The 134180-nt window shown below is 40.6% G+C and overlaps 4 protein-coding genes across 10 annotated transcripts; 1 reads left to right on the top strand and 3 right to left on the bottom strand.

The window, feature by feature from the left end:
- Positions 1–217: 217 nt before the first annotated feature.
- Positions 218–28457, bottom strand: SHC4 (SHC adaptor protein 4). 4 transcript variants are annotated; one of them, XM_052672059.1, is made up of 13 exons: positions 28098–28449; positions 27160–27762; positions 21454–21524; positions 15690–15753; positions 14729–14848; positions 13106–13159; positions 10343–10394; positions 9663–9789; positions 7592–7769; positions 6476–6536; positions 4977–5156; positions 3240–3493; positions 218–2531 (listed from the first exon to the last, which is right to left on the bottom strand). In XM_052672059.1, exons 2-13 carry the CDS (start codon positions 27718–27720, stop codon positions 2376–2378), a joined length of 1878 nt encoding a protein of 625 aa, XP_052528019.1. In that variant the 5' UTR covers positions 27721–27762; positions 28098–28449; the 3' UTR covers positions 218–2375. The 4 variants fall into 4 exon arrangements, with proteins under 4 accessions (XP_052528019.1, XP_052528020.1, XP_052528021.1 ...); XM_052672060.1 differs by having other exon boundaries at positions 28308–28449; XM_052672061.1 differs by lacking the exon at positions 4977–5156 and having other exon boundaries at positions 28098–28451.
- A 2834-nt stretch (positions 28458–31291) lies between these two features.
- SECISBP2L (SECIS binding protein 2 like) lies at positions 31292–56668 on the bottom strand. 3 transcript variants are annotated; one of them, XR_008203704.1, is made up of 19 exons: positions 56472–56668; positions 48045–48223; positions 46409–46733; positions 45722–45857; positions 45054–45283; positions 44934–44958; positions 44080–44213; positions 43711–43842; positions 43264–43347; positions 42137–42304; positions 41848–41989; positions 40916–41085; positions 39549–39681; positions 38683–38845; positions 37782–38002; positions 36992–37146; positions 36294–36513; positions 32109–35825; positions 31292–32044 (listed from the first exon to the last, which is right to left on the bottom strand). XR_008203704.1 is itself a non-coding variant. In XM_052671774.1 (18 exons), the coding sequence occupies exons 1-18, from the start codon at positions 56487–56489 to the stop codon at positions 35152–35154; spliced, it is 3309 nt and encodes a 1102-aa protein (XP_052527734.1). In that variant the 5' UTR covers positions 56490–56668; the 3' UTR covers positions 31292–35151. The 3 variants fall into 3 exon arrangements, 2 of the variants coding, with proteins under 2 accessions (XP_052527734.1, XP_052527735.1); XM_052671774.1 differs by having other exon boundaries at positions 31292–35825; XM_052671775.1 differs by having other exon boundaries at positions 31292–35825; positions 44080–44195.
- Positions 56669–64047: 7379 nt separating this feature from the next.
- Positions 64048–85023, bottom strand: COPS2 (COP9 signalosome subunit 2). 2 transcript variants are annotated; one of them, XM_052671782.1, is made up of 13 exons: positions 84893–85023; positions 75768–75881; positions 74705–74782; positions 74002–74127; positions 72563–72673; positions 72370–72447; positions 71312–71486; positions 70128–70306; positions 69910–69962; positions 67508–67605; positions 66001–66083; positions 65179–65237; positions 64048–64800 (listed from the first exon to the last, which is right to left on the bottom strand). In XM_052671782.1, the coding sequence occupies exons 1-13, from the start codon at positions 84944–84946 to the stop codon at positions 64656–64658; spliced, it is 1353 nt and encodes a 450-aa protein (XP_052527742.1). In that variant the 5' UTR covers positions 84947–85023; the 3' UTR covers positions 64048–64655. The 2 variants fall into 2 exon arrangements, with proteins under 2 accessions (XP_052527742.1, XP_052527743.1); XM_052671783.1 differs by having other exon boundaries at positions 72563–72652.
- A 924-nt stretch (positions 85024–85947) lies between these two features.
- On the top strand, positions 85948–133967 carry GALK2 (galactokinase 2). The gene is made up of 10 exons (XM_052672432.1): positions 85948–86085; positions 88199–88287; positions 89424–89547; positions 94236–94326; positions 97156–97302; positions 109543–109641; positions 112250–112402; positions 117328–117538; positions 126119–126320; positions 132844–133967. The coding sequence occupies exons 1-10, from the start codon at positions 86033–86035 to the stop codon at positions 133049–133051; spliced, it is 1377 nt and encodes a 458-aa protein (XP_052528392.1). The 5' UTR covers positions 85948–86032; the 3' UTR covers positions 133052–133967.
- The last annotated feature ends 213 nt before the right edge of the window (positions 133968–134180 follow it).

Here is a 134180-nt window from a genome sequence, read left to right as displayed (position 1 = left end):
CTCCCTGTCCTTATCTCAACCCACAAACCTTTTCCCTATCATATATTTCACTCTCCCATTCTGTTAAGGAGGAGTACTTAGCTGTGATCAATGTTAAATCAATCACTGCACTGTTGCAACACTGCCCTGTTAATTCACACTTCTTTCCCTTTTCCTTCATAGTTTTACTTCATATACAAAAGATTCAGGAGCAACAAAATAAAGATTCTGGTCTTACTTTTGTTTCAGTTTGTGGTATTCATAGAGCAAGACTTTGTTACACAGTGTTCCAAATGTCACATACACACTCTGGATGTTTTTGCACTGGTAAAGTGAAAATTGATGGAGTGAAAAAGTTCTTAAGTCAGTATTTTGAGTGCCAAATTAATACAGCTTTGAACTCAAGCTATCCCAACTCAAAACAGTATTATTCTAGTCACCAGTAGCTGTGATTTTTGTTATAAAACAGAGTTCAGCATATTTGCTTTCTATGACCTGTCAGAAAATTCACCTTTGATGAAAACATCAAAGTTACCTTATGCAGGTCTTCCTGTCCCCTTGGCATACCACAGAAGTAGCTATTTTTGCTTCAGTTTGATCAGTGAACTCACATCAAGCATTTTACACTGTATGAAGTTTGGTAAGACCTAAGAATAGAAAGGAAACTATGCAGGCATTTACTATCCCAAACTTAGAGTTTCTGTCCATCTGACCTTGCGCTGGTACAAAACTTTAGCAAGAACTTCTGTTAGGGACCTTTTTTTTTTTCTCTTTTTTTTTTTTCTTAATGCCAGAGTATTATCCAAGGAGATCAGGCACCAATATTTTAAAGCTTCTCACCTCTTCAGTTATATGTAATATCATGTTGTTCTCAAGGAATGAAGCATATTTTGTGCCTGTTTAGCTGAGAAAGAGTAAAGCTGATTATGGACTGCTCTAAATGTGGCTCTTTACATCATATTCTCTAAGAAAGCTTATGTCCTCAATTTTTTAGTCCAAGTGACTCCTTTGGTTTTCCAGCGGACAGAGCTCTTACTATACTGTCCCATTTAACATGAAGATAACTTTTTCTTAATAGTCAAATATTTTCTTCCGCTAATTGGTCAAAAACTGTCTACCTCACAGAACTATGTTGGTAGGCGAGGAGACAGAGAATGTCCCTGCCAGTGCCAGAAGATATTACTTATCTTAAACGTACAACTTTCTCAGGCTACTACCTGGACTTTCAGTCTAATTTCCCAGATCTATCTTCCCTTTTTTTCAGTTACCTACTAAATCAGTTTCTTCAACAGGAAGCCCAAGAAACTAATGTGAACTGGGAATATACGAGTGTTTGTATTTAGATTATTTATTGTGACCAAACAATAGATAATTTTCCTTTAAAAGACTTTAGGAACAGTTGGACTCTACGTGAATAAAGAGGAAATCATATATTGTTTTGGAAAGAATACTGAATAAGGGCACATGCACAGTTCAAACAGTCTTTTAAATAGTTTTCTCTCAAAATGTATCATTAGTTTTGTTCAGCTTTTCTAGCTTGTAAACAGCTATGTAATCAATGAAAATATATTTAGCCTACTTTTAAAAAGAGATTACTCCAGTATTAATTGGTAATAATAGTAAAATTTTATGCAAGACAAAAATATTAGGATCTAGCATGCTTGCCCCTTAGTAAGTTCTATTCCAAAATTATATTACACGTATCAATTTCAACTTTGTAAATATTGCATAATCTCAGTCTTTGAGTTGTCAGTGATAAAAAATAATCAAGAAACCATACAATCTTTTTGTATTGTGAACACCATTCATTTCAAACATTACTTGCTAGTAAAGTGCTGTTACAAGCAAAATGAGATTGTTAGTGTCTATCGAAAGCAGGTGATATTTTAGCAATATTCAGATTGCATTTGTTTTGGCAAATAGCGAAAAGGTTAGACATGTTTGTTTAACCATCCAAAACTAATTCAGTATAAATAATATTGGTTTCCAATAACTCTAACCTAAAAGGCACGTACTAATGTTCCAGTGGTTCATTCAAGTGAGCTTTTACATGTAGAGGTTTGATTGTGCTTTTAAATAGTTACTGATTCAGTATGACCTTGAAAGTGACATTTGTGCATGTCTAAAATATCCTCTCGCAAATGAATCTCACACTCTGAAGGTGTAATTTTGTTAAGATTATATATATCTATATAACTATGCTTATTGATCTCTATAGATCTACATAGATATACACATATACATATATTCATATATACACACAAAAGGATATCTTCTGGAACAGCAGTAGAAAGTGCAGTCTATTCCTTTTGAATTGTCTTCGTAATATTAAGTTTTATAATAGTCAATGAAGTTTCCAGATACAAATTGTCTTGGGGTTTGTGAGATCCAAGGGATTATTTGTGATAATGCAAGTGTCCCATATTACTCTCTTTCCTTACAGGCTGCTTCAAGCTCACTTCACTTCCAGAAGAGATGATTGGCAAATTATTTTCCATGTGATATTGAATAAGGTGACCCACACTATCAAATACATGGTCTTTGGTTCTCACCTGATGAAAGAAGCAAAAGATTGTATTTAAGGTTATACCGTGCTTGAAAGTGGTTGGATGCGAGCCTATTCCATTGAAGTCAAAATGCATTTAAGCCACTGAACTCAATGGAGAAGCATCATTAGGCTGTAGACAGCAATTCAGACCTATCCTCTGACTTATCAAGAGACTGAATGTATAGAACTGGGCTGATTCTGCTTAAAGGGAACAAAATAAACCTTTTTTTTTTTTTTTCCTCCACAGGAAGGAGACATTTTTCCCTAATTCCTACTAAGAATTTATTTTTTGATTTATGCCTCATTTGAGGATTTTCACTTAATAGTGCTCTTTTAGCTCCAAGCAGAAAAAAGCAGAATTCAGCTGACATCAAGCCAGCTCTATATTTTCTTTATCTAGAAGTACATTACTAACCAACTTCATTATTTAATGTTAGGGTTATTTTTCTAGCAATATGCTGACGACTCAAAGGATACGTTAAGTGTGCACTAATTATCAGCACCTGGACTACAGCAATATTTAAGTACCTCACTTCTATTTCCATGGTGCTTCAGCACTTATAAGTTCTTGAACTTTAAAAGCTACTGAAGTCACCCACTGGCTCAATTTAAATTAACTTGAAGGGAATCAGATTAATTCCATGTCCAGGAAATCATTTTGCAGTGAAATCGCTGAGCAGCTCTCAGGTTTCCATATATGAAATGTTCATACCTTGCCCTCAGGATCCACCAAGAGAAGATGCTTTGCTTGCCCTCCCTGAAGTCCACTGAGGACATACTGACCAGGTGATGATGTGCTCTCTCGCACCAAAAAATCCCCATCGTTGATTAAGAGGCTCTCTGCTGCTTTCCTGTTTAATTTGCCATGGTAACAATCTTCATTCCTTAGCTGTTGTTTTATTTGTGGCAGAACACAGAGACCAGCTGTGTTGCTTGTGGCACTCTGCTGCACAGTTTCTGGTAACTCTGAAATGAAAGGGAACATACTGAACACTTCTCCTAGAACTTTATCCTAAAAGGAAGAGGGAGACTATTTCTATAGCTTTTAAAAAAATCTAATGATTCAGTCTTGAAGCTGTGATCAAACCAACCTTGCAGACTGCAATAGTATACAAACATGAATGCACACAATCCTCAAGAGCATTCGGTAAAATTACCATATGATCTCCTCCCATATTTTAGATGGATAAACATTGGGTTGCTAGGCAACAGGGTTTGGAAAACATGCATTTTTCTGATGCTCCACTGTTTTGGTTTTGTATTTCTTTGGTTCTATTAAAATCAAATCTTCCCTGTTAAAAAAATAATAAAATCAATCTGTTCTTTTTAGCCTTTAAGATCTAGTCTTTCCTTCTTCCTTAACAAGCTCTGAAGAGGTTGTCAAGGCTCATTGGGAGAATCATGTTGAGTGGCTCCAGCTATGTGCAGGAATGTAAGACAACATGGCCAACGTAGCCAGAAGGATTACAGCATGATGCATCTGCTGTGAAAAAACGAACAATTACTGAATGTACTAACAAAACTGGGTGGTTTGGGATATAGCCAGTCAGACTGCAAATGATTCACAAGCAACATTTTTCTAAGGAAAATAAAAAGGATACCACTTCTTCAATGAAATTGTGCAACTCAAGGGTCCTCAGGATATAGTCAGTTCCTTTTAGAGCATAATGCATGCCTGGGTTAGAAATGTCTCAATGGTTACAGATTTCCTTTACAGTGGATATGATCCAGCCCTCAGCCCCCTCGTTTGTGTGTGGAGCCAACAATGACAGAAAACACTCAGTAGGAAACCATAAGATGTGATTAAATAAAGTATTTCCAATAATGAGGATAATCAGCAGCAGCTACATAGCCACCTAATGGATATCCACCTCTTGCAGTCTTTAAATCAAAACTTAATTGGTCATACATTAAATAGATAGTACTGATCAAACAATCTGCTTTAGATGCTGTTGGATGAGATTCAGTGGTCAGATCACTTGTGCAAGAATTGGGAAAAGGCGGCCCTCATGTTCCTGCTTTGACCTTGCATGCTTATTGCCTGTGAAGCAAAAGCATTTGAGGTCATTTCCAGCTTAGAGTGGGCGAGATATGAGTGTACATGAGAGCCCTCTTCCTTGAGCACAGTATAATCCCAAGTATCTTAGAGACTTGTTCATTACCAGCTGAGGAAAATGTGATACTATTCACTGTCACCAATCAAGACTATTACAGAAGATGGAAGATAATTCCAAATACTCATTGTCTGTACTTTTCACCTTCAACCTCCTTTGTCTTGAATTTAAGAAACAAACAAACAAAAAAACAACAAACAAAACCCACTAGGAAGGACTGCACCCCTACTTCCTATATTTCTTATGAGGAAACCAAACTCTTTCTCCATGCACATGGCTGCCAAGTCCCCTCTTTTCAAAGCTTAGAAAGATGCAGTATCACAAGAAGAACCTACTTGTGTGACTCAGCGGGCTGCCAGGGATCTGCGTTGCTGCTGTACCCCGGGCTGTACAGACTGCAGATTGCAGGGCCTGCGTGTTGATGTAACACGGATCATCAAAAAGATCTGTTCTGTAGGCAGACTTCAGTAATGTTGCATCTTTCTTTGTCTTCTGTGATCTTTCACCACAAGAACCTGCAATTAGTGTATAGTCTGCACAGATGCCTTTTTTTTTATTATTATTTCTAAACGCAAGTTAAAATAACTGCAAAAAAACGGAACATGAATGTTGCTGTTCTTGTATATCCCATGAAAGTCCTTTGTAAGGAAAATAAAAATTGGCAGATGAATTGCTTTTTTCCTATGGCACAAGGTACACTATTCAAAGTTAGAATTAAATTTTCAAAGATGTTCCACACTGGCTCAGTTCTGCTTCAGTTAATGTCAGCACTAAATCCCCTGCTGATTGAAAAGAAATTAATACATATGACTCTACAGAGACACAAGCTGTATGCATTGTTTGTTGCAAAGCCCCTTCCTTCCCCTCTGTACCACAAGCTTTGTGGGAAACTGAACAATTCTCTCTTGCTATTCTGGTGGAGCAGAGAGAATGGGGAAGTCAGTGCTTTTGTGGCACTGCATGGAGAGCCAAAGCCACATCTGTCAGGTTAGAATCCCAGCCTAGAAACAAGTTAACAGAATATTCCCTGCAGGATATGAAAATAATGCCACTTCAGCTAGCCAAATAGCACACATATTTTTGCTCTTTAGCAAACATTTTAGTCAGAGATCTATTCATTTATTCTTTTATTTGTTCACCCTCTCGTTGCAAGAATCATTTGGTTCTCCTTTCCTTAAATCAGCAATAACACAAGGAATTGAACCATCCTCCTTCAACAGGGTAACCTGTCTCTTTATTGCAGTGCAGGTGGATATTCAAGAAGAATGTCACCAAGCAGTAGAAGAGATGAGTTGGGGAAACACACTCAGGGCATCGGATGTAGCAAGTAAAGGCCAGAAGGGGATGGAGGGTAGTGATCCCCTGGGGCACCAGAGAGCAGGTTTCTCCAAAGTGGGACTGATACGGGCCACAGAGCTCCCCAAGGAGAGGGATGGGCACAGTTAAACAGACAACCCAGACTGGAATCAAGGCCACAGACTCCACTGGAACAGAAATTCAGTATTTGTAGGGGGAAGGGATATTTTCAGAGACTGCTAAAGCAAAGAAATATCCTCCTTCTTCAAGGCATATGAAAGAGAATTAAACAACAGAGAGCTACTGTACAGTGTCATGGCAAGTAAAATGAGTAATTCTGCCAGCAGACACGACAACGGATTAGTGCCCTTCTGAAAATCTGTAAGGCTTTCTTGTCTGCCCTTCATTGAGGAAACCAGAAGTGACCTACTCAGTGACCACTTTTCAACACTGTATTGAAAGCAAAGGGGCATCCCTTACAGCCAGACTGCTTTGGTTACTTCATGCATATGCATGTGAAAGAAAACAGAGCACATACCCATGGTTTTGTTTTCTTCTGGGCAATTTTCATATACGTTGATGGATGTCGGGCTGCCTGTCTGTAAAGGAATTGTAAAAATGGTCACATACAATAGTTTCTTGGAAACCTCACATAATGTTATAACATCTGTGCACCAGTTAACTGGGATCCGGGTAACTGAATTCTTCATAAAAAGACCAAAAAACTTTCCCATCTCCTAAGATAATATTTTACCCCATGGAAAGAAGGCAAGTGCAATTACATGTTGCAGGATAATTCCCTGTGACTCTGGAGAGCTGTAGAAACAAACTCAGGGTTGTGAACACTACCAGGCCTACAGCAAGGATTTAAGATAACACTGGAAAACAGATGGAGCACAGGACAGAGCCTGGCAATAGTGCCTCCAGAGACAAACCACACCTGGGAACAGCAGCTTCCTGAGCAACACCTACCAGCTGCCAGGAGGCCTGTTTGAACGTGCACCCTGTAAGCAAAGATGATGCCTGCTTCACTGAATGGGGAAATGCTGGTGTTTCCAAGAACAGACAGAGCGGACTTTGAAGTCTGTACAGCAAGTCTGAACTCTGCTGGTTTTACTCCTAATGGTTTTCTATTCCTGACTACCTCGAACAAAAGCCTTTTTTTTTTTTTTCTTACCATTTTTTGTAGCTACTGCAGCTCAATGGAGTCTCATCAAAAATTCCAGACATAACTAGTGCTGCATATACACTGCAATCAGCTAATATCATATGTATAGGTTGTAGAGCATAATAGATGGGAGGAAATATTTACTGAATCATAGAACTGAGAGTCAGGAAGTCCCAGATTTTGTAAATGTTCTCCTAGACAAGCCATTCAGGTCTGTATCTATTTCCTTCTCACAGCTAACAAGTTAACAAGGGGATATTACTCCATCTCCTAAAAGTACTCTAAGGACAAACCAGTTAATCTTCTGAAAGTGCTTTGGGACTCAATTATGTACTAAGCATGATTAAATCTCGCCTAAAAAAAACCCTTTCCCAGCATAGTCAGAACCTGGTTCTGATGTTAACACCAATGCTTTACACCACAGTAACACTTTATTATTCATTCCCATAACAGGCAGTGAATAGTTCTATCAGAAGATATACTTACCAAGCAGTGCTGCTTTTTGCACTGTATAAAACAGCCAGACCTTTGGTCTGTTGGCACTTTCATTCGCATGTCTAATACTCCACCAGTGGGAGGCTCTTTCCCTGGAATTTCATTGTAATATTCATGATCCTCCCTCTCCTGTAAATTCCCAGCTGATCCATCAGCACTCACTGCCTCACTGAAACAAATGTGGAAATAAAAGCAAATGATGTTATCGACTGCTTTCTAGTGTAGGCAAACATCCCAAGTGTTCATGCATCACACAGTGCACAGATCAGCCATACAAAGGTCGTAACAGAGATTGGGCCTCAACTGTCAGAATTGTTTACTTTAATTCTCTCCAAATTGAAAATGGAATCACCATGGTTCAGGCTTCAGGGGGATTGTCTTGGCACTAGACAGCCCAGATCCCTGGGATACCAATGTGCTGTTCACAAAGGTATCCAAAATGTCGACCATAAGAATGATTCTTCTGGCTTCTCGTCTCAACTATATAAATCTAGGGATGGGGGCAGGAGTGGGGGGTGACACGACTTACAAAAGAAAATTAAAACCTCATGTGGCATTTAGGAAGACAAGTCTGCAACTGTTTCAGAAAAACAAACATTGCTACAAAAAAAACGTAGTCATCCTAAATGGAATGCACTCTGATTTTAATAATCAGAAACAATACGACTATTCAGTTTCAGCTTGAAGAAAACAGTGAATGACACGAAGGATAGTACCCACGTTTTTCTTGAGCTAGAACAGAATCACGATAGCTTAAATGTACAGCTGATACACTGCAAAATAACTAGGTGCTTCCTGTACTGTCTCCGGTCCCGAAATAAAAACCTCATCTCAAATCTTACTTCTCTGTTTAACAAGAATATAATTGGATAAAAGACCTCGAGCAGGAAAGAGATAAAGTTCAAGTAGTTGATTACGTGATATGCAGTGCAAGTATTTGATTATGTGATTCATAGTAGTTGGAGGTGGGTGACTCATTCACACAGCAATATCCGAGTTCTGTCTGAGGACCATTCTCCAAGACTGGCTGCGGTTTCAGCTCAAGGAGGGAATTTAATTAGCGTCTTCCATTTCTCCTTTCTGTGATTTACTCCTGGCATAACTTCTCAGAATTTCATAGCAAAGACTCTTCCTGTGGCTATTGTCTCCAGGGTAAACTGAGTATTAGCAGTGGTATGCCAAGAAACACTATATGACAAAATAAATATAACCTGGAGGTGGTACTGCTGCCAAGGAATAAAACCAATTTTACTGCATTGTTTCAGGCACTGTACCAGTGACACTGCCTGCACACTGATTCTGGTTTTCAGGAAGCAGCTAGGTGGTTTTACAGCTTTATCTGTTTCTGAGAGGTAGCAAGGGATCAAATTCTGCATCAATAAAGGAAAAATATGGCTCCTTAGAGAGAGCCATATGTCAGACCAAGAACTGTGTGTCCAGTGCACTAGAAATGGGGAACTGCAATCTGAAAGTTAACCTAAGTCCCACAGTATGAGCAATGGGCTGAAGACGAGACTTCATACTTTAAAATGCTGGTGGTGGCTGGGTTGATTTCAGCATACGAGGCTGACTCAACTCGCAGCAGGTGGAACTGCAGGTCTCTGCCAGGTCACGAGCAGAAGAGCAGAGAGGTGAATTACAACTGCTTGCATCCCCAGCACAGACTTCCCACATCTGCAGTAAGCTTAAACTTGGCACAGCTCAGGACTGAGCTCAGCGTGCACCATATTTATAGAGCAAAACTCGTCCACTTCATTTACCCTGCCCAAGTAAGGACAGGATAATTTGAACATTTGTCCCATTTCCTTTCACTTGAAATACAACAGTTTTAACTAAGCACCTGTACAAATGTCACTGGAAACAGTGCCATTCACTGGAATAAGCTGATGTTACTCTACTACTCTATGTACACAGAGCATGTATTACAGTTAGCATACATTCAGAATGCATCACCTAGACATCTTATTTATGGATCATTCATTCTTTGGAGTACAATTGTTCTCTGAGAAGTACTGAAGAGAAGAAAACTGTCAGTGAAGTCAGTGACTGAGAACATGCTGACCTTTCATTAGAAGTCACCAGGCTGGATGGGTTCTTCAGGTACTGTTTGAACCGGAGCTCAAAAGCCTGCCCTATGGTGTTTATCACCTCCTGTGCCATCCCATTGGGACACTCCAGTATGTGGCATGCTGCAAAGAGACACCTTGCTTTAATTAGGTAAATGTCCTTTATATTAAAAAAGTAAAAAAAAAAAAAAAAAAAAAAATCAATCTCTATTCTTTAGAGCAGAAAAGTTGAGCATGAGACTACCTAGGCAGCCTTAGGGCATTAGTCAGGACTGAGATTTTTTGACATGCAAAGGATGTTGCTCTGAATATATTTAAGGCATGATATCAACTCAATGAAAGAAACTCCATTTATGGTTCCTGCACAGAACACCCCTGTATCTCCTCCTCAGGCAAGGTAGAACCCCTTTTGTCTGTCCTGGGAAAGACTCTGTCCCAGTGCAGAGCCAGCAGCTGGCACAAGTTTAGTCTGACCTACAGATCCCCACTTAATGGCACAAAGAATTTAGAGCCACAGCCTGCATGCAAACTGTCACCCCTATCCACACAGCAAAGTTAGAAATTGCATAGAATCTTGAGCTGCTCAGTAACTCTCATCACAAAACTCAAGCAAGTCCTTGGTACAGATAAAGCAATCATAAAGACATACATAATGATTTGAAAATTTCTTCCATACCTCTCTGATTAACAGGATCTTTTGCTACATATGCAACATAGTCCGTTGTATCCTTCAGCAAAGAAGAAGACAAACGTTTTTAAAGTTATCATTATGAACAACCTTATCACCATAACAAAGCAACTTAGTACACAGAGAGATATTCTTAGCTTTAAAAATAGGTTTCAGAAAGTGTGGAGGTGCTGCACAAGGGGGTAAGGGAAAGATCAGCGATGCAGTGGTGGATATTGACACAGTAATTGTGCAGTAATGCTTGTTCTTGTGATAAATGCAGGAGACCATTTCACGTTCTTTGGGTTTCCAGTAAACTGTGTTTTCATACTCTGCAAGGGACAAGAAACTCAGCTGGTGCCTCATCAGCAGAGAGTGCTGAACACATCAGGGCAACGTGACTTCCAGCCACATCTTTTGGCTGGAACAGCCCTCATTGATGTCCATGGAACACTTAAAAGTGTGAAAAGGCTGCAGAGACCATGTAATAATTTCACCATTTGTGGCATTGAGATTGACTTCCAAAGGCATCTTAGAGAAAAGATGATATTTAAAATATCACAGAAGGCAAGAGGGATTCCATCTCAACCACTGCTGCCTATGTCAGCGTGGTTAATATCAGGTTAAACTACTCCGGATCTGAAGGCCACTGCTGAGATCAGACAAGCTCAGTATAATCAGTTGTCTGTTACAGATTCTCTTCACAGCTAGGGCCGAAATAGTAATCACTTTCTCCTGTGAAACTGAAACGGGATCTGAAATAGACAGATTAACATTTCTAGTCATATTGCAAAAGCAAAGAGTCGCTTGATAATTCAACATTATAGTAACAACGGTGAGGTAATGAATAACATTCTTTTAATTATTAAAGATGCATTTTGTTATTTTGGATCTTTATGGGGATGGGGAAAACACAATTGGCAGCTTAAAGGCACGGCTCTCTTGAGGAAACATGCAGTCAGCTGGCAGGAAACAAAGGCCCCATTTGCAATATGCACAAGAACATCCATTTAATAATTCACAATGAATGACACAGGAGGCACATCTTAGGGTCAGCAGATCTTGTCCTAGATCATTCAGAAAGAAAAAATCTCCCAAGGTAATATTATTAAAGCAAAGAAAGCTAAATATTTCTCTTGCACTTAGAAAACTCAATTTCCTTTCTTTTCCTCCCAGGTTTTTCTTAAGGTTTATAAATATTTTATGATATTTTACTTTTAAAATAAATTAGGTCTTGACTGTAACTGGAAAACTGAAGCAACTGGAGCAGTACCTGCTATTTTTATATCTTTACAACACTTAAGTGTCTGCATGGATGACTTTGCTTTAAAATAAAGCCCCCTCCAGAACAGAATCCTGCCATTCCTTAACAGTGCAGAGCAACACAGAACTGTGCTCAGACCTTGAAAATAGGGACAGTTGGAGAGACATGTCCTATGGAAAATAAAGCTGGAAATAATATATCCCTGCCTGAATTATGCTGAGACGTGACATAAAGACAGACTTAAGACAGCCAGCTTCCAGGGCACAGTACATACTTCAGAGATAGGACAGTTCAAGGATATATATATAAACTATTTAACTATCAAGAAAACTGGACTTTGAAATGAAGCTTTGTGATGCTCAGCACGACAGCACGGCAGCACTTGGAGCTACCAGGAAGGGTCTGCAAAGCCAAAGGACTGTAATGCGCAGTGCAGTGTGTTAGGGTAGCATGAGCACCTCATGGTGAAAGTCAGACCTCTCAAAACGCCTTGGTTGTGAGCGGGATCCCTAAGGATCTCATTCTTCGGCACCAGCTCCATGCGGTGCCTCCCTGCTGGGCGCAGGACTGGCAGCGCAGAGCCTGCACAATGTTCCATCCCCACATCCCTGCTTCGCTCCCCAGCTCCAGGAAGCTCCTGCTCTCAAGCAGCTCGGGCAAAACCTCACCAGCAGCTGGGCTCCTTACATCACCCCATGGCCCTCCACCCACCAGACAGGGCTGACTCTCAGCTATTTTCCCTTGCCTGGTCATAAATCCAAAGAGGCAAATCTGTCATTTTCCAGTCAAAGCTAGATCTGGCTTCTACTCCTTTGTTTCATAACACAAGAACAAGGAGACATTTATCAAAACTGAAAGGCAGAAAATTCCAAACTGATTAAAAAAAATACAGTTTTCATAACACATAGAGTGTGAAATTCAGAACGCTGGGAACTTGCTGACACTGGAGAAGGGAATAGGACATGTTTATGAATGACAAATTCCTCACAATAATTTCAATGAAAGATTTGGAAGAGGAAAGAAAACTTCTTGCATGATAACATCAGTGAGTTCATAACTATTACAGTGGGAGAAAACCCCATATCTGCAAGAAAAATAATGTCATGTCCATCTTATAGGAGCTTTGTTTATCTGAAATTCATCTAAAATTTAGAGAGGCTGATGCTGACCTCTTCTGTAACACGGCATTGGATTACAGGGACCTCAGAACTGATGCAACTCCCACGTTCATATATTCTTATTTTCAGGTTCCCAAGTCTGTGGTCTTGTGAGTGACCCTAGTCTCACTGATGGGCGGTGGGAACAACAACTCTACCTAGCTATCAAATCCCCGCTGAACCTCCATTCAAAAACTCCTGTGCCAGACTCCCTGCCTATTTTAGACTCCTGGTCATGATGCAGAAGCATGGCATACTCTGTTAGTGCTTAATGAAGTAAAGTATTTGCAGGTATTTCTATTCTCATAATAATTTCATATACCTGCAGAAGTCTTACAAATCAATACTTACTGGGTCACCTCCAGAAGCAAATGAGATGGACTGCATGTGATGGTTGGCAATAATCTGAAAAGCATGACAAATTAGTTAAACATGCTCATGTGCATTTAGAAAACAGCAGAGCAAGCAATTCAGTTCATGACAACCCCATCTATTAATAAACCACGGGCGTATCATTTTATGAAGGAAAAAGCTTAAAATAGGAATATTTTTGGAGACTATCCATTCATGTTTGATAATATCTGGATCCTGAAAGGGTTTTCGGAATGAGTTCAGACACCGTTTCTAACCTTGTGAATACACAGCTGCCTACATGAGAGTTTCATAGGAGAATAATGGAAGATACTAAATGCATTCATAAATTCTTGAGAAATTAATTCAGTTCAAAATGACCAGTAGTTAGTCTTATTTAAATGCACAGCATATATAACAGTGGCATTTTTACAAACAGTGCCCACTGATGCTCAGACCATCTTCTCTCCCTGCACTAGCACCACACTGTTATGTGATAGGACTTTTGCTAACCAGATCAAGCACAAACTTTGTTTAAAACACTCCCTCATCTCTGGAGACGGGCTGTTTTTTATTATAAAATCAAGTGCAAAAGATTATGCAAGTGGGAATACAATGAAACATGGTGGCAGTGCAGGAATGGAACAAACGGGATTTTTCAGCTTGGAAAGGCCTAGTAACGAAAGACCTAGAAGAATTTCAAGACAGTCCTCCAAACACCTGTGTGCATGCTAACAGGACACGTCAGTACACTTGGAAAGAGATCTGTCTGTCCAGATTTTAGTCCTGTAGCAGAAAAGGAAGAGCTGAGAGGGCCAGACTTCAGCTGCCAGCTCCCAAAGCTTCCTTCAGTATAGAGAAGCCCTTTGCTGCTTGCTGCAGCTGAAAGGAAGGGAGACCTCAAGCCATAGGTCCTCCCAGCCCAGGAAAGCCACAGGAGCTTCCCAGCACTCAGGACAGCATCAAGTCAGTGCAACAGGTCCTCAGAGCCAGTGAGCTGGAACTACCTCCCTGCTGCTCCCCTGCTGCAGCTTGTAAGGAAACCCACTGCTAGCCTGGCAGAGACCACGCTGGAGCTGAAGGAGGAATTTGGTGGGCAGCACAAAGCTCCTGGACTCATCTGCCAAAGGAACGGGCTCTGGTTCCAGAGCACACCCAGACTCCCAGGACTGTGCCCCAACAGAGCCTGGGGAATCTACACAGTACAACAGATGATGCACATATATTACCTAGCTGTAATGTACCTTTGAACAATAGCAAAGCTAAGCTCTAACTCATTATTTATATATATATATTTTTTTACTCTAGGATTGTCAGAAACCCTAGTGAAGATTAGCACCTTGTTTACTAGGCACTGTACAGAGAATGACAGAGAGAGAAACACTTTGCCACGTGCTCAGAGATCCCTGGATACAAAAGACACCATGACAAACAAAAAGGGCATGCGTCACATCTTGAATTACCCCAAAATATTCTTGTTTTAAAAGTCAGCTTCAACAGGTGTGCATGGGAAGACACTGGGTGCTGCTTTCTGCTCAAGCACCCTGCATATCTTTCGGATGTCACAAAAAGAGGAGAATATGGTAGCAAGGATAGAAAGACCCTGGTTTACACATAGCCTACCTGCTGCGTGTCAGTGTTAATCAGTGTGAGGCTGTTTGTTGAAATGGTCAGCTTTATGTTCACGCCAGAAAACTGAAGGTTACTTTTGCCAAGTACAGAAGACAGAAACTTAACCGGAGGCTTTAAACACAGAAACAAAAGAAAGACATTGTCAGCTGGCTTGGCTAGCAGCAGAAGTATATCAGAATCAAGTAGAATTTTACAGCATCTTATTGAGAATGTAATGGGAACAAGGATAACGGCTTGATTATGACAAATAGACCTTCTGACAAACATCAGCTTTGAATCACACTTGATTAAATGCTTTTTACGTCAATAATGGGGAAAAGAAGTGTTAAAGAAACAAAATCCCAGAAAGTTACATATTACAGCTAGCTAAGGAATTCAGAACAACTAATTTTCCCAGTGAACTCTGCTTCATTTTCTGAGGATGAAGTGTTCCTTAGTAAATCAGGCAATTTTTCATGTATTCATTCTTCAGGAGTGTGTTTGCTCATTCTGAGCTCCACACTTACTGAAGGAAACCAATAACTTCCCCTCACCACTGCCCCACAGCAGCCACTTCCACTGCCCCTCTCTGCATGCCAGCGGTTAAGCAAACCAGGCCCATTCAACACTGCTCTTCTCCTTATTTGCAATACAAATAACCACCAGGTAGCCTTCCGAAGAATGAGCTCCCTTTCGTTATCCAAAAGGCCTCCTACACTTCAGCGATCAGAACCTTAAAACTTAGAAACCGCTGAGCACTGTAGAGGTTGGCAGGAGCAGAGCTTTAACCCCGGAAAGAGGAAGGTCTTGCACAGCCCTGCCCCCAGAACGTAGCAGGCTAAGCTCTGCAGCACGCTCAGGTGAACTGACGCTCACTAACTCCAGCACGGGCTGAACCTCGTTGGGGAATCATGTATCCAGCTTATCAGAAGCAGATACAGGAGAGCAATTGTTCAGCTGAAGCAGTACTTACCTTCCGCTTTTTTATCGCTCCATTTGTACCTGATACGGCTTCACACAGTCGGCTTATTGCTTCCCTACAAACAGAAAAACACAGCACAAGCTGTTGGATCATTTAACATGCATCAGCTGTAACTGGGCCAGCAACCTTGTGATTTATTGCTGTAATTCCACTTAGAAACACTTAAATCTTCTGGAAAGTCTTTCACAGTTGTTTTTCCTTCTTTCTCCCTCCCAGCGTTAAAAAGAAAAACCTATTTAATGAAACACAATAATTCACCAGTCTGCTTTGGATTAATTCCTTTTCTTCATAAAATATACGAGTGTCACCTAATGACAATTCTTTGTTCCTAAATAAATAAATAAATAAAACCAGCTAATCACAATGAAACTCAAAGGACCTCGTGCCTTCAAGTCCTTTCTCTCAGGAAGGCTGGCAGGCAGCATTCCTACCTGCCTTAATCCATCTTCGTTAGAACAGCAGGGCATGCTGAGTGAGCCCAGCTGGGTGCCCTTACGGGCTTTCTGGTGTTCGGGGGGAGGGAGGGTTTCTCTTTAAAAAAAAAAAAAGAAAAGAAAGAAAGAAATCACAGAAGCAATGTTTCACCTGCACTTCAGCAAATTTCCCACAATTTATATCACAAGAACATTCTTGCTGCACAGCCTACACTGTTTGGGAGTTATGATTGAACATTTCCCAGTTCTGCCCTTGCTAGGTGTGACAGTTCTTCCAGCATTTGATATCTAGGCTGTGCAGAGCATGTCTCTTTGCCAAGCTGTGATATCCTTGGCCAAACCGCGGGTTAGACAGCTACACACTCAGCAAAGAAAATGCTTTGAGTGTCGCTGCCAGCAGTGCTGTATCCCTCTGGGCAGGAGATTTTTCTCAGGGAATGCTGCACAGACCTCCTCTCTCTTTTCAAGGTGCACGGTTTGCTCAGCTGAAGCTGGATTGCAAAGCTGCTTCTCTTAGGCAAGGGGTTCTGTCGTAGTGCTTTGTAATGCCACAGCTCACAGGGGAGGTTAGGAGGTTCAGCTTCTCGACATTTTTGCAAATCAGAGGTCCTAGTTCACCTCTAGCAGCTATTTCCCAAATCAGGGTCCTATACCAGCCACTCAGTAACCTCTATAGATGCTTCTCACCTCAGAAAGCAGAAATGTAAGGCAGAATGCATTGATGGGCTGTATCAAAGACAGCTGTATTTCTCACTGAATGTAACTGTTACAAGCTGCATCTCTTTTCCTGGCTTCAACAAAGCAAGTTCTGATGTATGGTCAGCCAGATGATGCTTCCCACAAACAGAGTGGCGTCCTGAGGGCAGTTAGCACAGCAGCTGGGAAAAAATCTTTTATTGGCAGCCATCAACTTTTCCCTGACTTACAGTCATTGTTTGGAAACCAGTGGAAAAATGGTGACCAACGGGGTTGGGGTGTGTTCTGCAGATTTCCTTAACATTCCTGGACATCCTGGAGATGAGGGAAGGTCAGCTCTGCTGCAGCATGCCATGGATTCCAGGATCCGACCTGACAGTCTTATCTCAATAACCCAGCAATCACAGATGTTGCTGGGGCAAGTTTTCCACGTGCTATCCCTGCAGGATGTCCTGGAGACACTGAGCCATGCTGGCAGGCAGTGGGCCAGGTAGGCCCCATGCTGCAGGATGGCTGGAGCAGGTGGGCTGCCAGCACCCGTAGCTAAAGCACTGGACAGCACTGATGTTAAAAGGAGGCTTCCTGTCAGAGAAGGTCCTGAGAAATGAAACCTGGAGCCTGTCAAGTGTACAAACAGACATCTGAGTGAAAGCAGCCAGGAGGAAGAGCAGCATCGCAGTGGACTGCATGAGATAGATCAGATTCAGTTTACAAATGCAACCTTTTAAGCACAGCCTCTTTTTTTATCTTTTTAAAACAAAGCACTTTCCCCTGCACAACTGAAAATATGAAGTGAAATCCTGACATCTCTCCTGTTTAGCTTGGTGATATTATTTTGATGGCAGAAAGGGCAAAACTAACCGAAACAGGAATGGCACCCTGCAGGATGATCTTGCAGATTCCAATGATCTATTTGGAAAATGAAAGCTCATCTTCTCATTCAGTATTAAAGGAGATTAAAATCAGAGACAAGACATTAAGGCTACCTGGGGCCTTCAAGTCTAGCTCTACCTAGAAAGAAAACCAGAAACTGAACAAACTAGAAAAAACAGAGAAGTGTTCTATTGTGGTGACAAAAGAGTTCCCCAACACTTCAAGCATCCTGTATGGAATACTCAGTTGCAGACAAAGCTGTCAGCAGCAGATCCCATTCTGGTACAAGCACATCTTGTGACTGCCCAGTTCACCCCTCTGCTATGCAATTGTTCAACAAACAGGAACAAAAAACAGGCAAATCATTTCTAATTAAGTTTCTATTTCCTCTCTTTCCTAGGGGAAATCATCTTCTTACAGCTGTTCCTTGCTTCATATCATCAGATGGCTTTCCAGATGACTTAATAGACCTTCTCATATATTATTTTAAAGGTGAAAAGCAGGCATTTGATAACACCTTGCTGATAGACCTGAACATCTCTAATTTTCAGTCACTTCCATGGGGCAGGTGGAACCTGCACCATATATTAGGAAGAAAAGAAACTCTGGGAATATCCATGATAAACTGAAATTGGATTTACTGTATCCATGCCTTCTTCCTGGAAACACGCTCTCAATTCATTCTTACAGCCGTTCACTGTCAGTCACTCGCTTGGGCAAGTCTTCTAGATCTGCCAGACAGCAAATACCTTTGTAGGTCTCACAGTTAACCTTTGGATGAAAATGCAGCTCTGTGGCTTCTGGGATTTGCTTCTCCATTTTCCATTTGCCAATCAGAGGCGGCAGCAGCAAATGTGGCCTTATTATTCCAATCATGTTGCTGTTGTTCCTTTCTCTCCTCCTTGTCACACATCCCAAGGCAAAGCACTTTGGATTGTTTGTTTTCCTTTAAATCACACAGGCTGAGATAACTCCGCTGGTGCACTCTGCAGCAGCTCCTCTCATCTTTGGGAGCCTCAGAACTAAATGGGGAAAGCCATGAGGAATTTAAATCGGTTTAGTTCAAGGCAATGAAAATCTTGCCCCTCAACAACTCGGCAACTTCTGCCATTTGAAGTGAGGTCCCTGCCTGCCAGTCCTGCAGTGTCCATGCAATTACACACACTGACCACTGGCAGCTGACACAGTTTTTGTTTCCATAGTGAATGGGAGAGATTTGGGTCAGCTCCTGCACTGCACACCTGTGGGGCTGAGCCATGGAGCCCCGTGCAGCCAGCCGGTGCTGCAGGGAGAGCAGAAGGAAGTTGTGGTGTCTCAGCAGCCAGCAGCAAGGTGGGCAATGAGAGGTGACAAAGACAGCCCCCTTTTGGCACCTGTGAGCCTTTAGGTCATCTCAGCAGTATACTCAAACTCAGATTTCGTCCTCTAGGGCTGCACCTCTGCAACAAGCCCTGCCACAGAGGAGGCACTGGTGCTGACAGAGAGGCACTTTGTTGATTGTTTCCCCAAATGAGAGCAAAAGAAGAGCAAGGGGCTGATGTAAGCGAGCAAGCATGCTGCTGGAGATCTGCTTTTAAGCATCGAGGCCTCTGCCTACACCATCGAACAGAAAGGGATTGTGTGTCTCAACAAAGTTGAAATTAATCTTCCAAACAAAGTCAGCTTTCTTCAAGCACCCATCCCACCAGTCCTTTGCAATGCCCCTCGCCCCAGCTATGTTGCCTGGCCATTCCCAAGTTGGAGAGCTATTGCCTGGACCTGGGATACAGAATCCCTTTTCCCATACATGCCTAGATACAATCACTGAGCTGGATTTAACATAAGTGGGAGGTGGGAAAGAGAAAAAGAACTGAAGGGCAAGGGGAGGGCATGCTGGGCTCTGGGCAGGCATGGGATGGACAGGAAGACACCTCCACAGCACAGGGGCTCTAGTCCCACTGCTTCATCAGAATGCAAATGACCCATGCTGTACTACAGCTGGTGCAGAAGGGACTTTCTTAAACTGACCTTCCTTCCACATCACTTTCAAACAGAGCATGGCTCTTTGTTTAGTGAAATGCCGTCAGAGTAAAAATATGTTTTTATCCCCAGTAAAAATAACACAGATTATTAAAATGGAATCATTTCAAATAACTCCTTCACTGTTGTGTTGTGGAGGGCATCCATAAAGTGACTTGCCTGGGAGAACAATGGGAGAATAATCAAGAGTTATTGTCACCCAGTCAGGACGCAACTGACCGAACTTTAAAGCTAGCATGCACACACAGCCCTTCAACAGGCAGTCTGCAAACAGCTTAAGTTTTGAATTTCTCATACACAAAAGAGTCTCCCAAGGTCAGCAGTGGCATGGGGTTTTTTTTAGGTGGTGGAACTATTTCCATTGTTAACTCCTCACATAGCCTTGGTTAACAAAACCTGACCATTTGGGCCAAATCTGAGTTGGCAGTTTCTCTTTAGGTAATAATTCATATTCAGCATTTTTCAGATAGTCTGACCAAAGCTCTGTCAGTGTAGCAACGTGCACAGACCTGGCCTTGCAAATGGGAGGTAACCTCACTTCTTGGCTGGTGCTGTTGAAGAGCACAGTGCATGTGTCTGAATCTACCAAACTGATTTATCTGTGCAAAGTCTACTGTGTTTCTCCTTTGGGTTGGTAAAAAATTAGGCAGGGGAGTGGAACTATATTTGTATCTCAGGCACTTCTTCACATACGCATTCAGGAACGGTGCTTGTGCTGACTAAATGTAAACAATTGCTGACTTTGAATCTACAACAAATCTGACTGCTTTAGAGTGCAGTATATAAGCATTTAAGGAGTCAAGTTGTGCAGATTCTTCCTTTTAGCTCATAAGTCTGGGAGACAACAGGTAGATGTTTAACACTTATCTCGTCATGCACCTTTCCTGCCTCCACACTCTTTGATATGAGCACTTGAAGAAGCAAAAGAGCATCTGTAAATCATCTGCCAGCAGGAAGGAAGAGCCGGGCAGCCACAGGAACCCTAAACCACACTTCTGGCATCCTCAGCATGAGCCGAGCCAGAAAAAAAGGCTGAGGAGGAGAGAACATGGACACAGCTGAGCAAAAATTCTCTGGAAAGAGCATTTGGGGCTGGAGAGCAGGGAGCTCTGCTGCAGGACCACGGGTGCATTCCAGCAGCCCCTTTGGAAAGGCACTCATGTGCTTCCTCATAGACACAAGGACTCTGCATACAGGGCAAGACTAAAGGTAAAAATAAAGCGGATTGTTCTCTTCTGGACCTGCCAACAATCAATTGTGAGACGACCTCACTACATGGAGGGATCCACAGCACCTTGCATCAAGTGTGAAGCAGTAAGAAGGCAGCAGAAGACATGCCTGGAGCGCCCAGGCTGTGCGTTGGCCACAGCAGCAGCACGGCTGTGGCACAGCCTGCATGTTCACCTCGTGCCCCAGGTGAGCCCAGGCTCCTGGCCCAGCTGCCAATACCAAGCACCAGGTGTGCCTGTACCATGCTGCGACTGCAGGGCGATTCTCTCTGCATCCAAAACAAGGGCTGGGCAATAAATTCAGCCTGTGGCTGAAACGATCAGTTTCACAATGGAAACAGCCTATTGTAATGACTGTTTCCATCGCTTGGGAAAAAGCAAAGCAAACCATGCAAACTTCTATTCAAAAGAGTCTGAGGGTTTGGCACACAGCAGTGGCTTTATACAGAAATAAGTGCTCAGGCTTTTCTTTCTTGTGCTGAATTCCCATTCAGGAGTGCCTACCTGGTGACTTGTGTTCGTGTGCCAAAGTCCAGGGACCTCATTGACTGCAGCACTTCAATACAGCCCATGTACTGTGGAGAACAAAAAGAGACAAAGGATGGCTATGTTAATACCTGCAGAACAGCTGAGAGGAGGTCAGAAAAGAAAGCAAGTGTGATTTCAGCCCACTGAATTTACGCAGAACTACAATCTACGTGGAAAATCAAATCAGCCGTTCCAAAGCAGCTTCGTAAACAGATGAAGGTTTACTGAAAAGAGTGCAGAACAGCAAGGAAGATACCAGCAATTCCAACAACACAGCACAAAAAAGAGATGAAGCCCTCGGGGGACACAAAATCCAATCCTTCCTCTTTCCTAACTCTGCTCATTGTCACTGATTAACTTGTGCCACTGAACCGGGAGGAACGTATTGATGCTGCAGCAAAATTCCCCCATGTGCAGAGAACACCTGCAGGACCGCTGCACTCAGGGGCCTTGGAGCAGTGGGAGGCATTACCAGGCATGAGGAAAACCACCGGCCCCCTGCTGCTGCAGGTCTGATGACAAATATCCAACCTCTGCAGAAGATGGAGGAGGCAGAGTTGCAATTCAAGCTCTTAGCAACAGCTCTTTAAGAGCCTGCACCACAAAGTGACTGCCTTAAATTAGAGTCTGAGTCCCACCTTTCTGTTGTATGGGGCACAGTTGAGGGCTTTTTCTATACTTATTTGGGATTTACGTAGGACAAATTTTCAGAAACATCAAGACTTGGATGATCTGTGACCATACAGAACCCTCTGACATTTTGCACAAACCTACGGAACATTTTCATCGTGATGAAGTGCACCAGGCTAACTCCAGCCACTGAGCTTACTTCTCTCCAAAACATTTTACCCATTCCTTTATCATTTCTGCTGATAGCCATCCCTCCGCTATTCAAATGCAGATCTGTGCTTCCCACCTGGCATCCCCTGTTTGACACTGCAACAGTCACCTGGGAACGGAGCATCCTGCAACAGCCCAGCCCCACCGAGCCTTCCTGCATGGAGTCACAGCCTCTGGGATCCATCACAGAGAGCCCCAGGCAGGGGCTGCATGCCCTGTGCCCTCGTTTTTCACGGACAGAAGCAGCACTGTGCAGAGAAAGGCACTGCCTGTCTGTGAATGGATTCTCCTGCAGTGCTCAGAGGTGAATGCAGGTGCCTGCTCCACTTCAGAGACCTCCAGAAATGACTGTGTTAAAAAGGGAACGTGTGTGCGCAGTCAAGCAGGGATTCCACAACAATGGTATTATATCCCTGTTTTGGTTTCTTTCCAAATAGCAATGCAACCCTTGGGAGAACTCCAGAATTAGGTCAGAGCCCTGGAAGGACATCAATAAGAATCTGAAGGGTTTGCAGAACTGCTTCCCTAATGAACATTTAATGACTTTGTAAAGGACTCTGAGAGCTATCTTACTTGTTAAAGATATTCCTGCTTAACGGGAACAAAGCAAACGTGGAAGATATGCCTCAAGCCTCAGCTCACAGCACGGCAGAGACCTCTGGTCCTACAGGATAAGGTCAAGCATTCTGTGAGCTGGCTGGGTGCCCCTCAATCCTTGAGAACAGCAAGACTTAGAGGAGGAGGTGAGTCATGCACTGATAAGCGAGTCCCTGCTGCATCCTGAGCAGATGCGTGGGAAGCTGCTCTAAGCAAAGATGAAAAATCAATATTAGGTTTTTGCATAAGTGACCCTGAGTGAAGCTCAACTTATCAATGATTCACAAAAGGCCTTCTTTTTTTTTTTTTCTTCCTTTCTTTAAAAGCCTGAGTAAGGAAGTGCATTAACACAGTACCTCACTGCATCCCTCATTTATTTTATCTGAATGAGCACGGTCTGTAGGGCTGAACCCCCACATCCCTGGGTGGGGGGAAGCAGTGGGGCTGGGGAGGAGGACATCGGGGTCACAGAGCTGCGAAGAAGCCCAGAGAGCACTCAGAAGGAACAATGGGATGCTGGAAGCCTGGTAGAGAAAACAAAAGATATCTCCAAGGAAGAAAAAAAGAAGTGAAAATTACACAAGGATGATTAACCCCTCCATTGAAGAAAACGCCAACGCAGAACAGAGCCAGCTGCTAAGGACCTGACCTCACTGATGAGGGTGGATGCTGAACCCACAGATGTCTTGCCCACTTCCTGTAGCAGTGACCCATGGCAAAGCGTGCCCCCATCTCCCTGCAGCGGGATGGGGAGCGGCTGTCCTGCGGGAGCCCCGTCCCATAGCATCCAAAGGGGAGGGAGAGCTGGAGATGGATTCTGCTTTCTTACACTGCCGGGGCTGGGAGAGAAGGCTGCTTACTAAAGATGCACATCTTTTCACATCTCTCTGCAAGAGATGATGGAGAGTGACTGCAGACAGGATGAGGGACTGCGTGGGAGGAGATGTGAATGCACCCGGCAGGGCTCGCGTGAATAAGCTTTTGAGGCACCCTCTAACACAGCCCCACGTCTCATTGCATTCCTTCCCACAACACAGTGAGTGCTTCAATGACAGCCAGTGATTCACCAGGAGCAGCAATACAGCTCGTGGAGCTCCTAATTAAACAATACAGCTGCAGCCTCACGATTTGACTTATTAGTTAACAGGCATTAACTCATGCATAATGCCAAGGGCAGCTCCTACAGACCCCACAGCCATCGAACAAAGGATCCAGGTGGCAGGATTTGCTAGTAGAAGCAATGCTGCTGCTACACAGCCTCTAAGCAAAGGCATGTTAGATGCTGCTCGGATTCCCTAAAAACATTACAGTTACCTGGGCAAAAAAAAACATTAAAAAAAAAAACATTAAAAAAAATCATGAGCAGCAGTATTGTGTGCAAATGAGGGTGTCAGGAATCCTTCTCCCATCCAAGCACTTAATTTTCCCAGCACCTGCTTTAACAAGGCACTTTTGAAGTAAGGGGAAGAGATTTCTGAGCCTCCCACCCCTCTTTCCTCCGGGGCTGCCAGGTGGGGAGCGGGGAGCTCTGCTTTGATTGCTGTGAATAACACCTTGATGGATGGGGCCAGGAGGGGAAAGCAGCGCACGCATGCAGCAGCCATGAGCACGTGGCACCCACACACCGCAGCAGGGCCTGAGAGCACAGGCAGAACTGGGAAACAGTCTGGGTTTTGCTAAATAGAAAATTTCCAGGGTGGGTTTGACCCTTTCATTTGTGAGTTTTCAATTTTTAATGCCCCATCCCTGGAGGCGTTCAAGGCCAGGCTGGATGTGGCTCTGGGCAGCCTGGTCTGGTGGTTGGCGACCTTGTGCACAGCCAGGGGGTTGAAACTAGATGGTCATTGTGGTCCTTTTCAACCCAGGCCATTCTGAGATTAAACAAGTATTGAGGGAAAAAAAAAAAAAACTAACAGGGAAAAGCTCCTGATTTTATGTATGTATATACATACAGACATATGTACACAAACACATTTTCAATGAGTGTATACACACAAACATATACACATGCACACTTTCCCTTTCTTTTCAGTTTTGATCTGAAAAGCCTATCCCACACCACTGCAGCACGACAAGGGCTGTGGCAGATTTGGTTCAAAGAGAACCCAAAGCAGCACCTGCAGCTGTTGCACACGTGAGCAGCCCACAGAGAACCATTACCCTAAGGCAGAGGTGGTGACAGCTGTGGGATGAGGGCTGCCCAGCACCCCGAGCCCTGCTCACCCCTCACAGCTGTGCCTCTGCAGCCACGAACCACCAGAGCTGATCTCCTTCCTGCCAGAGAAGTGCAAGAACAGCCGGGCCTTCACTCTACTCTTAAAGATAGCGGTACAGAGATAAGCTCTGTCCTGGCTTCTGCTTCAGTATTGCTACTTGGGCTCTTTGATATTCACACAGGCAGGCTGGAGGAGCAGGCAGGTAGGGGGCTCAGCATCTTGCACAGTCCAGGTGATGTGAGACACACGTGGCATCTCCAGCTGCTGTGCACAGCTGCAGTCACACCACAGGGCACACAGGGAACCCCACTGCTAGCACCTCTTGAAGCAACACCTGACAGATAATTTCTGCCTCCTTCCAATTTATGGGTGACCACTTTTGATGTAAAGCTTCTTATCACTTCAGCAATTACTGTCTTTCTGAAATACCTGGTCAAAAAGCCACTGGGTTTGGACACAGCACATCAGGATGTGTTTCAGCAGTGGTCCTGTAGCCCTGGGTCTCCTACAGCAGCAGAGCTGCAGAAGGACATCTCCCTGTTGTGCTGGGAGGCCCCTAATAGTCAGCCCTTCAAAGATGTTTTCTTGGGAAACAGCCTGACCTCCACAGCAGGAAAACGCACTGGAACAGCAACCTGGGGAGCAGCAGAAGGGGACAGCCCCTTCACCACTTCTCTGGACCTTCCTGTCACCAAGGTTTTGCTTCTCCTTTTCCTTTCTGGTCGGCGTGGTTCCCAGCAGGTAACACTTCACTGCCTCTGCCCACGAGCCCATACAGGACCTGGGAAATCCCCCTATCAAGGGGCATCCTGCAGCCCTGCAGGGACCTCAGAGCCTTGGCTGTGACTGACACCATACAACAGGCAGGTGCCACAGGCCATGCACCGTGACACCACAACACCAGCACACTGCCCACCAGCACTGGGAGCCCCAGCAGGCACTGTGCTGTCATGCCATGTACCACCTGTGTGTCCATTAACCCAGTGAGCCACCGCTGATGCCAAAGTACCAAGTGCCCACATCAGCACTGGGCCTTACAGGAAGCCAAGCACAAGAGAACAGGCACAAGGGTAGCTCAGAGAACCCCAGCCAGTACAAGCTCCCTCCTACTGCTGCCTTTAACAAGTCAAATGAAGATGACTGCACTCTGATTTCCATTTCCACAGCTGATGACCTGACTGATGCCCACCCCACAGCTCCCACAGCCAAAGACCTCACCCACAGTAGCTTGCCTGCTTGGGAAGGGTGGGCACAGCCACGGCCCCATTTTGTTCTTCTCCCTTCTGATGTGCAATGTCAGAGGTTCAGAGTGTGGAGAAGGAAGCAATGGCTATTGGCTTTGCACCTGGCAAGGTTTGGGCACAGAAGTTAAACATCCAGAGAGGAAAAATGGAAAACAAGAAAGTTCCCGAGTGTGACATGGGTGGAAGAAGCAAAGCCTTGAGCCCAGGGACTCATCCAGCAGCACGGTCCCCACAGCCAGCAACTGCTGACAGCAGCCAGCACCAACAGTGACAGCACACTGTGAGAAATACCCAGAGCAGCTGTGGTTGGGTGTCCTCTGGAGGAACAGGCAGTGCTCTCTGTGCCCAGAGCAGAGGGTGCAGCCCAGCAGCACAAGTGGAGGGCAGCCTCAGCATCCTGCACCATGCAGAAGGGGCTGCAGGGCCAATGCTGGGCCCAGCACTGACAGATGTCACAGTAAGAGGCAGCACCTGCCTGGCACCGGAGCTGCTGGAAGGGTCGGGACCTTGCCACAGTCCTTCCCCCTCAACACACTTTTCAGAGTGACCTCATTTACAGCACAGCTCAGCTGTGCTCCCCCAAGACCCTAAGGACAGCCTGTATGGCAACTGATGTTGTCTACCTCTGGGGATAGCTGTGCTCCTTTTAACTCCCTCGGGCCCTCAGCACAGCCCTACATCCATCATTAAACAGCAGACACAGAGGGTTTGTCTCTGACCAGAGGCTAACCAGTACAGCCTGCAGACCCCTGTGCCAGCGCCCGGTCCCCGCGCTCAGTACTCACCCTCACACCGTAGCTTGTGCCCGGCTCCTCCGCACTCTCCCCGCTGGGCACGAGGCTGCCTCCCAGCCTGCCCACCGCCTCCGCCGCTCCCCGCCCGGCGCAGCCGCCCGCGGGCCTCGCGGTCAGGTGTGGCCCCTCCGTGCCGGGCTGAGGGTACGAGGCCGAGAGGCAGCCGAGCTCAGGCGAGGAGGGGCCGCCAGGGACGGTGACGCACTCAGTCAGTTTGGTCCTCGGCACCTCCTTGCTCCCCAGGCAGAAGTTCTTCAGGCCGGGCAGAGCGGAGGGGTTGGCGAGTTTAATGTTGGCCATGCGCGGGATCAGCGCGCACAGCGTGGTGCAGGTGTCCTGCGGACCCAGCGGGACGTCCTCTGCCAGCAGGCTGGGTGCTGAAGGGTGGGAGGAGGAGGAGGAACCTTTGATGTTTTGCGGCCCTTCGTCCAGAGACGTTACGGAGTCGTTCCTGAAGCGGCTGTACTTGGCCCTGTGCAGCATCCCCGGGTGTCGCAGCAGCCCCACGTACAGGACGTGTGCACAGAGGCTCTGCGGGCCGCGCTCTCTCATAGCCCTGGCAGATCGGTAACCGGAGCCTTGGGCACAAATCGCCTTTGTGAATAAATCAGACGGAAAGCAGGCAAGTCAAACAACGTTAAAAATGGAAACCTGACAGAGATTTCTGCCGACTCCCTCCCAAGCAGCGTATTTTCCTCGATGCGGGAGGCTTCCAGCCGCACGGCCGGCCGGCATTCTCCGTGCAGTCCCACGGGCAGCGGCAGCCCACGCCCAGGAATGCCACCCGAGCCCCTGTCCCCCCCTGGCGCCACACACCGGGCGCTCACGGCCGGGATGTCACCGCCAGGTACTGGCCGCAGCGACGGCCCGAGCGCGATCCGAGAAGGGCAGAGCGGAGCACAGCAGGCGAGCCCCGCGCTCAGCCGCACCTCCAGAGCATCCCGAGCCCCGCCAGGTGCGCGGCTCTCGGTGCCGTCATCCTCAGCTGCCCCCGCGCCGCACCGCTCCTGCCCGCACACGCGTAAAGCAGAGCCCTCCCAGCCCGCAGCAGCTCTCAGCCTCGGGCTCGCCAATTCTTGCTCCAAAATCCTTCAGCGCCGGACCGCCGCGGGCTCGGTTCAGCCCCGCGCACGCCGTACCCTCGGCACACAGCAGCGCCCGAGCCGCTCCCGCCACGCCGAGCCCTGGGCGCCGCCGCCGCCGCCGCCTTTTATGAATGAAGTTTTTTTTTTGTGAATGAGCCTCAGCGCGTGCAGGCGGGCAGCGCCGTGAATGGCGCTCGGCGGGCGGCCGCGGCCCGGCGGCCCCCGGGGTGCTCCCGGCAGCCAATCGCCGCCCGCCGCCGGCTCACGCGCCCTCAGCGCGCGAGTGCGGGGGGGCGCGGGCGGGAGCGCGGCGGGGTCGCGCGCGCCGGGACTCCGCATCTCCTGCGGCGCGCGGAACGCTCCCGTTGCTCCCGTTGCTCCCGTTGCTCCCGTTGCTCCACTCCGTGCGCGGGACTTGGAGCGGCGGCGCCTTTGGGAGCGGCGCTGCACCTGCAGCCCTGACCTGAGGGCCTCCAGACGGTGCTGCCCCGAAGTCGGTGAGAGGGGCGAAAGGACGCCCCTTAGGGGGTAGGGCGGGAGGGGACGTTTGGAAAGAAAAGAATAACACGACGGCCCGTCCATCACCAACAGCCCCAGAGCTGTAGCCCAGGCACTGCACGGCCGCAGCACCAGCAGCCCCGCTGAGCAATCGGGACCCCAGCTGCAGGCCCCGGCGTGGCGCGGGAAGGGTTTTTTTGCTTACGGCAGTAGGATGCACATACAAGCATGAGAACAGAACCAGCAAAGAGCGGCATTGTCCGAGGAACATTAGCCAGGGAGGGGGTGGAGGGCAAAAGAAGAATGCCTTTGTTTAAAAAGCTAATTTTCTCAGAGCTACAAACAAGATTTCTGCTGAAGATGCTGGGAATCCAAGCTCCAGCCACCCCAAGAACAAAGCGCCTTTAAGCACTGACACAAGCAAGTCTCCAGAAACCAGGCCTCTGCCTTGTGTGAGGCCCACACAAAGCCCGTGGGCGCTGCTCATGCTTGGTCTGCCTGCCTGCATTGCTTAGGATCTCCAGGTGCCTGCAGCCTTCTGACCCCCTCCCACCGTTCTGCACTGCGGGGGAGCTGCCCCACACCCACTCTCATGGGGCTTGGAGGCAGCAGCTCTGTGTTGCTTCTGAGCTGGGCCTGCACAGCAGAGCTCTGCACCTCCCTCAGAACATATGGAGCAAATGGAGGATTCCCCCCACCACATATAAATAGCAGCGGCAGCGTTAATTCATGCAGACGTGCACTGAGCACACTGCACACATCCCCCTTGACACGCATGGCTGCAGGCAGAAAGGAGCCCAGCACTGCTTACAGCCAGGTGGGAGAAGCTGCAGGCAGCCCTGCAATGTGCTTCTGTGTGTCCCATGGTGCCCTGCAGCCAGCAGCCACGACCTGGCTCCAGATCTGCAGCAGGAGGGAAGCAAAGGCAAAGCTCAGCTGAGCCCAAAAAAGCCTCAAGCTCAATCCCTGCAGAATTCCCCTCCTATGAACAGGTTTCAGCAGCACAGAACTACAGTCAGCTTGAAAGGAAGTTGGAAATGATCACGCTGTTACGACATCAGGGGGCTCAGCACCTGTATGCCAGCATGCAGGGAACATTACCTACTTCACATAGCTTAAAAGTGTTTTTCCAGAGGGCAATGCACTGGCACACATTTGGAAAGAACAAACACAGCAGCACCACTGGGCCACCCTGCGCTGCCTTTCTCAGAGCCCCCAGGCTGGGCACTGTGCTGCCATAGTGAATCCAAAAGGAAGCTGTGGCACAGGGTCAGTTTTATTGCCTTTTACTGTGAATGTGATCCATCCCTCCACCAGCAGCAGCACTCCTCCATGGGCTCAGCCTAGTTCTCGTTACTAGCAGCTTCACCTCACCACCTCTAAGAGCCCTCGCGGTGAAGGGGCAGTGACCCCTCAGCTTCAGCTGAAAGAACCACACTGGAGTTGACATTGCAAACCACAGGCATTGCAGCCCCCTCCTTGTCCTGATCCGTCCCCACACCATGAAGGGCAATGGTGGCTGCGTGCAGTGTGCTTTGGGTCAGGCCTTTTCAGCCATCGCTGATGAAAACCCCTCAGCACAAACCCACCCTTTGAGAGCTCCCACTGCTGCAAGCACATTTGCACCTAAGGCCTTCAGCACATCATTGACAATTTTTTTTTTTTTTTGCAGTGGTTGTTCTGCTTTATGCACAGCAGTGCAAAGTGTAATCCCCACTATAGTGTCATTAAAAATAACCATCAGTAGAAGCTGCCAAACATTTCTTAAATGGGGACAGAGAGGGAAAAGTCAGTAAGGCTTTATGGCGATTAACTTTGTTATTTCCATAGTACAAGTTACACAGGTTTCCAAAGTCTGTCTCGGGTTGAGAAGATGCATGCAGAACTCAGGTTTGACGAGCGATTCTGAGAGCAGCAATGCTTGCTGTCTAACGTTTGTCACAGCAGCACTTTCAAGAGAGGACAACTGCAGAAGCAGAACTGAAAGAGGAGGCGAAGGCACAGAAATAGAAAACTCAAAATTACAGGATGAAGCCGTGTCCTTTCTGAATTGCTACAAATATTCTCACCCGTAGGAGTTGCAAAACCAGCTAATGACACCGTTAGCAGCGGAAGCATGAGCAGCGCCAGTGAGTCACTGCAGAGCAGGGCAAGGTGCTCCAGAGCCCTGCTGCTTCCCAAGGTAATGCAGCACACGGAGAGGGCAGCAAAAGGAGGCGACTCCAATTCTCAGAATGCATGAAACCCTAATTTTGAGGGGGGATGACAGCGGTTCATTCCTCTTAAGTAGAATGTTACTTTTACGACAATATCCAGGACCTACGTCAGCCTGATGATCTCTGCAGGACGGCAGGTTCTTCTGTATTACGTTTCTCTGGTTATTGCACAGGATGCTGTGTGACAGAACAGAACTGAGCACTGTGCTGGGGGAAATCCCCCGCTCACAGACCACACAGAGCTGGGAACCAGGGCTGCTGCTCTGCCACCCCAACCTGACCTCAGGAGAACCCAGTTGCAAAAAGACACATCGCCCAAAGCCGTCAATTTCTACAATCATTTTTATTAGTTATGGAAGAATCCCCACTAGTATTTACATAGTGCAAAAAAGCTGTTATTACTCCAAAAAGTACGGTAGACAGAACAATTATCCTTCATACAGCAAAAAAAAGAAATGGAACAAACCCCTTCATATTGTATTTCATAATTTTTTCTACTGCTTTAACCTAAGTATTACCATAAATCTTTTAAGACATCAAAGATTAAACAGCTTTCCTAATTAGACTATTTAAAAGTAAAATATATGAACTATTGAACATTGAGAAGGTGGGCTGTGCCAACTGGGTTTCTATTTTCACTGTTACCATTCATTGGAGTGGAAGCTTGGGGTTGAACATTCTTACATTTCCTTACATAGGCAGGGTGGGGCAGAGCCCTCTGTTACGTATTTTTATGGCTTGCATCTGCTGGTTTTTGTTCCATCAACATATCGCCACGTCTCGACATGGCAAACACTGAAACCAATTCAGTGGTTCCATTAGTTGGCACAACTTCACAGAAAATACTTAGTGACAGTTTCAGCAAACAGCAGCTTCTCAAACAATAATACTTTTTACAAATGTGTTTAAGGTAACGCCATTAAATGTAAGCGCGTGTTAAAGAACCAGACAGAACCACACTGTGTAAGCTCCCTCCCACCCAAATGAGCATAAGGACACCTCTTACCTTTACCATAAGAATACCAACAAGTGCATCTTTGAACATTTTCTGTAACTTTTAACACACAGGTCAATACCCTCAGTCACTGCTCAGCTCCACTGGTACAAACATCCACACGCAGCCTGAGCAGAAATGTCAGACTTCAGGCAGTGGCAGCAGTGCTCTTCAGTGCGTGCTGACAGGATCAGGTCCTGAACCTCTGCCATTTTCACTTGGCCCAACTAAGGACAAAAGCTCTTCAGTATTTTCCCTTTCACATATTTGCAATCCACATTTCACGTCAAGAGATACTTGAAGTATTTATATAAATAGGCTGCATACATAGCCGTCTCTATCAGCTTTAAAGATCCCTACCCCTACCACAGATAAGTCATTTTTGATTTTACCAGATAAATTAAGTGGTGAAGTCATCTCCGTAAAGAATGTCTTAAGTAGATTCATTTTCTGGATAATCATATCCACAACAAAAATATCTACATGCCTATACCTACAGAAACACCTTCTCTTGGGAACCATAACAGCCTGTATAATAAACTGTGTACTTGTATACCAAATAGAAATTCAGCTACTTTAAAAAAAAAAAAGTCATGGTACAGTAAAACATTTTTATGCTTTTTTTTTTTTTTTCCCATTCTGGTGGTAATAAAAATCAAAGTTACCACAGTGAGATACTATTCTCAAGTGCTTCGAAGTAGTAAGGAACTTCCCTAAACTCAGATGCAAAAGGCTCACTCCAAAGGAACTGCAGTTTCACTCCCCATTATTGCTCATTCCCAGCTTATCAAAAAGGAAGCACTAGGGCCAGTTTCCTTTGCACCTTCTGTTTGCTCCTCCAAGGGTGATCTGCCACACTGAAAGAGACTAGTTCCTTATTTGCTGGCAAGTTAAGAGATATTAGAAGTGCTATGTCACCTTCAAGAACTATTAAATCTGTAGCAAAATTGCAGTTAAGTAGTGGGCTGAATATTACAAGTTTTTTTTTTAAATATATATATATAAATGTCAAAAAATCTTAAAATGACAGTCCAAGTTCAAAAAGACATACAAAAAGATGCATTTGATGCTAATACTTCAAGATCAAAAGTCATTTGAATCACTGGCACTGAAAAAGCAAATGGAAAAGTTACAAACATCTTTTTTTCTCTTCTGATGTTCTGTTCTGCCCTCAGTGAATACACCGATCCCAGCTGATGCTGAGACGTGCTTACACATCCAAGGGCAAGTTTTGCTTGTCAGCAGTTCAAACACCTATCATTTCCTAAAGCAAGAACTCTTTGCAAACATACAGACAGAAGTCTGCCATACAGAGAGTGAGAAGTTTAACATTCAGGAGGCGTCAATCCTCAGTCTTTGTTTTCCTACAAAATGCCTGTTCTAGTATCTAGGAAGATTACATTAAGGAACTAAGAACGACAGAACAGCCAGTTGTCCAAGCAGCTCTCTACACTGCTTATGTACATAGCATTTGCTATGCCAATATCTATCAAAGCTTTATTTACATAACACACAGATTCCATTCTTCTCATTAGCATTCAAAAACCCAGGGGCAGACCATTTCTAAACCCAGAGCCTTTTTTTCCCAGTGCAACTCAAGATGCCAGCACTACTACTACTACTACAAGCGCTGGTCCCACGTTGATGAGTGTAGAACACCCAACTAGGCCAACTACTTTTGTGTTTTTCTTTCAGCTACTCCAGAGGGTTGTTTTTGTTTTTGTTTTTTTTTTTTTTAAACGCATTCTGATACAAGTGATGAAGAAAAATGAAGTGGAATTAAAGCGTATTCACATGAGTTACTCTTTGGCTACTCTTGTAGTGAAGCTCCTGCTGCTGGCAGTTTCAGTACATCTCTTGCCAATTTAAGACAAAGATGAAAAACTCTCCTTGCATGCAAGGTTTGAACATACTCCAAGTTGAAATAGAGTCATCATCAGTTAACAAATTTCACAGAAAATCTCTACAAACGTATGGTTCGAGGTGGGGGGTGCTTCCTTCTTGTACCTCAGAGCCACTGAAACACCTCCCCAGACTGCAGAGCACTTCCCCTTTTCCTGGGATAGCTACTTCCTTTTCTACTCCAGAGGTCAACTCCTAAGGCTGCCACAAATGAGAACAGGCAGAAAGAAGTCCCATTTGGAGTACGAACTGTGAAGATCCATCCTGAATTCAACAAGAAGGTGGCCAGGATCAAAGCATGCAGATGAGCTTATCAGTAAACTGAGCCACTGCATTATTTGCACTCACTGTTAAATAATTATTCTTCCTTTTTGTGATGTTACATAGGTTACAATATGCAGAAACTGCTTTCCTGAGGTAAGTCAGAGGAGAAAAAGGAAGTCATCAGTTTACTGAAATCTCTGGATAGGGATTACAGTTAGTGATCCACTCTACGGTTTGGCAGACAGCAATTGCGGAGAGCATGGGCAATTTTCCTTTCCTGTTCTTATGCAATATTGCCAATTTGTAAATAAAATAATAATAAATACAGTAGTTACATCCCTCTAGCTCAAAGTTGTTCTGAAATCCAAAGTTGGCATAGCTTATCGTAATCATTTCATCTAATCAGCAGCTTTGTAACGATGCTTTCGCCAAGGCTGACAAAGAACTTGCATTTATGTCAGCGCAAGAACCACATACAGATTTTCTCTTTATTTTCCATAAAGACTACAAATGGGTTTTTTCCAGCTTTTTTTTTTTTTTTTTTTTTTTTTGAAAACCAACACCTAAATCCTGCTTCTATTTCTAGACAGTTTCTAGACAGAACTAGAAAAAAAAAGTCACAGCCAAATACACTGACATGCCTGGCATAACACCAGTGAGAAGCACTGGTAACTTGTCAGTCTTAAAATGCATGTTATCTCTTTGAGAATGAGCTAAATGGTCACATAAAAGAACTCTGCTTAAAATTGGTCAGTTGTAAGAAGTTTCCTTTTACAAGACGTCAAGTGATTACTTACCAAAAGATTTTCCACACTGTTTCTATTCTGGGGAATAGATAGTGATTAAAACCTAAGCTCATTTTTAAATCAAACAAGTAACAGACAGCTACGAAAATATTGTGAATTAAATAAGCACTAAATGTTTAACAGTGCAAAACGTTGAGATGAAGCATACGGATAATGGCTGCAACTTTTACAACAGTTTTAATACAATTTCTAAAAAGTTCCTGAGTTCCTGCTGATTTTCACGGCATGTAGATGGAATCTGAATGCTCCTTGTTCACAGAGCCGCAGATGGTGGGCTTATGCTGAACATTACTTGCATGCTTATCATTTGTCCACTCCTCACTATCACCAGCTGGATCGACCTGCTCAGAAGTCTCTATTTCTTCCTCCTCGCTTTGTTCTGCATTGTCTTCTTCAGCACCACTGAGGGTCTTCCCAAGCTGAAGGGTCTCCATAGTTCTCTGGGTCTCCGAAACCCAAGATTCAATTCTGCTATTAAGCTGAACCTCTACAGAAATTGGTTCGTGGGCATAATCCTCATCATCTTCCTCATCTTCCTCATCCTCCTCTTCCAGCATTCCTGGTACAAGAGTACTGGTGGTACTGATCATGGAGGAATTCAGAATATCTCTGCAGCTGCCATCCAGTGATCCTGTCTCCGTACTCTGCTGTGAGGCCCATTCCAGATTGTCATCTGGTTTCACCTCTTCTTTCTCACCTGGTGTGGCTTTTCCAAGATTTGTTGCTGAGGTAGTGCTGGTTGTAGCCAGGGGTGGCTGTTTATTAGGGGTAGATTTTGCAATTTGACCATTGCCAGCTTTTTCTGGTACTGCAGTCTTGGATGAGGATTCTCTCTCATTTTCAGAGGTTTCTAACCCATCTGATGTCTCTACCATATTTCTCCAGTTAGTTTCTACAAGTTTCAAAAGAAATTTGTGTAGGAAACAGATTAATATGTACATATATATTTAATACAATTATTTCTTCCAAACATTCTGGCTTAAATAGCAATTGGAAGCAATCATTTTAAATATTATTCTGCATTTTCTATAAAAATTTTAACCAGAAAATCAGTTTTGTTTAGTACAGTCTTACTACCAGGCTTTTCCATGCAAGTTGAGCAAAACTTGAAAATCTACCTCCACCAATGCAAGTTAGTTAATTGTAACACTTAGGAAGAGGGAGCTTACAGTTATTATTTCCCGTATTGCTCAGGAGAAGTGACTTACAAAATGAATCAATTTTAGTATTATCCCTGACAGCTGTAGACTAGATGAAGAAATGCTGTATTTTTAGCTGCATTTTCCTTTAAGTAGCATTTGGAAATCTCCAGCTTCTGGTTACAGAAGTAATTTTTTTTTATTTTTTTTTAAACACTTACCATATTCTTTTTCGTTCACTTCAGATATGGGTTCAGAAATAACGCTACAGAATGAGATAGCACTTGCTGCAGAGGGATTACGGGAATGACCCATGTGATGGGGAGCCTTCTTGACATTCTTCAGGGCTTCTTCTGCCTGTTCCTGTTCCATTGCAGCAACCATATCTCTGTATGCTTTCCTGGCCTCTTCAGTCAGTGATACCAGCTTATTAAATAAATCCTGAGTATGAAGACAGGATGGGTTTTTTGTTTACTTTTTTCCCCTTTTTCAAATAAATCAAATTTCTGCTTTTAATCAACAGTATGCCACATAACGAAGCTTAAGCCTTCTAACACCAAACACCTTTACTTCAACCAAGAACTAGCTCTGCATTAAATATAAACACCATTGCCCATTTACAAGGCTTTCGGATGTCCTTATTTGAAAATACTGCTTTCTTTACAACCTTCCAGAGAATTTCATGTGGTCTTTTAAGTCTACAGGAAAGTTACAGAGGAGTCATGGAAAAGCATTTCAATACATTGGCCTTTCAGATATGAGGAAAAAAGAGCTGAATTTCTAAAGAACAGGACTTAAAAGAGATCAGGCCAAGGCCATTATCAAACATGTTAGATGTGTTGCTCTCTATGCTAAAATAATTCTCAACTATAAGGAATGTAACTGCTCACTCCAGCCATATACCAAGTGAATTACTCACCTCAGCACCTGAGTAGTTGAAGATACCCACTACACTAACAGGAACCAGCTTGTTCACACAACGACCAAGAGCTTTACGTCCAAGAGCAAAGACAAATGGAATTTCCTGTTCCCGTGCCATGGCTATTACATTATACAGAGCTTCATCCAATCCACCTTGAAGAAAGAAATTTAACAAGTATCTAGTCAAAAGTCACAGCATGGTGACACGTTCTGTAACCCAACTTTAACTGAAATTAGCCAGTAAAACTTCGAGAAACTCTATCATAAACTACTGTGTACTACAGGATAAGCTGTAATCTGAGTGCAGCCAGTGAGCACACATCAGGGTGCTTCTGTTGTCACAGCTCTCTTACTGAACAGAGCTTTGCTCTTCTGGTACCTCAGAAAGCTTCTATTTGTGTTTCTGGTAGGGGCAAAAGTGTCTTGATGGCTAAAGTATTTCCTTTAGAGCAATACACATTCCTCTTAAGTAATCCTCCTTAAAAGGACCCAGAGCTCAAGATTTCAAGTATACCATAGACACACTGGAATCAAGTTGAAGTCTACTGTACACATTATCCGCTCACCTTCAGCGGTTTTACTCTTCATGGAGAAGTTTATTTCCAGAACAGAAGATTAAGAGAATAAAATAAATATAGACTGGCAATTACACAATTGGTTCTAAAGTGTTACATCATGGTACAGCAACTGAAAAGCGGCACTAACCTTGCTAATCAGTGCTACGCAGTGACACAAGAAAACCATAAATAAAATGAGTTAGAGACATCACTTGTTTTTATCATTTATACCTTTTGATTGGATTTTTTCACAGTTGGGAGATATAATTACACACTTGATCTTATTCAGCTTCATATGCTTAGTAACCTCACGCAGTCCCATCACCAGCCTTCTCCTTGCTTTAGCTCTCATGGGATCTTTTTGATAAATTCGTTCCTGGAAGCTGACAAGCTCTTGCAATAGCAGAGTCACACATTCATCAATTTCTTTACTCAGAACTTGGTTACAGTATCTGTCAATTCAAGAGACATCAAATATTAGCACTGCACATTCTCAGTTTCCACTGAGTCTTTCTTACTAAAGAACTGTATTACTTCAAGATATTTGAAGGAAAAATAAAAGAAGCTATTTGAAGTTGTTAAAAGGGACTAGAAAAAAAAAAAAAGAGAGACTGCATATGCAAAGTTTAAGTAGTACCTTGAAAAACAGTTATTTTTTCTAGTAACATCAGCAAGAGGATTATCTAAAAGTGCATAGAAAAACTCCAGAAAGTGCCACAAACAATTACTCTTTTCCTTAATGATCTTAAAAATAAAGTTAGTAAACAACATAGGAAGAGCAAACATTACAGTATTTTCAACATCTGTAAATATTGCTCCTCTTTTCCATCCACAAAGCATACCCAGCCCTCCTTTAAAAAATTTCTCAGGATTGCTTTCATCTAGTTTTTGTTCCAGCAAAGTAAATCCATGTGTGTATGCATACACAATACACATCCACACATGCATGCATATATTTACACACACCCAAATACACACATAGCTATCCATCTACAGGAAGACAAAGTGGCAAGAAAATACTTGCACAGGCTGAATAAAGGCTAGTTTATGTTCATTCACTGAATCTATCCACACTTAAAAATGAAGGGGACCTAAAGTGCACAACTTGAATTAAAAAATGCAGTGCTCTTACTCTCTGAATCTCTTGCTGTGAATTTTGGTTATTGCAGAAGATGCCATTGGACTGCCTATCCCAGAACTAGCAGGTGAGCCTTGGGACACCGGGGTCATGCAGTATGGAGAATTCTGACTTGCTGGTGAGAGTGAAGTATCACTGGGCATACTTAGCCCTGTTTCTGAAAGACAGGTTTGAAATACAAAGACATTTTCACGTAAAAGAAACAGCTTTACAATTCTTAGGTGCCTCTCTCACTGTCTCCAAATTATAATCTGAAAACACTGAACAACATTTTTCCCTGGAAGAGTAATTGAAATGAGGCAACGTGACATAAGCACACAGACACTCAGCACCAGCTCTGAAGCAGTACACTGGAGTCTTTGTAGACACCTTCTCTCCCATCGCCAAAAATCTCCTCACATCAAGAACAAGAAAATTCCTCGCAGCATTCCAGCTGCTTACAACTATTGCTGCAAACTGACAGTCCAGATACTGCAGTTTATTGACAAATGTTTTCTGTACATAAGAAAACCATATATTCTTAACTAGTTTGCAAATAAAACCTAAAACAAATGTAATAAACATAGCATCATTTATTAACGACGCTAATTAATCCCACAGGTTTCAAATATCCACTCTAGCTCAATGAGTGAGGATTGTATGGAGCTTGTGTACCTAGAACATACACTGCACTGAGTTTTCCACAACTGAGGAAGAGATAAGACATCTCAGGGAAAAAAAGATCTAGTTTCTAGTATTTTATAATGCTAGAAAAAAATTACAACAAAACACCAATAGGCTGCATTGCACAAAAAGAGAACATGAAGTAGGTTAGTCATGGTATGGGGGGGAAAGCAGGAGCAGAAGGAAGAGACACTGACCTTCTTGAGAGGCCAGCTCCTGAGACTGATCAGTAGGCAGGCTTATATGAACTTCTTTCTGCTCATCAGATCCCAAAATGCTATGATCTACTGATAATCGGCCTTTCTTCTCTTCTCTCTCTTTCAAAATGATCTAGGAACAAAACCAACAGCATCTAGAAATGATGACCTTTAACGAAAAACAGCCATTTGACTGACCAGAGCACAAAATAATCAATGTGTTTCAAACTTTCCTATTCATACCAGGATAAACAAACATAAATGATTTAAGTTCTCTCATGGATCACAAGCAGTATTTTATTCTAGCATTTTACAGACTGTATACTCCATACTTCCACATAAGCAGTGCTTTCAACAATTTTTATCATTAAATACTTGTACAGCTTCTTTCTGGGTATGTGATACTAAGAACTCCAAATTCCCATTTCTTGCAGAGACATCTTATGCAAGAGTAAGAAGTGTCTTTAAGAAGCACCACTGTAACAGACAGAATCCTCTCTTTTAAATAAAAAAACGTGCAAAGATAACAAGGGCAGTATATCTGTGGTGCTTACAACAAACAAGACACAGGCTTTAATAACAGATGCTTAAAAACATTCCCGGACAGGTATCTGTCATTTACTTGAGTTTGAAGTTCACAGCTAACTCAGGAGAGAAAAGGAAGAAAAAGATTAGAGAAGAAAAAAAAAAAAAAACACAACCAGAAACCCATATGCAACTTAGCCACAGCCAACCGTGTACAACACAGCTTTATCAGATGCTAACTACTCATGTTATAGGGTGGTCTTGAAAAAGTTGCTTGCTCTGCTACAGGTCTTCATCATTTCCAACTATTTTTTTTTCTTACTGTCTTTTATTTCAGGGCTAGTTTTTGTATTTTGCCTTTTAATTTCAGCATATACTTCATTCTCCCTGTATGCACCTATTTTGCATGCACATGTACATAAAAAAACAATTAGTTCCACATTCACTCAAAAAAACATGTTTTGCTTCAAGTTAGACACCCACTGCTAAAAAAAACCAAAAAACAACAGGGTAGGGAAATTTAGCTCTGCATAGTACACTACAACATAGGATTCAGCAACACGGAAACTATGCAAGTGTTTCCATCTGTTATAATGCTTATAGTTAAAAAAATCCTTGAAAACCCTATTGAGATAAGTTTGCATGCCCTCAACTAGCTCCAGGGCTAGAAAAGTTATGTACTAATGCACTACATGCCTCAGACAAGGTATCAGTGTAACAAGAAACAGAGAGAAAAGGTCATGATTCCTTACTCTACTGTTATGATCACTAGTTCTTGGGTAAGAAAATAGCAGTTCTTACTTTGAGTGCAGAATCAGAACACACTATGGCTGATCATTTACCTTTTTAAGTGCTGTAGGGCGTTTCAGTTTCGAAATCTCTCTCTCTTTTCCTCTTTTCACTTTTGGAGCAGTTGAATCTAAAGGATTAAGGCAGCCCATAGATGGCTGCCCCTTTGTTAAAGACTTTCTGTTGGCAGACTCTTTGGTATGAAAGGGAGCAGCACTGCCAACTAAAAATGAGAAAGATGTTAGTTTCACTAGAAGACATGTCAGATTTCGTTCAACAGTGCTTTCAGAATTTCCACCAATGAATTCTTAAAAGTACATTTTCCTTCCTTGGAAAAAAACAGTTTATAATGACAGGAAAATGACATCATTTGATATTGTCACTTCCAGATGGTTTTAAGCTTTCCTCAGTTTAGCCTCATGTTTTCGGAAGTTACGGATCCCAGGAAAATAACTACTTGATAACACTGATAATGGATCTCTCAAACGACTACATGTAACATCACAGTAGTAAGATAAATTGCAACTATTTATCCAAACAGTGCATTTTCCTTCTGCTAACTAAGCTTTCAGAGACTTAGTTAGCTGAAGGATAAACAGATGAGTGCAGCATGAAATTATCTTCTGTTTCTCACAGAACACAATAAATATAGTCTCCAATGAAAATGTCAACCATTCTTTGTTGAGCTGCTCAATATAACTTCACTGACTTTAATTAACGTTTGAAGGCAGATGAAACTCAAAGCAGGTAAATGAAGCAATGCACATGGTAACTGCACACTACAATGGACTCCAGGATATCTGCTACTGCTCAGGAGTGAGATTCAGGGGTTACAATAGACGACCATGAAAAATGTCAGTTCTGCACTCAGCAGCAAGCTGAGAAAAAGCTATTTTTGTTTTAAGCGTTGACAGGAAAAGCATTCTTAAGAACAATCACATTTTAAATTTACAGTGTCACAAAATGCATTTAGTGATAGAAATACCTGTGTATGAAAGAGGTCTGGTGTTGGTGATCTGACGAGCTTTCATTGCTTGCTGCTGCTTTTCAAGAGCTGCTAACATGTCCCCTAGATCTAACTGAACAGGAGTCTTGCTCTTCTTTCCAGCAGCTTTTGATAAAGCCTCCTGTAGGATGAACATCACATGCTGATAAATAAACAGCACCTGCAAAATTGTCTTCGAAAAGAGATTCTTGCTTTTACGAAAGGAGGCAGCTGCTAAAAGATACTCCTATCAACTGCATGCAGGGGAGAAGGGCAGAAAACCACATACCTGGAGTTTTTTCTGTTCCATGCTTATCTCTGAATACTCCTGAGCTGTTGCGAGTGCTGCTGCCAAGGCCTTCTTCTTCTGACTTTTGGCACGCTTTGGTACAGAAGTTGTAATGGGAATTGGAGTCTGGACTATATTGATGGGAGAATTCTCTGGTAAGTCATCTAACTGGAATGTTAAAACAGTGCATACAACACAATTAAAGACCTTTCTCTTCAAGACCACAGAAAGCATTAACACGCTAGAAGCCAAACGAGTAATAATTTTTATCATCAGTAAGATTCAATAATTAAATACATCTAAATGACCCAAGTAAGGTAAGAAAATAAATCTTAGGTAATTATTTTTGATAGGAAAAATACTATAATTTCTCCAATTATCTTCTGGGTACTTTGCAGTCTGATTGCTACATGAGGGCGATTTTTTTCTCCACTCAAAACATTTCATGAGGACTTGCTTTTCATGGACAGCAGCCAAATAGGTTAAGTAGTTTACACAGAGGTGTGAAACAAAATGTTTACATAGATCACATGAAAAACACATCCGCAACACTTATTTCTACAGTCTCAATGTAGATGTTTAGCTTATTTTCCTTTCAGAATAACCAATTCAAACTAATTCCTTCAGGAAACTGAAACACTATGTATTTGCAGATTTAACAATTCCACATCAATGCAAGTCCCTCAAGCCAAAGAATAGCTAGGATGTAATCCAGGCATTAATATAAATAAACCCATATAACCCTCAAAACCTATCTCAGGAATCCTTTGGCATGTACTATTCACTCAAGATTTAGCACACAATTTCACAAAAGCAAAAAAACTCATGAGAAACAATCAATGAAATGGAGAAATGTTCAAACATATCATACAGTCTCTCTCATTAACAATCTCATCAACAGGTCAGAAGCCAGCAGTCTTTTTACGATGGGTTCTACACTCCATTTAATTCACATTTTTTACACACCTAAAGCCAGCAATGCAAATATGCTCAGAAGATCACAATTTAGACATTGCATAAGTTTGTATCTTTTTAAAATAGATCTCTATTACTATTACAGTATTTCGTTTCAAAACAACTTCTGCTAATTTAAAAATAATTTGCTTTGTTTTAGAAGAATCACTTACTACTTTGGGTGAAATCTTCTGCTGGATGTTACTACTTTTGCTGTTGCCATTGTCACTATTTAGTTCTGGAAACTCATCTTCATCCTAAATAGTAAAAAATAATAATAAGAGCACAGAAGAAGTCATCACATTAAAGTACCAATTGAAATACCTGAAAGGACAACAGCAAGTTTAATGCTGAAGATCCACGTAAACTAGATGTGCTTGAGACTAACATAGAAAATGACAGAAAAAGTTAAAACAGTTCTGTATCTGTATAACCATTTTTTAAGAAATTATTTATCACCTCTTCAAATAAGTTCTGCTATATCTAGAAAGGAAAAAAGTCACAGGACAGTAGTTTTTATTTGCAGGCCGAAACAAAGTTTTGCAGCTTCTCCTATTTGATAACATCACTTGTTCTACATTTATCTCACTAATGCATTGACAGTTTTCATACAACACTACCTCAAAATACAGAGGCTCAGGACTCTGCTCTGCTCTACTCGACTGACTCGTAGTTAGAGGCTTTTCATGTCGTTTCTGCAAATTCTGTCTCCTTTCTGAAGATGTGCTGTGGCCTCTGCATCTGAAACCAGACTACAAAATAATGAACGGGATTGGTATTATGCAGTTTCAGCTTTTCAATATGTGTGCATGCATGTAGGACATTCACATTTGTTAATTAGCAATGAAGAAGGCATAGTTTATATGGAATTATATTTAACAAGCTGACTATTTTAAACATTAAAAAAGCATTCTACAGATAGCATTAATCTATTCTAAAATTCATTGTTTTCATATTATAAGAAAGAAAATACTTAAATTCACCTTTACCTGTGAACTATTTCTTTGCTCAGCTTGTCTTCCACCTCTAATAAACGTCTGTGTTTTTTCAATCCAAGGCTTCTTTTGAATTGCCTGGGAATTTACGTTAGTCCAACTTACACCAGCTGAAAGGAAAGTGCCAGCTATAAAAAAAATGAATCGCTATCACAGAGTACATCGTAGTGACATGCATGGAACCAGAGCCAGGAACTCCAATTTGATACAAATACAGTTCTTCGTGTAGTTCTAAATTCCTTACAACATTCATTTCTGTAGCTATTTACAGAAGTTACCTGAGTCACTTTTATGGAAGAGTCACACAACAATATTCAACTGAAGATATTCAAACTGTCATTATCAGCAAGCAGTCAGATAAAGGAAATACTGAATGCACATCCACAACAATTTCGGTCCAGCCATAAACAACTGCCACTAGCATTACCCACAACTACCAATCACATCTGTTCATGTCCTTAAAGTATGAGTGCTTCTCAAATAGAGAGAGTTCTTTACTTCTCAATGAAGAGCAATGCCATTACCATCCATACACAAACTGAAGTCCAGACTAAGGAAGTATGAAAATAAAGTACAATAAGAAGCACAGTCTGGTGTGAATGCTTCCATTGCAAGCCCTGGATTTTTTTCTTCCCTTGAAGAGAGAGATTTTGATAAACTATTAGTAATAGCTACTTACACACTTCCATTCAACAAATCAACAAGGGAGTATTGATGAGAATGATGGATATCACAAAGACAAATCTTCTAAAGTGTCTGATGAGTTACAGCAGAGTCCTGGAAGCAGACCATTCCCAACAAGACAAAGTAAAAATAAAACATACACAGCTCACTACAAAAATGCTTACTTGTATTTATTGATGGCTCTACAACCTGAAATGGAAAAAAAAAAATAATTTTTTTTAGTAGCCTTCTTTTTGGTCTGCAGGATACAAATATAGTTAAATTACCCAGTTCTGTTTACATACGTTCATTGCACAAGAATCTGCATTTCTTGAAGTCACAGCTGCAGCCTGGTTATTGCCATGCTTAGGACTACAGTAGCCACTATCACTGTCAATGTCTGCTTCGCTTGCGCCCTGCTCACTAGAGGACTCCGCAGCAGGGTGAGAAGCTCTTCTGCGTCTGCCTTTTGACTTCCAGAGCATCGTAGAGGCACTCTCAGAAAGTGACTTGTTAGCTATATCTAAAGGAAAGTCTGTGACACAGGTTTAACAAAGTAATTAGTTAATAAGACACAAAAAGTCCACGTGATAAGAACAAAACGAAAAAAAAAGTTCTCGCACTTGACAAAAAATTCCTTTTAATATTAATGACATCACTTTTTTATTCTAAAATATATATATTTTAATAAATATTTAATAAAATATATATATGCATCTAGATCCAACTCCCTCAATAAGATAAAGGTGTTGCTATTGCCAACATCTCTGCAGGAATACCACATCATTGCAACACTGTACTCTGACAGACTGAAAAGGTTTCTGCAAATACCAGCGGCCTTGATCTGCAAAGATCTCTCTCAGAAGCTACCTCTTAAAAGAAGATGGACCAGTTTCAGAAAGATCATAGCCGAAATGTAGTTCTAGTTATTTTGCACTCTCTTCCCCCTCAAAACAAACAAAAAAGGAATTACCTGTTTGCTGTGATGCATCAACCAACAAAACAATCTTTGATCTGTTCTCAGGACCTGATGAATTTGTCTCCTTCTGAGTGGCTACATTTTTCACTGGAGGACGTTTACTTTTTATGTGCATCTGTAACTGCTGCTGCTGTTTTAAAAGATTAGCCAAGCACACATATAAGCCTATATAAGCCATATACTATTTGACTTCATAGTTGTAATCAAGTTAAACAAAGTTCCAGTGCTCCTTCCAGAAGCCACATATTTGAAGACAAGAGGTTAAAGGAGATATTCATAAATTACTTGTAACAATCTCATACACTGCATTTATTAACCTTTTCAAAGCATTTTCCTGCATGAACTTTTTTTTTTGCTACTTCCACATCCTAACAAAAGGAAAAAGTATGAATATATTCCGTTCTCTCGGGACGTAATTCAGTCCAAACTAGCAGAGACAGTGGGAACTCCCCATATTACACGTACAGATTTTAAGCTCACCGTGTATTTTAGCCCCAAAATATCTCTATGTGCAGCTACACAACACTCCAGTTAACATCTTTTCCACCCACCTTCCCTTCCATTGATATACTTCCATACCCGCTCTTGCTCAAATGAGAAGCATGTTTCTGTGCAGGTGCTTTTATTTATAGTTTTATTTTTGCCATTAAAAAAAAAAAAAAAAGACTGTGCCATGCTTACTTTTGGTATGATTGGTCCCCTGTTACTGCTTCTGCTTCGCTGGGTGGATATTGGGAAGACCTGGCCTGACGGGTTGGGACGCTCAGTGCATTCTGTAGTAACTGTATTCACAGCATTTGCTGTTTGAAATGGTGCTGAATAGGGGGGAGGAAAAGGATGATAGAAACCCATGACCTGAGCACAGGGTGCTGGCATCAGCTGATAGTATGTGTATTCTGTAGAAACAGGTGGTTGGGCAGGTATTATAGGATAAGCAAGGTACGGTCCTGCAGGATTTGGGTTGGGTTGCTGCCATCTGATGTCATTGTTATATAATGGAAACTGTCTGTAAAAATTCAAAAGGAAAGAAAAAAGATTGTTCAGTAAGTTTTTCCCTGACAAGAAAATTCTGCACATCAGAAAACCACCACTCTTAGGAAAAAAGCCAAAACCATTACATAGACCATTAGTTTTTAGTAACCGAACTTAAATCTTAAAGATTCCAATTAAATGATGTTCAAATCTCTGATTACACTAAAGAGTAAAAAGGTAGAAATAGTTTTGTTTCTCTTGTCACGTGCAAATTTATTCCTAATGTTAAATTGAGAAATTAGGGGTGGGCATTTCTCTTGAGAAATTCTTGGAACCAACTACAAACTAAATTTTTTCAGCATCTCAGAGAATAAGCAACTTCAGAAGCAAGCTTCCACAGGTAAGCTAGCAGAAAGATGACAGTGACATGCCTGTCAGCAGGGCCTGAATATTTGACCCTGAATAAAAGGAAGCAGTCAATTCATCCTTGCTCAAAATGCCTATGAAAATGCAGGCCTTAAGAAACACCTGTAAAAGCCAGCTTCTATTTGAGAAGCTTACTAATAAAATAAAGTGTGGGTATTTCTTCCAGCGTTTAATTGAGATACAGCATGCCACAAGAGCACTCCCAGGGAAGCTCTCAGCCCAGTTACTGTCCCTCTCTTCACACCTGAAGAAACCAGGAGACTATCAACAGAGAATGCCCAAATACTACAGAAAGCAAATGACAGGTAAAGAGTCAGGGTAGTTTTACAGATTTGTTGTGGGCAGTTGTTAAAGGATTCTTTTTGTTCTTACCTAGGCAAATGCAGCAGTACTACAGAGAGCTATCCTAAGCAAACATTGACTACATTTATCAACATCAACTAACAAATACATGTGCATTCACATAATGAGCACAAAATAAAGAACATTAAAATTGTGTATTTAATCAAAAACCTTTGGGCTAGAGTGATGAGATCCTAAACTCAATGTATTATAACCAGTTATTCAGGAAACTGGATACAGCTACACTGAGTGCAACAGTGTCAGGTGTTCCCTCATAGCAGGATACGCATTGCACACCTAGAGCCTTGCATCAGAAGCAGAGATTCAAACACAAATCTCCTGACTGCCTGGGAAGGCAGCAGACAGAAGATTTGTATCAAAACCCTGCAGCAAGTGAAAAGAGCAAAGAATATAACTGAGGAAAGCAAAAGAAAGCAAACAAGCAAAAAACATTTCATCCTTACTAATGAGCAGAGGGGAGATCAAGTGCAGCACACAATGAGTATACAAGCAGTTGTTAAAATTTCAAACTCATTCAGAATTTTTCTTCCATTAAAACCACAACCGCATGTATTACCTATTGGATTGATTTTCCTGTACAAATGGATAGCAAGTGATCAGGTAGCTGGGGATAGGAGTTGCTTCCACGCCATTAACTCCTCCGCTGTCACTAGGAAGCGCCATCGGGATCATTAGTGTTTCTGGACCCTTCTTTTGAGGAATAAATGGTTCTACTTCAGCTGACAGCTTGACATTCTGAAGAAAGAGAAAGCATTGTAATTAAATACAGAATTAAATCGTTTAGGAAAACTTAAGAGATTCATAAAGTTGCATGGCAATCATCACAAACAGCAGGCAAAAGGGCGACAAGGCTACAAGCCTTCTGCAGTCAACTGAAAGAGGTGGAGAACAGTTGGTAAGTGGTTGTTGGATCCTTCCAGTCATAGGCTGTAACACAAATCAACATCTAGCATTTATATTAACCTTTACAAAGTGCTGTACAAACACCAATTAATTTAAAAGGAACTGAAGTTCTGATCTTGCAGAGGAAATGCTAGTCTGAACACAGAAAGAAAGAGACTTGCACTGTAGGTGGAGCACAGTTGTGTAGGCTAGCATAATTGAATTCAACATATGGAAGATGTAGTAATGCCTGGTGTGCACTACCAAACTGACCATGTTCCCAGGCAATTATAGAACAGATTTTTTAGCCACCATAGGTTTACTGCTAAAATAGATGGAACGTGTGTGGGGTTTTCTTCTGTGATACACCATCTGCACAATTTTAACATATTTTAAAGTGTTAGAAATATGATCACATTTTGTCATGATAAGAGAATTAAAGACTGCTTAGAAATAAGTTTTAAACTCTGCTCTCAAAGGAAAAGACCAGCCCCAAAGGCATCCTTAGCAGCTTGTATAGCTTTTTTACCACGGCTTTGGTCTGGTAATAGCTTAGCTGGGTCCTACCTTTCAACAATGACAAACGCTCCATTCAGTCAGCTAAAGAAGCCCTACTGTGAGATGCAGATCCACTATAACCTGAAATTCCACCTTCTACATTTAGCCAGAACTGATCTAACTTTCCAAACTTTTCAGCTTCAATTCCCTTGTCTCACACTAGTTACCAAATCATTTCGTTCCAAAGCAGGTAAAGACTCCACAGCTGTTTCTTTCTTTTGTCCAGGAAACTATTCCAAAAGCCACACACAGTCTGCAGGAGGACATGCTCTTGTTTTAAAAGAGGTGAACCCTGAAGGTTCGATGTGCAGTGGACAATCTTATATCCTTGTCACTAATTGTTCAACGCCCTCAAAATCAGGTAGACAACACTTCTGAAAACACCATGACAAGTAGTCACGACTACCTTGCGATCCTGAGTTCACACCTTCGCTTTCTCAATCCCACAATCCACCTGAAGACATTTCTGTTACTGCCCAGAATCTCCACGTAATAGCTTCTTTTACAATTTACTTTTGAAATAAAACACACGTGCAAATCACGTGCTTCCTTTATCAGCATGGGGTGAGGAAGTAGGGAGAAGCTGGAAGGGGAAAGTCCAAAAGCATTTTGATACTGCAGCTGTCCATTGTCAGTGAGGAAGCTATTCTTTTTCTTGATGAACAGGCTCTTTTAACACACCAGACTGAACAGGAAAGACTCCCAGCTTAAACATTTGTTTGGGCAACAGTGAAGTCAAGGCACTTAAATAGAAGAAAGTTTAATTAATCAGTAAAAGATAGAAAATCATAACTAACAAAATGACTAAGAACCTGTGTTGCACTGTAATTTACCAAACAAATGAGCAGAAAACCAGCAGTCGCTTAATTACTTGGTTGTCACAAAGAGAAGTGGGAAGAAGTTTGCACAGTAAATGCTCTAGGGCTTCACTTAAGTATTAAAACTTACTCTTAAGTCATCATAACTGCCAGTACTTGGTGCACCATTTTTATTATATTGAAATATTTTCTATATGTGTACATGTAAAACTTAATTGCAACATGCGATGTCTGAATTCCCTGCTCATTTCAGAAGAATTCTGCTCATTGAATTCTGTTAACTCCATTTGACACCCAACGCTACGTGACCGCAGTCTGTAAGAGCCACTTAATGACTTGCTTTTTAATATGCATTTGATGCCTGTCGAAAAAGTTTGGTTCTATTTCTGCATCTGCCTATTTATTTTATCCTTCCATTGGTCAAATTGCTCATTTATAGTTCTTCCATGAGATTTTGTGTAGTTTTAGTTCAAATTTCACCATTAGCTAGTTCCTGTATACATCAATTCACTTATCTGCAGAGCCACGAGGCAACTCCCAGGCACAGAAGTGCCCTGCTCTACCCAGGGTTCCCTCTCAGGCCTTGGGCTTATCACTGAGCTCACCAGTGACTCACTTACCCACCTGTGAAATTCCAAGTCATCTGCTTCAACACAGCATCACAGGACTATTTTTTATATATATATAAATATATATATGTATACATACATAGAAAAATCAACTGTTTTCAAGCAGTGATCATGTGGTAAGTGACTGAAATACCAACACTCTGAAAATGAGGAGATCTTTTCCATGACATGTAAAGATTGCCCTGCAGAACTGTTTGCAATAGAATTCGGTTGTGGGCTGACCTACAAAACCAGGCTGCAGAAGCATTAAAGCAACACGCTAAGGCTGTCTCACCCATACAAGATTCAAGAACATAAGCAGGATGAGCTCTGCAGAAATACAGCACTCTTACAAGGCACTGAAAGCTCTCAGACAACTACACCTAACCCACTGGTCAGTGCCTCCCAGCTACATGCTGACTGAACTTTGGCCAGAACACCAACTATAAACCACTACAGAACTGACTAGGAGAACAGTCAAAACATCTGATATTTGTGATGCAGGTGGTACAAGATTCTCTATTTTAAGGAGCTTCCCAGTCTGCTCTTTCCCTGCATTGTTTTGGCAGACTGATGTGGAAATATGAGAAAAATGGCTGGTACTTAATAACGATTCACTCGTAGAGCTCTCTTAGTAAAGTGATCTTTGTGATAACAAATCTTACCATCGTTACTCTCACAAGGGAGTAGTCTTTCACATTTCACTTTTAACAGTACTTGACAAGTGATCAGCACAGGAGCTGAATGACTCCACCAGCAATGCTGCCACAGCAAAAGCATTTCTTGCCAATTGGCAAAGATCAACCCCACCTGTTAAGGTACTGAGTTTTGATCAGAGGCTTTAAATTATGCTGAGATTGCAGAATTCTTGATTATTCTAGCTGTAGTATTTTCAAGACAATACATTATCCAAACTGCTCCTGCAAAATTCAAAAAGTTACCTTAGTTTTCCAACTACTTCTGGTAAGATGTATGTATTTTCTTTATATCTTTCCAGTAAATAGAGAATTCTCTCTTTTCAAATTTCCTCAAGAGCGACAGGTGGGAAGGATTTGGGTATTTCATAAGTAAACAAATCTAGCAAAACAAAGTTATTTTGCTCCTTCCATGAAACACTGAGATAGAAGGACTAGAAGAATAACTTCAGGTAATGATTAACTATTGCTATGATAGACTAATTCGTTACTGTATTTTCTGTACAGCTTATAAAGTATTGATTATAGTACCAAGATAAAGAATATCCTGTAGCCACAAACAAGTGAGGGTGCATTTGAAAGTTAATACCCTTTTTTGTCTACAGAACTTCCACTGTGTGTTAAAGTAATCCAAACAGTCCAGAAGTCTCTTACATGCATTATACTATTAGCCCTTTTCTGGCACAATCTGTACGTGCAGACTTGTTAATTACATCCATATTTTTAAGATGCTTCCTTCATCTTGCTGAAGTAACTGTTTTTTTAATTTTGCATTTATTCTGCAGACTATGTATATTAGCAAAATAGCAATCTCAGCCTTAATAAGGTGCTTCAAAAATCCTGCAAGCATAGAATAAAAGACCAGACCCCTTTCTGAAGTGGCATGTTGTTTCAGAGGTAAACCCTAAGCAGACAAGCCAAAGAGCACGGAGATGTGTAGTGCAGCAGCTCCTCAAAGATGGCAGTCATACTGCACAGAGCAGCAAGTGCACATGAACAGAACCCTGCAGGACTGATCACAGAGCTGACCTGCAGTCAAGTGCAACAAAAGGTACTGACAAGAAAGACAACACTAACAAGCTCACGGTAATCTTTACAACAGAACACTTGTGATGCTATTTAATGCTATGATTGCTTCCTGGCCATTTACCTTGCAGCCAATAGAAATCAGCACTTCGCCACTGACAACAGCAAACACAGAGCTGGGCCCTACATAGTTAATATCAAAAAAAGTATGTTTTGATCAGGCAATCCAAAGGCAAACATTGCAAGACCTAATTTTACACTGGCATGCAACTTTCTCATGTTTATTCAACCTTCTACATCATGAAATTGAACAAAGCTTTATCGAAACTGACCTTTGATAACTAAACTTGTTTCAGCATGACTTAAATTCATATTTAGAATCCTCAGATTTTCAGCCACTTGCCTATGAACAGCAACATATTCCTTCAAAAGAAACCAGGACTCACACAGAAGTCTCTTTTGTAGATATCCCTAGCTTTAATTTGCAAGATGCTCCGCACTGTCTCATTACATATTTCGGTCCAACAATTACAACTCTTTCAAGACAGCATATATACTGAAGAGATCCTTTGTTTCCTATATAAAAGCTACTGTAGTCATCAACAGCTGCAAAGACAGAGGATGACACAAGCAGGAACAGACTGGTAAACTTTGTTCTATAGTTATAGCACTGTATGTTTAATCTTAGAAAAGTTTTTGTTCATTGTATTTAATGCCATTCAGCACTCCACATTAAATGGGAGCGCTGTCAGCTTGCTCTCTTACTGCAGAACACTTGGGTATCTATGTTACCATTTACAGGGTGAGAAAATAGACACAGATGCTGCATTTCAGTTGGCTAGAATGAAATCAGCTGCTTCACTGCCACAAAGTCTGGAAACTAGAAGTCTCATCACAAACAAGATAAAAAGCAGTGCTCAAATAACTGCTTCTAAAAACCCCATTTCTTAATTTCAGACCTCAAAATCCAACAGTACTACACCAGGTGACATTTCATCCATTTTAGATAAACTTTACCAATATGGAAGTCATTGTTTCTATAATTAGCTGCTTCTAAGTGGCAGATGATTCAGGAATGGTAAATATGCAGTCTGACTGGAAACACCAGCAGCGCCGTTTAACAGCACGCACCATTCCATCCAGCCTTATTTAAACACAGTAATTTTGATCCAACACTTCAAGCAAATAAACCATCGAGTTGGTCTTTCCCTTTTCTCTTAGCTCCCATACACAATTCTCTTTCCTTTCACAAAAGAAATACCCTATATTCAGAAACAACAAACTATTAAGAACTAATATTTTAATGGCACAACAGCACAAGTTAGCTTTTGTATCATTCAATAACAGAATATTCTAGGGGGAAAAAAAGTGGAAAAAACTCAAATGCAGTATTTGTAGTCACAAAGCTTGTCCAAAAGATAAAAAGCTATAAACAGGATTCTCTTATCATACTTACAGCACTTGACAGTGCACATCAGCTTCTGAATTCACACTATCAACGTGAAGTGGGAGTATGAGTGCCTTGCAGTCTGCACACTGGAGGTGTCAGAGCAAACCACTCACCTGCCTGCTTCCTCACCACCACAAAACAGTCAGCGAGAAACATTTGTGATCAGAATACTCAGAAGACCTTCATGTATCATAGCATTAATATTTTAAATGCGCTGCAAAACACATTCTGTAATAAAACAAAAGCCTTAGTAAAATCCAAATTCTTCTGTACTTTCAAGGTTCAAGAGAAAGAAACGTGCAAAACCTAGGATCTGGGAAAACAGACCTTTTTTTAGTCTGCTGACACTTGAAAAGTCTGCCATGAATAAGAATCAGAAGGAAATAAAATAGGATAAAGAACACACAGATCTAGATCAACTACCACAGCAAGCACTTTATCAGGCCAACTGTTGAACGGTCAAGAATAGCAGAGGCAAGCACACTGGGCAGTGTTTAAGCAACAGCAATACAAAACACAGGTACTTGATTTTGCAACTTCATCTAATTTCTCAACCGCATTAAAGAACCAAACGCCTTAATCACAGGGCTAAACAAGTGCCTAGCTCTTACAAACGAGGCACAGCAGTACCCTGCAGAGGAGAAGTGGATTCTCTACCATGACCAGCTCAATAGAAAGACTGCTGAAGGTCACATACTGCATTTTCTCTCACACAGAGAAAGCCTACACTTAATCACTTCTCATCCACTTCTAAACAGAACAAGCTTCAGATCACAATAAATACTACTATAAATTTTTTTAGGGTTGATTTTTTTTTTTTTTTTAATGTTTTCTTCTCTATTAGCTGCCGAAAGATCACTAGGCACATCACAACAAGCAAAGCCACACCAGAGTGAAGGTTACAAATGTCAAGAGCAGTGCTCAGTGATGCTATTTACTCGTACAGGTGCCCACATGTTTTTGGTGCATGATGTCTCATCCGGATTTACTCATCCAGCACCCAAAACTGTTCAAATACTTTTCCCACCAAAGGCGCCTGCAATCCTCCCTTACTCTTGAAGTACTAATTTCTACCATAGCATGGTATTCCTACCTACCCATGTTCTAATTCCACAGTAATTATTCCTATCATCAGGAACAGTTACTTTACTGTGGTTGAATGAGTAATCTGGGGGAAAGAGAAGAAGAGAATTAGAAAAACTGTTATTATGCTGTGATATTCATTTATCAGATGTCACACAATACCGATGCTGAAAGTACACCAAATGGAAGAAATCACAGAACAGCCCCCCAAACTGATGCAACCTCACCCGCCAGTTATACTGATTAGGGAGATTACAATCTATCTCACTGCACTAAAGATAAAAACTCAAAAGCATTTAGAAATCTCTTAACTTGCTACTGCATTATTAGGAGAAAAAAAGCAACAAGGCAGTTGAGCCATTTTAGAAACTTAACAGCTATTAATTTGCCTGTCTAGAAGCCTTAGTAGTGGACAAGGAACAGAGCTAGATGTGCTGCAAGCAGAATGAACAAGATGATGGTTCCTGCTTCAGAGAGCTCAAGTTGAGGTAATGCAGTTAAGATAACTACACCATCAGATCCAACACCTTACACTGTAATAGCTCATGAAAAATGAGAATAACTATTTCCATCAAATAAAAAGAACGGTTTGATTGTGACACGAGTATAAACCTTACAGTAATGGGGCAAGAAAGAGTTCGAGCAACAGGGAATAAATATTTCACAACTCTGCCACAGTCCTAGTTACGGTGGAACCAGAAAGGAAAAAAGTACAACAGATGAATTAAGTAATGTATTGTTTTCTACATTTTAGATCATTAAGACAACACACTGAGAGCCATACCATACTTTAGAAGCAAAAACAAAATGAAAAGCATTGTATCTGTAGAGTGCTCTATTCTAAGCTCATGCTATTTACTTAACTCACTCTACTACTAGAAATCCCTGGATTTCTAGCAAGGCACAAAGTGACAAAAAAGGAACGTGTGAACTCAAAATAAGAATTTCCGAAACATTCTGCTGAACCTGGAGCTGAGAATTACAACGAGGCCACAAAGGAGGGCAGCGCTCACTTCAGAGGGATCATTCAGATCTGCCTCCTGACCATGGAAGCTCTCACTGTGTGCACATAAACAACCACACAGACACCTGTGTTCCAGCACAGCCTTTTATATAGTTAAGAGTAACACAGAGCAATTACTTGGAGAAGAGCAAGTTCACTATTACAGAAAAAAGGGTGATTTCCAGAATTAGTGCCCTATATGCCCAAATCTCTCGCTGTCAGCAACCCCTAGCACTAAAAACTTCAGTCATTTCCATCACTCCAACAAGTGCCAGGTCGCACACACCGCAAAGTTCCGCAAGTCCCTTCTGGTGAGCACACAGCCTCGAACCACCCCTCACAACCGCAATTATTCCACAAGCTTGAAACTGAGTATATCTATAGAAACCTGAGGGAGAGGCCCAAAACAGAGGGCACGGCCCCTCACGAACACCAAGGGGCGAATCCCACAGCGCTAGACTTAACGCGGGCAGAGCCAGCCCGAGACCCAGAGACCGAGGAGGGCACAGCCCCACGCCTCCCGCAGGCCGGCGCCCAGCCCAGGGCCGGCAGGGCAAAGGGCCGCGCCACAGCCGCTCCCAGCCACAGGCCGGACGGGGGGCTCCGCCAGGGGGGACCGCCGTCCCCTCTCGACCCGCACCCCCGTCAGCAGCTGCCAGTCTCCGCAGGCCGCGGGCCGGGCCGCGCCCCGTCCCCGCGCACGGCAGCCCGGGACAGCACCGGCCAGGCCCGACAGCAGGCAGTCGCCGCTCCCTCCCGCCCGTCGCTGCCCCACTCAGCGCGGCGCCGGGGCGTCGCAGCCACCACCTCTTCCACCGCGGTTGTTTACGGCCCCCCAGCGCCGAGCCCGCCCCCCGCACCTTGTCGGCTTTGTCCATGGCTCCAGCTGGGCTGGGCGGCGGCTCTAATAAGGGCGGCGGAGGCTCCCAGCTGCCTCCTCCATTGCGCTCGCTCCCCGCACCGGGATCGCCGCGTTCCCGCACACGCCCAGGGCGGCGCTGGCACCGCGCGTAGCTATCACGGAAACCGAGCCCGGCTACGCCACGGCCGGGGGCGGGGAGGGGAGGGGGGACGGGGGACGGCGGCAGGGCGAGGGAGGCGGGGTGGGATCATCTGGGACGGAAGCCGGGCGGGCCCAAGCCGCGTCGAACGCCTGCTCTTCAGAGCTGTCCTTGAAATTATCTAGAGCGATGAAGGGAAAAAAAAAAAAATACAAAACCCTACCATCAATTTAGAGGGGAAAACGTTAAAAATGTGGCACGGGGATGGGCTGTGAAACAGGCACACCGGAGTTGGGCTCACCTCAGCCCGGCCTGACATCAGCCGACCCGAGGCTCTCAAATGTCGGCAGGGCTCCTAGTCGGAGCCAGGCGCTCCAGGCGAGAATGGCACCCGGTCCCGGTCTAGCCTGGCACAGGCAGCTGCTGGAGTGGGCTGTGCAGCTGCCACACCACTACCTTTGCACAGGGAAATTCGAGGATGCCCATCTTTGGGCTTGTGTGACATTTATTTTGCTGCCTTGATTTCTACCTGAGTAGTCCTGGGCCATGGGACTGCGTTCACCTGCCTACTGACCCACGGAGGATGGGAAGCAAGTTCAGCCTCACAGAGCACCTGAGGGATTGCACAGTGCAATCACACTCGTGGGCTCGGCCTCACCACTGTGCTGCTGCCTGGGGTTTAGTGAAGGCCAAGCATTGTTTGTTCCTTTACTGCTTTGTTTCTGGTGTTTTTATTGAATCCAGAAGGGAATTGAGTAATAGACTCAGTGCCTATGTAAAAGAGAAAACACAAAGGGTAGTCTGAGTGCTTCCACTTAAAGTACATTTACAAAGTGTACTACTGCAAGAACCAGGCCTCTGACTGAGCTGGGTTCTGGTGAGAAATAAACAGTATAGCCAAGGGGATAAGCAAGAAAGCCTGTGTCTTAGTTTGACAGAATTAAAACTGAAACCACCGCTGTCTCTACAGAACGATCGTGGTAGAGCTTCTACAGCCTTTCCCAATTTCTGCGCAGTGTAACAATTTGTTAGACTTCATAGAAGTTTATTTGTTGGATTAGTCCATGTAATCTCTTTATATATAGTGGTGCTCCATTAGAACTTTCTGACATGGAATTTTGAAGATGGCTGTTACATTGCAAGGTAACATCTCGTCTTGCAAACTGATTACTGAATATAGAACTTGCACAGAGACTGGCAGTGCCTTATGTGCTATTTCATAACAGCAGGATTGCTGTGTGTTACTTTCGCCTGGATGCCTGTAACATCACTTCGGTTCTGTGAATTAAGTCTTCATGGGGTTGCAGCCAACAAAATAATAATTCCTGTGGATCACTGGGGAAATGCAAAATTGTAGTCCCAATGAAATGTAACCACAGAATTTCTGTCCACTTCAATGAACCCAGTGTTTTACCACAGATGAAGAGAACAAGATGGCTGCTCCTGACCTAAAACTGCTATAGAAGCTGCAGCACTCGTACAGTGGGTTTGCAATTCCATGTCTCAGCACTTTCCTTGATGAGATTAATAGAAGTCTTCATCCACAGACACCAGCTGTACACAGCTGACCAACAGGAACTGGTAGCATGCAATGGGCTTCAGCAGAATGAACACTTGTTCCTAACCTTAGGAAGCCATTTGAGTCACAATGTTATGCTCCCAGGGGCTTTTGCACAATGGCATTTATTTCAACACAAGAAGTCTGGAAAGTAAAACTAGGGATTAAGCTGGTTTTATCAAGAACTTTCAGCTGATGCAATTGAACATCATTTCATCAGTCACTCATGAACTTACATATGAGATGTAAATCTACAGGATAAATAAATAATTATGAAACATCAAATAAGCCACCTAATCCTTAATCTCCATAAATCAAACAATGACTGAAGTGTATTTTATTCCCAATAAAAGAATGTGTTTCGCTTATTTTTGCAAAATTGTACTGACTTACTTAAAACCTAGTCACTTTTCATCTCCTGAGTAATGTGGGAGAACTGTGAGCCGGTCTGGAAAGAAAATAGTGAAAAAATCCCACTGGAACTAGTATAACAATTGTCTTCTTGTATTGGTACACCAGCATTTTGGCGTGGAATGCAGCTTGATTTGTCCAAATTGGTGCTGACCATGGAATATATATTATGACATTTGTTTAAGATACTTGCTGTATTTTTTAAAAATAATGACTCTTTATGGCAAGGCTGTTCTTTATAAAATCCTTCTTTTGTTCCCAAGACACATACCAACAGAAAGGTCACACTTGAAAAGGCTGTTATGCATACTTGAACAACAGTAACAAGAAGTTCTAAGATCTAAATTGGGCAGTGATTAAATAGACATCAAATCTACAAAATCTATACAACATACATAGGACAGAAGGTTATGCTGGCTGACCTAAGTGGCCACTTGAACTCAAGTCTCCCATAAAAATTAACTCTGTATTATCACCCAAAAGAAAAACATGTGAAAGCGCTTAGAACCAGTTATGTTTGATCCTCTGTCCACAGCTATTACAACTACACCAGGCTGCTATCTGGTTACACCATCATCATCTTGATCAAGCATTGTGTAAGTGTACTCGTCTGTAAAGAAGCAAATAACAACAAAACAAAACAAAAAGACAACAAAAAAACCCTCAACCAACCTAGCAGCCAAATAAAATAACAGCTTACCACACCAGTAACTGCAGTAGCTGCTTTTGAATATTCAGTTCTATGGGTCTAGTTCTCAAATGTGTCAATTTCTAAGCAATTATTGCTATTTTTATTGCAACGTGGAAGAAATAGTTGGGAAGCAAAAATGCTTTAATTGAGTGGGTGCTCACTGCATTTTGGTAATAAATTATTAGGTTTATTGCTACATCTGCAGGATGAAGTTATCCTTCCTGAATATGGTGGAGAACACCAACCAAAATGAAGACAATCTCAGTAGACAGAAAAATAATTCAACAAGGAAGTCTAAACCAGAATACCTTAGCAGTATGGAAAGGCACATGATAATGACTGTCTGAATCAAGATCACAGAACTGTAAGCAAGTCTAACAGCATGCATTTGGTCACTCATGCTCCCCACTTACACAGGGTTTATTTACATCCAGTGGATAGAAAGTCCTACAGAATGTTTTAGGATGCAATTAAGCAAATCTCAGTGAAATCAAGGCAACTTCTTATACTGAAAGCTGAATCTATGTGCAAACTTAATTGCACGGTAAAGTACGAAATAAAGGTTGCTCAATAACACCCTTCCACCTCCGTGGTCTCAGCAGGCTCAGCCTGAGCTCTGCAGCAGCATGACAGCAACACCAAGTGCAACCAACATTGGGTTTGGAGGATGCCACTGGAAGAAGAAGGGGAGAGGCAGTAGGAATGAAGCTGACTCCAAAATGATACAGCTCTACTAGCTCTACTGGACTGGAACTACAGTGTTCAGAAAAATTACTGAGAAAGACTAACACAAAAAACAAACAAACAAAAACAAACAAACAACTTGGCAAACAAAACATTTGCATCTCACATGGGGAGATAAAACATGTCACATCCTGCACAGGCAGCCAAAGGCAAACAGAGCAGGGAATGCTTTGAAACCAAAGTGGGAAGGTGAGCTGGGAGCTCATCTGCAGTCTGAGAATGACAACTCTGATAGCAACATGCAATTGCTTCCTGGCAGCAGTCAGAGTGAGCGCAGCACTCCTACCAAGCTGCAAGGTGGCATCGGAGCCAACCAGGATAGATCCTGCCTTGCAATTCTTTGTAGCACAGCCAGAAAGGGAATTAGTCTTCACTCTTGCCATAAGGCTTATAGTTATTACATCTAAACTTTAGTGCTAAATATGCAATTATTATACTGCAGTTGTAGTTTGCAATCTACCTTCGCACTGATTTAGAAGTATTTAAGGAGGCAATAATTCTTTTTGTAAAGATCTTTATTAACACAGCTATTTAGCCGTAACGTAGTATTTTTTAAAATCCAGTTCTCTAATTTAGGTACATTCTGGCCCTGAAATGGTATGTTTAGCAATTTGAAAATGGAGTAACAGCTGAACTTTCCTAAGTCAGTACTGACACATATCTAAGGAAATTTAGCTCAGGTAATTGCTGTATGTCTACAAAAGCCTGTGGTACTGTCCAGAATGGTATCATTTTACTGTTAATGCAAACACCATTCCTGCTCAAACAAATTAGTTCAGCTTCTCCTCCAAGCCAAAAAAAAAGTGAAAATACAATTTTCAAATAAAATTTACAGCTGACTGTTTCTGGGTAATTACAAGAATGACAGTACTAACAGACTTCAATCCAAATACCTCTGTTATATTATTCTGCCAGGTGCATTTCAGCTGCCTTGTCTTTTTTTTCTTTCTTTTTTTTTTTTTTTTTTTTTGTTGTTGTTCAACAAGCTTCTAAGCCTACTCAATGTGAGAAGAAATTAAAATCCTCACCACATCACAGTTTCAGATCCAACTCAGAAGAGAACCTTAAGATAAGAATTGAATGAATTCCTCCAAAGTACGTTTGCTAAATATTAATAAAAACAATCTAACATGCATGCAGATACAGCACCCAGATCCTCTAGGATTTCATTTGCATGACGCTCAGTTTTAATGCATAAGTTGCCAGCAACTCAAATGAGGGGTTTATACGCACAACTTAAGCACTATTGTAACCTTTTATAAAAGAACATCAGCATTTTCTTTTGCAAATAGATAGTTATTGGCACTAGCTAAGGCACCAGTTTATCTTGTACCAACAGCAAGATGTATATAAAACCATCCAAAATTGTGACAATTAATGATATTTGCAGAAATTTAATAACTGGAACTGAGACTAGAGATTGCAGTGAGGCCACTAGGTGAACATGCAGTGCAACCTTTCTCAAAAAAAAACAAAAACAAAAAACAAACAAACAAACAAACAGTTTTTCACCTTCTTGCTTTCAATTGTTTGTTCAGTTTTCCCAAGGAGATGGAAATTACATCAGAGATACCACATGGGCTATGGCAGCTGCTAGCACTTACTGTTGTAGCTTCACGACAAGACAACCCCTCCCCAATACTCTCAAAGATAAGTTTCATCTGTGAGGCTAACAATGACGTGAACATAAAAAGACAGACTATATAAGCCTTCATTGTGTCTGGAGCACATATGCAAAGTAAGAGCTGAACTATGAGCGCCTGTAACAATTTATTAGAGGTAGACTGATATTCTTCACTTTAAAAACACATTTAGCTCTCACTGTTCAAGCTAGCAGTCCTTCACTAGATAGCCTAGTCCTACTATAATTAATATTTCATAAGCAAAACCTTACCAAAGGCAACTAACTGCCTCCACAGTACATACCTGGGATGATAAAAGTTACATCACTTAAAACAGACAAAGGTGGGAATACTTGCTTAAAAAAAAAAAACAACAACACAAACAAAAACCCTAAAAACAACTAAATTAAGCACTGTTCTTTTTTTCTTCTCTGCCTCAGAGGAGAGGAGAGTGGTTTTTCCTACAGTAAGGGTGGCAGGAAATGGCAGAGAAAGGAGACATGCTGAAATAGCTGTTGAGGTTCCCTGTCCCAATGGGAAGAAGCTTACCAAGCTGCCTATCCATATGAAAGCCTCTGGATCTGATTAGGGCCCAGGACTTTCAGAGGATGATGTTGACCTCCTGTATCACTTACTATGAAGCATTATACACCAATTTGATTTTGCAAAGTTCAAGTTGACACTGCTAGATCTTAGTGGAATTTTCAAAAAAAACCTGTTATACATCACAGTACTGTAAGGAAGCACAGTACAAACAACATCCTTCAGTAAATGTTACCTATGGATTTTATGAAGGTAAAAATCTTTGTTCCTGCTTAAAAACCTAAACTCAATTTACATTCATGTTGTAAGTGGGTAAATTAGAAACATGGATTTGTAAAAAAATGCATCAGTGAAGGAGAAATCCAAGATCTAGCACCATGCTATTCATGCAACACGTTAAGTTTTAATGTGTAAACACAAGAAAAAAAAGAAACCACTCACTTTGACAACTACAAAGCAAAACAATTTTCTAAGGGAAGTAACTATCCTTCAAATGAAAGTTACTTTTATCCCATTTAATTGTATGCTGTTACAATTTAAGTCCTGCTCTAGAACATTTAGTTTAATCATGCTGTCTTGCACATACGTGATGGACATGTCATTATAGGAGCTTTTTTTTTTGGTGCTAATTGCTTTATTTACATATTTTTCCTTCCACTGTATTGATGACTGTATGTGGTACTGCTTTGTGAAAGACTATATCTTACCCTTAGCTTTAAACAGGAGGACTCGATGTTATCTCAGACAACACTAAACAAGCTGCCACAGGAAGAGAGGTTGATGTGGCAAACACTACAGCTCAGTATTTTAATGGATGAACCTCAAATTTTAGGACGCGAGGCATGTGTCTACATGTTGTAGGACTTCAATAGACTACAGTAAAATCAAATAGTTGGGAAATAATGTATTCTCTTATTACCAAGTTTACTGTACTGGGTTCCCTCAGAGTGTCTTTTTGTATACACTGAATTTGGTCAGAGATCACTGATTGGGAAACAAGATAACAATGTCTTAGAAGGCGACAATCTCTTTGAAATTGTTACCCTTCGATAAGGGCAACAAAGCTTGTGAAGGGTCTGCACAAAAGTCTTATGAGGAGCAGCTGAGGGAACTGGGATTGCTGAGTCTGGAGAACAGGTGGCTGAAGGGAGTCATTACTGCTCTCTACCACTCCCAGAAAGAAGGCTGTGGTGAGGTGGGGGTCAGCCTCTTTTCCCAGGTAACTAGCATCAGGACGAGAGGGAATGGCCTCAAGTTGTGTCAAGTGAGGTTCTAATTAGATATTAGGAAGAATTTCTTCTCAGAAAGAGTGGTTTGGCATTGGAACAGGCTGCCCAAGGAAGCAGTGGAGTCACCATTCCTGGAGGTGTTTAAAGGAAATGACAGATGTACTCAGGGACATGGTTTAATGGGCAATACTGGTGGCAGGGGGACAGCTGGACTAGATCTTGGAGATCTTTTCTAACCTTAGTGATTCTACAATTCTATAATCAGAGTCTGCATTTCTATTCCCAGGGTACTGCCTGGAAAACTTGTATTCTTAAATACACCAAAATTAAAAAAGACCAGATTTTTGGTCAATGCCAAATTAATGCTCACCAACATCAACCAGACAGAAATAATATTTGGAATATTGCAAGATAAAAGTCAGTTAACTTAGACTGCTAAATGCCAGTTTTTGAACTTCTTAGTATTTATGTTTAGCTACTTCAAGGAAAAAAATAAACAGCACAGATACCAAAGTTTAGACAAATTCTCCATACTGTCCTTTGTCAGGTGAAAAGATGAAAATGAAGCAATCCATCTTCCTTTAAAAATAACAAAAGTAAAATCAAGTATAATGAAAACACATCAAGAAACAAACTGTACAATCTCTGAACTGCACTGTTTATTTTGCTGCTTGAAACCTAAGTGACAGTATGCCACTGATTATGGGGTTTCTTCTAAACCTTTACTACACTGCAGGTACAGAAATATACGGACACATTTTTGGAGAATTGACATTTTTCAAAATGCAGCAAACATTTCAATTTATACATGAGAAAAGGAAGTGTTCAAAAGGGTATGCATTTCAAGTTATTGCAGGTTATTTCTGTGAGAATTTCTGCAAGTAAAACATGTTTTAAATTTAACCAACAGTAATGTGTCAGTGTATTTAAAATCATGACAAAAATCTTCTCTCTGGTCATTAACTGCCCTTTGACAAATTACTAGGATGTTGTATGTTTAGGGCAAGATGTCAATACAGCATAAATCCCGTGGCATTTTGGTTTTCTTCTGGAGATTAAAGCTGTTTTTTTCTTGGGATAAATGCAGCAGCAAAACACAAACCAGCTGATCAAAAAAGCACTTCTGCCATAACTCCAATAATTTCAGGGCACACCAACCGACAGTAGTTTTGCCATTCCCAGTTCTTTTAAGGTTTACATCACTGCACTGTTGCCTTAAGTACGTTTGTAAAAGCTTGTTTTCTGTTAGGCCAGTTTGCTGACTACAGCCTGGTTGAGAGAATTTAGTTGGTTGGTCCATTTATCTAACGCAGTATACCGTGCACCACCTCTCTTCTGATGATCCAGTTCTAGGAGCTGGTTGACTTGATCGATTCGGCCATGTATAGTGCTACAAGGGAACAAATGAACAGCCACAGTCACTAATGCACACAGCAATAGGAGCTGACAATAATCAAGAGGTAAAGCAAGAGGTCTTCTTATGTAAGAGGGAGACACTGCCTATTTAGTTGTCATTATGGCTAGAAAGCAAATTAAGTCACTGAGCAATTAATTCATTGGACAACCTGCCTAGCCATATAAAGTTCTTTTGGCTCACAAATTACAAATACACTTCACTTGTAAATCAAGCAAACCTGTAAAGTCAGCATCATTACCTTTTGGCTTAAGAGTCAAACAGTCTTGTTATAAAGCACAGAAATGCTGTCTTATTGCTTCTTATATACTTTGATTATTTCAAAGATCAGTAAACAAGAAAAAGAATACATACTTATCCAATATGCACTGCACAAGCAAGCTTTCCACATCAGCTACATCTATGTTTAATTCCTAAAAAAAAAAAAAAAAAAAAAAAAGAAAGAAGAAAAAAAAATGCCATTCTGTTTTGCAACATTAAATCCTTCCAGTGTTTATTTACATGTATATAATTTGGTTAGATTTCTGTTTCTTACTGTTTGAAAAAAATAATTCACCAGTGATCTGTCAAGCAAAAGATCTCCAGCCAAAATGAACATGGCCAACAATCTAGAGATCAGTAACCTCTCATAAAAGGCTGAAGAGGATAAAGAAAAAAATTTGGAAGCTTCAGAACAGTTCCTTTGTTGTATTTAAAATAAACACTTTTTTTGTTTTGTTTTAGATTTTGTTCTTTAGTGGTTAGAAAATGAAATCAATAGTTCCAGTCTTATAATGTGTTTACTCTGTTACCACAGTTCTCTAACTTTCACTAAAGATATCTGAAAATTATCTCCTGAACTAGAGAGATTAAAACTTGGATTTTTATGTCCATAAAATTTCGTAATTATGCAAATCTAACATTTTATATTTCTCTTCAGAAATGTTCTTTTCTACACCAAGTAGAACACAGTTATTGTGTACCATAGAAATATATCATAGTGCACATTATAAAAAGCATTGGGAAGATGCCTAAAATTTACACTTTCACACTACACAGCTGCCAGCAATACATCAGTATGACAATACAGTTTACATTATAGTTTAGATGTTCTATTCCTGGATACACTGTATTTAAGTGTTTTTATTCATAATTAATCATTTACTCAAGCAAATACAAGGCTCCACTGACACATACCTTAGAAATAAAAGGAATATGTATTCTTGTGTAAGGCTTAATTAATTTTATAAGCACTTGTGTTCTGATGTTTCGCAAAAGCTCTGTAAGAAAAAACAAAAGTATAATAACATCAGTACCTATTAAATGAAGATACAATGAAGAAAGAAGGCCTAAATACTGCAATGTAGGTGGTAGGTTGCAGGAAAGCACAGCAAACTAAAGATCCTTTTTTCTCAGGGGGCAGCATGGCAATACATAACTCTAGCATGTATAGATAGAGCTGAAAATTCTTTAAACAGGGAGCTATATATTCCTTGGTTAAAACCAGATTATTCAAACTAACTGTATGTCTGCCCCTCTAATTTGTGGCTGTATTATTTACATTGTACTAAAGTAAGAAGAGGCAAGCTTAAGGCTCTGAAATGGAAGCCTGCATACATTGAACTTCACGAGTAACATTCATATTTTAAGTCCAAGGTCAGAGCCAAATGGTATCATTACAATGAGGAGCAGAAGAATGATAAAACATAGCCTGTATGAAGTGACTGACTGTGGATAGGTACAATACCACAGTCAATGTTAAAGAAAGCTTGTATAAAATGAAAGCAGGAATTATCACTGTAAATTAAAGAAGCTAGATGGATCCTTAGCTAACAGGTAACACGAGGACTTTTTATATGATATTACTGAACACAAGATTATGTTTCCCAATAAAACAGAAAATACTAAAATAACAACAAAAGGTTCATAAACTCTGTAACTCTGAACATGCAGTCCATATCACTACAGACTAAAGAAAATGAATATCTTTTTCCCTGTGTATCACTAGTAGACTATATGTAAAGGGTGAATCCAGTCCTTGAATTCTATTGTCCTCCTTTTTTTGTCTGCCAGTTCTGTTAGACTCCTTTCTTAAGCATTCATTTCTCCTATCTCACCGTGTTTTCCTACAAGACTTTGAAGTTCACCAGTAGCCTGTACATAACAGCAGTAGACGTGTTATATTTAGTTTCCTCTGCTGTTTGCCATGTTCTCTTTTACAAACAAGAAGTGCAAGAAAACCAGGTCTTCGGATTTAACTCTTTCTCTCGAGTAGCTATCCAGCTAATTGATCTGGCAATACCAGAATTAGTTCTACTCTTGATGAAAAGAGCAGTGAGTTGAGACTGGACACTGTGTTCCAGGGGAGAGGCTTTTAAAAATCTCAGATATGTGGCAAATGCAGAGGATAACTTTTTTTTTTAACATGTGAATAGAACTAACAGCCATGCACTAGTGCACTTTGGTTTTCTTTAAATAGAGATAACTATGCATTCAACCATTGTTTTCAATATACACCTGGATGCACGTTGATCCTGATCAATATCAAGCTTGGAAACAGTAAAGGAATTGTCTATTGTCTATTGAGTAGCAATAACAAAAAATTCTCTTTCTGTCGAAGAGAAAGTAAACCATAACCAAGAAATAACAATAATAAAAACAGTAATAATAAAAAAAAAAGGACTGAAATAGCCTGCAAAAATACCTTCAATATGTTCCCTTATGAAGGGATCATCCATGATGTTGCTGTGATTTGTTTTCAGAATCTTCTCAAATTCAGTTATGTCGTTATTCTGATAGGCACTTCAGAAAAAGTGAGAGATTAACTTAATACTTTTAAAATTAAAACCAGACTCATTAAGGCTTCATTCTTCTTAAATTAATAGTAATAATAATAATAAGTATTAAGCATTGGTGAAAAACAACTACATTCAGAATCTTTATAAGGAAAAAAATATTTCAAGATGAAATGCTCCAGAAATGACCTTTCTCTATTTTCAGTTGTTAGCACTTACAAAACTTCACTGAGAACATTTAGTTCTTCTGTAAGTGTACTCTGTTTTCCAAATTGTTATACTTGAAAACAAAATAAACAGAAAACCCTAAAGTCTAAAACCAGCCAATTTTGGACAGCATAATTACTTGAAATTTGGCTTAATGAATCCTTATATTATGTAAAAACAACAACAACAAAATAAGTAAAGAGATTCCAGTTTGATTTTTTTTTATTTTTTATTTTTTAATTCTTCCTAGAATGTCTTCATTAAATTGAATTCTAAAAATACTGAAAGATAGAAGAAATGTCTGACTTATCAGGACTAATCATCACTAATTTTTGGCATATTACTGTTTAGATTCTTACGTATAGTGAATTTTTAGTTTAATTGCTCAATCTTGTTATTCAAGAAAAGGTTACAAAAACAATGTGGATTCAGACACCAATTATTGTTCAGTAGAGGCATCTCAGCATCATTTAAAGGTAGGAGTTATAACCACTGAAACAACATTTTTCTTGGCACATAATCATCTTACAATCCAAATCTATCATCTTTTCTTAAAGGAACATCTTTTCTTAACTGCAACTGGGACTGCCCACTGAAACAATGAAATTAATTAAGCTACAGGCTAGCAGCATTTAGCCTGAAAGACAAACTGATGGGTGCAGGTTTTCAATTTCTGCTTTGGATCTCCACCAAACATTTTATGAACAAATTCTATTCATGTTCTCTGTACATTTTCATCAAATGGTAAGAATTGACCCAAAAAGCCACCCCTTATTATCACGAAAAGGGACAACATAAAAACCGGTGACGTTCAAGGTGGAACTTCAGGAGTTTATGAAGAGTCATGAGTAGACTGGACTGTATCACATGAAACCAGTAACTGCACTTCAAAATTAAATGGTATCTCAGTTAAGCATATTCTATTGCTTCTTTCAAAAGTCTCTTTTTACTGTATGTAACACATTCAAGTTACCAATGTAGAGTACAAGAAGAATTAAAAACATAATTGTAGTGCTTGGAAATGATGTTTATCTTCTGCACATTTCTTATCTTAATTGCATTATTAAGTTTATAAAAGCAATTATACTCAAATGTCAAGATAAAAGATAAAAATTAGGAATATGAATAAAATCAGTTTGGGTAAGGCCATCTGGAGTTCCTTCTGTCTCAAACTCACACAAAACTATGAAAGCAAAGTAGAAAAGACATGTCTGAAGTGGAATTAATGGAAACATTCCCTTAACGAATTGCCAAACCATTTACTTATCATTATGTCAATAATGGATGAATATCCTCACTTTCAGAAATGATTTGTATGCATACACTGGTGCAGCACCACAGCAATATCACAGCAAGGTGATATGAGACTATTTCAAAATGTGAGCAAGCATTACTTCTTACAAATAAAGGTGGGAAGCTTTCCTATGTGGTGCTTTCTTTTTTTTATTATTTGATAAGGCAAAGAGCAGATGGAACAAGTTAGCTTCATACAGCACAGTATACAAAGGCTGCCTCAGTTCAATTTATTTTCCGTGATGATGTCAATACCCTCAGAGTTCTCAGTTGGCAGCTGTCTCTAAGAGGTAAAGAGGCACGCTTTTGATCTTCTTGTGCATTTAAAGGATGCTGGAGAACACCTGAAAAATTCATTTCATATTCCTAAATTATGAATGTCCTTTAGTAATCACAAAACGTCCAGGCATCCACTTATTCTACTGGCTTTAGTGTGAGATGTCAATCACCTCAGTTTATCACAAAGTCAGCCATGCCTGGAATTCAAATCACAGCATTAGGCAACAAAACTTTAAAGGAATTTGCCACTGCAGAAGAAAACTCAACTTAGCAGAAGATAAGAGCATGTTTCCATATTCCTACCTGGTACAGTACAGGTATCTAGGTATGTCATGGCAAACAAAAGTTGCTTTTAAAAAAAAAAATAATAATAATAATCACAACCACAAACAACCAACCTACAAGTACTTGTCCAATAACTGTTATAAGTGTTAGCTGTACAAAGAAAAGCCACCATTTAAAAAATTATTCCATTGCTGTCTGGATACTACAGGTGTTTTTTTTCTTTTCTCTGGAAAAATTAAAATCTTACCTTACTAAATTCGTCATTGCTAGAATCTCTGGATCATTTTTGTATGGTTTAGCCTACACAGAACAGAAAGCAAAACATGGATGTTCAGATTTTAAATATTTTTTTCCACTGTCGTCTTTTGGATAATATTCCTACAAAGTCAGAAAAGAAAAAAAAAAAGACAAAAAGAAAAAAAGAGGCAATAAACCTGAATGATTCAATCATATCTCTTGAAGTACCTCCTGAGAATCAAACGGATTTATTCCAGACTTCATCAGCATGTTTGCCAAGACCAAGTATTTTAAGCAAGTGGTTCTTCTGGGGCTCCCTGATTCATCATAATTCTTGAATGCTTCAAAAAAATCAGTATGTGCCTTTTCAAACTCTCCTTCTCTTAAGTGCATTTTGCCTCCACATTCTGAAAAGAAAACAGAGATGAAAAGAAAAAGGAACACTCTGTGCTTGTTGCTGACTGCAATAATTGTACTCAAGAGTTCCCCACTATTTCTAAATAGATTACTGAAATATTTTCAGGAGTCTTTTCATTCTCCAAAAAATCACTAGGAAAAAAACCCAAACACCAGAGCCTTCACATAAAGCTTTGCCATTTGAACAAACATCTTCTAAAGCAGAAAAATACAAAACCAACCCACACCATCAATCTAAAAGAACCCTAATCCTCACAGCCAGTAATTATTTTAACTTTATGTTAAAATATTATAAAAATTGAATTTATTTTGACTTTAAAGGTAATGTACTTCCTGTATTTCTGGAATTTTCTCAATATGTTGAGCAAAACTGTACAGGACAATTGAGAAACACTTCATTTCCCTTCATCTCTGAAGTACCCACTACTGCCAGATTGCCTGCTCAACAGTAAGGGAGAAGGCACACCAGCACTGTGGAGAAAGTTGTTTTTCTTTTTTTCAAAGACACACAGAAGAATTTCACTGTAATTCACCTTTACTGATAGTACCAATTTCAAACACATCTTCAAGTTCTTCAGCTTCTGACAAATCTCAGTGGAGCAAGACACTGCACAAATTTATTAAAGGTGACTACAGCATTAGCAACCCTCCAAGCCCTCTGCCTTTGTCCTTTGTTGTCTGCCATCAGTTCAAACAGATCAGGTCTTCCCATGTTCTTCTATTGCTTCATTCCTACCCTCAGTGTAGCTAACTGTCCTGCCTGGCTGAACAGTGCATCTGGTGCTTGGGCACAAGAGCAGCAAAGCTGGAAGTCCTACAGAAGGCAGTATTAAACGAGACCGGAGTCACAGCACTTGTAGTTCTTTATTCCCATTGGGTTTGCCTAACTACCAACCTACAGGATCCCTCTTCTTACTAGTTCAAGCTGTGAAAATACTAATTATCAGATTCTCATTACACTAATCTGCAACAAGTTAAATGAAAGATTCACTTGCCTCTGATAACTCCCATGATCAGTGGATGAGGAATAGCTGACTTGATGTGCAATGACTGTTCGTATAGTGCTTTAAGTTTCTTGTTATTTTTCTGTGCTGTATACATTTGAATTTCCAAAGCATAAATTTCCAATAGTTGAGTACCTTTTTTTAGATCATCTTCCCCATCATCAGTCTAGGATAGATTAAGCAATAAATAATGTGAAGTTTTCAGGGAACAGCAATTTCAATTTTATACTAATAGAAAACTCGTTAGTAAATACTGTCAGTAATTCTCTGATACAAAGATTTGCCTAGAAATTTGAAATACTGATATGAACACATACATAAAAAAACTAATACTGAAGGAAGTTATAGCTGGCTGAATTCCGATGCTTTTGCTTTATTAAAAGGCAGTATTTTTGTTTAACTGTTTTTCTTATCACAAATTAGTTCCCGAGTTCTGCTCTTCAATCTTTTCCTCTTTTCTTAAACAACAAAAAACAACGAACAGACAAACACACCACAACACTCACTTCAGTATACAAATGCAATGATTGATACAAATAAATAAATTCTTCTACTGCCTGTAACAGAACCATTTAACAGATCTTTATAACCTATTTTCCAGGCTACAGGAAGAAAGGGGGACAAACAGGCAGAGCAGGCTGATGGCTGTCTTTATTTTTCCCCCCTTCCAAATCAGAAAGTAAATGCTGTAGTTTCATACTGCATTGAAGCTCATTTGGAATCTTCACTATATTTGAAACTAAACGTCTATGGTTTTAGATTATTCCTATGTGTTTCTTCTTGCACCTGACTAAAATGAAATTTAATCAATAGTAGTTGTGAATTGCTTTTTAAAAATCATCCTTAAGTAAAGAATGAAACATCTTTCTCACTTTTAGTTCATATTATTAAACAGATAGCAAATGAGAACAAGCACAGTGTTTCTTTTCTCTGTACTAAAAAAGCTCAGCAACACATCTCAAATGCCAACAAAAGATATACTAAAAAATAAAAAAAATAAGAAAACCAACGCTGTTTACCAAGCTACAGTGATTAGAGTATAAAGGTACCTGGCATGACTGATGCAGCTGGCGTAAAATCTTTTGTAACTTCCCATATTCTTCTCGTTCTAAATATAATTTGCCAAGCTGTAATAAAAAAAAGTTAAAGTACTAAGATCTATTAAGATTTCATAATTATTGTATAAGTTTAGCTGAGGGTATCACAAAGAAAAGCAAAAAAAAAAAGAGTTACTTATTTTACCTTTGTATTTGTCTTAAACCACAATCTATCGTTCTTAGCATCTTTCAGAGCTTCAAGTGTTGTTTCATAGAATTCCTGAAGCAAATCCATCTGACATAAAAAATCAGAATTCTATAATTGTAAACAGCAAATTTGTACCTGTTAATAAAGTTAATCTGATCAAACTAAAACTGCATGCTTGAACTTCAAAATCAGAAAGATCTGCATCTTACTGAATTGTAAAGAGCTTCTTAAATAACAAAACTAAGTCAACTTGCTTTCATTATATCAAATAAATAACATTAGGAAGTATTCACATTTCAATATTTGCAGTCACCTTTCATGCTAGATGAATGTGAAAGCTACCTTACAGAAACCCATCTTATCTAACTAAGCAATATAAATTCTTACATTCTGTAGCAGAAGACAAACAATAACAGCTATTGCTGCTACTTAAAAAAAACTATTTACCAAAAAGGAAATAAATTTCTAGAGAGAAATGTTTGTGCCTTCTTTCTATACTACCAACACTGAGTGACAAAAAGCTCTATAGCACTATTTATTTGCTTAAGAAACAAACAAACAAAAACCTGACAACATCCAAAGTGGAAATTTAAGTACTGAGTGTGACCTTTAACAAAGGTTCTACAGAGAATGCATTAGTATTCTTTTTGGGATAACAAATTTGCAGCTATCAGTGAATTTGAATTGGAGTTCACAGCTCCAGACTGTCCTTCCAGATTTGGGTCCATGTGCACTTAGACCAAACTTGCTGACCTCTGCCAACAAGGTACAGTTCCAAGCCAATTCTTTAGACTTCAAGAGTAAACCAAATCATTCAAATATTAAACCTCCCTTTCCTATGAGCGGCAGGACAGGAAGGTTTGTGATGACAGAGGAATCATCCCCAATGACCAACGATCCTCCATATGCAGGTACTACTTCAAGGTAGAGCTCTCTCTTAATCTGTGCCACATTATAAAACAAAAGGAGCTCAGCTGTGTATCTGTAAACATGTACCTAACTTGCAGAGAATTCACAAAGATAAATTATATTTAATACCAGCACTTCACTGCAAAATTCCTCAAAGTGCTTCCCCCAATGGTAAAACACTACAAATTTTAATTGAAAAGGCAAAGTGTGTATTCACAAAGCTAAAAAATGTATTTACTTGTCAGCATAGAAGTTCTGGGTGAATAACATACATACATACATACATACACACACACACACACACACACACAAAATCAATCTACTTTAATTAGAAAGATGAATCTATGAAAAGTTGTGTGTTGATATAAAAGGGAAGTATATTCCAATATATAATGATAAACTCATACTGTAAATCCTCTCTAATACAATTAAAAAACCTCCAAACATCAGAGCACCATATACAAAGAAGTCCACAGTTGAGAATGCAAGAAGGAAAACTACCAAAATGGAAGAACTGATGATCTAACCTGTTTCGAAGTCGAGATATAATCAAGAATGGAATTGATGGATTTTTCAGAGTAATTCCTTGTGACTGCGCTTCGTATGTAAGTCAGTAGCTGTTTATATCTGTTCATCATTTCAGGAAAGTTAGTCTATGAAGAAAAACACAATTACATCATTTTTGCCTTAATGGTTAAAACCTGGATTACATCTTGCACATACAAGAAACAATGCCTAGCAGACAGATTATGTGATGGTGTTTGCTGTGAGGAACTTTTACTTCACTGCTTTATTCCTAAGTGGCAAAATCAAGAATAACTTGAGTAAAGCCACATAAAATAGACATCTAAAATATTTGTCTCAAGTGGGAAAATAGAGTTGGCTGTACAACTGTTTGAACTGTTGCACACGCACCGTAAAAACATTTTTCACTTATTTCGACATGTAGTGAAGTACCTACATAGAATACAATTATTGAGATACAACGTTAGCAGTCTGAAAGGGCTTGATACCCCAGGACAGCAACGGCTGAGCCTCAGACTCTCAAAAGAGTCTTAGCCAACAACTGTACTTGTTTTGCATTCTTTTTGCCATTGACTTGCAACCACCACGTATACTGAAGACTGCAAAAAGAAGTTATGCACAGTCATAATTTTGAATAAGACTATAAGGCCTCCAGATCAAATTTGTATTTATGCTGTTTATTCAAGCAATAGCTGTAATTCCTACCAATTTAAAGTTTATTTTAATCATCTGTTTCAGAGCTTTGAATCCCCATTCTCCTTTTTCACCTTCGAGCTCCAAAACCTGAAATAGAAAAAATTTTAAAACAGTATTTATTAAAACTTTATTGAAACGTGAATTGACTTGCATCCCCTTTTAAAATGCACATATCCCATAAAAGCATTTCCCCCCACAATGTCATTCTGCACAAAGTAGTGATTTACTTTGTTCTTCAATTCTACTTTTTCAATATTACTAAGGAAATTAAGAGAGGATATGTCTCATAAATTTTCACATCTTACCTGAGGTGTGGATGGCAAATTGTTATTTACAGTTGTGTTGCTGCTAATATCAAATACTAACCTTTACTGCTATTCCATGAGAACATACAGAAAAAGTTGTAAGAGACACCGAAACTGACTCAAACTATCCTGTAACAAAATTACTTTAAAAGTGTTCACTTGGGATTGCCATACGTTCTTCACATATCATGAAGTTTCTAGGCAGGAATCTTTAACATAGCATAGTTAACTGAAGAATTTGCAAATAAACATTTTATAAATAAATAAATACAATTTTTTCAAAGTCATCTAATGTATTGCTTTCTGGTGACAGATTGAAAACTTAAAACTAACACCAAGGAAAGAAACTCTGTGTCATTCAGAATTTATACATGCAAACCTTGGATTCAGACAGCAAACCAAAAACAACACATTATGTAAGACCCAGGGGAAAATGCCACGTCATTTAAAAAAAAAAAAAAAGGATTTGTTTTTTAAACTTGGCACACAAAACAACACTTAGGTTAATTAACTGACTAAATTCTGAAGATTGGTGCTGTAATTAAATAGCACTCTCCTGTCCTATGGATGCTCCCTAAGCATGATCCTGAAAGGGAGTCAGCCAGGAATCCAAGTAGGCCAATGATAAGCTTAGCACATTAGAAAGTTAAAATACAAACATGACCCTTATAATTCCAGAAAGTAACTCAAATTGTAAGCAAGTATTTTAAAATACCATACTTGCAGGCTAAATAATCACAGTAAAAGAGAATATATTTAAAAAAAACCTTCTGAAAACTGCTTAGTGCTGCTTTTGGATCATCTTCCTTCAAGGCTTTGGAATTGTAGTATTGATTCTCCAGATCCACATTGGGTTCAGAATTACTGTCCTCTGAATATTCCTACATTCGGTTAAAAAAAGAAAAAAAAAAGAAAAAAAGAAAAATTAACATTTGGAACATTCACTGAAAACGGATAAATAACAGTGAGACGGATTGTTCAAACTGACATGGAACGACTACATACTAAAATCTTTAGTTCCAAAGCCTAAGAATGAACTCTGATGACAACGTTCTCTTACCCCACTACCAGGCCAGCTTCCCATCCACCAACACTTGCCTCTCAACAGATTTGTTTCCGCAGTAATGAACTCACAGCTCCACCACCTTTGCCTTCATGACAAGAACAGATGTACTATTAAAATTCAACTAATTCTGGTGTTTAAAGACAGACACCTAATAGCATGTGTCATTTCTGCATGGGGGAAGCAAACATGCTGGCCCCTAGGCTGCCAAGAGGTGCCCCGTTACATGACCTTTGCTATGTGCATGGAAGACGCTGGCTGAGCTGCTGCTCAAGTAATGATTCAGCAACAGAGAGTATAAAAAGCTTCTGTGAATCTCCAATCTGCCTTTTCACATCCTGAAGATTCATCCTCATTTCAGGAAATGGTAACAGTAACACCAGCTGCTGCTTCGCTGAGAAGCAGAAACTGATTGGGAAAAATGCTAAAAGACTGCCAGTGCAGGAGGGGATGAAGCAAAGGCACAACAATTCAATCAAACAATTACCCACCACTCACACCAGCAGCAAGTAAATTGAAAAACTTACTTCTAGTGTTACATTTTTTACACTAACAAAGTCAAATCTCAAATCATAATTTTGAGGTTTATATGACTCAATGATATCTGACAACTTTCAAGCCAACTTCCTTCTAAAGAGTGCTCAGCTATCAGCAGATGAACTGTTTAAGAGAACCTGTTTAAACCACAGAAGTTACTGCCATCAGAGTAACTTTCCCTTTTGACAGTATAAAACATGAATTTGGTTGCCCTTCTTTAAGCTGGCATTTCTTCTTTTATTGTACTTGCTCATCTGCACTACATATATTCTTTCACCCATTCATATATTGCTAATTGTTCCTTGAAAACTATAGAAGTGTTATAGAAGTTTTAAGTTCGCTCTCTAGTTTTCTTAAACTCCAATGGAAAAAATATGCAAACTCCCCGCTGACCCAAATGTTAACAAACACAGGCCTTGAGGAGTTCCTCCTCCAGCCTTCAGAACACATCTAATGTTTCCATTTGTCACATGCTGACAGGTTGCTCACCTGTGCACTTATTTACACTTACCCCAAGCATAGCACTCAGTAACAATCAACAGACTGAAAAGGCTAACGAATTCTCCCAGCCTGTTTCGTGCATTCCCCTTTTAAATACTGTCTATTCCAAAGAAAGCATGTAGTTTACGTCATTGGTGAGACTTTCCTTCTGGTTTGCTTATTTCTACCAATCGATCCAATGCTGAAGGAGCCATGCAGGAACACACTTACAAGGCCACCAGCTGTGGCACCTTCTGAAGGCTCCTACTGCCAAAGCTTAAACAAGCTGGCATTTAAGATGCATGCAATCAGTTGATGCCTTGTTTATACTACACCTGAACAAATACGAATATTTTTGGCAGAAGTATCTATTTATAAAGATAAAAGGAAGGCAAGCTGAATTAATTCCTTTTAGGAAGCTACGTGCCCTATAAGCCTACAGCCAGAAACATCTATGTTTTCATCTGGGCCCTGGCAGTGATTCTAGGTGTGGGCTCAAGCATGGAGCCCCTTCTCACATCATTTCTCTTAATGCTACTTAAGTATTCCATAAAACTATTTTCATTCTTTATTATGTATTAATATTCTAATAAGTGGTAATTTTAGAGATTAACTTCTCCTAATGGAATCACTTTGAAATGCATCAAAGGAAATGTTCTATGCTCTCATCATTGCATTTTTCCTTTACTTGGATGACTCTTCGCCTCATATTAAATTTAAGATCTTGATATTGCCTCAAAGCTCTAAGGGAGACAGAGCTTTCTGATCTCCTGAAAAGCTCTTCTTAATGGCAGACACTCCTAAAAACAGCTGGAGGAGGCCCTGCATTGGAATCCTTTGCAATCTGAAAGTGAGAATTCACACTGGAGTTCACGCTGGAAGCAGTGCTTGCTCCTGAGTGTGGTTGAGCTTGTTCTGAAGTAGTTTGTTAGCAGGGACGCATCTATCTGTGAAAGCTGCCCTAGGGAGGACGTGGCACAATGGGTTACGTACACCTTGACAAGTATTCCAGACAATTTAGCTTCTACAGGTACACCTACAGGTTTGCCTGCTATTTCATGTGAATTAACCTTACTGAACACTTTTAGAGTAACAGCTCTTACATTTGTCAGCAGTAGGCATCAAGTACCATGCTTTAAGAAAGACAGGAAAAATGCCATCTCCACATAATGAGTAAGGGCACTTCTTACATCTTACATCCTTTACATCCTGTAAAGCCAAGGAATAACACAATAAAACTCATTTATTGGATGCTGAACTTAACAATAAGATGATCAAGTTTCATTAATACTTGTATTATTGTTAACAGCCTTAGAGTAAAACAAAAACAAACAAACAAAAAACCCAGCAACTAAGGCACTTACTTTAAAAGGTCTATTTAGAATTAATGGTTGTGAAGAAAACCTTTAAATCATGCTGAACTAAGTATGAAACGATAGAGTGAACCTATAGACAATCAAAACCAAGAAGATCAGCCATTAAGATGCTACATCTTAATTTAAACATCAATGTTAGTTATGCTGATCAGTTCAGAAGGAGCAACACTGTCTTCTACTGATGCAGAGACGGTTTAACGGTATGGAATGAATGCAAGAACATTCAGCTTTTGCCAAAAGCAGAAGTGTGAAGCTGCCTCTTCAAAGTTCAGACTAAGAAAAAAAGATACATTTTCTTCTCAATGCCAAAACCAGAAACTCTGAATTCTTTGAACAATAAATTCTGATACTGAAAACCCAACCTTTCCTCACCCTCTGACTGCCCTGCATTCTAGCTGAACTTCCGCAGTTCAACACCTTGCATAGTAAAGGACATCCATCTTTGTAACTTCAATATACAAAAGCACTCCTATTACTCGTGCTACATTTTAGCTCCAGTCAGTGTTAAAAGTAAGCCTCAGAGTTTTTTAATGAAGATCTTGGTAACATTTTTAAATGAGCATCAATATCATCACAACAAATAAAAGCAAATGAAACCTAACTATGCAGGTTTCTGAGAACTGATCTTAGAAATCCCCTCCTGTGAGGAACAAAACAAAGAAGTGCTTTATTAATTTATTACTATTAATGAGATTATAAAGCCCTGATACAGCTTAAAAAGACCTGCAGCTAAAAAATAGCTATGGAATTACTAAGTATCATTCCACTACAAATATCAGTTATAGACAATCCGACCCTATCAGCCCACTTTTTAGGGAAGAAAAATTACTACATCAGTTCATTTGTAATGTAGATAAGACCTCTGCCAGGGATGCAGTTCTTTAGTTTTAATAGAAGTTATACTGGTACCAAGGAACTAATTTAATTTACAGGTCTTCATTGCACTGAGCTTTTGCCAAATTCATCTCATCACACTGTTAAAATACTAAGCCTTGGCTTGTAGGATGAACACGCGCAGAAGACAATTCACCTGACAGCTTTAAATATTTTGTTTACAGCACAGATTCACTCTCAATTTCCCCAGCAGCAAAGGCAGGTTGGCATTAGGTTAGTGCCTCACTACCCTCTTTTCATTCCTGCTCCCAGCGCTCCCCTTCCCCTTCAACATTTTATGCTGTGCAAGTCCTGGATGATGCCTCACTGTGCCTGGGCTCAGAGAACAGGTCCACTGACGTTCAATGGCCAGGGAGGGTGAGAAAATGAGCTGTGGTTGCAGCGGGAGCCTCAGTGAATGCAGGCTTGAGATTCCAGCAAGCTCTCAAAGCACGGTCCTGCTCCTCACCGACAGCATGCACACGAGCCTGGGGACGTTCACTCCACGCTGGTGACTGTAACAGCTCTTTGTGGCATGCAGGCAGTGACACACCAACCTGATAGCAAAGTGTGCACAAAAGCAAAGAAATTGGCATTTTGTGAAAACAGCCTTTAATTAGCTACTGATTTTCCTCTCTTGCCCAAGGCACTTCTCCATACGTTTACACGTGGAGCAGCAATCTGAGCTGTTCCTTCCCATACATTGCTCAGCTAGCTGCATGGGGACCACACTCCTCTGCAGATCTGTTTTTGGAAAAGGGAAAGTCACTGTGTGGAGAATTACTTTCCACACACACACAATACAGAGAGTTCTAGTTCTGTAGAAATGTGCCTTTTTAAGCATTGTTAACAACAATGTCCTTCTTACTGTCATTTTCAATTGCTGGTGACTTTACCAAATTTCAACCATTGGACTGATCCAAAGTATTCTTTTTTGTGAAGTTCAATTGTTTCTGAGAACAAGTCTGGTAAAAATTTGATTTTACTTCAACTAACTCTGTTTCATAACCATGGCATTTAGGAGGTCTACAAACTCATTTGGAGCAGGATCTGATATTTCACAACAGCGCGAGTGATGTGGGTTCGGTTTGTTGCTGCTGTTGCCCTTTGATTTTGTTTTGTTTTGTTTTTTTCTTAAACACAAAAATGCCCAAATGAGGCCAACTGAAGAAAGCCTTGAAAATAACTGCTCAATACATTATTCTCTTAGCTTGCCAGCACGATTTCCTGAACATTTAATCTAAAATGAACACAGAGCTCAATGCATCCATCCCAAGACTGATCAACCAAACACAGTGGTCCTTGGCATCAGGGTGACAAGCGAAGAACAGTTTCTATGTGCATTGGCCAGAGTGGACACTTGGATATAAAGAAATAAATGAGAACGGGGCGAAAAAAAAGAAAAGAAAAAAAAAAGAAAGAAGAGGGAAAAAACAGAACAAACCATGAAGGTAAAAACAACAGCGATCTGTGCCATAAGTCTGCAACTGCTCAACCACGCATTGGCAGCCCTGCTTTTCTTTTCTACATTCCAGGTCTCTGAAATCCTCTGCTCCTCCTCGCTACCTCTGCGAGTCATCCAGTGCCTGCTGGCTCACACCATGCGGGTAACAGCCGGTTACTGACACCAGGAACGATTAGGCTGTGCAGCCAGTCATTTGCAATAGGGTCAGTACAGCTCTACTGAGCGACTGCTTCTGCCTTTGTGTTATCTTTTCAAGCAGAGCTTGAGAGATGCACAGAAATGAGACAGGAGACTTCAGAAAGAAAAAATGGCATTATGACACGTAAGCAGTATCTGAAATAAGTGCCTTTTTTCCTACAGCTACCGCACAGCTCTCCTCTAATTCTGGGCATCCTTTTCTAGGAGCCTGGCAGCTAACTTACTTATGTTTAACACAGAACTGCCCCTCAGGTCCTGGGGAGCTCACTTCTCAGCAAAGTGCTAAATACTTTCTCTAAAATAGTCACCATAATAATAATCAGAACTTACATCAAGGTTACCACGATTCACAAAGAAAAAATTTACTCACTAGTTATTCTCATCCTCTTTGCCTCAATACTTTCGTATAAGACATCATAGGGATGAGAAAAAAAAAAGCCCTAAATATATTGATTCTGTGCTTATGAGTGAATCTAAAGAGAATGCATAAAATGGAACATCAGCACACACACTGAATCCATGTGAAATATGAAATGGTAATGAATTCAAAGAACAGTGAATCCCATGTCGTTTGTGAAATGCACAGAATGCTTTTTTAAAATCACATATTAATGTAATTAAATATAACAAAGAAACAGAAGAGTATAAACAGGACCTGCCCAATTTGGTATTTCCCTAGCTATGCAAGTTAGGTTTTGCTGCCTCTTGTTTGCATTATAACTAACACACGTAGTTTTTTCAGTGACGGAAATACTGAAACACAAGCACTGGGAAGAGGTGACAATCCACTCAAAATTTCAACTCTATCTATTAAAAATACATCAAAGTAAGGCAGGATATTTTCCATCTGCTGATGAGAGTGCTTATAAAGTTTGATAGCATATAGAAATTTCTTCTGAAATGGGTTTATGCTTCCTAGAGCTAAAAAGAAAGAGTGAGCCAATTCAAGCTTACTACCTGTCTGACAGCCTGAAATAAAACGTACAACTGCAAATTTCTTAATATTGCCACAGTCTGAAAAGGGAATCTGCAAGTCATGAATCTGTAACAACTTCCCTGGAACGAGAACAGACAGCTCTTCATGCAAACTGTACAGAGCTCTTCTGCTGAAGTCACTGAAATAATACAACAACAAACATAAACACACAAAGTTGCCCAGCAAACAGATTTGGCTACCTTCCCCTGATTAATTTTTAAATTGAATTTCAGCACACAATACGATGTCTTATTAACAGCATGACAGGCAAATCCTTCTTTGCATTTAAAGCAAAACAAAATTAAAGAGGGATTACAGTAACTGTCAATGTGCTGTCATTGTGCCTGGAATTATCAGTTTCTAGAGGAAGGCTGAGTTCAGCATCAAAGTCAATTCTAAGCACAGCTTGCTGTCAGGGGCTGAGAACAGGAACGGTGGTTACAATGGTCCTTCCTTCTCTCTCCACCCTTCAGCTGAAACAAGTAGAATGAACTTGGGCTGAAATCATGTAAAGCCCCAAACAAACAATTAAAATTCAGTGGTTTTCCTAACAACCAGAAAACATTATCCTGTTTATTGAAGCATAAAGTGCAATAATCCGTGTTATAATCAAAGCTGTCAGCGTACACTATTAGCAAATTCTGAATCTAGCTTCATCCACCCATAAATAATTTTTTTTTTTTTTTTTGCTGATCTGCAGATTGCCAGCAGATAAAGTTAACTTCTATGACTGTGTAAGGTCACTTATAGGAAAAAAGTTCACTTTTAACTCAGCAGAAAACTAAGCAGAAATAATAGTAACGTACTGTTATTGTCATGTAATAGGACAGCCTTCAGTTGTTCGGCAGTGCAGCAACTGCTCTGATTAGGCAAAACCTACGATGAAGTTGGGAACGAGCTCAGCCTTCAGAATATCAGTTCACATTTTTTTCAGTTCGAGTACAAAACATTTGCATCCTTCAGGAAACATAACTGACTGTTTCTACACAGTCAGGTCAGAGCACATTTAAAGAGGAACAGTCATAACCACCTCTGACAAAATCAAAACTTTTTAGGGCTTTTTTTCCCTCCTTGGACATCTGATGTACTGCATTGTGACAACGTAGCTGTGTGTTCCTCTTACCAATAATTCTCCTCAATTCCTGCCTCTCTCTCCCTACTGGTAACAAAATACTAACACTCAGCTGTGCTCCTTTGTTTTCAATTCTGTGCTATTCTGTACATTGCCCTGTACTGTGCTCTTCTGTTTCCAAACTTCCTGCAGCATCACATACTCTGAAATGAGAGCTATGTACCCTCACACAGCCCTCTGTTCATTATTCATATCACCATGAAAGAAGAAACGAATCCCTGTCTTCATAAGAGGTTTACTCAACCATTTTCCAAAACAGTTTTGTTGGATGCTGCAATTACAGTCTCAAGCATGTCCGAAAACAACATCCAGTCACAGTTTGTTAATGTGAGAACAGAAACTAGTTCAGCTGAAGTATCTTTATTCTTAAATTATTCTGGGTTTTCTTTCCTTCATCTGTTACAAATCCAAACAAAATGGAAAAAAAAAAAAAAAAAAAAAAAGTTTTATTTAAAGATGCAGCTTAAGTATTCTTTGACATTTTACCTGAGAGTTATGCACTGAAAAGAAGTAGATATATTCTGAACTACCTGTAAATTCCAGAGTAGAGCCAATTAATGACAGCAGAAATGTTGTGCGAAAATTAGCTGCAGGAAAGGGCTGACATTTGCCACAAGCAAGAAGTTTTTCCAATAATGAAAAAAACACTTAACATGAGAAAAAGCATCAAACCAGCAACTATCCTCGGGAAAAACTTGACGTAACACGTTGTGAGCACAGAGCTGCACTACTTACTCAAAAACAGCGGATGGCTGCATTTAGAAACTGCAAAGTGTACCTCCAATGGTTTCTCTACACATCCAGTTCTCATGTTACGTATAGTCGACCCAAACTCTGTTTTTTGTTCATTTGACAGCATTGCATGAGAAAATAAACACAATTTTAAATCAGTCTGCAAATTTAACCACAAACTCTCCCATAAGCAGAGGCCTGGTGTTTTCAATGAAACTGCACTGCTGTAAATACAGGTTTAACTGAAGTAAATGACATATTGATTTGCAGTCCTCTGCTGCAGAGCTTTTGGAGAATGTCTCAATTCTAAAAAGCCATGCAAAGTTCAGAAAAGCAAAACAAACAAACACAACGACCCAAATGAAAACCAGAAGAGAAACAGCTGAACCTCAAGCCCCAATATGCAATGATGGCAACAACTGTAAATGACCAGAGAGCCCAGAACATATTTTGTTTTGAGTGACATTTAGTTTATTAACCTTCTCACAATGTCTGAGGGTCTTTTTTGTTTTGTTTTTGTTTCCCCATAGCAAAAAAGTGCTTTAAGTAAGGGAGAACCTTTAGTATAAATCCCATCACATTCCCATTTTATTTTTTTTTTCTGGATAAATCGGTCTGTCTGTCGCTAACCGCGAGCGGCCTTCTACTGTTATTTCCTTTTCAACCGTAAAAGCTTAGCATGAGACCTGATGTCAAAACGCCACACAACCAATCGGGCTCTCTGCAATTAGAGGAGCGAGCGGCTCGGCGTCAAAGCAGACACAACAAGTTCAGGACGGGCGCACCCCGGCGCTCTGGGGCCGCCGTGCGCCGCGCTCAAGCCGCGCAATTCCGCAGGCAGACACCGAAGCGAGCACCGGGGCCAGGCCCCGCGCGGTCAGCCCCGCCGCCCGCCGAGCAGCGGCCCGTACTCGCCGAGCCGGAGCGGAGCGCGGGGCCCGGCGGCCCGCGGCCTCCCCGGAGAGCGCAGCCCCTCCTGCCGGCGCGGGGCAGCGCCCGAGGCCGCTGAGCCCGCGAGGTCCCTGCGCCGCGCCCTCCGCTCCCCGCGTCCCGCCCTCACCAGGTCGTAGTCCTCCTCATCGTCGCACATGAAATCATCCTCCATGTCAGACATCTTGGCCGGAGGACGGGCGGGGGGAGGGAAGCGGCCGGCCCCTTCTCCCACAACCCCGCGCGGCGCCGCCCAATGCGGCTCCGCTCCGCCCGGCACCCGCCGTCGCGCGGGGGCGGCCGGAACGCGGCGGGTGCCGCCCGGCTTCCCGTGCGTGTGAGCGAGCGGCCGTGGCAACCGCGGGCGGCGGGCGGGGCCGGTGTTGCCCTGCCGGGTGTGAGGGCGGATGCCGCGGCACCGGGTTTGAAAAGCCCAAACCGAAGGGAAAAAGGAAAAAGAGCCTCAGGGTTGCGGAGCCGCCGGGCTCGCGGGAACATTACAGTGTAACTGCTAGTGTGAGGGAAACCGAGGGGCGAACGCGGTGCTGCCGAGTCTGTGCGGTGCCGCAGAGCCCGGCCGTTTGCGCTGCGGATTGCCGCTGGGGACGTTGGCCGTTCTGTGTTGTTTTCGCGTGTTTTTGTTTGGGCCGCTTGTCCTTTAAAATCTGCCTTCTAACTCTCTGATCCTTGCTGACCTGAGGTAAAAAACCGCCTCAGCAAGGCGCGCTAACCTGCGACTTCAGAGCGTGACGCGGGTGGCGGTGCGTCTTTCCTCAGCCCGAGCATTTAAACCTTCCTGAGGTGCCGTCGCGGCGGTTGCCGCTGTTTGTGCGAGTGCCGTGACGGCAGCGGGCCGCGCCCGCAGGCACATCGGACAGCGCTGCCCCTGGGGTAACCGCTGCCGAGGGGAAGCGGCCCGGCCGAGGCGAGCGGCACAACCGCGCCTCGCAACCGAGACAGAAAAAACGACGTCGCGGAGAAGCGCTGCGCTCTCGGGCGGTGTTCCGTTACGCGCGCCGGAATCCCGGCGGCGGACCCGTTCGCTTGGCTCGTGGCGCGCTGGGCCCGGCTCGTAACGCTTCTCGCTGCCAGCCGAGCTCTGACGGAACGAGGCCACGCGCGCCCCTCCCGCGCAGCGGGGGCCGCGCGCCGGGAGCGGAGGAGGCCGGGCCGGCGGCTCTGCCACCCGGAAGGACGGCGTCCGCCCGTCTCGTGACCGCCGCGGCGACCGCCCGCCCGCCTCCGCGCGGGGCTCCGGGGAGGGGTCGCCATGGCGGCAGACGCCCCCGGTACCGTCCCGGTGCAGCTGGTGGAGCAGCCCAGGTGGGTGCCGGCCGGGCGGCCGCCCCTCTCCCGCCCTCAGCGCGAGGCCGCGTCCGTGACGGGCTGGCGGGCGGCCGCGCGAGGGGAGAGCGGGGCGCGGCCGGTTGTGTCATCAGCCTCGGCGCGGCGGAGCCTAGGGGCAGCCGGGCCGCGCGGCCATCGGCGGGCGGTGGCGGGCCGCGCGGAGCCCCGGGGCTGCGGCCACGTGAGGCCTTTTAGCGCTGGCTGCCCGTTATGTCCGGCCATGCTGCTGCTGCAGGCAGGAAATCGCCGTTCTGACACTTGTCGGGATTTGAATCACGTGGAAGGCAGTTCGGCATTTCCTGAGTCGAACGTGTGAAGCTGTGAGGGATGCGTTTGCTTCTTCTGATGTAGGTGCTTACGTTGCAGCACGTGTGTTGCAACGAGGCCGAAACCCGGGAATGGCCCTTCGTGAGGGGTTGTAAACCCACATTAAAAAACCAAGATCAGTCAGCACTCGGATCAGCGTGCCCCTGTGGCTGTTCTGCTTGGTGCTAACACCACTGTGCACGTATCTGTGAAACAAGCGTGCTGACAGAAAAACATTAACATCTCGGATTCTGCCAACTGATCTATTTTACCATGGACTACAGCGTTATCATTCGTGTGATTGGGGGTTGGACTCGATGATCTCTGGAGGTCCCTTCCAACCCCTACAATTCTGTGATTCTATGTTTTAGAAAAAGGGATTGTACAGTGAAACGGCAGAAGTTGCATCTGTTACTTGGAAGTGATAAACTAGTCAATGTTAGGGAAGATCGTAAGCAAATCAAAGAGGGAACACAGTTTTGTTGCTGAGCTCCAAGGCAGAAAAGTGCAGAAAGATCTATTTGAAAGTTCACAGCAAATACTGTTCTGTAGCTTTCCACCCAGAGAAATCTTACAAAACATTGGAACATACATACTGGGACAATAACACAGCTTTGACAAACAAGTACAAACTAAATAACTGACTGTGAAATTTTGTAACATCTGTGTTTCATTGCTGTCTTCTTACTTAGCTTTGCATTGATCAGGCATCCAATTCTAGTTTTAATCTGAATGTGGAACGTTCCTGTTAATGGAATGGTTTTGTTAGTACACAAAAAAACTAAATAAATGCTATGTGCTTTAAAGTTGGTAGGGCAAGACCTGTTCTAATGATTAGTTTTCTTCTTACTGCTTTATCATTTTAGTGTCTAGCTCACATTAATGAAAGTTAATGAGTCAGTGTGTAAACTAAATTGCATTAAGGTAGTTTTGAAGTGCATCACAACATCAAATCACTTATGCCTCAGTGAGATAATGGCTTAATTTCATCTTTGTCTCTTTTTACTCACTATTTCTGCATGACACATGGAAGCATCCCAAGTTTGCAAGCACTCAGTGGCAGTTAAATATCTTTACAGTCTCTTGAAAAACAACAATATTTCAAGTCTTTCTGTGTTCTGGAATTTTTATGCATCCAGAACTTCTAAGTGGACAATCTTAAGAACCTTCTGTTGCTGCCATACTGTCTGAATGAGGCACAGGGATAATCACAGGCTTGGAATTTGAGTTCTGCATAGATGTATTGGTACTGAAATGGTGCAGAGTCTTTATGAAGTTTGAAAAAGTCAAAATGTAGAAGAAAATCTTGCTGAGACCTGGTGTGATCAGATCCATCTCTTCAGGGAGTGCCTCTGTGTTTGTTCTTGTGACAAGCCCTGATGCCACGTATGAGCCATCAATCCACATTGCCAGACTGCTGTAAAATAGTTTTAGAGAGCTGTGGCATAGGAAAATTAGGTGAAGGCCATATTTGGCTGCCACAAGCAACAACCTACACTGTCTTTGGCTAGAGACAAGCTAGACAGGACTAAATGAAAGTAAAGCTCCTCCCATCATTTTCGAACAAATTTCTTACTAATTCGGATGTTGTTTTCTAAGTCATCTCTGTCACAATGTCAGGTGAAGAGCAGGAATACACAACTTAATGTTGCTACTGATATAACAGAAAAAACTCCATGTACTTCAAAAAGTTGAATCAAATTTACTTGAGAACACAATTTAGGCTGTAGACTTCCTTTTATCCAACTATTGTCCCTCTGAAGGTTTCCAACTTGCCTTTCAGATTGCTGAAGCTGAAGGAGAGTTTTATAGCAAAATTTGGATCAGCTCCCAAGTTTTATGTTCGTGCACCAGGGAGAGTCAACTTAATAGGTAAAAGAGCAATATTAATCTTTTGTTACTTTATCTGCTATCACAAAAACATTGCAACTTAAAACATGTAATTTAAAATAATGTTTTTGTTGTTTTTTTTCCTACATAAGTTGCTTAAGTGACTTCAGTTACCACATATAACCAGCCAAACAGCAATGCATCTGATAAGGCATGAAATGATTCTGCCATGATCTCTTTTTCACTCAGCCATAGAGACGTATCCACTAAACAGCAGATTGTGATTCACTGGCTGCCTGGGGAGACACTATTATTATTAATCTAAAACTTACCTTTGTTTCTATGGCAGCATTATTTTCTTTAAATTTTTCTATCTGTGTTAGGTTTTTGCTTTTCCTAGAGCTCAGTTTCTTGTATATTTATAGAGTAACCATATGCATTTGAAGACTTTGTAAGTTAAAGAACTCCAGAAAACAGAGCTTTAAAATTATAATTAGACTTTTGTGCAACTAATGATAGTTTTTACCTTGGTGTTCTGCGTACATCTAAACAGCATGTGTTAGCTGTCTTATTCATAAAGACGTGTGTTCACTACTTGCATTTCATGTCTGAATGCTACCTGGTGTGTTATATATATGTGTGTTAGTTATTATTTAAACGTAACTATAATTTTCTTGGTTCAGAAAAGTTCAGAAATTTTATGGAAGGAAAGGCCTCCACTAGCTTTATCCAGCAGCCAGTGAATCTGCCACACGTGCAGAGCAAAGCTCATACTGGGAAGTCACATACTGCCTTTATCTCTTCCAGTCATCAGTTAAATGTCACCAATTAGAATTATTTTTTCATACTGACACAAAAGTATACAAATAATATAGTTGTTCTCATTCTGAAAAATAGTACTTGTAGAGGTCTTTAATTTTCATAACCCAATGTTAAAAGTGAAGATTTGTAAATAGATGCAATAGATAAAGTCACTAAAGAGCAAAGACTTTGTGTGGAAATACAAAATGGAGGAAACATACCCCAAACTATCAGATGTACTTTAAATAGTAAGAATTGGGACTATACTCAGAAGTTGTCTAATATAGTAAACAACACTGAAGTCTACACAAGCCCTGTTTCTCTTACTCTAGGATGACTTATGCAAAAATCTCTTTAATTCTCTGTCTCTTTGGTAGGAGAACATATAGACTACTGTGGTTATGCCGTGCTCCCTATGGCTATAGAACAAGATATTTTGATTGCAGTAGAACCTGTAAAGACTGAAGTTGTGCAATTGGCCAATATAAATTCTTCGTACTTGTAAGTAATTGCTTTGTTTATTCACTATTTCTTATGAACCTCTTTATGCAAGTGTATCATAGGTTAACTTTTCAGAGTTTTGACAAACTTAGATTGCAGTATGGAGTTTAATTGTGTACATGGAATGATACAATCAAATGGAATCCAATTTGATCAACGCTGTATATATTAGTTTAGAGCAATAAGTTCAATGCCTCTGTCTCCCACTCATTTTCAATCACTCTGGAAGTGCAACCCTCTCCTCTATTAGCTCATCATTCTTTATGTAACCTTCTCTACTGGCAGCAGTTCAGTTTCTCCTGGGGAAGGGAGTGAAATGTTTTGTAATCAATTACTGCATATATAAGCTAACACTCCCTTGCTCTGGAGAACCGGGGGCAGTATTTTCACAACACGAGGGCTTTAGCAATGATCCTGGATAAAGACACTCTATTCCTTCTTCTATTTCCTCCACAGCTGCTTGTACACAGAATCATTGAATAATTTAGGTTCTTATGGGCCCTTTGGAGATCATCTGGTCCAGTCTGTGGTTGACTAAAAAGTTACAGCAGGTTGTTCAGGGCGCTGTTAATGATAAGTTCTGAAAATCTCCTTAGGTAGAAACTTCATAACCTCTTTGAGCAACCAGTTTTCCAGTTTGGATGTCCTTGTTGTGAAGAGTATTTTTTTCATGTCTAATTGTATTTTTTTCTTGCTGCAGTTTGTTATGCATCATGTCTCCATATATGTCTGAGAAGGGTTTGGTTATATCTTCAGTGGAGCCATGCGATGAGTGGGCAAAGACACATTAGATTATCCCGTATAATTTTCTTTTGCAGAATAAAACCAGCTGTCCTCACCTCTTTTTATAAGTGATGTGCTACAGTACCTTTGTAACCATCATGGCGACCTTATGCTGGACTCTCTACAGTTTGTCAATGTTTTTCTGTTATTGGGAAGCCCCCAAACTGGAGAGAGTGTTCTAGATATGTGCTCACAAGTACTGAACGTATGGAAATATTCCTGCCATTCCATTCAGATCTAGCTGCTTTTTTCCCACCTCCTTCTTTGTAAATGAACTGATATTTGTGTGGTTGCTCGATAGTTCAGATCAGGTCATTCATCTACATGAAATTTCACAGGCACTTTGCAAAAATCAAATCAGCACCAGCTTCATTGGTTTAAGCCAATAGCAAATGACTCCTTGAAAGCACAGTGTATGGCAGCACAGGGACAGGAACACAGTGCCAAGAGTGGCAAGTAGTTATGTATATATTCCTGCTTAAAGCTCAGATCTTACAGAAATATGTTCTGAGCTGCCGCTTGCAAGTCACGCAGTTAAAAGGAATTTTCACTTCCATACAACGTATAAATATTCAAATACTTTACCCTCACTTTGTGGAGTATATTTTCACAGTATGACTGGGCTAAATTAAAGGTTTGCTGCTCCCAAGTGGGTATGCCCTGGTTTTGTTTATTTTATCCCTAGTTTCCTTGTCTGCACTTCCAACATCGATACACCCTCTGACTTTTACCAGGTGAAATACTTGTCTGTTCTTAGGATAAAGTGCACGACTCACCCATTTTTTTTGCCTGGCTGATTTTCTGTCATTTTAGTGAGTTGAATGGCAATGCACCCAGCACAAAAAGCTAACTCAGGGCTAACAGTGGGAACATGCAGCGGTGAGCAAGGGGGAAGGAAACTGAGTGGGACCTTTACCTCTGAGTAGAAGAAACCTGCTGTATTACAAAACCATTCTGCAAGACAAAGTTCTAGAACCTCAATAGCTTTGATTAGGGAAAGCTGTTATAAAGGATACTAAACAAAGCAGTAAACAAAAGGCATATGTTTTTACATGGTCTTTGACATTTGGCACATTACACAACAATTGAAATGGCGCTCTGTAGCACATGCAATGCTACCAATGCTTTCAGCGACACCTAAAGTTCCTAACAGATCTAGAATTACAGCCTTTGTATGCAAATCGTCTGCATAATCACTATTTTTATGTATCTGCTTTGGTTTCAGTTTGAAATCATACATTTTAAACCATAAGTCAAGAAGAGGTTTCAGAATATGGCATTAAGCATTCTCTATTTTGTTGGGATGCTGTTGCTTAAAAACAAAGTGAAAACATGCTCATAATTTCATAACAAATGCTTTTCAACACTTGTAATGTTACATCATATAACAAAATTGTTGACAGTGTATCTTTTCCCCAGACTGTTGCACTGGCATAAACCTGTAGTGAATACCCTCCACTTAAAAGGACCAACCATAAGGCTCTGTAAAATCTCTATTTCATTCTTGTTTTTGAACTGGTAACAGTTCTGTAGCCCTCATCCACTCCCATAGCTTCATTAACTTTAGGAAAAACAAAACACTGTTGTGTTTGCATTTCGTTATAAAGCATCCCAACGGATCGAATGATTGTTAAATATTACTTAGATGAAGATGCTGTTCAAAAGTTAAAGACTTTTGAAATTCTGGATACCTTCCTTTCACACAGCATCTTTTTTCATCGAGAAAACACGTACAAAATGCCTTCAGAAATATTGACGGATAGCATCAAAGGATAGCGTGAAAGCTTGACCTGAGAATCTTCTTTAATAGGTCAGATAAACTAAAAAATCTACAGAACATTGAGGGTCTGTGAGAAAATGCCAAATTGGTCTTCAGTAGTAAGGATTAATTACTAATCAAGGAAGGAAGAACACATCACCCACGTATTTTTTTCACATTATTTGAAAAACTGATCTCTTCTCATTATGCAGACCAATTAAATGTTTCTATCTAGCCTTGGAGGAGGGGATCCTCATGTAAAATAGAAGGTGTGGAATAAACAATATCAGGTTTTTTTACATTAATGGTAAATCTTGCTTTTTTTTTTTCTCGAAGTACTCATATCAAGCTGCCTACCTGCCAGTATGAGGACAAAAGGCAGGACTGAAGATTTACTGATTTAAGATAAAGCTTGGACATTTAGGAATGAGTTTTTATAACAAATTGAATGTGATAACAAAAAAAAATAGACTTCAGTATTCTGGGGACCTTGCCAGTTCCACATCCTGTGTTTGTATGAATTATGTGCATGTGAATCTTGCCAAATTCAAAGCCAACTTTTCTTTCTTTTTCTGTGTGAGAAGATTTCAGAAATATGCAAAATGCATTTTAAGAAGTCATTATTTTAATTTATCTAGAGAGCCAGCAACTATATCCCATAGTATATGTCTTTTTGTTCATTTAAGCTTAACTTTGTCTGATTGTATAAAAATAATTATGTATATAAAATACTTTAGAACTCTTTTTCAAGGAAAGGAGGACTTCAAATTCATTTTCTTTTAATCACTCCTACACATTGTTGTCCATCATCTTTGCTTTTTAAAAATACCATCATTGTGTAAAACAAGCTTAAAGAAGCATAGGATTATTTTATTGTTCATGAATTTTGACGATCATGTTTTACTGTACTTTGTTCTTTTCCTTTTGTTTAAAAGCCATAAGAAAAACAATTTTGTTTTATTATCAGGAAGACTGCTCCAAACACACACAAATCAAATTGGAAGAATTTACTGCTACTCTTGAACTTTACTTGTATTGTAATCATAGCACTCCTGTTCAGATCTTTCTTACTGCTCTGCAGTCACCAACAGTTTGCACTTTTCTTTGTACAACTCCTCAGTGCTGCACTGTTGATGGAGTCCTGTAAGTGGCACTATTCCGAACCGTTCCGACTGAAAAAGAGCAACTCATTAAACTGTACAGCAATCTCTGACAGCTTTGTATCATGTACTGAATATTGAAATGGAGTGTGTAAGCAGCAAAGTGGTCACTCTAAGTTGATACTGGGTGTGAGATCCGTAGGTTGCACGCTGCCAATACACAGCTAGCATCAGACTGTAGGTTAGCATGAACACAAATTGCAGCCTGCCAGGTTTGAGTAATTTTTTAAATCTTTTTCTGACATTCTCAGTGCCTTTACTTTTTCTCTGTTAGACATTTGCTGTACTGCCTTCAGGCAGATACAGTTATTGGGTGTTTGGCAATATAGGCTTGTAAACAATCTGCCTTTTGTGATGATTAAGGCGCGTATCTCCAAGGCACATCACTCCATGGGCATTTCCAGAGAACCTATCTGTAGCATTGGTTCCTTCAGCAACATTCAACTTTACCATTTTAACACATTCAAAATTATTTCAAAATTCATTATCAGCATTATCCTGGAGATAGATGAAAAAAATGCTGAAAATGGATAAACTGTTATTTTAATTAAACCCTGTAACGTACATAATAGAATTTTGCAGCAATATGCCTATTTAGTGATCTGCCATTCAGAGCAAATGAAGATGAATTCCTGAGCAGGGATCCCAGGGAAGCCTGAAGAATATTTAGCTCTATTCTAGGTTTGACAGGAGCGATTACTTAGATTTATGCTTTTCAAAGAGATTCGGGAGAGCTTATACAAATGTGATGGAAGGCATGCTGCCTTGACTACGGGCGCTAAAGGCAGTTTATTTTCCAAATTAAAATACACTAAAATACACTTTAGAACTGACTAACGAAGATCTGTATGAGAAACCAAATGTACTGAAACGAATGATTAACATAGAAATGCTTTTGTGCATCAGCAGGTGGCAGTAATAAGCCATGTTTTTTCACACTAAAGGTACTGACAAGTTAAAGCCACAAGGTTTTTCTGTTTTTGCAGGGATTTCACTACTAGCGTCAATAACATTCAGATTAACAAAACCAAACCTCAGTGGCATAACTACTTCTTGTGTGGACTGAAGGGTATTCAGGTAAGCCAAATTCATTTAACTTATGAAATTAACACAGAAGTAAAATATGAAAAGCGTATCTGTTCACCTTCAACCTACCTCCCTGCATTCTCTTTTATTTTAAATATACAATTATTTGAAGAGATGAGTGGTTTTGTTTTAAAATATTGCAGACTGCTATATTCATACTTATTACATACATTATTATAACAAATAGTTTCTTATTCAGTATAGTTACAATCAAAGTCATGAATCACAATGGCATTTCTATATTTTAGAGTAAAGAAGAATGTTTCCCAATGGAATCATGTAATTAAAGTTTGCTTTTGAGAGGTTCAGAGGCTTGTCTGCCAGGACACAAAGGTCATATTTTAGTCCTTTTCCTCCCTTGGAAACATTTTAAAAAATGCAATTAATTTCCATTAATGTTGGAAACCTACAACTCATGCTCAGCAACAGAGTGAAGCTCATGCAGTAGGCAAAAGAAATCATAAAAGTAAATAAATAAGTTGCATACAGAAGGAATAATCCAGTAAGAATCACTACTTTTTCAAGACTTACAGTGTGGAATCTGAATGGGAATTTCAAAATTTCCTAAGTGAGTTAAGAGTACAGCTATGCAGGAAACGGCACACGTACAGTAAAGGCTGGAACGCTGAACAGACAGACGTTTTCCTGTCTGCTCATTTGAGTTTTATCTTCTCCTCTGTGAGCTAGCCTGTCTCCGGACTGGTTTGAAGACTGAACTGCTTGTGAAACCAACTGCTGATCGTCAGTATTGTCCTGGGAGGCAGCCTGAACTTAGAACTGGGACTTCTTGTAAATCTCACCTGCCCTTTGCAAGTGATTCATGGCCCTCTGAGTTAAAAAACACAGTAACTTCTCAACTTAGTGTCAGTCCAGTGACTTTTCTGGAGGGGCAGGTGGGATAAACAGTGGGATAAACAAGGTCAGGTATCCACAACCAGCTCAAATTATGGAAAAATGTGCTTTTGAAACTTTCCTCTGGGTAGGCCATCTAAGTTACCCCACAGAATGGTCCATAGATAAGCATTGCAAACAGCCAAGAAAGCCTGCATCAGACCTGGCACTTATATCTTCCAAAGAAGATATTTGGACCAAATCACTTTATTATTATCCACAGCTCCTAAGTAGACCCCTCCCCCCCCCCATGTTTAGCATGCCCCTACGCCCCATAAAAAAAAAAGACCTATGTTTGCAGTAACATGAGTATTCTCAATTTTGTATAGCTCAGTAATATGCATTTAAATTGCATTGACTCTAGAAGTAAAGATACAGATTAAGTTTCTTTGCAGTGTATCTTTTCATGTATTAAGGCTAGCTTGACGAATTGACTTGTTTTGCAGCCTGCTACTGAGATTTGTTTCCTAAGGACAAACTTTTACACTTGAAGGTTAATTTGCAAAGCAGGTTTTCAGTCTCTAGTACTGGCAGAAAATAAGCACAAATGTTACGGACTTAAGAAACACTGAAATACAAGTATTTAGAGGGTCCAGCGGGATAATCTGTTTATATTAAGTTGAACATGCTATCCTTTTGGGACAGAACTATTGCAGAACTTGGCAAAGTCCATTTTCATTTTTGAGACTGAAGTACATTTTCTATTTAAACATCGCGTGATAAGTTTGCAAGCTTGATTCACATTCAAGACAGTCCAGAAACTGTGGATCAGTTTCTGGTTACTCAAGCATTGTCTGTTTTTGAACAAGCCTGTCTAGTGTTCTTCATGAAGGGCAGAAGTAGTATTTCAGGTATGAATTCCCTTCTATTTGTAGAAAGGGATATTTTAATCTGAAGCGATAACAGAAAACATTAAAGGAGGTGCTTTGTGTTTTCTGATCTCTACCTTTGGTATTTATGGTTAGGAAAAGTAGAAATCTTTTGAAGGTGGGCATTTCTGTATAGAAACAGCCATTTCTCTGATCATTGACAGTATTTTTCTGGTTATTATAAAATAGTTTATCAACATATCAATCTATATCAGAATGTAGCTATTCATATATCCTCTATATATATTTGAAGATTTTTTGTATGTATTTTGCGTGTTTTCTTCAAAGTAACGAGTAAAATTTTAGAGTTATGGCAAATTTGAAAAAAAAGTAACTAAAGAGTAATTAAAAAATATGTGCACAGGACTCATGACTTCTCTGTTAAGTGTATCATCTCTGATAACTTCTCATATATGTAAAAATGTTACACTATTTATTCTAGAAATAGCATGACAGATACTATCACTGCTGGTTCCTCCCAAAGCATAACGTCTTTCCAGTACCACTGTGGTTTTCTCAGTGCCAGTGCCATGGGTAGCCCAGGAGATAGGAGTATTTGGCTTTGACCTCAGATAAATGGCTACTACTTCCTGATCAGCATGACGTGGCTCTAATACCACGTGTCTGCATTAGAAGTAAGGCATGATGTGGACTTTACGCACTTCGGGATGCATAAAGTGAGGAGCTAAGGACAAAAGTAGAGGTAACCTCTGGTACTGTCACCACGACAGCTTAGAGCTGAGCCAGTGCTGTAAAACCCACCCACGAAGCTCGGTAAATTCTTGGACATTTAGCCCACCCTGAATTCTGCTCGGGGTACAGTTCTGTCAGCCCATATATGTTTGTGTACAGGAATTGCAGACATACCTTTGGCTGAAGCCCTACCATTGGCTTTGTTCTTGAAGAATAGAATGAAAATTTTGCTTTATTTTGAAGATACCAGAAGCAGGTCCTTGGTTCCAGCAACTTAACAGAAAGATTCTCTTTCTAAGTATCAGATAATTGCAAGCCTGAGCCTGTCTGTACTTGAAACTGAGATTGTTTATTTTTTCATTGTTAGGAACATTTTGGTCTTAATAACCCAACTGGAATGAATTGTCTGCTAGATGGAACCATCCCTCCAAGTTCTGGTCTTTCTAGCTCCAGTGCTTTGGTGTGCTGTGCAGGACTCGTGACCCTAAAAGCTAATGGAAAAACCCTCTCCAAGGTAATTTACTGTAAAACACAAGAGTGTCAGCAGTAAAATTCTACTTAAAATTAAATATTGTTAATGCCTGTAAACATTAAAAACACGATGCAATTGTTTTTGCAAAGAGTTGTTGGATATAAACTTAAGATATTGCACAATTGAGCAAATATCTTTGGCCAAATTTTGGCAGGATTTGAGTTTGGCAAGAAAACAGGCTTACATTAAAGCTGAAAAAGGAGCATTATTGTAAGCCTGTGTTTTGGACAACCATCAGGTCCATGCCTGGACCAGATGTGCTATCTGCAGGCCAGGACTGAGGATATATGTGCTAAAGGATGTGGACCACACCCCCGAGGCCTTTACCCTCTCCCTGAATGACTTTTCATGGCTCTAACAGCAGAGCATCTGTTGGAGGCCTGTGAAACAGTTTTTTGGTGGTTTTTTTTTTGATAAATTATATAATCAGCACAAAGTAGAGGTAAAATTCTTCCATCTGATTCTCCTTATTCTTTTCACAGTTTTTTTGGAATGAACATGCTTATAATGCAAAATGTATTCCTCACTTTTTTAAACAAACATTAGTCTAAAAACAAACCCCAAGTATGTGACCTGTTACCAATACAAGTGCTAGCAGAATTTGGCTCATGTCATAAGAATTTCTGCAGGAGTCATGGTTCTTGAAAGTGCTGTATGGGAATGAAGTTCTCTCCAGTAAATTGTCTGGTTAAGTGAAACTAGGATCTTAAATTAGAACATCATCAGGAAAAGAACAGATCTAAATATGACTGTTATGCATATTTTTGCCTATTGTCTAAGTAAGTCAGAAATTCCCAAACTATGTTACGAAGACAACTCAAGAAGACACCGTGGTACACGGTGATGGCAGCTGTTAACTATGCTTGTATACAAGCACTTCTAGAAGCCATAAGGTAAACAGTTCCACACAGAAAGTTTTTTTCTGATCAGTTCTGGCTGCCTTCTCAGTGTGGTTGTAGTTTCAATAATCTGCTCAGCATTAAGTTCTCCAACTCACATTGCACAGCTCAACGTGGGTGCTTCAGGAAGGTATCAAGTAGGGCTAAGGCAGCATGAAGCAGAGTTCATAAGAGGGGGTGGCTTTCCAAGAAGCAGGATGCAGCCACAGTCACTGTCACCTTGCTTTGTGTTGGTGCTATGTATAGTCAAAAGGTAAGTAAGGGATTACATGTTTAGCAGAGGCTGTAGTTTGTAAGGTGAGACACAGTGCAATGGTATTTGAAGGTATGCAACTGGGGATCCCAATTTGATGGGTGAGAGTTTACAGGAATAGGTTGGAGGTGACAGATGTGCTTCTTTTATACATGTGTACCTGGCCTGCCAAGAAGCTTCTGCTTTTGCATAGGTGCTCATATCACAGGTCAGCAGCATCTCTGGTGCTGGTAACCAAATGAGCTAAGCTTGGGAACTCCTGATCAAAGTCACTGGAGAGCATCTGTTCAGAGAGAAACTGGGTATCTGCAAAGTCCATAAAACTGACAGAGGTTAGAAAGCCCAACTTTTACTATGTAATAGAGATCTGTAAGTGGAAAACCAGAAGCCAGGTTTCATTATTCCAAGAAATACTGCAGAGCTTTCTTCAGAGAATAAATGATACAGTGTGTATCTTGAGCTGAATTTACCCAAGGCCTGTGAGTAATCAGTGGAATTATGTCAGACTTGTTCTAAAAAAAGGTGCAAAACTCTCTTCAGCATTTTTGCAGTGGATCAAAGGGAAGACGGGGACTACACTTAATGTCTTTCCTTGTCCTCATGTGTCCCAACATTTCTCTTGCTTGCTGGTTGAAAATGGTGCTAAAAGTTAATGTGTCTCAAACATAATTGTGCATACACAAGAGACACAATCCCACATTTTTGCCAGGAACTCCTGCTGTCTGCAGCCAAATATTTAGCACCTGTGATGAAAAAGAGAGCAACTCATCTACAGATGAGGATTCCCAGTAGTCAACACAGGAGCAGTCAAGAATGTATCCAAGGTTTTGTGTGCTTAGATAGACACAGAAGGAGACTCCACCACTTCTCTGTGCAGCCTGTTCCAGTGCTCCATCACCCTTACTGTCAAGAAGTCCTTCCGCATGTTTATATGGAACGTCCTATGTTCATGGCTGCACTGTACAAGGCAGTGCTTGTGGGAGCACAAATTGGTGCAGCCGCGGCCTGTCGGCCTTCAGAAGCATAGAAAGTGCTCTGGTGATTTCTGCGGGTCCTCATGCGTCCTGTGCCGGTGTCAAATGCAACCCGTGCAGGATCCAGGAATGCTGTCTGTGTATTGGCTGGGAGCTCCCTCATGGCAGCGGACTTCTTAGCTAATCAGAACTGAGAGCAGTCCAGAAACCAAACCAGGACCTTGCATTTTTAGGGCTCTGGGTATTTGTTAGCTTATTTTTATGGAAGAAATAATCACTTTACCTCTGCCCCTCAATTTATTTTCAGATACTTACATTTTCAAAAGTTGTAAATAATAGTATTTATAAGTAACAACATCTGGCCATTGGGGTGTACTGTCTCAGTAATTTTATGAGAAAAGATTGGCTTTTTGCCCCTCATTAGTCTGATGAACTTTGCAAAATCTTAACACTACGGTCCGCAGCAGCAGGACGTAGAACGTTTGGCTTTGGAATCAAATTTGGCTGAATGGTAGTGCTTCTGTAGCCAAAAGTATGACAAATTGACCTTTTACTGAATGGAACATTTATCTGTTTTGCTTCTATGAAACTATTTTTATTAGAACATTTGAGTTATGTGCTCTCTTTCCTGATAAATGTAAGTTTTAAATAGCAGCTGCAGAGTAAAAGTTGTTGAAATTTAGAGATTTTATGAGATAACACTTCCAGTGTGAAGTCTGGGCCTAGAAGATTAAGAGGCCTGAAAAAACCAAGCCCCAACACGAAAAATATTGTAAAAACATACTTAGAATTTCATGGTGGCTTAATTTAAAAATAGCACATTTTGACATTGGAAACAAAATCAGGAAAAAATATGCTCTCTAATTATTGTGTGTAGCAGTCTGCAATAGGGCATTGTTTCAGTCAGCATACAGTATTTTTTAAAAAACCCATCACACACATACACAATGGTTTAGGGAAAATACGAGTGTGAGACAATTCAGCCAGATGTGCAGTGCTAACCAGTTGCAGCAGTGCAAGAGCATTCAAACAGCAAGATGGAAAATCTAGAATGCCATCTTTAAAAAGAACCCATTTTCCTTCTTCAGACAGGACACCAGTCTGAGGCTGCTGGCATCACTTAAGCAATGGCAGTGCTCAGTATTAGCATTTGATTTTAAAGTGATTTTTATTTTACTGTTACAAAATCAATCTTTTGTATATCTTTTCATCGGGAAAAGATACTTTCTGTAAAGGAAACAGAATAATGCTCTAAGTTGTCCCAGCTTTGTGTTTCACGGTAGGAACTAATGAGTACAGAAAATCATTTAGTACTTTTGAATAATTAGATTTACTTGAAAGATGTGATGATAGCGTTGCTGTCCAAATGTTAAATCTTGTGGTTCTAAGTTCTCTTCAGGCACCCTAATATTTCTTTTCTGTTGCTCAAGCCTGGGCAGCTGTGCACACACTTATTGTGAAAAGTACATCAAAACTAAATAAGGTTCATTTAATTTAATGTAAAATGTTGAGCATAGGAAGTTAACTAGTTGGAATATGGGATTTTCAAAATACTCAACATTGACCTCTATTTAACAGTTAACTTACCTGGTAATGTCATTGATTTCAGTGGGAGAAGAGAGGAGCCATCATCTCTCTGTCTTGTTTCTGAAACCTGTGTACAATAAGGAAGGATACGATAATTTTTCTGACGCACAACAGGGTTTTAATATCTATGTATTTAACAAGAAAACCTGAATATTCATATTGAGAGCGTGACTTTGAAGTTAATAATGTGTGCTGATAATTCTGATTAGGATCATTTTATACTGTTGCCGCACCAAAAATGTTTGACAAATCCATACCGAGGTTATTTCTATAAGAAACTCAAGTTGCTTACACAGAAAATGGCACGTAGCTGCTGTACTTCAGAGCACTGGCAAATCTGAGAAATGCTAAAGATCCATTCTCCCTATGGAGTTAAAAATCAGGCTTCTTTGTTAAATTTGACTCTGTGTGTTTGTAATCAAGGGGAAACAGGGTACTTCATAGCAGTGGTAATCAAAGGCTGCAATCTTTCATCAGCCAAATTGATGATCTTTTATTTGAGCATGTTAGAGGGCAGACAAAGTCAAGCTAAGACGGCTGTGGTTATGAGGACATTCAGATGCTATCTGACAAATACTTTCTTATTTCTGAAAAAAGTATGCACAATTGCCTTGCAAAACATATATGAACTTTAGCTAATTGGGATTTTGTATGCAAACTGGAAGCAGATGGTAACTTCTGTCAGGCTATTCCCAGGCAAGAACAGGTATTAAAAATAAGGACATTCCTGGTAGTAGAAATAACCTCAGAATTGGAACATCATTCTGTAATAAATGAAGGTATTTCATGCTTATATATACAAATAAAACACGCAAAGATTGAAAAAAAAATCATATCTCACGACTTTAAATATGCCTTAAGTGACGGAGAATGTTTTCTTACACTTAAATGGTGTCTTCTCACCTTTCAGCTCAATCCCTGCAGGATTTCATAGAAAATCTACTGGGCTCTAAATTTGCCATGAAATGACCTCCGACTCAGAGTTGTAAGGGGAAGTAGCAGAACGAGTCTGACTTTCCAGATGAAACCAGACAAAATATTAATGAGAGCCATTACTGTATTGCCACAGAGAAACCAAATGTACATACAGGAATTCTGGCTCAATAGAGATTGAAATATCAAATCAGTTAAATTTCCTCGCTGAATTGATTTTTTTGATCAGTGAAAATGTCAGTCTAACAATAGCTCTTGAATGCATTCTCTTCACAGAGCTTCCCTTCATGAATTGTAAACTTCAAAACAGGAAGAAAATTGGTCTTTCATTTTAAAGATTAGCAATCACGATTCCTGTCTTGTTACATACAGAAAATGTAGCATGTTTAACTGTGGCTGGAGTGAACTTACAAAAAGTCACTGAGGTAGATGTAATTCAATACTATCGTTTTATAGAGACGGCTGCTTCACTTTGGTTGCTGTCATTCTGGGTTTGTATATATCGAGTTTCTGCGTAATGTAGGATAAGCTGTTCCAAAAAAGTACTAAGCAACACTAATTCTGTTTTACTAACAAATATTTGTCTGTCTCCTACTCACTAATTGTCTTACTCTTTTAAGGGGTTTAATCTTACACAAGTTTACTTCTTTAAAGGTCTGTGTGAGATTGAAAGGGATTGATCACTGGTGTGGAACATATTGACAGTGACAGTTATATAGGGACAAATTCTGTCACAGTTTACATACTGTCCAGACCCATTGCACTGAGTGAAAATCAGAGCATTTGGCCCTTGGCCTCTTTGGGAGCAAGGGGACTATTAAAGTTGAAAGTCCCTTATCTGTTCTCACTCAGATAATTCTTTAGGAGGATTCTATTTTTAGGAAAATGTTTGTAAGTGAATTTTGTTAATTTTTATTACACATTTTATACCTGAACACCTTTTAGGCATCCGTGGTCATTATTAATAGCATCAAATTGAAATAAACGAAACTAAATTACGGAGCAACAGAGAATCAAGTGAGCTGTATTGGGTGGTTTGTAAGTTATCACACAGCTGAATGGCCAAACATAACACAATGTTGGATCGTGCCTGGAAATAGTCAGAAAAATACTTTTATCAGTTCTTCAGCATTTCTGAAATACTCAGTTGAAAATTAAAACCTGAATGTTAGGTGTTTCATATCGAAAAGTAAACATGCAGAGAAAAATACACACTAGTGAAAAGTATCACTTCACTGACAATCCACTTTTGCCATTAAAAAAACAAGAAACTAACACAATGCAGAGCTATTAGTGAGTTCTTATTACAAGTAATCTCTCTATCTAGAATAACTACACATAAGGCTACTAATAATAAAAAATCACAACCCTTCTTTGTTGTACTAAATTATATCCCCACTAATATGATTTCCTAGATAGACTTTCTGCATGCTGGATAGGAAATCTTGTGGCTCAAAGATAAAACAGGCTTAAGTGGTAGTAATTTCTTTCCTTGTAACCCAAGACTGACTTGCTTCTTATCAGAGAGAACCTTAAATTGTTTCCAACAAAAAGCAGAGGTAGGTAGTAGAGATCTTAGATCAAAGGCATGGCTAGGCCTGCACATGGGAGCCAGTTGCCTGATAGGCAAACTTGTTAAGTGCTGCCTCCTGCAATAGGATACATTCTGAGCATAATTTAGAATTAAGCTTCTGAAGAGAATGAAGAAGAAGGGGACAGCCTGAAAAAGATACGTTTTATGCATTGTTAGTTTTCACTTTTTCCAAGTGCTCCAATTAAAGTTGTTTAAAACCTAATGGTTCGGTTTTGAAACTCTCAAGAGACAGCAGCTTCCTTAAATAGATTACTGCTTTAAATATATCTTAATGCTTAGTGGTTTATCGGGCAAGTGAGTGAAAAGTGCACTGTGACTCTACTCTGACTGTTGTCGCTTTTTGTTGTTTTAGTTAAGCATATTCTCATTTAATGTGCTGCATCTTTTACGTTGGATAAACAGCAAAAATGTTAAGCTTAGTATCTCATGTAACTCACTGATACTAAACATTCCCCGCTCATGCACAGCCAATCTGGCATATGTACTTGCCAACAGATATAAAAGTACTGCTTGTGTTTGTGTGCATCATATTGGGTCTGGCTTCAAAAGTTGCAATATTTCGTGTTTCCTGACAGATCAGCAGGGAGATTGCAAAAATTTAACTACCAGCTACTACTACTGCCATGTTATGCTCATCCCTTCTCACGTGTTCAGAGCCTAAACAGACCAGCTGTACAAAACAGCTTGATATTTAAGTGCACACAGCAGGTATAGGCAAAGGGACTTTGCACAGCAGCGGCTGGCATGGTCACAAGATCAGTGAAAGAGGTGCAATAATAGTACTGAACTGGCTGAGGCTGCATGATCCTATGTCTGCATAAACGCATATTGACACATTTTTTGTCGCTCAGTTGCCACATAAAAATCACAAATTTTGTCTTCGAAAATCTTAGGAAAGCTGGAAGTCTGCCTCTGTTCTTTCTTAGAAACCAAGATAATAAACCTGAAAAAAAGTTCAGGGAAAAGCCACGTGGATGATTACAGGAGATAAAAGAATGACCTGAATAAAAGTGCTAGAAATCTTTGAAAGATTGTGCTTTAAAAAGAGGTGAGAGAAGTCCATAAAATATTAATGCAACTGATGTAGTGGATAGGAATCAATTGTTCATTGTCTCTCACACTGTAAGAGCCAGAGTTCAAATGAAGCTAGCCAGGAGCATGTTCAGCATCGACAAAAGGAGATGCTTCTTTACCTGAGAAGTTGTGGAAGTCTTTGTTACTGGATGTTCCACATGGGAAAACTTTGGATGGGTTAGAGCAGAGTCTGGACAAGTTCATAAATAAGAAATCCATCACTGGTTACTAAGAGCACAGACCTCACGTTCAGCTCAGGAAGCTGTTTGTCGAAAAATCGGGCACTGGGGAAATGTCTTCTACACTTGGCTTTTGCTCAGTACTAAGAGCCCACTTTCAGATACAAAATACTGAATAGATGTGGATTTAGTCTGATCCACTGTGGTTTTTTTATGTTAGCATATGCTGTATTTGTCTGTGTTTTTATTCTGAAACAAGGTTTTAAATTGGTTTTAGCTAACTGAAAACCTGCTACTAACTCAGGAGCATTATGTTATACTTCTTGGCTAGTGTAGGGCTTGGGAGGGAAAGAGGAAGGGTGCATTAAATATATTGCTTTGCTTGTTAAATAGTGCAGGTGACAACTTAGGATTTATTGTCTACATGATATATATTATTCACAAATGAAGTTCTGGTCTAGCCTGTCTTGTTAGAACAACTTTCCTGGGAGAGTAATAAATCCAGAGGCCAGTAGCATACAGATCACAGAACAGTTGGGACAAGGAATTTCTGATTCATCTGATGAATTAAGTCATTTGTTTTTAGTTGAAATGCTGCTATTCAGACCCAACTGTACTTTGATTTCAGTATCTTTTTGTTCCACTTTTCATTACCATCACCCTAAAAAGATTTTAAGCCCAACCAGCAGACGTTTCCCTGATAGCATTTTCTTTAGAGAAATAAGCTGCAATACTGGAAGTAGGGAAGTTTTTGAATTCTTATTTCACATTCACATGACTTTGAATATATCATGTAAATATCTGTGCTGTGTCTAAATTGAAGATAACAGGAATTATAGGAATGCTTTTAAGGTAAAGTATGTAAAATTCTATGAAGACTTAAATTAGGATTTATTAGTGTTTTTGAAATAGTAGGGATGGGAAGATCATGCACGTGTCTTAGGTGCACAGAACTATTTATGTTTTATGGTTAGCAGAAATTGACCTCAATATGGATCAGAATACATGGGATGGAAATATAGTCTGTGCAGATGGGGTTTAGTCTTTCAGCAGTATTCCTTGTAGTACCTCATGAAAAAGGAATGTCTGCTTCCACCCAGCCCTAGAAGAACACCTATCAGGACCTATTCCTGCTACTCAGAATTCCATAGGAACGGAACTGTTTGTTTCATATGCGTTGTAGTTGTTCTTTTAGCCTAGTGGGGAGTGGCTGCTGCCTCTGAGCCACTGCCCTGGCAGGTGGTGCTGTGGTGTGGCCTGGGTGAGTTCCCCCAGATCTGGCTGTGAGAGCTCCGATTGACTCTGCAGCATCTGTGGTACAGCCAGGGGAAAGAATCATGCCTGCCTAGCTGCTGTTCAGCCATACGCTTGGGCTCCTGAAAACTGTGCAGTGAAATCTGGGATCTGAGAAACTGTATTTCTACAGGTGAGACCTACCTATAGTGAGAGATGAATAACAAAGGATTGAAACAGCCCCTGCCCAAGGTCTGGGTGTTGTGAGTTGAATAGAAACGAGGCACTGCTCTGAGACGGGCACATGTTAGTTCCTCTCACTGCGGGGTTCTGGCACTTTTCTTCCTTAGAGCAGTTTTATGTGGTTGCCTTAAGAGAACTCAAGTACCAATATATGCTCTTTTTTTTTTTTTTTCCCAATTTCTAGGAATGATCAAAGGTATTCATAGGAATCCCAAGTAGAAATTGCTGATTACCAAGAAAGGGAAGATACTCCTCATTTTATTGAGGAAGTAGAGCCACGATGAATTGAAAGGACTTTTCCTGAATCGCAGGAGACTTAATGTGGAGCTAGAAATTGAGCCCAGACTTCCTGGTTCAGTTCACGGTTTTAGTCCATCCTTTTCCAAGTATCAAGTATGTACACAAGACTCTCCAATTTAATCTTCATATTAGCTTCCAGTGCTACAATTCAGTTCCTCTGAACTTTGCCCTCTCATTCATTTTAGCAAAAAGGCAAACATTTGGCCATTTGTTTCAATAGTGAGTAGAAGCTGTTTTATATACAGATGACGCTCTCCCCTCCATTCACATGCTTCTCATCCTAGTATTAGAAGGCCTGCCTGTGTCAGCAAGGGCCTGTTTAAATTAGAAACCAAATCATGTTTCAGGGAAGCCTTGGGCTGTCTTGTGGAAAGGGTTCTTCTCAACCCCTGCCAGTTACTACTTGGTGGTCCTGCCAATCCTTGCTGAGTTTCAAAACAAAAGTTGCTCAAGCTCAAAGAGCACTGCTTGCCCAGCGTAGGCAGCTGGATGGCTGGTGAGCTGGGACGGAGCAAGGCCCAGTGCTTAACCAGGCACAGCTCACCAGGCCATGTAAAGGGACAGGAGAGTGGCACTGTCCTCATTGTTAACATTCCTCTTCTGTGAGACTTTTCCTGATATTTATTTAATAAACCCAGGCTCAGAAAGTCTAAATGATTTGAGCAATCAAGTGGTTGCAATTTGGATTTGTATATGAAGAGGACACGCAGCCAGGCTAAGTGAAGGCTGAAATGCGCCACTTCTGACTTCTGCAAAACCAGCTGTGTCCAAGAGTGGAATATGCAGTGACAGTGCTTAGGAGATGTGCTTCAGGCCAGGTTTGCAAAGCCACACCTCCTATTTAATTGTACATTGGTGCAATTTTTTGCAATACAATTGCTGGTGTGATCTTTTTCAGCCACTGTGGAGAAGTTTCTGTTGCTGCCAGTGAATAATATTCGTCAACTCCAGTTTGATGTCTCCTGCCAGTTGCTGCAAAAGTCAAGGACGTGGTAATGCTCTGTTTTCAGAGACAGGTTCTACAGAACTGTCTGAAATATGCCTGCATTTCCATGTCCCAGCAACAGATGCTTGTAAACAGGCACTCCTTCACATGTAGGAAGGAATTCATCCAGAGACTGCTTTGTGTAAAGGTTTATTCTTCCTTTCTGTAGAACCTTGCCGAGAATTTCTGCATGAAGTGGAGGAAAAAAGCAGCATCACATGCATTACCATTGCAGAATTATTTCCAACTTGTAGTGAAGCAGGGACAAATGCTGAGTGGATGAAGAGGTCCAAGGTTCAAACTGGAAATGGAACTTCTTGCTATGGATGTGGGACAAGAGAGGAAAAACAAATGCTGATTAACCTGATCTTCAGTAAAAGGCACAGAGAAATTATTTTCACTAAAAAGAAAAGATTAAAATGAGTAATGTTTTTGTATGTTAGGAAAAAAAGTATTATCTGTACTTCAGTTCATTGAAAAAATACACAAAGGAAAGGCAGCACAGAAGAGCATTTTTGCTGCTTGTACTTTCCATGTTCTGTCATTGGTGCTCTTGCTCTTGTGAGTGGTCCTTTACAACATCCATATGAGGAGAACGTATTGGTCTTTTCACCTGTATGAGGGGATCTGCTTAAACAGAAACACCAGCGTGAGTCCCTGATGACGACTCAGAACCCCCTTGATGTTTGATTCAGAGAGATGTAGTCTGCACAGTTTTGGAGTAATTTGTAAATGTTCTTTTGATAACTTTTGCTTATCAGCTTTGAGGTTTATTGACCGTAACTGCATTGTGATCTGAGTAAAATGGTTGTTACTGCATTTGCAAGCAGCTCAGCCTGATTACACTGATCTAAGCACCACATTTACAACTTTGTCTGTGGTGCCATTACAGAAATTAAGTGAGCCAGCAGGAAGACACACTGCACGTATCTCACTCTTAGCATGCTGATTTACTGCCTCTGTCTGCTGTCTTTTACAGTTCTGTACTGGCTAATGTCCCTGCCTTGCTGGTTAGCTTGTTTAAGTCGTGTGATGCTTCATCTGGAGTGAGGAATCTGAATCTGACTTTGCCACCAGACTGAGAAACAGACAGCAACTTTATTTCAAAGTTCTTTTTTCATCTTTCCTGTGGTTACCTTGCACTTAGAAAACAAACTGGTACGGGTCATGGTATGGGGATGTGTGCTTTCCTTTGACTTCCTTCATTCTGAAAAAGTCTGTGTTCTTCAGCTATTCTCCACGTCTTCTCTGGTGTTCTGTTTTGACTTGGCCTGATGGCTGAAAGCTTTCCTGTAAATTATTACTTTTGACAGTTACAATAGTGATATTCCACACTCCCATAGTATCCTCTGACCTGCAGGTATCACAATGCACAAAGATATGTCTAAAATGTCACAAAAGAATGTGAATCACATACACTTACAAATTATGTCAGATAAACAATGTAAGCGGAGTACAGTATCTCAAAGAGAAATGACAAGCATCACTGATTAGAGTATTTACAGTGAGAAAGGGTTTCTGAGTTAGCTTCAACCCATAACTTCTGATTATTGAGTCGGTGCATTAAAACAGTGTAATTTGCCATAATTCTGTATGCTAACAAGATAAGTGCACATATGGATTCAACTAATAAATCAACAGAATATTAGTTATTGGGGTGGAGGAGTGTGAGGTGAATGAGGAAGGTGGGTGAGGACAGCTACTAGTGTTAAGAATCTAAATAAAGTTACTCTGAAAAGCTGGCTGTGGTGTGCCCAGTGGAGGCTGCATAGTTGATTCTCTTCTTCTTTAGAATAAAAGGAAAAAGAGGCCATGTGGCAACCTGGTTCATACCAGCTTCTACTGCTCAGTGTGAAAATGGTCTCAGAGCTGCCATTATCTCCTTCACTTTCTGGTTCGTATGCAAGCAGTGCAAAAGTATCATCATTAATGTTGGCTGAAGCTTCACACTTAATGGTTTTTTTTCAGGTGGAACTTGCAGAAATTTGCACCAAGAGTGAACGTTACATTGGCACAGAAGGTGGAGGAATGGACCAGTCAATCTCTTTTCTGGCAGAAGAAGGAACTGTATGTGAATCTTTGTAATCTAAGACAACAGTTTAACATTAATTAATGTAAACAGCAATGTCTTCATGTGTACCTGGCAGAATGACAAGAAACTGGAATACCTTGGCAAGCAGGATAAGCATCACTGCAGATGAAATAGGAATGATATGTATAGTCTTTTGTACAGTTGAGTATGACAGTTTGAAGGACTAAGATGGTAAAAAATAGAAATGGAGAAAAGGAGAAAAGATGTGGGGAAAGATGCATGAGGTCCAGGTTCCACACTATTCAGCTAATTGATCACTGAACTTAGAAGACTTCCCATATAATGAAATCTGAATAGTCGGTATGCCTTGTATTCAGTGCAAATGGGATAATTATTACAAAAATGCTTTCTTGAAACTTTTTGTAACCGAACATTTCTAGGAAGTTTTGCCAGGTCGAGTTAGAAAGACAATGGAGATTTTTTCCCCAGTTCTGCTAATTCCAGAATTGGCTGAATTGTGTCGTAGAAGGTATTCAGCTGTCTTAAACGCGGTGACAGAAGGTGACTAGGCACCACATGCAGGACCTGCCAAGTTATGCACGAGTGCTTGCAGTTGAATTTACAGTGGTGTTCATCCATGGTTGCAAGAAGACACACAGGATTGTGAGTGTTGAAAACTAAAATGTGTCAAAATACATTTACTGAAATTAATGTAGCTTTTCATAGGAGACCTTTACTTGCTTATAAATTAAAGTAATTTTATTATCTGAACAGATTTTGTGCCCTAATGCTGTATCATGAATGAGTTTACACAGAAAACAAGCTATTTTTCATGTAATTCATCATGACATATTTCCTTTCAATTTCACATGACCCTTGCCTATGCTACACCTTTCCTTCACACCTCATACTGCTCCTCGTAAAGTGAAGGAAGTTGCATATTTTGCTGGCATACACACAGAGGATCATGTAAGGGGGATTTTCCTGATGTATGTTGGTGGTGGTCAACAAAACAAAGGAAAGATATTGTGAACCAAGCAGAAAACATCCTTGCTTCAGTACAATTGCAGATGAATGCAGTTCTGGCCACCCATTTCAAAGAAGTTACACTAGAGCTGGACAAGGAACTTTGGCTGAAAAATTTAAAACGTCACCTTGGAAAAACAGTGTCTTGGAGGGCGATATTTTGAAGCCAATGTAAAATAGTGAATGGACAAGAGAAGGTAAATTGAGAATGCATTGTTTTTCGTAACCAAAGAACTAATAGAAACACAATAACATTAACAAGCAGCTTGTTCAAAAACAAACAAGGAAGTTGTTTTTTCAAAGCATTCATTGTTAAATTGAGAAATACCATACATTCTGGAAGACAAAAGTTTAAAAAGGGTTCAAAAAGGACCTTCTTGGGTCCTAATAAAACATTGGCCTACGTGTTTCTATTAAACAAAATGTGATGAATCTTCCAGTAGAACTGCCATAACCTTTCCTTATGGGAAGCTGGAAAAATACATCGGAAAAAAGAAGAAAAAGAAAAAAAAGGTTGCTTTATGTACGTCTTATTTTCATATTCCTTCTGAATTTCAATTCAAGGCTGCTGTCAAAAACAGGAGACTGGACCAGCTCAGAGGTACATTCTGAACGTTGTAGCTCTTAGAGGGTATACTGAAATGTAAGCAAGCTTGTCTGTCTTGATAGTAATTTTGTGACGTGGTCCAGAATCTCAATGGCAGGGAGTAACACACATGCTGTACATAATGTACAAGCAGATTTGTCATTGTTTATTCAGCACTCTAGCTGCTCAAGGAACTCTCTGGGGGTGAAAAATGCCAAAACCAGTAAAGGCATCCTTGCTTGCAGAGTTACAGTCTATACTAAGTAGCGAAAGCAGGGCACATGATTTACAACTTGTCCTAATGAGAAACCAGATGTGAATTTAATCTCTTGATTACATTACATCCTGAATTATTTAATTAATGGATGCCTAGCTTATTCCATGAAAAGGTCACAAAATGTTGGGAACATCTTGCACGGCCTATGTAAAGCATCTGTGAGGCAAGACAGTCTCTTATATCAGAAGAAAGAAGATAGTAACTACTTTTTATATAGTTTTATTTCATTTCTCTGATTGTTGGTATGTAACACGATCACCATCTGCAGTCAACCCTACGATTTTGGTAATATGCTGTACCTCAGTGAATTAAATCTTCTTGACATAGTGGAAAAACAGAAAAATAAGGGGAAGACAGATATCAGTGGAGGGAAGGGAATGTGAAGCTGCTTGATTCTAGTAGCACACACATTAGCTTCAGCCAGGTCTGGTACTTTTCTGTAGATCAAAGGAAAACTGTTGTCTTAAACAGGCAAGAAAAATAGGTTGGGTGGGGTTCTGTGAAATGCTGAAGAAACCCAAAGACTTAAGGGAAACATTCTAAAATCCAACTACAAGGGAAGGGGTTGAAATGTATGTGCAACTCAGCCAATGAGGTTAGATCTCTTTTCTTGCTGTTTCATGTCAGTTTCCTTCATTAAGTGTCCCTGGATTTCCAAGAGAAAAAACATGCAAATTTGTATTTGATTTATAGAACTAAGTGCACTGCTAGCTAGTAGTAAATTAAAACTAACCAGTCATTTTTCTTTCGATAGGCCAAGTTGATAGAGTTCAGTCCTCTGAGGGCAACTGATGTTAGACTTCCAAGCGGAGCAGCGTTTGTTATTGCTAACAGTTGTGTTGAAATGAATAAAGCAGCAACTTCTCATTACAATATTAGGGTAATGGAGTGTCGTCTGGCTACAAAGGTAACGTATGGCTTATGTCAAACTCTAATGAAACCTTCATCTAAATATGTGCCTTTCTCCACTTCTGACCAATCGTATCTTTACTTAACACCTGGCTAGATGCTATGTTAAGGAGCATTTTTCTTTCCAGCACCAGACACTTCCATCTCTGCAGAAACAATTCCTGCCGAGTTTAATGGAAGTGCAAGGACTATGCCCTTATATAGAAGATTATGTGATTTTAATTCTATTTAATTTATTTTGTGTTATATTTGAATGGAGGAAATATGCCTATTTTTCAGCAAAAAATGCTCTGAGTTAATGAGATAGACTGTTTCTAATTAAAGCTGAATAATGACAAATAATGGAAAGCAACCAGTGTGGTCACATGTTTACATGTATATATGGCAATAGATGTGTATTTTCGAGGATTTAGAAGACATCAAAGCTACTAGTTGGAGGCCTGGAAGTAATACTGGAAATGCTGAATAGCAGCATGCATGTTAGTGTAAAACCCAGAATTTAAGTTAAACTGCCTGTTTACAGTTGGCAATTATCTCTAAAATATATGGAATCTGAGCATGACAAATCTAAGTTCTGCTTTAATTGTGGATTCTGTAGATCATACATTTGGGAATATGAGGATGTAGGGTTTAATTCGAGTCTGTTATAAAAATACAGTGGATTTTTTATTAAATTAAATGAGGACTAAGCATAAAGATTCACTGCAGTAATAGCCCACATGGAGTGCTGTGTTAAAGAAACAAATTTGGGTCACATAGCGTAGATGAAAGTTTTAAAAAGTACAGTGTGGAACTCCTTGTCACAAACCGGTTGGCCAAAATACAGGTTAGACTCTTGCACTCAATCTAAACAAACAGGTACTTTAAGCACCTGTTGGCAGAATGGTTCTGTGAAAGAAAATGCCATAGTTAATGTTAAATAATGAAAAAAAACCTGCTGAATAGCTTAAAAGATACTGACCAAATGTAATGTAAAATATGACAGTTGGGATATTTTTACAGGAGGGAAGTAAAACAGGTGGCTTTTAAAATGGGATTTCAGCTCAAGTATGAAAAACAGCTACACTTTAGGTGTATATTAGATATGGTAAAAATAATAGCACCAATGAGCACATTTTAAGTTGTCCATGAAGTTGATAAAAAGACTCCTATGCCTTTAGAAAAATGAAGGTAAAGACCTCACCATGTGCTAGATCTTGCATAACTGATAAACATCAAATTCAGGATAATTGATTGACTACATCTTTTAGGAAGAGTTTATTTTGGAAATTATTATGCATAAGGCACAAGGAGCCTTTGGAGATGGTACGTTTTGAAAGGCAAACTGTAACTGTAAATGCCTTGGAAGACCTTTTAAGGTATTGTTCTATATGCCTTTTTTTGCAAATGGAATCACAGTTTTCTAAATTGCTTTAAATTATTGAGCCTCTTTATTAAAATGATGGCAATGAACAATTTTATATTTTTAACACTACTGTTAGCTATGATGCAGTCTTTAAATGTGTACCTTTAGCAGATCCATGACTTTAAGTAGACTAACAACATACACCTGTCTATTTTAAAACATATGCTACCCAGATGGAAAGTTGCACACACTACAAAAATATTTTGAGTCAGGAAAAGACTGTCTTTAGGAAGAGGTCACAGTGGGGTGAAGGAGGGCAGGCATGTAAGTGAAAGCAGGGAAGTCATTTATGCACCATTAAGCTAATGGAAATATGAAATAACATTCTGGACTTCACAAGTCTTTTGCTTTACAAGAAATTCTCATTGGGTTTTTCTAGGATGGGCTTTTTTTTTTTTTCTTCTTCCACTTTAGGTCATTCTAATATTGCTTACTTGTTTGCAGAAAGCTCTCTGTAAGTAAAGATGCCAACACCATGCATTTCAACTGGCATTGGTGCAGAATATTTTGATATCAATCTGTCTTACAGTAAGCTCCTGAGCATCCTAACCTGTCCCTCTCAGGTTCTGCACCCTTCCCTTCTAGGCAGTCATTCATTTGCTTGCTTCATTTGTTCTGGGGAGCTTCTTTTTCTGTCTTTGCTTTTGTCTCTCATCGCTTTCCTGTGCACCATTAAACAGAATGTTTAAAGTCAATTATGTTGCTCAGAACACTCAATTCTACAGGAAATTAATTGTGCTTTATGTATCAGAGCACTTGTGCAGTGTACACTGCAGGATGACTGAGCATTAATGCATGCTCTGCAATCTCCATACTTTACAGTGTGTGGTTCACTTCAGTTTCAGCTAGAGTGGAGCCAAGAATTTCTGCACCTGGGATGCCATGTACTTACTGAGCTGATGTTTGCTAAATGTGGAAAAACACTCAGGTGGTATTACAGAAATGTAAAGTATAAGAAAGGGATGTTGCTATAGAAGGGCGAAGCATTCCTATACTTACTCTAGTCGGGCTTTCTTTTATGCATATTTGTCCCATCATTCTCTTAGTACAGTGCTCCAGTGTGCCTGTGTTGAACAGTAAAAGACAATGATGACTACAGATGCTATATCCTGACAGTTAAGAGCCAGCTGGATGCTGTCCACATCTTTAATTCATCTAGTCAGAGATCAGCAAGAAAATATCCAATTCTGGGATCAGTACTGGGTTTACTTTTGTACATAAAATAGATGGGATTGTTCCCATCTCTGTTCTGCATCCATTACAATCTGAGCTGCTGCAGATAGATATTTGTTAAAAACAAAACAAAAACATTTATTTGCTCATAACGTTTTTCCCAATGCTGTTACAGTTGAAACTTTGTTATAAGCAACATGAAACCTTTCCCAGCAAGGCCTGCTCACAGAGCTGAAGGGGCCAATTTCCATCTGGAACATTTTACCTGTAAAAGTCAGTGCAGTTAGCTTTTCCGAACTGCAGCATCTCCACTGAAGAATAGAAATGACAGTAGATGCTACAAAACCTGTGACAAATACTCTAACTGGATTATGTATTTTACAAGTAGAAACGTTTTTGTTGCCTTGTAGAACATTATATTATTTTTTTCTAAATTCTTATTTCTGTATAACTTCTGATAATAAAGTCCAGGGGCTGCTGAACATTAGGATTACAATTATTAGGGAAGAAGTTTTTAAATTCATATCATAAACACACACCAACACAGGAGGTAACGAATATTTAGATAAAAAAACTGAAGCAATAATTGTTATTGTAACTGAGCCATAAGTAAGGTAACATGCCGTTAAGTTGAGACTATAGAGTTCTAGAAGCTCTATAAAAAAAATAGGCCAGAAATAACTAAATCAGTCTCTCACAAGAAAATTGTCTCACCTTGATTTCTGCATTAGTCACTACACACTGCTGCTGCTTCTTTCACTACCACTGAACACAAAACTGCTTTAAATGGCGTCAAAGTCAGATGATTAGGATTTTGATTGGATTTTGTCCTGCCCTATTAAGTTTCACATAAATCTTAGCAAGTCACTAGATGGCACCAAAAGTAGTTAACTTTTACGTACCATAATAAAGCAAAACTGGAAAAGTTCCTGCAGCGGTACTGCTGGAGGAGAGCAGAGGGTGAGAATCTACAGCAGAAAGCTCGGCAATAGATTTGCTTAAACAACAATCTCGTGTTCCAACTTCAGACAAAGCACTGTAGATACTTTTCAGGCATGTGTGTGAATACAGGAAGTTACACATGTGCTAAATTGCTTTGCTGGACTGAGACCTAAATGATTTCAAACCAATCTTACTCAAACCCACTGTTTATTGAAATGAATAACAAGACATACTGGGTGAAGTTTGGGCTCTGTTGATGAGAAGTTTCAACATGGATTTGAGTGGGAAAAGGATTCCATTCTCTGATTTTGCTGCAATGCTTTAAACTCTTTGCAAACATTCAGCCTGATCTGGTACACATAGAAGCCTAAATCTCAATTAAAATGATGAAGGATTAGAGGCAGTGAATGCAGTCAAATGATATTGGCACTTTTCTGCTAATCTATCTCAGTACCGATCTGTTAAAACGAGGCTGTTGGGCTCCCACAGCGACCACTGAACGTGTTTCTATCATTAATAATGTTAAGAACGTTCCACCTCATGAAAATACGAGACGAGTTGTTTTGCTCAAGTTTTTTCATTAGACACAGGGGAACATCATCGCATGCCGCAACTTTCTAGAGAAAAACCTCTTTGACGTATTTCCTTTTAGGATTCTGGTGCATTACAGTAACTGCCTTCAACTGCCAAGCAGTCAGAAAGATACATTACGCATGACCTACTTGTCTGGAGTGGAAAAAACACGTGTACCTATGGCTAGGTACACTTACTAGTGTAGTTAGCACATATAGCACCAGGTATACTAGTTAGCGCAATGGAAATCGCATAGGAATGGAACAGATTCTAACTAATACATCATAACCTTCTTATAGGGCTCAAAACTTTCACTTTTATGTTTAAAAAATGGACTTATTTAAGTTTACGTTGAACGCTGCAGTATGGGAAAGGCTATTGTTAACTCTACTGCAAATATATCTTTTATATTTTTAGGGCTATTATGAGAACAATTTGTAGTGTCTTCCTCGAGTTCAACTATAGGAGCATCTTAGTCTTCAATGCTAGAACAAATTATAACAGTGTAGAAACAGACTCCTTGGGGACCTGCAGTGTTACAATACTGTAGCATTTGTACAAGCAATAGTCTGAATATGGCTTTGAAATTCTAAAAATTGTTTGAAGTAATGACATCCATAGAAAAGGAGGAATCACTGATTTGATATCATACAGTGTCTCACTCACAGACCTTTCATAAATAAATATCTACTGTGCAAGGATAGAAAGTGGCTATGGATAATTCCCAGTTAATAACTTGAAAGAGCACTGGGGTCTTAAAGCTGCTGATGGACAATTTAGTGTTAGTTTTAACCTGGGAAGCACAACATGTTTTATTTTTTAAATTTCAGCTTCTCTCAAAGTCAAAAAGTTTGGACTGGAAAAAAATGCTGAGACTCCAAGATGTGCAGGCCAGCCTAGGAGTTAGCCTGGAGGAAATGCTGACCATTGTCGAGGAGGTATTGCATCCGGAGCCGTACAGCACAGAGGAAATTTGTAAATGCCTGGGAATTAGCCTGGAGGAGCTCCGCTCTCAGATCCTGAGTCAAAACACGCAGAATGGTAAGCATATATGAAATACTGTTCTTTGCTTTACAGTGTTTGTGTTATCTAAAATTGCTCTTTATTAATAAGTGGTGTGCAAGTCTCGCCAGAATACTCCAGAATCGTGAGAATCTAAATAGTAGAATGGGTACACAATGGAAGAAGTAGCAGATTAGGTTTTAGATTAGTCTGTATTAGTTTAGAGTCACCTCTAGAGAGATTAAAGAGAAAAGTCTTAAGTTAGGCTTCCTTTTTAAGCCAAATCTCTAACAAAACCAGGCATTTTGGCTGGTTACAGCATCAATCAAATAAGTCCTGTTTGCTCTCTCTGAACTGGTGTTCAGGGCTAGCATAGGTAGAGACTTGTTTCTATTTTTGAATGGACAAATACATTATCAATTCATAAACCCTACATGAGGATGCAAGTCTTCTAGGTCACTCTTTCCTGAGAAAGAAGCTCCTGTTTCTGTATATACATATCTACCTATCCAGATCTAGATATAAAAATGTTGGTGCAGGCAAACAATTTACTATGTAAAGTATTTCCCAAATATTCTTGCATATGATTATATATTATTATATATAGTTTTGATTATTGGCACTAATGACTTCTAAAAGAAAGAACTGTCTTAGATGTATATAGTAGGGTTGCTAATAGTACCTAATAATAGAGCATTTATGAAATCGTTAATTTGCATTCATAGTCATTTCCAATTTAGATTAGGTTCTTGCTTTATGAATTTTAAATAACCCAGACTTTTTTGTTTTCACTCTGTGGCTTTAATGCCTCTACTGTTTTCCACAGCCAAATTATATCCTTGCCAAGACTGGTTTCAGGGAGATATATATTTGTTTGCATGTATATCAGTAACATATATATACATACTGATGCATATATTTAAAAAATATGCACATCTGGAACAACCGTAAATGTTATACATTGACCAGGAACCAGGTCCTGAACCTATAACCTTTTTTGCAAGCCAGTGATATCAGAGAGCATAAAATTATCTTAGTGTCTAATTACACTGCCAGAGGGGTACGGCATGGAATATGGTGTCTTAACCCAGCTCATTACCTTCATAGGAAGAGCTCTGTTAACTCTGTGCTGTACATACAAGAACAGACTGATCTGTGTGTGCACTCGGCAACGTTTTCATGGGAAACTACGGAGTTCTGAGCTTGTTGTGCTGTGCCCTAACTCTGCCCTTCATGAAGGTGTACAAAACTCACAAAGAGGTTTATAATCCCTACACCTGGTTTACAAAACACAGTTCTACAGTTCTGTTGAACTGAATTGTTTTTTACAGATTGTGTTTTTCCACACCCCTTCAGAAAAAAAGGTCTGGATAAAAAGTTGAAACACAAAAGCTCCAGAAGAAACTGAAGGAAATGTTATACTGGGGCTCTGAATAGTGTTTGCAGATGTTTGCTGAATGGAATCTCTGAAACTTGTATGACCATGATTTCATTTGATAAGGCCAATTACAATGGGTTATGCTGCAAGTCTCTTTGCATGTACAATATAAAATTAAATAAGAGATTTCTGTAAAACTATACACAAAAAAGAAACGAGACAGACAAAGAAATAATCTAAATCCACTGTTGTGTGTTCTGTTAACACACTGGACAAATTGCATTTTATGTTGGCTTTGGAAAACCAGAGGGTGTTTGACAAAAATATTTTTCTTATCTCCTCCTTACTTTCCGACTGTTCTTTAATAACAAAGCCTCGCTTCTTCATGTGAGAAAACCTACCAGTACAGTATGTCATTTCTGCAGGGTATTTCTAATATCATTGAACTTTTGCTCAACGTGAACAAAGAGCCCTAGCAGTTAAAGGTACATTTCTTCCTTTGCTTCCTTAGCTTTCCTGTTACAGGATTTCAATGTTAAATGTAAAATACCTGCATAAGAAACACCAGGTAAATCATTTACTGGACTCTGAGTTTTCTCTGTGACTGAATTAATTCATTTGTATTATTCAAAGTCCAGAGTTAATGTTTTGTACAGACCCTGTATCTCATGTTTAAGGATATGAAAGTGCTACATCTGTTACTTTCGCCTGAAGTCAGCTTTCCTTCATCTGCTCCTCCAGTGATGACACTGTGTGCTTGCCCAAATTTCCGTACATATGTTAGGCTGACCAAAGAAGAACTCCAGATCCCAAAGAAAAACTATATGGGCAGGCTTTGGGCAAGTCTCAAGCTGTGTCTGGATACACAACAACTTCTAATCTCTTTTATAGGAAGGTTCTCAAGGACTCCTGCAGGGTCTCACTGTGCAGCTCGCCTGTTCCCCAGGTTTGGAGAGGTACAGGTGCTGCATAGTCTCTATAAAGCCTCATGCAACTGTTCCTTGGCCAACTCACAATCCTGAGTTTAAATCCCCCTTCCAAATGTTTACACATGGATTGCACTTGCGGCTTCTGAACATCTCTAGAACAAATAATATTTCTTACATTTGAAGATACGCTATACCATAATTTTGTCTTGGAGTTGAAGGCTTCACAGAACATTTAGTGTGTGGTTATTGTGGGATGTGAAGTATTTATAAGCCTCACCGCAAAAGGATACTTGCTTGTAAAATAATGTATTCCTTTAACTATAAGATGTTTTTTCCTTCTTAGATCAGTTATTTTTAAAACATTTTTTTCCTTTTCACATATAAAATTATAATCTAATTTTGATTTTTAGATCTGGGAATGAAATCATCATCAGAATAACAGGTATCTGTTTACCATCAAGATTTGGCTGTGTAACTGCCCTCTTGTTTGTCCCCTGGGAAGACAATGAATCTTAAACCTTAGCGTAGTTGCAACGAGTGGTGTTTGAATAGCATTTCATTCCCACTGCCAAGTCATCTGTATTAATGGTGATCTCAGTGCAAGAACAATTTTTACTCTCTTTGTGCAGAAAATAACACACGACTTCATGTGAAGGTGGACACAGATGTGCTGCTCAGCAATATGTAAAGCTCTGCCGTGTGCATCAGTGGAGTGCCCTTGTCTTACAAGAGCAGAATTTATCTCTGCCTTGGTGACCTCAGAGTGCTTCCCAGCTTGGGGGTTGGGGTGACAGCTTCATCCTGATCCACGTCATGGAGGAAATTGAGCACATACCATTCTCCTTCCAGAAAGACACGCATTGCTTGGGATGAGCCCCCAAGCAATGGGCCGCTCCTGGCAGATCCCATACAGGTAGAAGCAGACATTTTGGGTGGGCCATAGGTTAGGCATAGGCATGAATGGTCTAGGTTAATTGCAACAGTTTTGCTAAGGCTCACATTTCCCTGGAGAATTACTTTCAGCTGGTAGTTACTGTTCTCTTAGAGCAGGTGTCTGCTAAATGGGTCACTGAATCCAGCAATGACTGGTCCTTTGGTTTATTTTCAGAGAGCCAGATTACAAACAGTTATTTGAGCAGTCCCAGCAGAATAACTGTTCCCCACTTTGAGGAGGGGGTTCACAATCTGGCTCAAATTAAAGCCATCTGGCAGCATTTTCTTATGAACATTTCTTATGTACATTATGAGCCAGAAACGTTCACCCTCTTCATGTTCAATCAGCAGGATGCCTAACAGAGAAAGGTACTATTCCATGTGAGTAACGCTGGTAGAAACTGTCCCCTACATGATTTTGTATTGGTGAATTTTTCCCGTTGTAAATTTCTAACAGTTCCATCAGCCATGTGTAGCTCATTAATCTACAGTGAAGCAGATCCTAAGAAGCTGCCAAAGCAGCTAGAAAAAAATACACAGCCTGAAGAGGCTGGTCTTTTGCTAAAGGTCAGACAGAATTGTACAGGAAGCCCCTAAAGAAAGGAATCTGCTGAAGTTGAAGTTACAGCAAATAATGTGAGTTGCTGGGAAGCCACAGTGTTTAATTATAAAGAAAAAAAAAATCCATTTAAGTGGAGAGTACAGGTTTACACAGTTTTCATTAAGCTAAAACAAAAAATATGACCGTACAGTTGCAAATGCACAGTAAAGTTTTCTCTTACATTTAACTAACATTTGCTTGGGACAAATAGCCCAGGATTTTTGTTTAAGAGACTTACTGTATATGGATTTTGGACAAACTTCCATTAACATTAGTCAGTTGTCTCTTAACAAATGTCAAGGTTCTCCCTGCAGTGTGAAACATTATTGCACTGGAAAATGTCACTGCTTCCTTCAAGGGCATTTAGTGGCTGTAAGGGAACTGCATCTAGCTGCTCATAGGTCCTCTGTAGAGGAGCAAGCGGAGGTGCACGGAGTACACAGAGGGTCAGCAAGAGCTCTGACATTCTGAAAAACAGAAGTGGAGTGGTAACACGAAGCAGTTAACAGTGGATGAGATTCCTTGAGGATCATGTCTGCTTTTTTTTGTAGAAATGCAATTAGTGGAGCAATGACCTGAAGGTGGGTTAGTGACAGTGACTGCAGGTGAAATGTGCTACAAACTTTACAATTGGGCTTATTTTGACTTCTTGTGTTTATGTTCTCTGAGCTACATGTGTTCCAATCCATAAACAACATAGCTCACCTTCACTTCAGTCCACAAGAAATGTTTTTTAGGTGTGCAGCTGATATCATACAAAATAAATCAATCTCTATATTGTCTCTTCTGAAAGAGACAAAAAGGACCCCAAGATTCTGATCATGCCAGCATGCCTAGGTCTACAATCAAACAGCTCTCTGTTGCATGGCAGTGAGCGACACAGAAAGCAGCAGAGAGAAAATACATGGTGATTTTCAACAAACAGCTTTTGACAGCATGTTTCTAGTCAGAGGCTGGATCCCTCGCTGATACAAATCTCCATCAGTGCAAATGGTGCTACATCATTTTAAACAAATAAAACATCAGAACTGGATACTGCAGAGATCCTTTTATGGGAGAAGCATTACTCTAGACATGTGCTGGACAATTGCTCTCATGCCAGCATGGCATAATGTCACTGCAGCAGGGATTTTACATTCCTCTCCATTCACCGGAGAAATGGGTATCAGAGGGCAAGTCAGGCTTCAGGTGGGACAAACATTTCTGCAGGCTGCCCTTCCACTGTTAGGAGAGCGAGCTGAGGATGTCTGCACCCCTCATTTGGAAATTAAGTGGAGAAACCAGGACATTATACTTTTCTGTATTAGGAAAATGTATGTATATTTTTAGTTAGGTTAAGTACCTGATTTCCATAAACAATAATAGATTTAAGGACCCAAATGCTTTTAAGAATCTGGCACTGGTTCCCTAAACCCTGCTTTTTTGCTGTCCTTTGAGCCCAAGAGGACAAGATCTTATAAGCCAGTCCTGCGTAACACTGCATGCTTTACTTCAAGGGCTTCAGTTTCTCTTCTGCATAGGCCCTGCAGGCCTAGCTCAGATATAAACTAATCATTTTTGCATACTTAAGTTTTCTTTTAACTGTGACAAAATGTGACTTAGGAGATTTATTTTAATTGTAAAAGATGTGGTACTTTTCCCATGAAGCACACAGATTCTGATCAGCTCCCGCACCCTTCTAAAATCATGGGTTCCACAGCTCCTTGGCGTGGCCTATCAATTCGCTTAGGTGGTCTGACGTACAGGCAGTGATGCAAGCAAGAAGATTCAAATATAGATGTAATTTCTGGAAATAATGTGTGTTGTGCTATCTTTTATTATATGGAGATGGTTTGTTGGACTGCCCATCCAAACAGAAGAGATCCAGAGTTTCTCTATTACCAGAAGCATTTGGTGTTGATAGCTGAAAGTATGCGAATTGTTTCACTGCTTTAGAATAGGACTTGCAGAGAACAGAGGTGTTTGCTGTCCTGAAGAAAATTCTACCTGAACAGCAAGTATTCTGCCAGAGAGAAAAGCAAACTGTACTAAACCTGTTCCAAACACAAACATTGTTTTCTGAAATAAAACGCTGTCTGTAAACAACCATCAGCTAACATAACGATAGCAGACTTTACCCAATACTAATTCTGTAAATCTCCACAAAGGACAAGTCTGAAAATAGCACACAGCCACTCTTTCTCATTTGAGAACCGCTTGCCAGGATTGCGCTCGCACTGAGAGAAAGCCAGTGTCGAGGCAGCAACTTCTCCCCTACACCCACTGAGTCTCCCCCTCGCCCAGGACACAGCTCAGACCTCCGGCACACCGCCAGCACACGGTGCCCACTGCAGCTCCAATTCGTAACATGACCAGCACAACACAGCCGCAGAGATTTTAAAGGTAATCTGGCCAGTAGAACATTGCTCTACCAAAGGGTGGTCTCTGAATCAATCACAGCTTTTGGCAAGTCTCTTGCCTTACAATTGAAAACAGACACGTTTTCAGTTCATTCTTTGGGTTACTACTGTTCAATGGTGATTTACAAGAGAGTGTGAGCTATGGCAATCTCTCACGCAACTTTAGATATTCCCTAAATGAATGCACATTTAGAAATCTCCTTGCTCTAAAACAATGGCTTATAAGAAAAGCATATTTAAAGAGACACCATCCTTAAAAAATGCCAAGCAGCCTTTCTCTAACAGAGCAAACACCAAGGCACGCCCCACAGAACACAGCGCGAGTAACTCCAGCAGTAACAAAGCACAGTGGGGCGAAACACACCTCTGAGCAGGAAAAGAGAACACAGCTTTCCCCCGTGATACTCACAAGAAGACGTTTCCTGGGGCACCCAATTTTGTCGTTTCTGTTCCATTCTGTTCATTCTGAGAAATGCAGTTGGAGGCCTGCTCAAAAGGCAGCATCAGAGCGTTTCTCAGTAGCAGGCTGTATTGAGTTACAAAATACATAGCACTAGAAGCATTATGACCAGTAGCAGAAAACTCCTGTGTCCAATATTTCTCCATCATTTTAGACTATTTATGTCCCTCTCAGCACTGTATTTTCAGCATTTACAGTTGTGAATTACACTTACTCTGGAAAGATAAAAAGATGTTATACAGACACTGTTAAGTTTTAAGAAGGGATGCAATCTGGAGAGCACACAAGAAAGTCTTCACACTGGACAGAATATTATTTTCAGTCTACCAAGGAAGACTTGAGTGTACAATTGCAAATGTTGATTGCCGCAATCACTGAAGTGGTTCTGGAATTTGACTGTCTCCACAGAACAGCCCAACAGGAACTGCGTGTGCCCAGGTCAGAAGGCAAGTTCCAAATCTAGGGCTTGTTTGTCTCTGCCCTTTTTCCTCTGCTGGAGTGTTTCATCAGCCATCTTAAACTGAGAGGCACCAGAAACCAATAGCAGGAAAGGGTCTTTGTTCTGGACGAGAACTGACATGTAGAACCAAACTGAGGGATACTCTGAGGTGCTTGAGCTACAGTGATGAAACATACTACAGCAGGTGTTCCAAGTAAAGACTTACTTTCACTTACCTAGTACTTACAACCCCAAAAGCTCAAGTAAAGCATTTTTATCATCAGTTGTCATATATGCTTCTGTAATACTTCTTCAATAGCAGTTACAAGTCCATGGTATTAAAATAAACAGAAAGGTACTGAGTGAGGAAAAATAATGACCTACAACAGCCTAACCCTCCTCTAAGTCACAGCAGTTTGATGGGCTTTTAACCACAGACATTCCCTTTACTGCGCCCCACTGTCCAGGCTTGGCAGGGGTCCCTGCCTCGATGGCCACACAGGTTTGAGATCCCTCCCACCCATCCCAGAGGAACTGCTCCATTTTTCATGGCATGATTACAAAATGTTAGCCAAAGTCTTTGCACCAGCCTTTGATCTTAGGTCAGTGCTAAGAAGGACTTGTTTGGGCCTCTCTTTTTATGTCTACACAGGCAGCACTCACACTGGACACTGGTAACATACCAAAAATAAACCCTCAAAATCAAACTGAAAGCACCTGCTTCTTTCAGCATACCATTATCACAGTATTATCTGCAGTCGAGGTGAGACTGCACTGTGGAAATTAGAGAGGGCTTCCTTACCTAGGCACCAGGAAGAATGGATAATGCCATTTCAATTAGTCTCAGTAAAAAAAAGGGAAAGGGAAAGGGAAAGGGAAAGGGAAAGGGAAAGGGAAAGGGAAAGGGAAAGGGAAAGGGAAAGGGAAAGGGAAAGGGAAAGGGAAAGGGAAAGGGAAAGGGAAAGGGAAAGGGAAAGGGAAAGGGAAAGGGAAAGGGAAAGGGAAAGGGAAAGGGAAAGGGAAAGGGAAAGGGAAAGGGAAAGGGAAAGGGAAAGGGAAAGGTCTGCCTGCACTGTTAAATAATTGATGCAGTCTAGGGCTGGAGAAGTTGCACACAGTGCCCAGGGCAGCAGGTTCAGGCAGCCTGCAGGGCACCAGGCACTCTCCAGTGCTCTTGTAACTCCTCTATAGTTTGAATCTCATATTTTTCAAATGACACTCTTTCTGATATGTGCATAAAGTCATAAAACTAGAAAAATACACACATCATATTTTGATGAAATCTAAATACCACATTATTTGGGCTTTTAAAGATGTGGGTGAGGTTTTGGCAGAAGCTTTTGGCAGAGTTTCAGCATAGAGTGTTCGATTATGAAATATTAATTCTAAAAATAATTCTTTTACTGTGTTTTTATATTTCATTATTCCTTTCCTAGTAAAAATTGATAACTGTGGTGCTTCGTATTTTCCTTCTGTTTAGTTTCCACCTTCAAGTTACACCAGCGTGCAAAGCATGTGTACAGCGAAGCTGCCAGAGTGCTGGAATTTAAGAAGATATGCAGCGAAGCACCTGACAATGCAATCCAGCTGCTGGGAGAATTAATGAACCAGAGCTATATCAGCTGCAAGGAAATGTATGAATGCAGCTGTCCTGAACTGGATCGGCTGGTAGACATCTGCCTGTAAGTTCTGACCACAGGGAAGAGTAATCCCTTGTTGAGAATATTGTTTGAAATGATGAGAAAAGATGACGTTGTTGGCTATTGCAATTTTAAAATGAAAGTATTCTTGTCTCTTATTACAAAATTAATCTCCTGCAGGGACATTACATGGTCAATTGTTTCCCTACTGACATCTGTGTAATACTTTCAGATGAAAGCTGCAGTTTATGGCTTTATTACAGATTTTGCTTTTGGATTGATTCATCATCACAAGTGCTATGTTAGAATGTGTTAGCTATTCTTTTTTAACTTGTAGAAGTCATAACTGGTTTTCTTTAAGCATCATCTTAGTTGCTTTATTTGAATGTTTTCAATGTTACTTAACCATTTCAGAACCGTCACCATGGGACTTCTAGAGCATAAGTTAACTGTTAGGTTGCTTTGAAATCGTAATGATAACTTGTTAGATGCTACTGCATCTTTTCCTTTTTACTTGAAAAGACATCTTAACTAGTGCACCAGATAGGTTGGAAAGTGGCTGGCCATTTAAATGATGAGCATGCTTACCAATGCAGTGGCTGACACAGCTTCACCTAAGCCTTCACACTCTTCAGCCTCCCTGCCCCAGCCTCATTCATTTACTGCATTCCCTAACTCAGTTTGGCCGCAGTAAAACCAGACCTCTCAACTCTAAAATGCATTCCCTGTCATTTGCCCCTTCTCTTCTCTCTTTACTCCTCCCCAAGAAGCAGGCCATTATTTTCATAATTCTACAGTCACATCTGGTATAATCGTGTGTTAACAGAGAAAGTAAAAATGAATACTTAGTACTCACATTTGATATGATATTTCGTCCACACCACAGCAACAGCACAAAAGGATGCACACACTTCAGTTAATTCCCTTTTTTTCTGGTATGTTTAATCACAGGACAGACAACTTATGCTAACTTTGATCTAAATTCAGTGAAAAGAAAAGAAATCAGTGGTTGGTAATCACTTTAACAGGGGCATACGGGAATAAATAGCTGCCCAGCAAAGCCATCTCCCTGCTACTTTATCCCTGCCATTGCTCCAGCCAGCTCTCCCAGCTGCTGCTCTCATTCATTTCATCACAGATCCTGGAGATACCACCTCTATACTTCTGCTCACCTTTTACTTTTCCTGTTCTCCATGGAGAAGGGCACACATAGTTTGGGAAACTCTGCCCTAAGACAGAGCATTAAGAGGTTACTGCCATTCCAGGAAATGTAGTGTGCCGTAAGTGTTTGCAAGCCTGAGGTCAAGGAATGCTGTTTCCCTGTTGTGCAGAATTAGAGACTATAAAAGTATCCTATCTTTTCTCCAAATCTCTAAATCTGTGAGAAAACAGAATCTGCTTCAGTTCAACATCAATATAAGGAACACCTTACCATTTAAAAATGAAGGTTACAAAAGCACTTGCTTACCAGCAATTAATTATATATAACTAATACTCATCAGTCCGGCTTATAATGAAAATGGGAATTTTACAAAGAGGCAACATGCCATATACATTCTTACTTTTATAGCCATGCACATTTATTAAGCTGTAATACCCATTTACCAGGTTTGTAAATTGATACAGTATGATACTGATGATTATTTAATACATCAGGTTAGTCTCATTAATTTGGCAGACAAAACGGAAAGCCAAAAAACCACAAACTTAAAAACCAAATGCAAGACTTTTGGACATTCACAGATTGTTTTGCATGTGGGATGCATATGCTGTTTCGTGATAAAACACAGAAGTCCTGATAGCCATTGGACAGTCTGGTAGTAATTTAACAACATAATTTTTGTTCCTTCTCTCGGGAGCCATTCCTGTATGCAGCGCACAGGCCGTGTTCAATCTGTTACATCACACAGCAGTCACATAACAGAAGGAGCTCCCACAGTCCCTCCGTTAGTGAGGCGGCTGCAGCGTGGCTGTCCCAGCTACTCAGGGAGGGCGTCTCCACAGTCAGCTGAAGACATGAATCGTGCTCTGCGGAGTTATGGAAAAGCATGGGCTGCAAAGTGCAGATCTGGTACCAGCCATCAGCAGCCTGTTCTGTGACTCCGCAGACAGAGGAAAAGCCTTACAAATGAAGCCCTGTGTTATTGTTAGTTACAGTAACTTCCCAACAGTGATTTCTTGGTCGGCAGTACCGGATAGCTGAGCTCTGCAGATGTAACCAGCCACATCAGGTGCCTTCACTAAGGTGTTCTAATAGGGCAGGTTCTCAGAAATGCTGAGAGAAAACTACCATTTCAAGTAGGTATAAAACTAACAAGTTCTACACTACAGCATGGGGTTACCTGTGCTATATGGAATAGGCCAATACTGATGTTTGAAGCAGTGTACAGCGGAACGAATCCCAGTACAGGGATGGAAATTCTGTTTCTCATTTGTGCTGAGCTCTGTGCTTTCACAACTCTGCAGCCTAGCTTGAGTGTTGTGCCACTAGCTTGTAGGCAGCAGCACTGACAGCCACAGAACCAAAAGGAAAGGTGCATGCAGTCAGAATTTCACTAAATTGAATTGAAATTAATCAGACCGTTTCGGTTCCATGGACCAAAATATAAATAGCAAAGAAAAAAGTGATGTGTGTGCCCACGTTACATCAGATTTCTAACTTATCAACAGAAGTGCCCATGGCTAGTGTGATGGGCATAGCTGCATGCCACAGCAGATTAAATAAATTAAATGATTTCTAACCATTTAATAAATGGTTAGATATAAATATAGATATAAATATAGATACAAATAAATGCCATTAAATAAAAAATGATTTCTAACTGGTATTTTTTAAATGATTGCAACTGTTTTTTATTGTATTCATTGCAAAAACCAAATAAATTATTAGTTTATTCTTTACAGTCTTATCCCATCATGGATAGTCCTTAAGAAATACCTCCTTTCTTATAAGTTCAGTACTCAATAATGACTTTCTGATTAGAGTTGTAAAAGCATATAGCTATTGTAGATGCACGCAGCTTAAGCCAGCATGTCATTTTTAAAACTATGGGGAAAAAAGCTCAATTTTTCTCAAGTTGTGCATTAAAAAATGAAGGCACGTAAAATCTCTAGTCACTCTAGGAAACCTTGGCTGATGTGACTACAGGAATGGCCTGCAACTACATAAATTACATTCTTTACTTCAAATGATATACAGCTGCCCTGTAACTTTAAAAAGCCCTTCCAAAAATACATTCCACAGAATTGCCTAAGTCTACTGCTCCTCTCTCCTTACAAGGTTTAAACTGTAAGAATAATCTGCATATCCAGATGTTTTCTGTTTTGCCCAGATCTTTATGTTTTACTGTACAACATCTGCCAAGAAGGAAAGGGATCCATACTTGCTGTGGTTTGTAGTGCTGAAAAGCGTAACCGCCAGTGGGTCAGTATTTTATTCTTCGTGAAGACAGAAGATTTGTACTTTGTCTAACCTCTCTCGTGCTATTAATAGCTGTTTTACCTGTTGGCCTTTTAAAACACAGGTGGTTTACTAAACAGTTAAGGGACAAAAAGCTGAAACTGAGCTCGCAAATTCCTCAGGTGCTTTCTCCTGGACTGTTTGAATACTGGAAATAACTTTCATTCCCCTATTCTCCATCTTTTGGAGGTATAAAAGCTGATAATTTTTGTTACCTGCCACGCCTCTTCCAGTGGAAGATGGCCAAATCCTCTATGATCACTTTTTAAATGGTACAGTTCTTAGGTTATATCCAGGTGCATTATTTTCTTAAGTCTGGAGTTATGGTACAATTTGAAAGATCAACTAACAAAAAAACCCAACATGTTTGCAGCACTTTCAGAGACAAAAAAAACCCAACAGAACTTAAAGATGTTATTCAAATGCACACTGAGCTACAAAACAAGTACACACCACATCACCCCTAAATTAATACTGAAATCCCATCGCGTTAACTCCACGCTTTCTAAATAGCTGGTTCACAAATGCGAGCATTTTGAATTAACAACATTGCTCAGTGTTTTTCAGCTCTCCCAACAGAACTGTTTTTAAAATGAGTTACTTCTGTGTTTTACCTATTGCTGCTATATCCCAAACTGTGTGATTTCCATTCTTATTCATCTCGCACTTGCTATAGCATTTGTTTTCACTCTCACATGCACACAGTTCTCTCTTTAATCAGTGAGCACTGGAGCAAGGTAGATGAACTCTTCAAGAAGCAAAGGACTCAGCTGAGTGCCCCCAACACCGGATGACTGACATCCATGGCCTTTCTTTACGTGCTTCTTCTCACTCCCCACTACTTGTCCTTGTGACTGCCCTATAGTCCAGGCAGTGCATTGGGTACTTTCCCACATCTTAAATCCACATCACCCTCTGTGTGGGTGAGTGCTCCATCCACAAGATTATTGTTGGAAGAGTCACTGTTTGCTCTTACTGCTCCTTTCTTCATAAATGCATGCTTTAAATGCTGGTGCACAAGAAAAGAATGTGCGGCTACGAATCCTGCTTTACCAGCAGAGCCTAACACAGGACTGAGCTGAGCGAGACTCAGTGGAAGAGGCAGTTTCAGACTTCGCTTTCTCACATTTGGCACAGGCGATTCCCGTGCACTGCTCCCCAGTGTGCAGAATCAGATGCTGACCTCTGCTCATCCCAGGTGCCCGACATCCAGGTATCAGAGTGCCGAGCCCCTCAGCATTACGCCCTCAGCATCAGATCACATCGCATTTGAAACCGGTAGCCACAGTATTTTGAAACACAGTGACTTCAGCTCTGAAACAGGCGTATTTTCTGCCTACATAATGCTTTATTTCAACTGAGTATTTTAAAATGACTCAGTAAAAATGAGGCATGATCATGACCACAGAGAATTATGAAATCAATGAAAGGTTCAGAACAATTCTGAAGGGATTTCAGTTGCCCACCAAAATAAAAGCCAGACACCATCTGAAATACAACGTTCTGACTGAGGTAACAGACAGAATGAATACAGACAGCTGATTTACCGCTTTGAAAAGAGGATTGGGCTTTACAAAGTCAATGGGAATTTCCCTATTGATTGCAATTGAGACTGGATTGGATCCTGTTCGTTTTAGGAGGTTGCTCCATGGACCATAAACTACAAAAAATTGCATCAGAGAATGAGCGGCTTACAGGAATAATAAGAAAAATAAAACACCAACAGGAAATAAAGAAGGAACATAAAATCGAGTCAATATGCAGGGTGGCACCACACAGACACACTGAAGAAAGTGTTTCTATTCAGGAAGATATGTAAGCATGTTTAGAATGAAACACATATGCAAGTACTTGCTTGAAATATGACCTAAACTTCTACTAACCCAGCAGTATACCACATTCATTTAACATAAAACGCACATACAAAAAATCAGTGCAGCCTATTTGGAATGAGCTGTCATTTTCTAATACATTGTTCACATGATGCTCACTCTACTAAAAACAATTCTAGGGCCAGGAAGGCTCACAAAAGCATGGATCTTAGAATCATATCACAAGTACTTGTTTGCAAATCAGATTAGACCTCCCATGAGAATAAAGATTCTGAATGAGTTTTCTGAACCATCCTGTTCTGTGTTAGAAACGTCCCAAAGGCCATGTGGTATTTTCCTACTTTTTTTGAATCTAACTAAAGATAAGCAGCACAGGTCAGCAAACTAACGAAAATAATTAGTCTAAATTCTAATGAGGTGGCATCTGAATGTTGCACAGTGATGGCACGGGATTTGCTGCAGGACATTTCTAGCAGGCTTGTACGAGGCTGGGAATGGTTTATATTTCCAGTGTTTTATTTGTCATTGTTCCCTCTCTTCATCCTCCTTATTAAGGACATTTTTCTTCTCCTTTTTGACAATATATTCTTATTTTACCTTTACTGCTGTAATTCTGTTAAGTTCACGTGGTTCCTCTAAAGATGGATACCTATCCCAGTCCTTTCAGCTTTGACGGATGTTTGACTCTGCATATGACTTCTGAGGAGTTTCTGAACTCTCCTTTTCTTGACTGGCCCTCTCAGTCATTCTCAGTCATTCTGCGGAAGAAGCCTGTGAATCTTCAGCATGTTTTAGATCTGTCCTGGAAGAATAGAGCTATTTGTCTTTGCCACATTAGAAAATGGCTTGCATGCCTACATCCTGTGCAATTAGCTTGTGAACCCTCTTTTGTTATTTTTGTCATGTATTTCTGTTTTCACTTCTGATGCCTTATGAATTTTGCTAGCAAAATCCCTTTTTCTTCCCCTGCTTTATTCATCTCAGCTATGCTGTGATCCTTAGAACAGCTGATGTTGAAGCACTGCAAAAGAGGATGACTCAGAACTGACAGAAATGACTACATTGCAGTTTAAAGGGTTAGAATTTTTTTGTCCAAAATGGTAATTACAGATTGCTGGACTATCATGTGCAACCAAGTGAACTTCAGCAAGTCAGGCGACACTGATGTATTTTTTGAGTTCAGCATTCACTAATTTTCTATAGGAATTTTATATGTGACAAATTGCCCCCTTCTGGTCTATTTTTCATTATTTTTCCTATTATTTTGTTTTAGGCAATTTGGGGCCGTCGGGTCACGTCTGACTGGAGCTGGATGGGGCGGCTGCACTGTGTCAATGGTGCCTACTGACAAGCTCAATACTTTCCTAAAAAATGTTAAAAAAGCTTATTACCAAAATGATGGCCAAAGGTTAGCGCTGGAGAATAATGGTCTCTTTGCTACCAAACCTGGAAGAGGAGCTTTGGTTTTTGTTGAGGCCTAAAGAACATAAAAATTGTAAAGAAACTATGTAAAGCATTTATAACTGGCAGGACTTCCCACGCCACAGTAAATGAAAGCCTCTTCTGGGTTTTATTATGAGTAGTTGCTATTATCAGAATATATTTCTGAAGAAGGAATTAATCAGGAACACTGATTACAAAATCTATTTTTCCCAATATTAAAATATTTTCTGTGTAAATGCTAATTTACCAAAATCTATTGACACACTGTAATTGAAAAAGTGATGATTGTTTATTACAACAGATCTTTTCTTTTTCTTTTTCTGCCATAAAAGTAAGACCAAGTAGAGCACTGAACTGTTCTCCTGAAGGGCAGGAGCCTTGCCATGTGTGCAGGGCTGCTCAGTGCTTACATCAGTGGCCAGATGTTGTTTCTGGAATCCTATGAAAACGGAAGATCAACCTGATGAATTAAGAACAACAAAAACAGATGGGCCTTGCTGCACATGCCATGTTTCATGCTAGTCTCAGATACAATTATTAGTCTTGCAATTAATGACAATATTGGAAGGGAACCTGCGGGCCAAATAAAACATTGGGAACACTTCATGTTAAGCAGGAAACCTTAACTTCTAGCTATCGTTCTTCTATACCTTGGTGTAAGGGTGACTGATGAATGTTTCAGTGAGAATGCTGTCTGTGACCCATCCAACAAGACAGCACGCGCGCCTTACCAAATCAGTGAACAAAGAACAAAGGTTGGCTGTGAGTTGTCCAAGTACCACACGCTCGTTGTTCAGTCCCAGCTGCGTTTACAAGGTCGATGAATTTGCATTTTCAAGCTGTGGAGGATTAAATACAGCCACAAACTGCACTTTCCTTCAATTCATGCTGTGCCTAAAGAAGCTCCTGACAGGCTCCAGGTTGCAACCACAAATCACTGGAAGCGTAATACCCACAGTAAGAGAAATTACAATGGTCACACAGAGAGGTGATGTACATTGAGATCTACCTCTGCTTCCAACCAGAAGATCAGCTTCCTGTGCCCTGTTTCACAGCACACTAACTGGCACTTCTCAGCTGTCTACAATGAAAATGCTGAAGTTTTGCTCATGTCGTAACCCTTTCAGCCATAAAAGTCATAACGTGTGCATATTTTTATGATGCTAA

This window comes from Tympanuchus pallidicinctus, unplaced genomic scaffold (assembly GCF_026119805.1).
Source record: "Tympanuchus pallidicinctus isolate F22 unplaced genomic scaffold, pur_lepc_1.0 scaffold12, whole genome shotgun sequence".
Lineage (NCBI taxonomy): Eukaryota > Metazoa > Chordata > Aves > Galliformes > Phasianidae > Tympanuchus > Tympanuchus pallidicinctus.
Note: the sequence above shows the minus strand (reverse complement) of the source record. Positions and strands in the feature narration are given on the sequence as shown.

Excerpts from the sequence above, each read along its gene's own strand:
- SHC4 (XM_052672059.1), bottom strand. The coding sequence starts at position 27,720 with ATGAGAGAGCGCGGCCCGCAGAGCCTCTGTGCACACGTCCTGTACGTG. Across the intron at positions 14,849-15,689 it reads GAGCGATAAAAAAGCGGAAG|CCTCCGGTTAAGTTTCTGTC; the intron begins GTAAGTACTGCT and ends CTGTGTTTAAAG. Across the intron at positions 7,770-9,662 it reads CTGGTGACTTCTAATGAAAG|TGAGGCAGTGAGTGCTGATG; the intron begins GTCAGCATGTTC and ends CATTTGTTTCAG.
- SECISBP2L (XM_052671774.1), bottom strand. Across the intron at positions 45,858-46,408 it reads GGGGACCAATCATACCAAAA|CAGCAGCAGTTACAGATGCA; the intron begins GTAAGCATGGCA and ends CTTTTAAAACAG. Across the intron at positions 38,846-39,548 it reads GGAGCTGGCCTCTCAAGAAG|AAACAGGGCTAAGTATGCCC; the intron begins GTCAGTGTCTCT and ends CCTGTCTTTCAG.
- COPS2 (XM_052671782.1), bottom strand. The coding sequence starts at position 84,946 with ATGTCTGACATGGAGGATGATTTCATGTGCGACGATGAGGAGGACTAC. Across the intron at positions 69,963-70,127 it reads ATCCGTTTGATTCTCAGGAG|GCTAAACCATACAAAAATGA; the intron begins GTACTTCAAGAG and ends TGTTCTGTGTAG. Across the intron at positions 65,238-66,000 it reads ATATTCCTTTTATTTCTAAG|GAATTAAACATAGATGTAGC; the intron begins GTATGTGTCAGT and ends TTTTTTTTTTAG.
- GALK2 (XM_052672432.1), top strand. The coding sequence starts at position 86,033 with ATGGCGGCAGACGCCCCCGGTACCGTCCCGGTGCAGCTGGTGGAGCAG. Across the intron at positions 88,288-89,423 it reads AGGGAGAGTCAACTTAATAG|GAGAACATATAGACTACTGT; the intron begins GTAAAAGAGCAA and ends TCTCTTTGGTAG. Across the intron at positions 94,327-97,155 it reads GTGGACTGAAGGGTATTCAG|GAACATTTTGGTCTTAATAA; the intron begins GTAAGCCAAATT and ends TTTCATTGTTAG.